Source organism: Nicotiana sylvestris, chromosome 5, assembly GCF_000393655.2.
Source record: "Nicotiana sylvestris chromosome 5, ASM39365v2, whole genome shotgun sequence".
In the NCBI taxonomy this organism is placed as follows: Eukaryota; Viridiplantae; Streptophyta; class Magnoliopsida; order Solanales; family Solanaceae; genus Nicotiana; species Nicotiana sylvestris.
The window spans coordinates 166,513,095-166,657,273 of record NC_091061.1 but is presented as its reverse complement, the minus strand read 5'-3'; the positions used below and the strand labels follow the sequence as shown (position 1 = coordinate 166,657,273).

General features: G+C 37.8%; 4 protein-coding genes across 6 annotated transcripts in view; 2 read left to right on the top strand and 2 right to left on the bottom strand.

Moving 5' to 3' along the window:
• The window catches only part of LOC104242321 (uncharacterized), a 1,792-nt gene extending 90 nt beyond the window's left edge, over positions 1–1,702 (top strand). The window contains exons 1-2 of the mRNA XM_070174122.1: positions 1–1,092; positions 1,418–1,702. The exon at positions 1–1,092 is cut by the window's left edge and continues 90 nt beyond it. Coding sequence (XP_070030223.1) covers positions 1–979 — 979 coding nt within the window. The 3' untranslated portion in view covers positions 980–1,092; positions 1,418–1,702. The remainder of the gene's footprint in view (positions 1,093–1,417) is intronic.
• A 52,177-nt stretch (positions 1,703–53,879) lies between these two features.
• On the top strand, positions 53,880–71,418 carry LOC104238997 (pullulanase 1, chloroplastic). Of its 2 annotated transcripts, none has more exons than XM_070145625.1 (28): positions 53,880–54,163; positions 54,740–54,870; positions 54,953–55,005; positions 55,137–55,245; positions 55,798–55,934; positions 56,075–56,274; positions 56,411–56,560; positions 56,825–56,885; positions 58,554–58,674; positions 59,033–59,123; positions 59,222–59,315; positions 59,472–59,567; positions 59,673–59,813; positions 61,894–61,944; positions 63,082–63,152; positions 63,378–63,470; positions 63,854–63,944; positions 64,098–64,169; positions 65,441–65,497; positions 68,523–68,591; positions 68,700–68,756; positions 68,917–68,991; positions 69,260–69,348; positions 69,554–69,631; positions 69,833–69,971; positions 70,079–70,188; positions 70,290–70,389; positions 70,937–71,418. In XM_070145625.1, the coding sequence occupies exons 4-28, from the start codon at positions 55,194–55,196 to the stop codon at positions 71,039–71,041; spliced, it is 2,400 nt and encodes a 799-aa protein (XP_070001726.1). In that variant the 5' UTR covers positions 53,880–54,163; positions 54,740–54,870; positions 54,953–55,005; positions 55,137–55,193; the 3' UTR covers positions 71,042–71,418. The 2 variants fall into 2 exon arrangements, with proteins under 2 accessions (XP_070001726.1, XP_009791833.1); XM_009793531.2 differs by having other exon boundaries at positions 54,735–54,870.
• A 3,399-nt stretch (positions 71,419–74,817) lies between these two features.
• Positions 74,818–76,492, bottom strand: LOC104238995 (zinc finger protein ZAT5-like). Its single transcript, XM_009793530.2, has one exon. The coding sequence runs from the start codon at positions 76,226–76,228 to the stop codon at positions 74,978–74,980; it is 1,251 nt and encodes a 416-aa protein (XP_009791832.1). The 5' UTR covers positions 76,229–76,492; the 3' UTR covers positions 74,818–74,977.
• Positions 76,493–113,886: 37,394 nt separating this feature from the next.
• LOC104238998 (monocopper oxidase-like protein SKU5) lies at positions 113,887–132,430 on the bottom strand. Of its 2 annotated transcripts, none has more exons than XM_070174120.1 (10): positions 132,194–132,430; positions 119,873–119,985; positions 118,116–118,386; positions 117,296–117,419; positions 116,371–116,731; positions 115,614–115,985; positions 114,729–114,807; positions 114,457–114,634; positions 114,228–114,327; positions 113,887–114,118 (listed from the first exon to the last, which is right to left on the bottom strand). In XM_070174120.1, the coding sequence occupies exons 2-10, from the start codon at positions 119,899–119,901 to the stop codon at positions 114,076–114,078; spliced, it is 1,557 nt and encodes a 518-aa protein (XP_070030221.1). In that variant the 5' UTR covers positions 119,902–119,985; positions 132,194–132,430; the 3' UTR covers positions 113,887–114,075. The 2 variants fall into 2 exon arrangements, with proteins under 2 accessions (XP_070030221.1, XP_070030222.1); XM_070174121.1 differs by having other exon boundaries at positions 114,234–114,327.
• Between the last annotated feature and the right edge of the window lie 11,749 nt (positions 132,431–144,179).

Sequence of the window (144,179 nt, the reverse complement as noted above, 5' to 3'; positions counted from 1 at the left end):
ATCCTCCGCCGGCGATCAAGAATCAGAACCATCCACCACCCCAAACAAACCACACATTACATGGTCCGATTCCTACACAAAAGCCCACGTCGCAATCCAATCCTTAGCATCAATCATCCCTTTCATTCCCCCTTCCCTCTCCTCCTCCGAGACCCCCGCATTCTGCCTCCTCCACGACTCCGAAACCGCCGCCCAAATCTCCAAAATCCTCCGTCAACCCGACTCTGGTTCCGGCGACAACAACCTCTGCCGCTGGCTTTACGACACTTTCCAATCCTCCGAACCCGAACTCCACCTCATCGTCCTCCGATTTTTACCCATAGTCGCCGGCGTTTATCTCTCTCGGGTCAATCTCCATAAACCATTAGCCGGATTTGAAGCTGTTTTATTAGCTTTATACGCACACGAAACTTCCTCACGTAATGGCCAAGCAATTACAGTAAATATTCCCGATATATCACATTCAAGCATTTATCACGAAACAAATAAAGTCGCGAAAAACTCAGCCACAGAGCTAAATCTAGCTGTGATTTCTCCGAGTTTAGAACCGTACGGTACGGTAAGATCAATGAAAAGAGCTAGAATTGTTGGTGTTGCATTAGAATTATATTACAGCAAAATCCCACAAATTCCGGTTGAGTCCAAACTTGATTTCTGTGAATTCTGTAAAATATTGTCAGGCCAATATGGCGAAAACGACGAAAATGGGGACGTAAAAAAGAGGATTAATTTGCCATGGGAATTGTTTCAACCGGTTTTAAGGATTTTGGGACATTGTTTAATGGGATATAAGAAGAATGAGAAGTTGAAGGAAGCTGCAATTGGTGCATGTAATTGTCTATATGAAAGAGCTTTGCATGATTTGAATACAAAGGCAATGTTAGCTACTGGTAGTTTAATTAAGCTTGCGAAATTGGATTTGGAATCTGAAGATGTTGATTATACTGAGATCGTAGAGTCCAATACCATTACGCTTTGAGGTGTATTGTATTGGTCTCTCCATGCATGCCGGCAGACACGAATTCAAGATTTTAATTTTATGGGTTCAAGATTTCGATTTCAACCACTGAAAATCACCACTTTTTTTGAGCTGTGAGTTCATATATAGCTTAGTTTTTCAGCAATTTTAATGAATTTTATACTGAAAATCTATGTCTAGAATAACAGCTATGAATTTGATTGAACTATTGGTCAATTGAACTCATAGTTGAACTGTTGAATTCGCCTGTGTGCATGCCAATGTCTGTGCATGTTTGTTTTGTTTTTGTCCTACTATGAGCTTTTTCCTTTGTCTTTGGAAAAAAGGTTCAAATTTCCCTATTTATTATTCGAAATTACTCAGAATGTTGTCTTCCATTAAACTTCTTGTTACTCATTGTATGCGCTAAAATCGGGGGTCCAATTTCTCCGTCATTAGGTTGCCTCGCGGTCACGCTTCTCGAGGCTCGAAGCCAAGGTCGAGACCCACCCTCGGGGGTCGTTGGGAGCTGGCCCCTAGGGGGGGCATTGCGTACCAACGACCACAGTATGGGAAGGGGAGTTCCCAAGATGAACGGATATCACTGGCAGAAGCTGGCATCGCGTCTGGCCGTCCCATCTCCATGCCTTTACAATTAATGCATTATTGTACTATGTTTGAATACCCTCTCCTATATAAAGGGGATCATCACCACTTTGTAAAGGGCTGTTGTTGCTCCAATTATTCTACACAAGATCAATAAGAACTCTCTCTCCCTCTCTTTTCTCTCTAACTTACTCGCTCGACGCTGCCTTTTTCATTTATTGCTTTCATACTTGTTCTTCATTTATTGCTTGATATTGGCCTTAAAGAGCCTCCTTTAATTATATCCTAACTATTAGTCCCTTCCAAATTACCCCGATAGCTCGAGCTCGAGCCCAGGCATCGACCTCGAAGCCCCTCATCGATCAGCCCGAGGCCTGGATAACAAGCCCCTTGGTTTGATTGTGACTCTGTTTTAGCTCGTATTTCGTCGTCAAACTTTACATATCTAGCATCCACTACTCTAACAACTAGAATAAAAATAGATCACGTATTTTTAGAGTCCTATTAATAAATTTAATTATTATTACCATTTTCACGGTAAATACTCATACATTTGCTGTTAGCAAACAGTCTCGTACTTATTAAAAAGGAAGCTCCGGCACACAAATGAGTGTGTGTAACTCTATGGGTTCAAAATTTTGAGATAAAAAGTTCAAATTTACTTCTCACGTTAGTATCACTTAAAATTACCATTAATTAGGTTTTCAGGGGGTCAAGAAAAAGGGGAAAGTGCATGGTTGGCCACTAATAACACATATATTTACTTTTAAGCCACCGTTTAAAATGTCTTTAGCCTTTAGCCACTGCTTTAATAAACTTTAACTGCCCGGACGAAAATACCATTCTGCTCATGTCCTTAACTTCAGGACTTCAGGATTACATGTCCTTAACTTTTGAACTTGAAACTCTAAGTTCAGGACTACATGTCCTTAACTTTTGAACTTGGAACTCTAAGTTCAGGACTTCAAGGCTACATGTCCTTAACTTTTGAACTTGGAACTCAAACTTCAAGACCAAGCGTCCTTAACTTTTGAACTTGTAAGTCAAAGTTAAGGACCTATTGTCCTTAACTTTTGAACTTGTAACTGTAAGTTAAGGACTGCTTGTCCTTAACTTTTGAACGTGTGACTATAAGTTAAGGACTGTCTGTCCTTAACTTTTGAACTTGGAAATCAAAGTTAAGGACCATAGGTCCTTAACTTTTGAACTTGTAACTGTAAGTTAAGGACTGTCTGTCCTTAACTTTAGAACTTGTAAGTGTAAGTTAAGGACTGCTTGTCCTTAACTTTTGAACTTGTATCCTTAACTATTGAACTTAACTTTAGGACTTCAAGACTACATTTCCTTAACTTTTGAACTTGAAACTCTAAGTTCAGGACCATGTCCTTAACTTTTAAATTTAACTTTAGGACTTCAGGACTACATGTCCTTAACTTCTGGGAAGGAATTGCATTTCATGTTTACTCATCACTCTTTTTCTTATTTTCACAACGTCATATCTTAATCTTTTTTTAAAATTTGGAACCTCTCCCCATTCTCCTTTTGCTTTTGTAATCGTTCCCTTATGTTCTTTATGCTTGTTTAGCTTATCAACAAGAACTATAACCAAAGGCATTTAACATTCAGTAGCATTAATAGAAGTTCGTACCATTTGGTGCTCTCGTTGACCTTCCTTACCAATGGGTGAAGGTGAGGTTCCGAATATACGATTGCGCACCTTAGATGTGGAAATGAAACAGTATAAATACATTGCATTTCCGTTTGGGAAAAGAGATAGAAGAAAGGGTAACACAGTCTTTTCATATTAATTTTAATAGACTAGTGGCTACCATTGCTAAGCATTAAAAATGCTCAGCAATAAAAAGTAAATATCAGCTTAAACAGTAGCTACCCCACGCCATTTCTACCAAGAAAAAAGCAAGATCTAATTGATGGTAATATTAGGGGTATTATCACTTTTAGCCCGCGCCCGAAACTATTTACATCTGGCAGTCGAAAAAGTGTATAAAATTTGTATAATTTTTGTATATAACATGCAGAATGTGTGTGTGTGTGTGTGTGTGTGTGTATATATATATATATATATATATATATATATATATATATATATATATATATATATATATATATATATATATATATATATTATACATGTTTTGCTATTATTTTTGCGGCTATACAATATCATTTTTTTCATAATATTACAGCAAAAGTTTTATGGAGAGCAAAATAGCTCAATTTAGAGCCCGTTCGGACATAAGAAAATTTTCCTTTTTTCAATTTTTTTGAAAACAATGTTTAATTATCAAAATCTTACAATTTTTCCAATCTCACTTGAAAATGCATTTTCAAGCTGGAAAAACTGTTTCTCAACAGTTTTTCAATTGAAAATGGGAAAGTTGCTAGTTTTTAGTTGCAAAATATATTGAAAAAGAGACATCCAAATATGTTGCAAAAATTATAATCAAACACGACTTCATCTTCAATTCAAATTTTAGTGAAATTTCAACTTTGTTTTTTTTTTTTTTTTGGAATTCATGTCCAAACGCCTACTTAGAATAGTAGAGGAGTAAATTTGATCATTTCCCTTCTCTTGACTGTTGGTGTAACTTATTTCGTTTGTATGTTAATACTGAGAAATTACATATTCCTACTAGCTTTGCGATTATGACATTGTATACATATCTTAACAATATATGTATACTGCACATTCCATGGTCCACACTACAGTTTGAAGTATAAATGTTTCGCATTGTTCCTTATGTAAACAATTACTACGTACTAAGTTATTCAATTAGTACTAAATACGTATCAAAGGAAAAAAATTGCAAAAACTTTTCTAATCAATACGAGCATCTAAGAGAGTTTCAAGGATTTAAAAATAAACAAATTTCTTATCCTTTCTGTAGAAATTGTAAATAAGAAATCGGAGGAAAAGTACCTTCTCATTGTTTGACGAAGCAAGAAAAGAGTTTCAAGTGACATAACAAATTTTCTCTCAAAAAGTTTTCAAATACTAATTTTCAATTTCAATTTCAGTTTCAAATACTCATTTTTAAAACAAATATTCTCCGAAAAAGTAAAATCTCAAAAAAATTTAAGCTATTTTTAAGTAAGGGCAGCCCGGTGTACTAAGCTCCCTGATCACACCCAATTATGCCTTCTAAAAAGAACAAAGCGATCGTTGCAAATATAATCCGGTTTACAAGTCGGAGTCGAATCTCACAGAGAACTAAGACTTAACTACAGTTGCTCACTATCACCAAGAATACAAGCTTGAACAATTCCTAACTTATAGATATATATTAAGATTCTTGTGTTTAACTAATTAACTAATAAATTAAAATAATAAATTAACACTAAAGATACTACAGGTTGGAGAAAAGATTAAGGAGGTCTAGAGTTATGATTTCTCTAATTGTCGGAATCCTTTCCGCTATGTCTTCTATAATTTCGCCTAAGTATTCTCTACCGAGCATGAGCGCTTTGTGTGTTGTAATTCTCTCCCGAGTAATTACGATAATTTACTAGACATACTCTCCCGAGTTACGCTAGCTGGCTTTAATTACAACTCACTTAGATCGCATCTAAGGTTTCGTTATCCCTAATCCCACCTTTAAACCCTTGGTTATTGATTCCTCACATACGCTGGGGGTGATGTTGTTCAACAACTACCTAAATATGCACTCTCTCCCAAATAATACATACTAAATAGGCACAGCTAATTGAGAGTCTTTCAATCAACCACAAGAATAATATAGTTGAACAAATAGAGAAAATACTACGGCTCAATTATATAAAAGCATAACAAGAATTTATCCTACAAAAGGTTCCATCAAAACCCTAGATAACAAATTAGTTATTCATAATAGTATGTAAAACTACAATACTAAAGTCATACCCAACTATGAAAAATAGGAAGAGGAAGGAAAAACTCGTAGAAGAATTCTCTGCCTTGCTCCTATTGTGTCTCTGCCTCCTTAGGTCGAATCTGTGATAAAAGTATGTCAAATCCCTCAAAATACTATTTTTCCATGTATATACCAAGTAGGATCGGGCCCAAACAATTATACCTTCTACAATGCGAAAAAAGGACACTTTTCCCGGACAGAATGTGCGCGTCCGCGCTTGGACCGCGTTCAGACCGCGCATATCCACGTTGATTCTGCCTGACGAGCGCGGCCTGAGCGCAGCCGCACTCTTGACGTGCACCTTTCACCCTGTTCTATTAAGAATTTGGAAAAACATAATACATGAAAGTTGTAGCCCTTTGAGTTAGATTTCCAACCATATATAGTGCAGCCCAAATAGAGTTCTGAGCAAAAAGTTATATGCATTTTACTAGATAGTGTACAATATGCCTACTCTATTCGTCGTTCGTTCTTAACTATCATCCGTCGATCCCCGAACACGATCCCGACTTAATTTCTTGGGCTTTTACTCAGACTTCAAAGTTTCAAATCACTTGAATTCATTCCATAACATCTACATAGCTCGAAATCACTCCTACAAGGCATAAAATACACTATTAGTGCAAAACACTAGCCATTAAAGCTCAAACTCAATTAAAGTGCAGTAAATTAGAGTGTAATAAGCGACTAAAATATGTATTTATAGCCTATTATCAACACCCCATACTTAAACCATTGCTCGTCCTCGAGCAATCAAACTACACTTTATATAGACACGACCTTTTTTAAACAATTCTCCTAACTCATCACACCAAGAATATTTAAAATAGACTAAGCACAAAAGCGTAACATCTTCACCTCAAGATTTGACTTACAAGTACCACGCATTATTCACAACTCACCCACTTACTTTAACATAGAGATCAATAACATTACCTTTCCATCATGAATCAAGTGCCCTCACACAACAAAAGAGAGTAGTTCCACACAATAAAATTTAAGAGCACTTAGGAACTCAAGATAGAAAGAATTCACTCACTCTCATAAATAACATTCATATGCCACAAAAGATGCACTATAGGCTTGCCTGTAGTGTACTACTCTACTAATCGAGTTCATTTAGTCTAGGATCAAGTAGGACTTTATTTGGTCGTAATGTAGGTTGTGGGACAGGTAGGATACATTTGTATATAAGAGTGACTACACCTCCCTAAGCACTTTAATACATATATTTTAATATTCAAACCACATACTTATGTCAAACCAAACTCCACCTTCACATCAATGTATATTACCCCATACTTTTTTAAGCACAATTACATTACGAGTCACCACTTATCAAGGAATACTTTTTTTCCACATCAATACAACTATTTTTTTTCAATTCAAGTGGCTCTTACTTGTTCAAAATAGTGCACCTTTTTCTTTATTTCATTAGTTCCACTCAAAAGACAAACCAGTTACCCACACTTTAACTTTTACACAGTTCAAAAATAATTCAAGGGCTCATGAGAGGTTACAGTGGTTCAAATAGATGGTTAATTCAAACAAATGGGTAAGACTTGTAATGTGGTTGCCAAAGAAACAGGATTACAGACTCAAAGGGGTAACTACGATACATAACAATTAAGCGGGTAAAATATACATATTTGGCTCTGTCACGACCCATTCCCATAATAGGTCGTGATGGCGCCCAACACTATTGTCAGACAAGACAACGCGGAAATATAATTTAGCTCTTATTTTACTTTCACCAGGAATAAGTGCAGCAAATTCTTAAGTTAAAGTTAAAGCCAGAAATGATCAGTAATGTGCCAAAAATGATTATACAACCCCAAAATAATAGTCTACTAATGTGTGTGCCAAGAACTGGTGTTACAAGTAGTGGGCAACTAGTAGAATGTACAAAAGAATAAATCTATCCTACTGCCTGAGATAGAATAGACAACAAAAGTAAAGAGAGACCCTATCAAGCTGCTGAACGACACAGGAAGGGAGCAGCTCACCGTGGAAGTCTCGGACTATGAATCAGGGGCGCGCATCATACCAGTAGCCAAATGTACCTGCCTCAGATCCTGTATAATTAAGTACAGAAGCGTAGTATGAGTATATAAACAATATGTACCCAGTAAGTATCCCGTCTAATCTCGAAGAAGTAGAGACGAGAGGTTGACTTGATACTTACTAGGGGCAATTAATATAATAAAGTGTTATTCTAAGCATGGGAGTCACAAATAATCAACAGTTTGTATCAAGAGGTAATAAGTCATGTTCTTAACAGTTTTACAGTTAGCCATTTATATTTCAAGTATTTAGCAGGACAAGTCATGGATAAGATTTCACATAGATATCATGTGCACATTATGCCGAGGTCAACGGCCCGATCCAACAGAAAATAAACTGTGCGCTGCCAGAGGGTCGAATGGCGCGAACCATAGATGCATCTATTTCTACCGAGACGATCGGCCCGATCCACAAATATCAATTAATATCAAGAAAATACATGAAGACGCATTTATTTTCAAACAAATTCCTACAAGTGTCCAACAAGTGTATACATTCGCTTTTATTCCTTTCCAAGTCTCTAGCATATCCTATGTGATCACATTAGCAAGAAAATATAGAGACATTCACAAATATAGCATGATACGGGTCCTAGACTACCCGGACAATTAACATAATAGTAGCTACGCACGAACTCTCGTCACCTAGTGTGTGCGTAGCCCCTGCAACTAGTAGAAAATTACTCAATTATTACACCTATGGGGACAATTCCCTCTTACAAGGTTAGAAAGGAGACTTACCTCGCTCCAAGGTGTACTTCCAATACCAAGAACGAGTCCAAACCCTCAATTCAGAGCCGAATGATCCCAAACTAGTTAAATGAGGTAGGAACTAGTCAATATAAGCTCACAAGATCGTATTCTAGCTATTTAAGCAATTTTCTAACCCTTAACACAAGTTTCCTAAAATCCGACCCCCGGCCCACGTGCCTGAATTCCGAAATTTTTCAAAAGAAGTTGTTCTCTATAACCTAAGGATCAATAATATAGGATTTCCAATTCATTTCATAACAAATTTCGTGGTTAAATCTAACTTTTGTCAAAACCCTAGGTTTTGCTCTAGCCCCATGATTTTACCTAAATTTTAGTGTTTAATCTACCTAAGACACAAGTATTAAACTAGGAATAGGTGGGATAAACTTACCTCAAGATGCTAGGTGGAAGTCTTCTCTCAAAAGCTCCCAAAATCGCCAATGGAGGAGTGAAAAGTGGCAAAAATTCCTTAGAACCCATATTAAATGAAGCTCACTGATTCAGCGATTTCCGCATCTGCGGTCAGGGGACCGCATCTGAGATCCCGCTTCTGCGAGGAAGAGACCGCACCTGCAGAATTGGCCAAGCCGGCTGGGAGTGCTTCTGTAGTCTTGAAGCCGCTTCTGCAGATTTGGGCCTGGCCTGCCTTGGCTGCATCTGCGAGAGGACGATCGCTTCTGCGGTCTCGCACCTGCGGCTGACCAACCGGGGGTGTGGTTATGACAGATACCAGATGCTTCAGTGCTTTTCAACTTTTCCAACTTCACTCGAGCCTCGTCCAATTGAAGCTCGAGGCTCTCGAGCCCCGCCTGAACATACCGACAAGTCTGAAATCATAAAACGGACCCGCTCGAACCTTCGAAACACCCGAAACAATGCTAAATACACGAACCATCCCCTAAAACCTATTGAATCAAACTTATGAACTTCAAGTTCTTAAATTCACTTCTAACATGCCGAAACGTACTTATACTACTCGGATTGACACCAAATTTGGCGGGCAAGTCTCAAATGTTATATTGGACCTGTACTGGGCTCCGGAACTAACATATAAGCCCGATACCAACGTGATCAATCATTAATTAGTTTCTTTAAATCCTTAGAATTTCAGTTTAACAATTTCTAATAAAAATTCATTACTCGGTCTAGGGACCTCGGAATCCGATTCCGGGCATACGCCCAGGTCCCATATTTTCCTACGGGCCCTCCGGGACCATCAAAATACGAATTCGGGTTCGTTTGCTCAAAATGTTGACCAAATTCAAACTTAGCCTTTTAAGAAAATCCTAAGGAATCAAATGAGCATATTTCAACCCAAACTCTTCCAAATCCCGAACCAACCATCCCCGTAGGTCGTAAATTAGTTAAAAAAAGCGTGGAAAGTTTTATTTAAAGGAACGGGGTTCTAAAAAGCAAAATGACCAATCGGGTCGTTACATATTCCACCTCTTAAACAAACATTCGTCCTCGAACGGACATAAAAAAGTACATGAGTTGCTGAATAAATGTGGATATCTGCTCCGCATGTCCTCCTCGAACTCCTAGGTCGCCTCCTCGAATGGTTGGCCCCTCCACTGGACCCTCACCGCAGAAATCCTCTTGGACATCGACTGGCGATCCTGTCTATCAATAATGGTAATCGGCTCCTCCTCATAACCTAAACTCTCATCCAGATGAATAGTACTGAAGTCTAGCACATGGGACAAGTCGGCATGATACTTCCGAAGCATCGATACATAAAAAACTGGGTGAACTCCCGATAAGCTGGGGGGTAAAACAAGCTCGTAGGCAACCTCCCCAACTCGCCTCAACACCTCAAAGGGGACAATAAACCTTGGGCTCAACTTGACCTTCTTTCCGAACCTCATAATGTCTTTCATTGTCGAGACTTTCAAGAGAACCTTCTCGCCAACCATGAATGATACATCACGCTCCTTCTGATCCGTGTAACTCTTCTATCTGGACTGAGCTGTGCGAAGCCTCTCCTGAATCAACTTTACCTTGTCCAAGGCATCTTGCACCAAATATGTACCGTATAACTTAGCCTCACCCGCTCAAACCACCCGATAGGAGAATGACACCGCCGACCGTATAAAGCCTCAAATGGGGCCATCTCAATGCTGGACTGATAGCTGTTGTTGTAAGCAAACTCTGCCAAAGGCAAAAACTGATCCCATTGTCCTCCAAAGTCAATCACACATGCTCTAAGCATATCCTCCAAAATCTGAACTGTCCGCTCGGACTTCCCGTCTGTTTGAGGATGGAATGTTGTGCTAAGCTCTACACGGGTCCCTAACTCACTCTGAACAGCTCTCCAGAAATGGGAAGTAAATTGAGGGCCTCTGACTGATATGATGGAAACATGCACACCATGTAATCAGACTATCTCCCAAATGTAAATCTGAGCATACCTTTCTGCTGTATAAGTAGTCACCACTGGAATAAAGTGGGTTGACTTGGTCAACCTGTCAACAATGACCCACACTGAATCAAACTTCTACAAAGTCCGCAGCAACCCAACTACGAAATCCATGGTAATGTGCTCCCACTTTCACTCTGGTATAAGCATCTGCTGAAATAGGCCACCCGGCCTCTGGTGTTCATACTTGACCTGCTGGCAATTCAAACACCTAGCCACATACTCCACTATGTCTTTCTACATCCTCCGCCACTAATAATGCTGCCTCAAGTCACGATATATCTTCATAGCGCCCGGGTGAATGGAATACCATGAACTGTGGGCCTCTTCTAGAATCCTCTCCCTCAAACCATCGACATTAGTAACACATAGACGACCCTGGAGTCGCAAAACACCATCCTCTCCAATGGAAACCTCCTTGTCACCTCCTTGAAGCACCGTCTCTTTGAGAACTGCCAGATGTGGATCATCGAACTGCCGGGCCTTGATCTGCCCCAATAATGAAGACTGAGCAACCACACACGCAAGAACTCGGCAGGACTCTGAAATATCCAACCTCACAAGTCTGTTAGCCAAGGACTGAATGTCCAAAGCTAGTGGACTCTCCTCTGCTAGAATGAATGCCGAGCTACCTATACTCTCTGTCTTCCTTCTTAAGGCATTCGCAACCACATTCGCCTTGCCCGGATGATAAAGAATGGTGATGTCATAATCCTTCAATAATTCAAGCCACCTGCACTGCCTCAAATTAAGATCCCTTTGCTTGAATAAATGTTGTAGTTGTGATGATCAGTATAGACCTCACATGACACCCCATACAGATAATGCTTTCATATCTTAAGAGCATAAACAATTGCAGCCAACTCTAGATCGTGCACAGGATAATTCTTGTCACGAACCTTCAGTTGATGCGAAGCATATGCAATAACTCGCCCCTCCTGCATCAATACACATCCCAAGCCAATGCGTAAAGTGTCGCAATATACCGTATACATCCCTGAGTCGGAAGGAAACACAAGAACTGGTGTCGTGGTCAAAGTTGTCTTGAGCTTCTGAAAGCTCTCTTCACAATCATTGGACCAATGGAAAGGAGCACCCTTCTGGGTCAATATAGTCAGAGGTGATGCAATAGATGAAAAGCCCTGCACAAATCATCTGTAATAACCTGCTAACCTTAGGAAACTCCTGATCTTGGTCACTGAGGTAGGGCGTGCCAACTCTGGACGGCCTCAATATTCTTGGGATCCACCTTAATACCCTCTCCAGACACAACATTCCCCAAGAATGCCACTGACTCTAGCCAAAACTCATACTTGGAGAACTTAGCATATAACTTCTGCTCTCACAAGGTCTGAAGCACTACTCTCAAATGTTGCTCGTGTTCCCCTAGGCTGCGTTAGTATATCAAGATGTTGTCAATGAAGACGATGACAAATGAATCAATATAAGGCCTGAATACCCTATTCATCAAGTCCATAAATGTTGCTGGTGCATTAGTCAAGCCAAACGATATCACCAAAAACTCATAATGGCCATATCTAATCCGAAATGCAATCTTTGAAATATCTGAGTCCCGAATCTTCAACTAATGGTAACCCGACCTCAAGTCAATCTTAGAGAACACCCTAGCACCCTGCAACTGGTCGAACAAATCATAGATACGAGGCAACAGATACTTGTTCTTGATGGTGACTTTGTTCAATTGGCGATAATCAATGCACATCCGCATTGTCCCATCCTTCTTTTTCACAAATAACACTGGTGCACCCCAAGGTGATACGTTGGGTCTAACAAACCCCTTTGCTAACAACTCCTCAAGCTGCTCCTTCAACTCTTTAAGAGTTATACGGTACGGTGGAATAGATATAGGTTGGGTACCCGGAGCCAAATCAATACAAAAATCAATATCGCGATCCGGTGGCATGCCAGGAGGATCAAAAGGAAATACATCGGCGAACTCTCAAACTACCAGAATTGAATCAATCGTCGGAGACTCTGCAGTGGTGTCCCGAACATAAGCTAGATAAGCCAAACACCTCTTCTCGACCATATGCCTAGCCTTCAGGAAAGAAATAACTTGACTAGATGTATCAACCGTGTAACACTTTCACTCCAACCTCGGCACCCCTGGCATTGCTAATGTAACAGTCTTGGCATGGCAATCTAGGACGACGTGATATAGAGATAACTAATCCATGCCCAGGATGACCTCAAAGTTGATCATGTCAAGCAACAGGAGATCTGCTCTAGTCTTAAAACCACAGAATGTGACCACACAGTACCGGTTGATCCGATCCACAACCACAGAATCGCCCACAGAAGTGGACACATAAACAGGAGTGCCCAAAGGCTCAGGAGCAATAACCAGGAAACGAGCAAACAGAGATGATACATATGAATAAGTAGACCCTATATCAAACAATACCGAAGCATCTCTACCGTCGACGGAAATAATACCTGTGATGACGGCATCTGAGGCCAATGCATCTGGCCTAGCCAGAAGGGTGTAGAATCTGGCTGGAGCGTCGGCTGGCTGGCTTCCACCTAACTGAGCAAAAGTTGGATGACCTCTCCCTGCCTGGCCTCCACCTCTAGGACGGCCCTTACTAGTCTGCCCTCCACCTCTAGGTGGCGGGGCAGACGGTGCTGAAATTATAGGCTCCTAACCCTGCTGCACTGCCTTGCTCCAAAGCCTGGGACAGTATCTCCTCATATGACCAAGGTCTCCGCACTCGAAACAACCCCGTGGTGCGGCGACCTGCTTCCCTAATGGCTAACCCTGATAGCTTGTAGACCCATTGGAAAAATCCTGAATAGCCGGTAGATGGTATGACCTCTCAGGCATAGCACTAAAATAAGAATCATAAGAACTTTGAGGACCTGAATACCCACTGGAAGAACCCTGAATAGCTGGCGGGTGATAAGAACACTCTGGCATAATGCTGAAATAGGGGCGCGCTGGAGCACCCCGAGCAGGTGGTGGTACCGAATATGGGGGCCTGCTAGGCTGACCCCTCCCAAACTGACCTCTACCCCTAGCCGGGGCACCTTTGAACTCTCCGAAGAGTCTATCCCTTTTGTCATGCTGCATCTGCTCTCTACCCCTCAGACGGTAGTCCTCAATCCTCCGAGCAATCTCCACCACTAGCTGATAAGGAGTCCCCATCTCCACCTCTCGGGCCATGTTGTCCCTAATGCCAGAATGCAACCCTGCAACAAACCTCTGCACCCTCTCTGCTTAAGTACAAAGTATCATCAATGCATAGTGGGATAACTCAGAAAACCTCGCCTCGTAGTCGGTCACTGACATCTAACCCTGCTCGAGCTGCTCGAACTAATACCGTAGCTCTTCCGTCTCAGAGGGTGGAATATACCTGTCCAAGAATAATTGTGTGAATTGACTCCAAGTGATGGGAGGAGAACCTGCTGGCCTGCCAAGAACATAGGACTGCCACTATCTACTGGCCCTGCCCTCAAGCTGAAAAGTAGTAAATTCAACCCCTTGTGACTCCAATATCCTCATGTTGTGCAGTTTGTCCTTGCACCTATCTATGAAGTCCTGGGCATCCTCATGACGTTCACCCCCGAAGACCGGAGGGTGAAGTCTAGTCCATCTATCCAGTAACTTCTACGGGTCACCATCCGCAACTGGTCTGGGCTGGGGCGCCACTGTAGCAACTGGCTGAGCCATATCTGCGGGTAGTGCACCCGAAGTCTGATACACTGCAGCTACATGACCGGGAGCCTGAGCAGTAGGAGTCTGCGCTTCCCCTCCTGCCTATGATGTAGCTGGATCCGCTGGAAATAAACCAGCCTGAGTCATGGAATCCATGAACCGCAGCATACGGCCAATGACCTCCTGAAAACCCGGTGCTGTCATGAAGTCCGCCAGGGTAGGCTCAGCTACGGGCACCTCACCCTGCTCCTCGATGATAGAATCCCTCGCAGGATCTGCTGGTGGTATTACTAAGATAGCTCTGGGATGCCCTTGTCTCTTACCTTGGGCCGGTGCCTTCCCCTGGCCTATGCCTCGGCCTCTATCAATGGGGGGAACAGCCCCTCCTGGATCTGGAACATCAACCGTGCGTGTCCTCACCATCTGTGAAAGAATAGAAAAGGCAAATTTAATATACCAACCACTGCACGATAGAAATGAATAAAGAGTAGTTTTTCTAACACCCTAGAGCCTCTCAAAGATAAATACAGACGTCTCCATACCGATCTGCGAGACTCTATTGTCTTTGCCCATGACTTGTGAGACCTACGTGAACCTAGTACTCTGATACTATTTGTCACGACCCATTCCTATAATAGATCGTGATGGTTCCCAACACCATTGTCAAGCAAGCCAACGCAAAAATATAATTTAGCTCTCATTTTACTTTCACTAGGAATAAGTGCAGCAAATTCTTAAGTTAAAGTTAAAGCTAGAAATGATCATTAATGTGCCAAAAATGATTATACAACCCCAAAATAATAGTCTACTAATGTGTGTGCCAAGACCTGGTGTCATAAGTAGTGGGCAACTAGTAGAATGTAGAAAAGAATAAATCTATCCTATTGTTCGAGATAGAATAGACAACAAAAGTAAAGAAAGACCCCATCAAGCTGTTGAATGGCACAGGAAGGGAGCAGCTCACCGTGGAAGTCTCGGACTATGAATCAGGGGGCGCACTAGACTGGTAGCCAGATACCTGCCTCATATCCTATACAATTAAGTATAGAAGTATAGTATGAGTACATAAACAATATGTACCCAGTAAGTATCCCGTTTAATCTCGAAGAAGTAGAGACGATGGGTCTACTTGATACTTACTAGGGTCAATTAATATAATAAAGTATTATGCTAAGCATGGGAGTCACAAATAATCAACAGTTTGTAGCAAGAGGTAATAAGTCATGTTCTTAACAGTTTTACAGTTAGCCATTTACATTTCAAGTATTTAGCAGGACAAGTCATGGATAAGATTTCACATAGATATCATGTGCACATTATGCCGAGGTCAACGGCCCGATCCAATAGAAAATAAACTGTGCACTGCCAGAGGGTCGAATGGTGCGAAACATAGATGCATCTATTTCTACCGAGGTGGTTGGCCCGATCCAGAAATATCAATTAATATCAAGAAAACACATGAAGGCTCATTTATTTTCAAATAAATTCCTACAAGTGTCCAACAAGTGTATACATTCGCTTTTATTCCTTTCCAAGTCTCTAGCATATCCTAAGTGATCACATTAGCAAGAAAATATAGAGACATTCACAAATATAGCATGATACGGATTCTAGACTACCCGGACAATTAACATAATAGTAGCTACGGACGGACTCTCGTCACCTAGTGCGTACGTAGCCCCCTCAATTAGTAGCAAATTACTCAATTATTACACCTATGGGGACAATTCCCTCTTATAAGGTTAGAAAGGAGACTTACCTCGCACCAAGGTGTACTTCTAATACCAAGAACGAGTCCAAACCCTCAGTTCGGAGTCGAACGATCCCAAACTAGTTAAATGAGGTAGGAACTAGTCAATACAAGCTCACAAGATCGTATTCTAGCTATTTAAGTAATTTTCTAACCCTTAACATAAGTTTCCTAAAATCCGAACCGCGGGTCCACGTGCCCGGATTCCGAAATTTTTTGAAGGAAGTTGTTCTCTATAACCTAAGGATCAATAATATAGGATTTCCAATTCATTTCATAACAAATTGCGTGGTTAAATCTAAATTTTGTCAAAACCCTAGGTTTTGCTCTAATCCCATGATTTTACCTAAATTTTAGTGTTTAATCTTCATAAGACACAAGTATTAAACTAGGAATAGGTGGGATAAACTTACCTCAAGATGTTAGGTGGAAGTCTTCCCTCAAAAGCTCCCAAAATCGCCAATGGAGGAGTGAAAAGTGGCAAAAATGCCTTAGAACCCGTATTAAATGAAGCTCACTACTTCAGTGATTTATGCATCTGTGGTCAGGGGACCGCATCTACGGTCCCGCTTCTGTGAGGAAGAGACCGCATCTGCGGAATTGGCCAAGCGAGCTGGGACCGCTTCTGCGGTCTTGAAGCCGCTTCTACGGAGCCGCTTTTGCGACTTTGTGCCTGGCCTGTCTTGGCCGCATCTGCGAGAGGACGACCGCTTCTGCGGTCTCGCACTTGCGGCTGACCAACCACAGGTGCGGTTACGACAGATACCAGATGCTTCAGCCCTTTTCAACTTTTACAACTTCACTCGAGCCTTGTCCGATTGACGCTCGGGGCTCCTGAGCCCCGCCCGAACATAGCGACAAGTCTGAAATCATGAAACGGACCCGCTTGAATCTTTGGAACTCCCGAAACAACGCTAAATTCAAGAATAACCCTCTAAAACCAATTGAATCAAACTTATGAACTTCAAGTTCTTAAATTCACTTCTAACGTGCCAAAACATACTTATACTACTCGGATTGACACCAAATTTGGCGGGCAAGTCTCAAATGTTATATTGGACCTGTACTGGCCACGGAATTAACATACGAGCCCGATACCAACGTGATCAATCATTAATTAGTTTCTTTAAATCCTTAGAATTTCAGTTTAACAATTTCTAATAAAAATTCATTACTCGGGCTAGGGACCTCGGAATTTCAGTTTAACAATTCCTTAGAATAAAAATTGATACCCAATTTTTCCCTGTATATTTTTTATATATACAAAATACTTTTTAAAATAACATATGTAATCATAAATAAGCATGCCCAAGTGTTTTAGTATTTTCCCCAATTTTTAAAAGATTTTTAAAACCAATTTATTATCCATTGTAGCAGTACAAAATCAATAATTACTCTCAAAATCATCAATTTTAGTGAATAATTTATTTTATTCCCATATTTATGCCAAAATATAGTTAATGTAATTTTTATACCTTTTTACAAATTTATTTGATATTTTTAAAGCTAAATTGCATATAATTGCAATTCTAGCCTACTTTAAGATTTAATAGCATTTTTATAATCATAAAATTGGTTCCAGTATTTTTAAATTAATATTTATATGTTGTTAACTAATCTATTTCTTTTAATTTGTTTTCAAAATCATTTTTACTATTTTTTGTAAAATAAAAGGGAAAAACTGGCTATGTAAATTTTAGCCTCATTTCGTTTCAATTGTAGCTCCATTACATTTCAATTTTAGCCTCTAATTTACCCAATCTTGACCCCCCAATTGGACTGGTCCAATTTCAATTTTAACCAGACCCCCGACCCAACAAATTAACCCGCCCGATCCTTCTTTCAATCCAGGTCGTTGATCATTTTGATCAACGACCACGATCACCCCTTACCATTTTTAATCCACCGACCCTACCCTAATCCCCTTATTTCCATCTCTCAGTTGCCTTTGAATACTCTCCTCTCTCAAACTCTCTCAAAGGTTCCCTGGAACCCTAGCCTCTCTCATCCTCTCCGACCATAACCTCACTGGAATCCATGGCTTCTCAGGCCATGGAAGGTCTGTACTCACCTCCCTCCACTCTCAAATGTTTGGGGTTCGAAGTTTTGAGGTCTGACCTCACTGGTGTCCATTCATATCCTCTCAGATCCATGATTTTGAGACTTTTCCGGCCTTGCTCCGGCACATCCAAAGTATTTCGAGCCTGGTTCTAACCTCTCTGACTCAAGATCGGATTTTTCCAAGCCTTTCTCATTCTAGGGTTTCTCTGAACCAGCTATTTTATCTGTTTGTTTTCACATGAATCCCTGAAAGAAGACCTCTGAGCCTATTTCCGTTATTTGTCTTCTTTTCTCTATATCTGACTCGAGTTGAAAACCCAAGGGTTTGGGGTTGTTGGCGAGTTTCGATCTTGTGTTTGAGACTATGGTTCTATTTTGGAACTCTAGGTTTCTCAGACTCGTTTTGAGTCTTTGTACTGAACTCGAACTTCTTTGACTCTGAACTTTTCTATGCTAGGCTTTTCTAATTAGTATGACAACTTTTTCTTGATTCACATGTCTGTGCAATTTATATATGATGAATTCTTCCTTCAAAAAAGGTTTTGCCAATTTGTGATTGATTCAGAATTCCTTTTAATATGGATCGATTGATTGTTACTGATTTTTCTTTAATTAAACCTTTCTTCACCTTTTCTGGTTGGATTCATTTATACCAAAACTCAATTTCTAATTTTTTTTTACTAGCTACTGATTGATTGCCTTTCCTTATTTGCACAAACCGTGTTGCTATCAAACTCTTTCCTTAAATAACTTCTTTGTGTTTACCCTTCTTGTGCTACTTTGGAAAAGATCTTGATCAAACTCTTTCCTTAATTATCCTTTACCCGTTTAAAATAAGAATCCCTTAATTGAAGGGGAACTTGTGTAATTGATTTCTGAATTATTCTCTTATCTATTTCTACTTGCTTTCGCCACTATGTAAGCACGTGATTTTTGCCCTATATGAGAAATACTCCCAAAAAATGCAAAATAAAATAATTTTCCTTGGTGTGCAATTTTGAGTACTTTTGTGATATTTTTAGATAATTATTTGTATTTGTCTGTGTTTGCTTATTTGTTAAATTAATAAAAAAATACAAAAATATGTCGCATTTTGCATGTAGGATTTAATTCTACAATTGTTAGTAATTAAATTAGTTTTACAAAAATTAAAAATTACAAAAATAGGCATCTTTTGCATTTTTAGCATTTAATGTCCAAATGAACAATTTTATGCTTAATTATTACTTAATTGTGCGTTAATTGTTATTAGGAGTTAATTTGCGCTTTTATAACTTAATTTAGTTCTTAATAATAATTTAAGTATTTTTATAATTTAGTTTAGAAAAATAAAAGAAGAAAAGATAACAAAAATACAAAAGAAAATCGGATTGGGCCACTTCTTCAATTGTAAGCCAAAAGCCCAAAAAATTGCCCAATCTTCTCCATGACCCAGTCCACTACAGACCGGGTCGACCCGGTCCGCCCTATTAACCCATTAACCCAACACCCCTCTTCATTCAAAAAACAAAACAAAAGAAAAACAAGACAAAAAAAACCCTAAAAAATGGTCCGCCCCCTTCCTTACTTTCATCTTCTCCAAACTCCAAAAACACCCCATCCATGGCTGCCCAAACCAGCTTCCTTCTGCTACGTCAACCCGCCACTGCTTCTGCGTCGTCAACCACGAACAACTCTAAAGCCACCCCCATTCTTCTCCACTGTTGGCACGCGTAACTCGTTTCGTCGCAAACACAAGAAAGATATGAATCTTGTGGTTCGTTCCGTCGCGCAACATTCCGTCGCACGCGCAAAGCTGGCAAAGCTGTGAATTCCGTCATGGTGTTGCTATGAATCCTGTGGTGGTGGTAACCACCAACATATCAGTCATGCCAGCACTGTCCGCCGTGAGGCACCACCGGGACGGAGGGTTGGTTTTTATTGCTGCAAAGAGAGCTGGTCGCTTCCATGGCCGAGCTGTTGTCGCGGTGCTGCTTCCTGTTCCACCTTCTTCTTCACTCCCGGCTGCTGCTACTTCTGTTTCAACCTCGCCGTCCAGCTGCTGCCTCATCGAACAACCATAGCCAGTCTCCATCGTTGCTTCTCCTGCATTCATTTTCCTCGCAAACGAACTAACTGCTTCCGTTCATCACTTCTGCCGCGTCAGCTGTTGCTGTGGCTTCGGCGTCAACTTCTTAGGTTCGTGTTCGTCGTCGTTTGGTCGAGTTTTAGTCGAGGTCGTCGAGCGTAGATTTGAGTTCGTCAAGTTTACAAGGAAGGTGAGTTCGTCGTTGAGTCCGGACAGACTTATGCCCATTCGAGGTTTGTCGAAACAGTCCAATTCGTCGTTGTTCATCTCCGGTTAGTAGTTTTTGAGTTTTATTTTGTCCGTATTTTGTTTTGATATTTTCGAATCTAAAATCGGCAAATGGTTGTTTTGTTCATGTTCATGTATTTTTGTTAAATTAATTTTTCAGATTCCAAATGAAAGATTAATTAATTGTTTTTCATGTTATTTCATGTTTGTATTATTGCTTATGTGAATATTTGTTAGTTTAACGTTTGTTAGATTCAAATTGAAATTTAAATAATTATCTCTTCAATTTGTCTCATGTTGTTATGTATTTTCCAGAAATTAGTAATGTTGTTTGAATCATTGAATCTGTCATGTTTTGTTGCTTAAAGATAGATTTAATTCATGTTCGTCTTGGTTTGAAGTTCATGTGTAAATTCAGTGATTTAATGTGAGTTTATGTTTGTTTGTGATTTGCTTGATTTAATTTGAATCATGCATATTGTTGTTTGTATTGTTGTCTCTTTGTTCATCCATTAATGGTCTAAATTAACCAGGATTGGTTCCCGATATGGTTGATTTATTTTCGTTAATTTGGAGTTTGTGTTGTTCATCATGTTCATGTAATTTGTTGTTGAAGATTGTTGAGAAATTGGTCATCTTGATCATATTTTGGTCAAGTTATGATTAATTGAGTGTTTAGAGCTGATGGGGGTAATTTGGTAAATTGTATTGCATTCGGGGGTAGATTTGTAATTGCAATAAGGTCGGAGGGGTAGTTTGGTAATTGAACATTATTTTGATTCTTTATGTTAAGCATGTGGGACAAATATAATGGGGTGAGTTTTTTGATGTACTTGTTTAATATAATGAGGGACAAGACAAAACATAATGGGGAGGAATCTTGTACTTGTTTAATGTAGGTATGGGGGACATATTGTAATGAGTTGGGAATGTGGTATTTATTTAATGTAGGCATGGGGGACAAAATTTAAAATAAAGAAGACATTTAATAGTGGGCCAAAGCATGCCATTGGGGGAATAATTTTGGGTTGGGAATGGAAGACTTGTCTTGCTATATATAGAGTCATTCTTGACTTGAAAGGGGAGAGGACTTTAGAGAGTTTTTAGGACTTGAACATTGAGAGAAAAAAAAAGGGAGAAGTTTTTTGAGGACTAGAACTTGAAGATTGAGAGAAAAAGGGTGGAGAGTTGACAGATTTTTTTTACACTTGAGAGTTGACATACTTTTATACTTGAGAGAGTTTGTGATAGTAAAAGAGAAAGACAATTTGAACTTTCACTCGAACAATTCTGTTTGTTTTTCTTCGAGTGTTATTCAAAAGTCAGAAACTACTGCATCTCGTATCTTTTCTCTCTTCTGCTTTGACTGCGATTGTACTTTTGCACTGCTGAGTTTTCAATCTGTTACTGGGTCATTCTACTGGTTGTTACTGGTTTTGCGGTGTTGCTGAACCTGCTGTTGCCGCGTTATTACTGTTGCTGACTCCTACTTCTTTTGTTCTTGTACTGCTGTTTCCAGGTACACATTTGTACACTCTTGGCTTGAAGCGAAAAATGAAATATTAATCAGGCTCCTGTTCCTGTTGAATTCTTTTGTTTGGATCTGTGTTTGAATATTAATTTTCCTCTCTTTGTATAAAAATGTAGTCGATTAATTAATGAGTAATGAGGCTGCATATGTATGATTTCTTCATCTAATAATGCTAGTTTAAATTATTTGAAGAATAGTTAATCTGCTTTGATATTATTGTGTATCCCTCTCATGTTCTAGCATTAGTAAATAATAGAATATAAAAATGAAAGCAGTTTTTCTTTGTACAAACTCGATCGCAATTTTCCAATCGCATTAGCCGTAAACTAATAACTAATAAGTTACGTTTTCAGCATGTAAATAATTAAGAGATTTTCTTTTATTTTAGAGACGAACTTAATAGAAAATATAGTCACTATAGGTTTATCCTTTAAAATAAAAATGAGACGAGCCTCGCCAAATAAATCACAAACCGCCGGGGCCCTCAATAAAATACATAACCATTGACTAGACTTTGGATTTGGCCGTTTAATGAACCTTCACGGCCTCTTCCTAAAATAACAATACGTTAGACTCTTTAGGACGCGCCTTAATAAATCTTACCTTCTTAAACTCGGGTGCACATTTATGTGACCCAAATCCAATTCTCAACGGAGTCGAAATGTGTTTCTAATCACGGGTACATTGATTGTGACGTGGTTCGAGATGCGTGTCCATGACGTTGCAAATTCATTTTAAAAAATAAGAATGAGATGAGCCTCGCCAAATAAAATACAAATTGCGGGGCCCTCAGTAAATATTTGTTTTAAAAATTGTTTAGACTTCGGGATGGACCGTTTAGTAAAATTCCACGGTCCTACCCAAAATAAATACGCTAGTCGCTTTATGCGCGCCTTTAATAATTTAATTTCCTTAAAACTCGGGTGCACATTGATGTGACCCAAATCCAAATCTCAACGGATCCAAAGTGTGTCGACGACCACAGGTACATTGATTGTAACGCGGTTCGAGATACATTTTCACAACGTTGCAAGTCCTACAAAAATAACAGTGAATGATAAAAGCGGTTAAAAGTTAAATTTTGCACATAAGTTCACACTTGTATAAAATCAGATAATCAAGCCGAATATAACAGTTGAGCGACCGTGCTAGAACCACGGAACTCGGGAATGCCTAACACCTTCTCCCGGGTTAACAGAATTCCTTATCCGGATTTCTGGTACGCAGACTGTAATATAGAGTCATTCTTTTCCTCGATTCAGGATTAAAATTGGTGACTTGGGACACCCTAAATCTCCCAAGTGGCGACTCTGAAATAAATAAACCAATCTCGTTTCAATTGTCCTTTAATTGGAAAAAACTCCCTTGCACCCCTCGCGGGTGCGGAAAAAGGAGGTGTGACAGCTCTGGCGACTCTGCTGGGGAATAATACCTAGAACCACTGGTTCAGGGTTAGAAATTCGAGCTTAGATAAATTGTTATATTTGGTTTTATCTGATTTTTACATGTTTGAGCCTAATGTGCTAAATGCTGCTTTTACCGGTTTGATATTATTTGAACTGTACATATAAACTGTGCCGAAACCCTTCTCTTCTTACCTCCGGGGAGAAGCTCGCTGGTCGAGACTCCCTATTCTGTTAGTGTCAATACCTGAAATAAGAAAGAGGTCGGATAAGTTACAAAGCCGGACGATCCCGCGGGTCCCCGGTACGTAGCCCCCTCCTCGACTCGAGTTGTCCGCTCGGGTACACAGTCTAGAACAAATACCCAGGTTATGAACCTAGAATAACTCAGCTTCATGCCGGATCCCTAGTAGGAACGTTTGTTTGCATCACGTGCATTTGACTTTGGAGGCTCAACACAGGGGTTGGGTCTGTCTAGGACAGGTGTACCAAAAAATGAAAATGACCATCCTGATGCATCTTACTTGCTACTACTTGCGCATTTATTTGATTCGGACTTGTGTGTTGACTGACTTGTGAATATCAGGAATAATATTTTGAAATTGAAAAAAAAATATAGCGGTTAGGGAATTAATTGTTTATTTTTGAAAAAAAACCAATACCCAAATACTGTCAAAACTCTACCGAAATTTTGAGAAAATGAAAAAAAATGTCTTTTCTTTTTATTAAAAGCAAAGGAAAAATAGAAGAAAAAATTCGTTGTTCTATTTGTTTTTTTTTTCAAAAAAAAAAAAGCATGTTAGAAAAATAGTTTGTCATGAAAATGAAAATGAAAAAGAACCTTATTTTTAAAATAGTTTTTTATTTGTTTATGAAAAGACCAAAAAATAAAAATAAAACGAGTCATGCGTTGAACGTGGTTTTATTATTTGTTCCAAAATATATATATATATATATATATATATATATATATATATATATATATATATATATATATAATCCAAAAAGTATTTTTCTTTACTTCCAAAATGTATATATATCTTTATTTGTTGCAAAGAGTATTTGTCTTACCAAGAAAATTCAAAGTAAAATTTCAAAAAGATATGTCTTGCAAAAATAGATATATATACATATCTTTATTTTCCATTATTGATTTCTTTAGAATGTCTTTTTAATTGTTTTCTTTAAAAAATAAAAAATATAAAAAAAAATATAAAAATAAAAATAAAAATATTTTCGTTTAAAAAAAAAATCCGAAAATATTTTGATTCTTCTTTCAAAATTGAAAAGAAAATTCAAAATTCAAAAATATATATATTTTTTAGAATTATTTCTTTTATTAAAGGTAAAATTCCAAAAAAAATATATTTTCTTTCTTCTTTAGAATAAGAGAAAACAAATGAAAATTCAGACAAAAAATATCTTCCTTTTACTTTTGCAATTCTCAAAGTTCAAATCAAAAGAAAAGGAATTCTTACAAGTCTTTCTTTCAAAAAGAAAATCAATCAAAAAAAAATACTTCCTTTCTTCTTTTGAAGCAGTTCTTTCACAAAATCCAATTAAAAAAAAATGTTAGTTCATTTACTTATTCATGATCTACCCGAACTACGCGGGTTTGATTCTCACTAGATGTGAGATTCGTAGGCAACCCTCATCGGGTCCAACCCCACCTTTTTCTAAAAAGCCAAAAACAAATAAGTAATAATAAAACAAAAAAACAAATAATATGTCAAATTTTAATTTTGTCATAAAGAAGTCGGGTGATGCTGTTTTGTCATAAATAGCCGAATGTTCCCGAAAGGGACGCCGGAAGGCTGACTTTGCATAAACAGCCACCTTCGGGTCATTTTTAAGATTTGGTCCAGTTGACCCACACAGCCTTAAAAATCCTCGTCCCTGAGACAAAGAAAGGTCGTGTTTGCAATATTGACTTTACTAAATTCGAAAAATGATAAAAAGAGTCATAAATAAGTCAGGTGATGTTGTTATGTCATAAATAGCCGAATGTTCCCGAAAGGAACGCCGGAAGGCTGACTTTGCCTAAACAGCCACTTTTGGGTCATGTTTAAGATTTTTGGTCTAGTTGACCCACACAGCCCTATAAATCTTCGTCCCCGAGGCGCTGAAGGGCCGTGTTTGCAACACCAAGTTTTTATTGTAATTTGAAAATAAGAGTCAACGGTCAGATGAATACCGTTTGGGTTTTTAATCAAAATAAGCCGAACCAGCTACGTCAGCGTCTTAAACCGTTCTTGCCGATCCTTAGAGTATCTGTCAGTTGTCGAAAGGTTATTTTCGTAAAAGAACGGACAAGTTTGTAAAAGTGTCATAAAATAATCCTCCCCGGCCTCAAAATTCATGTGAAATTTGGAAGGGGCCACATTTGCAAAAATAACCATTTGGTTGCATTTGTCGAACAGAGAAAGGGAGTTAGCCTTTTGTTTTTGAGTTTATAAATCTCTTGATTAAAATATATGGGTTATTTGATTTTCGAGTTTATAGGTCATCTTCAAACCTTTGAAACCCAGTTTGTTTTAATATGAAAATTGAAAAAAATTGTTTGTTATTGTTTATCTCTTATTGGTCCGAACTATGCAAGGTCTGATTCATGCGGGGTCATGATACGTAGGCAATCTCCATAAGATTCGACCACAACAAAAAAAAATGGAAAAAAAGAGCAAAAAGAAAAAGAGAATGAAAAAAAACGAAATGAAGAATGAAAAATGAAAAAATAGAAAAAAAAAGGAGAAAAATGAATGAAAAAAAATCGAAAAAAGAGAAAAACATCGGAAAAAAAAAGATGTTGTTAATAATGAGGACCGACTGAGTCTATTCTAACCTGTTTGTTTCACAAATAAAGTTAAGGTGGTTGGTTTGTGGTAAGCCGGACAATGACACTCAGAATCCTTTACTTGCACCTCATTATACACACTCTGCGGGGATCAGTCCTGATAACAGAAGCATTTGAATCCTATTGGGAACTTGTTGACGAAGGATGATGATATTGAAGCTGGTAATGGTCTTGGCAGTATTGATGCGAAGCTCAGTGGCTAAGATGCCAGTTTTGATAAAGTGGGAGGACGCTCCGTTCCTTGGTTAGCAAGAGAGAAGCTTGTGGTGGCTTATTTTGTTATCATTTCTGTTGTTTGGATTATTAGGATTGTAATTCGGGTATTGTTTTGTGTCAATATCTTTCCGCTTATCTTTCCGTTTTGTCATAGCGGTTTGTTTAAGTTTTGTCCAGGTTGTTTAGGATTTTGCTCCGGTTTGTTTTTGTTTTTTCAAACCATTTCACCGGTAATCTAATGCAAAATCCGGTCCTTTTTTTTATTTTCGAGTTTTCTTTTGTTTAGTCCTTTTATCATTTTTATTCAACGCCGATTCTAGTGACATGACATGCGCACACAGTTTGGGCCTAATCTCAAAAGTTAATCATAAAACCCCGAGAAGGTGATCAAAGCATTTAGAGAAAATAAGGACGGTTTGAGATTATTCAGAGCCCGAGTCATGTGGAACTGGGGCAAGTAAAACACGAAGAAAAACCGTTAAAAGCAAGATTCGCCAAATTGGCATGAGGGCCGTTCATAATAATGAGAATGAGAGTGTCGCCCAACTGTGCTTTAGAAGTGACAAATGAACAAACAAAGGTTGAATATAATTGTCAAGTCCAACACCATCAGAAGAGACTACAAATTTAAATTGTGTTGTTTGCACTTGGCATGTTTTGAAGACTGGAATGACGAAGACATTTTGTTCTGCTACCTAAACACTTTACCCTTCGTTACCCCTTTTGAGCCTTATTTTTTTTCTTTCATACCCCTCGTTCGGAATCAGTAGCAACGAAGAAAAAAAAATAGAGAAAGAAAGAAAACAACAACGAAAAAAAAAGAAAAAAAAAAGAAAAGAAAATTGATAACAAAGAAAAAAAAAGAAAATCAAATGAAAAAGAGGAATTGGGAACTACGTTTGACCTGATTCCTCAAAGAGGATGTGTAGGCGCTTCACGGCTCGGTCATAGTTTTGAAAAATGAAACAAAAATCAATTAAGATATCCCCAAGCAAGAAACTGGGGCAAAGGTTGTGTTTGTTGTAAATAAATCTAATTCCGAAGGTTGTAACTAATAACCCAAAATTAATGTATTTTTTGAGCCTTTTATACCCTTTCTTTCTAGCCCTATCCAAAAACCTACATTACGGTCCAAAGAAAGACCTTCTGACCGGTCTTGAAAAGATGTCAAGTCAGACAAATGAAGAGTCTTACCGGCGCACATAACATTCTGTTCCATAGCAGAAAGGACTCTAATCTCCAACAGAAAGAATCATATCGGCAACACTCCAAATCCCCAGCTGGAGAGAGATATAAAACGAGAGAGTCTTATTGGTGAAAACCTTCACGGGCACCATAAGGCGATGAAAGCTGAGAGAAAAGCCAAAAATGAGAGAGACTTGATAGTGAAAACCCTTCGGGCACTGCAAGTCGAATAGGATTGAGAATCAGATGGGGAATTGCCAATTGAAGATCTTGAAGGATGATTGGCGGTAGAGGATAGGCCACATGTGCATGTCATGACCATTAGAGTCGGTATTTGCATTTGATAGGTTTTTATTTATAGTTTCTTTTGTTAAAGAGTCATCTTTTTCCTTTGTCTTTTTATTCTATCCCCTTTTTTCCTTTCATAGAAAAATCCCCAATAGAGTCAGTTTGATCAGAACGAGTGTGAATTGACTTCAAAATAGGCCATCAGCTTTCCAAATATGCAAGATGAGATCTGACTATGTACATCCAAGTGGTATAGTCAGCAAGGAACAAGCGCGGGGCCAGTGTCAAAAAAGATATCCCCAGCAAAAGGGAATTGACAAAAAGATTGACAAGTGTCAAGAGGGATACCCTTGCCAAAATCAAAGGTTATAAACCTCAAGGCCAAAGCCCGTGGGCAAATCAAGGAGAGCAATGAGCATGATTTGGGAAATTCATACTAGACTAAAAGGTCAGGGAAATGCCGGTTTCCGAGCTATGTCACAAAAGAAGAGGGATATCCCCAGCAGGAAGGGATTGTCCCCAACAAATAATATCATCCCCAACAAGTTGTGGAGCGCAGAGCAAGGAAGGAGAAAGGGAAAACCATCCCAGTAGGAGTATCACAACCAACCACCGCATTTTAAACTAACAAATTTTGTTTGATTTGAGACAGGTAAAGGAAATGGCATTGATGCCAAAATGCATGCCGCAAGGGATATTATCAAACTGGGGCAGAAAATTTTCCTTTCATTTGGAAAATTTTCTGGGAGTCAGGTACCCATTCGGGGAAGAATAAAGATAACGCCAGTCTCAAGGGAAGTGGTCTTTAAACCAGTGTGCCCCCGACATAATAAGTTTCAATGGAGGAAGTTGTTCCCCAGCAAAGGAATCAGAATCCCCCAGCAGTGTTATCCACGACAGCGTTATCCCCAGCTGATAACGTTTTACCCCCCAACAGGTAAGTAAATAATCCCAACAGTGTTATCCCTTGCAGGTTTGAGGAGTCCAACACAAGTTTGGTGAAAATCGGTATCCTCAGGGATTCCTTTCAGGTTAAGGCAAAACAAGTCTCAAAGGAGTTAGTCTTCAAAGGAAGAAGCTAATAATAATAATAATAATAATAAAAAATAAAAAAATAAAATGGGGAAGGTAGAAAGGGAAATCCATCCCAATCCCCAACAAGTATTCGGGATAAGACATTTTCAAGTCTTAAGGATATTTTGGGTTCAGCCGCCCTCGAATAGGATATTTTGGGTTCATCCGCCCTCGAATAGGATATTTTGGGTTCATCCGCCCTCGAATAGGATATTTTGGGTTCATCCGCCCTCGAATAGGATAGTTTGGGTTCATCCGCCCTCGAATAGGATATTTTGGGTTCATCCGCCCTCGAATAGGATAGTTCGGGTTCATCCGCCCTCAAATAGGATATGTCGGGTTCATCCGACCTCAAATAGGATATGTTGGGCACATCCGCCCTCAAATAGGATGTTATTTTCAAAGTTATTGATGAAGACAGGCGCCCACCTGAATAACGAGAGGAATACATTTTTCATGTCTTTACCAGGCACCCACCTGAATAACGAGAGGAATACTTTCCAGTCTTAGTTTAGACAGGCGCCCACCTGAATAACGAGAGGAATACTTTTTGTCTGTTCATTTCATATGTTAGGCGGCCACCTGTATAACAAGGGAATACATTTCACGTCTTTTCCAATAGGAGACGCACTTCCTAAGTAAGTTTTACCGATAGGAGACGCACTTCCTAAGAACAGTTTTTCCCAATAGGAGACGCACTTCCTAAGTTCATTTTACCTATAGGAGACGCACTTCCTAAATTAAAGATTTCATCAATAGGAGACGCACTTCCTAAGTTAAGTTTTACCCATAGGGGACGCATTTCCTCCTAAGTTAGTTTCACCCATAGGAGACGCATTTCCTCCTAAAGTTTATTTTACTCATAGGAGACGCATTTCCTCCTAAGTTAAGTTTTACCCATAGGAGATGCATTTCCTCCTAAGTTTAGTTTTATCCATAGGAGACGCATTTTCTCCTAAGTTTAGTTTTATCCATAGGAGACGCATTTTCTCCTAAGTTAGTTTTTACCCATAGGAGATGCATTTCCTCCTAAGTTAATTTTAGAGTTCTACCCATAGGAGACGCATTTCCTCCCAAGTTTAGTTTTACCCATAGGAGAGGCATTTCCTCCTAAGTTGTTAAAATTGGGAGCCCGCCCATAATAACAGAGGAATACATTCAGTCTTTTCATTTCAAGCGTTGAAGTTGGGAGCCCGCCCATAATAACAGAGGAATACATTCAGTCTTTACTTTCAAGCGTTGAAGTTGGGAGCCCGCCCATAATAACAGAGGAATACATTCAGTCTTTTCATTTCAAGCGTTGAAGTTGGGAGCCCGCCCATAATAACAGAGGAATACATTCAGTCTTTTCATTTCAAGCGTTGAAGTTGGGAGCCCGCCCATAATAACAGAGGAATACATTCAGTCTTTACTTTCAAGCGTTGAAGTTGGGAGCCCGCCCATAATAACAGAGGAATACATTCAGTCTTTTCATTTCAAGCGTTGAAGTTGGGAGCCCGCCCATAATAACAGAGGAATACATTCAGTCTTTACTTTCAAGTGTTGAAGTTGGGAGCCCGCCCATAATAACAGAGGAATACATTCAGTCTTTTCATTTCAAGCGTCGAAGTTGGGAGCCCGCCCATAATAACAGAGGAATACATTCAGTCTTTACTTTCAAGTGTTGAAGTTGGGAGCCCGCCCATAATAACAGAGGAATACATTCAGTCTTTACTTTCAAGTGTTGAAGTTGGGAGCCCGCCCATAATAACAGAGGAATACATTCAGTCTTTACTTTCAAGTGTTGAAGTTGGGAGCCCGCCCATAATAACAGAGGAATACATTCAGTCTTTACTTTCAAGTGTTGAAGTTGGGAGCCCGCCCATAATAACAGAGGAATACATTCAGTCTTTACTTTCAAGTGTTGAAGTTGGGAGCCCGCCCATAATAACAGAGGAATACATTCAGTCTTTACTTTCAAGTGTTGAAGTTGGGAGCCCGCCCATAATAACAGAGGAATACATTCAGTCTTTACTTTCAAGTGTTGAAGTTGGGAGCCTGCCCATAATAACAGAGGAATACATTCAGTCTTTACTTTCAGGTGTTGAAGTTGGGAGCCCGCCCATAATAACAGAGGAATACATTCAGTCTTTACTTTCAAGTGTTGAAGTTGGGAGCCCGCCCATAATAACAGAGGAATACATTCAGTCTTTACTTTCAAGCGTTGAAGTTGGGAGCCCGCCCATAATAACAGAGGCATACATTTCAGTCTTTTCATTTCAAGTGTTGAAGTTGGGAGCCCGCCCATATAACAGAGGCATACATTCAGTCTTTATATTTCAAGTATTGAAGTTGGGAGCCCGCCCATATAACAGAGGCATACATTTCAAGATCAAGTCAGAAGACAATAAAATAGAGGGTTACAACAAGAATCCCCAGCAGGAAACAATAAAATCCCCAGCACCGGGAAACAGAAGGTTGCAACAAGAGGTCCCAGCACAAATTTAGGCGCATGAGTCAAAAGGAAGAAAAGAGGCGTCTTGAAAGAAGCAGCTGGTGAACATTAAATCATGCCCAGCATAACAAGTCTGATGAAGAGAGCCGTACCCACCAGAGGAACCGCCAAAAAGCTTAATGAAGAAAGCCATGTCCCGAGCGGATCGAGCAAAATGATGAAAGCTGGTATTCAGAAAAGCAAAGGGCCAGTATCATTCCAAAATTCAAGGAAGAAAAGCACCGGATGAAACACAAGCCGACAAGAAAGCAAGGCAACAAGAACAAGTTACAGTCTAGCCTAGCTTCTTGTTTTCTTTTAAACACGGTGTAACAAGGAGATCGGTAAGCAGTGATAACAGCATGCAACAGCAGTAACATTGCAGTCCCACGGTAGTCCCAACTACCAAAACTTCCCGAACTACATTAACCTGATTCCCCTTTAGCCAGGGATATGTAGGAAACCTTTGAAGCAAAGGTTCGGTTAAATCTTTTTCAAAAAAAAATGCTTCACACGGAGTACTCGGATGGGCAAAAATCGCTCGCTTTATCTTTGCACGAAAACCCTTCGTGTCTCCGGGCAAAGAGGGGCACTATGTAAGCATGTGATTTTTGCCCTATATGAGAAATACTCCCAAAAAATGCAAAATAAAATGATTTTCCTTGGTGTGCAATTTTGAGTACTTTTGTGATATTTTTAGATAATTATTTGTATTTGTCTGTGTTTGCTTATTTGTTAAATTAATAAAAAATACAAAAATATGTCACATTTTGCATGTAGGATTTAATTCTACAATTGTTAGTAATTAAATTAGTTTTACAAAAATTAAAAATTACAAAAATAGGCATCTTTTGCATTTTTAGCATTTAATGTCCGAATGAACAATTTTATGCTTAATTATTATTTAATTGTGCGTTAATTGTTATTGGGAGTTAATTTGCGCTTTTATAACTTAATTTAGTTCTTAATAATAATTTAAGTATTTTTATAATTTAGTTTAGAAAAATAAAAGAAGAAAAGATAACAAAAATACAAAAGAAAATCGGATTGAGCCACTTCTTCAATTGTAAGCCAAAAGCCCAAAATATTGCCCAATCTTCTCCATGACCCAGTCCACTACAGACCGGGTCGACCCGGTCCGCCCTATTAACCCATTAACCCAACACCCCTCTTCATTCAAAAAACAAAACAAAAGAAAAACAAGACAATAAAAACCCTAAAAATGGTCCGCCCCCTTCCTTACTTTCATCTTCTCCAAACTCCAAAAACACCCCATCCATAGCTGCCCAAACCAGCTTCCTTCTGCTACGTCAACCCGCCACTACTTCTGCGTCGTCAACCATGAACAACTCTAAAGCCACCGCCATTCTTCTCCACTGTTGGCACGCGTAACTCGTTTCGTCGCAAACACAAGAAAGATATGAATCCTGTGGTTCGTTCCGTCGCGCAACATTCCGTCGCACGCGCAAAGCTGGCAAAGCTGTGAATTCCGTCATGGTGTTGCTATGAATCCTGTGGTGGTGGTAACCACCAACATATCAGTCATGCCAGCACTGTCCGCCGTGAGGCACCACCGGGACGGAGGGTTGGTTTTTATTGCTGCAAAGAGAGCTGGTCGCTTCCAGAGCCGAGCTGTTGTCGCGGTGCTGCTTCCTGTTCCACCTTCTTCTTCACTCCCGGCTGCTGCTACTTCTGTTTCAACCTCTCCGTCCAGCTGCTGCCTCATCGAACAACCATAGCCAGTCTCCATCGTTGCTTCTCCTGCATTCATTTTCCTCGCAAACGAACTAACTGCTTCCGTTCATCACTTCTGCCGCGTCAGCTGTTGCTGTGGCTTCGGCGTCAACTTCTTAGGTTCGTGTTCGTCGTCGTTTGGTCGAGTTTTAGTCGAGGTCGTCGAGCGTAGATTTGAGTTCGTCAAGTTTACAAGGAAGGTGAGTTCGTCGTTGAGTCCGGACAGACTTATGCCCATTCGAGGTTTGTCGAAACAGTCCAATTCGTCGTTGTTCATCTCCGGTTAGTAGTTTTTGAGTTTTATTTTGTCCGTATTTTGTTTTGATATTTTCGAATCTAAAATCGGCAAATGGTTGTTTTGTTCATGTTCATGTGTTTTTGTTAAATTAATTTTTCAGATTCCAAATGAAAGATTAATTAATTGTTTTTCATGTTATTTCATGTTTGTATTATTGTTTATGTGAATATTTGTTAGTTTAATGTTTGTTAGATTCAAATTGAAATTTAACTAATTATCTCTTCAATTTGTCTCATGTTGTTATGTATTTTCCAGAAATTAGTAATATTGTTTGAATCATTGAATCTGTCATGTTTTGTTGCTTAAAGATAGATTTAATTCATGTTCGTCTTGGTTTGAAGTTCATGTGTAAATTCAGTGATTTAATGTGAGTTTATGTTTGTTTGTGATTTGCTTGATTTAATTTGAATCATGCATATTGTTGTTTGTATTGTTGTCTCTTTGTTCATCCATTAATGGTCTAAATTAACCAGGATTGGTTCCCGATATGGTTGATTTATTTCCGTTAATTTGGAGTTTGTGTTGTTCATCATGTTCATGTAATTTGTTGTTGAAGATTGTTGAGAAATTGGTCATCTTGATCATATTTTGGTCAAGTTATGATTAATTGAGTGTTTAGAGCTGATGGGGGTAATTTGGTAAATTGTATTGCATTCGGGGGTAGATTTGTAATTGCAATAAGGTCGGAGGGGTAGTTTGGTAATTGAACATTATTTTGATTCTTTATGTTAAGCATGTGGGACAAATATAATGGGGTGGGGTTTTTGATGTACTTGTTTAATATAATGAGGGACAAGACAAAACATAATGGGGAGGAATCTTGTACTTGTTTAATGTAGGCATGGGGGACATATTGTAATGGGTTGGGAATGTGGTATTTATTTAATGTAGGCATGGGGGACAAAATTTAAAATAAAGAAGACATTTAATAGTGGGCCAAAGCATGCCATTGGGGGAATAATTTTGGGTTGGGAATGGAAGACTTGTCTTGCTATATATAGAGTCATTCTTGACTTGAAAGGGGAGAGGACTTTAGAGAGTTTTTAGGACTTGAACATTGAGAGAAAAAAAAAGGGAGAAGTTTTTTGAGGACTAGAACTTGAAGATTGAGAGAAAAAGGGTGGAGAGTTGACAAGATTTTTTACACTTGAGAGTTGACATACTTTTATACTTGAGAGAGTTTGTGATAGTAAAAGAGAAAGACAATTTGAACTTTCACTCGAACAATTCTGTTTGCTTTTCTTCGAGTGTTATTCAAAAGTCAGAAACTACTGCATCTCGTATCTTTTCTCTCTTCTGCTTTGACTGCGATTGTACTTTTGCACTGCTGAGTTTTCAATCTGTTACTGGGTTATTCTACTGGTTGTTACTGGTTTTGCGGTGTTGCTGAACCTGCTGTTGCCGCGTTATTACTGTTGCTGACTCCTACTTCTTTTGTTCTTGTACTGCTGTTTCCAGGTACACATTTGTACACTCTTGGCTTGAAGCGAAAAATGAAATATTAATCAGGCTCCTGTTCCTGTTGAATTCTTTTGTTTGGATCTGTGTTTGAATATTAATTTTCCTCTCTTTGTATAAAAATGTAGTCGATTAATTAATGAGTAATGAGGCTGCATATGTATGATTTCTTCATCTAATAATGCTAGTTTAAATTATTTGAAGAATAGTTAATCTGCTTTGATATTATTGTGTATCCCTCTCATGTTCTAGCATTAGTAAATAATAGAATATAAAAATGAAAGCAGTTTTTCTTTGTACAAACTCGATCGCAATTTTCCAATCGCATTAGCCGTAAACTAATAACTAATAAGTTACGTTTTCAGCATGTAAATAATTAAGAGATTTTCTTTTATTTTAGAGACGAACTTAATAGAAAATATAGTCACTATAGGTTTATCCTTTAAAATAAAAATGAGACGAGCCTCGCCAAATAAATCACAAACCGCCGGGGCCCTCAATAAAATACATAACCATTGACTAGACTTTGGATTTGGCCGTTTAATGAACCTTCACGGCCTCTTCCTAAAATAACAATACGTTAGACTCTTTAGGACGCGCCTTAATAAATCTTACCTTCTTAAACTCGGGTGCACATTTATGTGACCCAAATCCAATTCTCAACGGAGTCGAAATGTGTTTCTAATCACGGGTACATTGATTGTGACGTGGTTCGAGATGCGTGTCCATGACGTTGCAAATTCATTTTAAAAAATAAGAATGAGATGAGCCTCGCCAAATAAAATACAAATTGCGGGGCCCTCAGTAAATATTTGCTTTAAAAATTGTCTAGACTTCGGGATGGACCGTTTAGTAAAATTTTACGGCCTTCCCCAAAATAACAAGACGCTAGTTGCTTTAGGCGCGCCTTTAATAATTTATTTTCCTTAACTCGGGTGCACATTTATGTGACCCAAATCCAAATCTCAACCGAGTCGAGATATGCCAAACAACTACGGGTGCATTGATGTAACGTGGTTCGAGATATGTTTCCACGACGTTGCAATTCTCGTAAAATAATAACAATAAGTAAGAAAGCGGTAAAAAGATAAAATTTTGCACATAAGTTCATATTTGTATAAAATCAGATAATCAAGCCGAATATAACAGTTGAGCGACCGTGCTAGAACCACGGAACTCGGGAATGCCTAACACCTTCTCCCGGGTTAACAGAATTCCTTATCCGGATTTCTGGTACGCAGACTGTAATATAGAGTCATTCTTTTCCTCGATTCGGGATTAAAATTGGTGACTTGGGACACCCTAAATCTCCCAAGTGGCGACTCTGAAATAAATAAACTCATCCCGTTTCGATTGTCCTTTAATTGGAAAAACTCCCTTGTACCCTCTCGGGTGCGGAAAAAGGAGGTGTGACACACTATAAAGGGCACGACCCTTATGCACTTTTGAGGACTTCCAATTCAATACTCTTTAAGACCTTGAGTTCAACACTTACACAACACTTATTGAAAACTTTCAATTTCAATACTCCTATATTCTCAATTCAACACTCTACTCTCTTCTGAAATCTTCTGGCTGTGTGTTTGCAATTTGGCTTTACTACAACTCTTCTCTTCTTATTTCCCTAAAACTGGTATGTTCTAATTTAACTTTTGGCTTCATCCCTATGTGTTTGCTTTACAGTTTCAACAATCTTGTCTACTTTGCTGTTTATGTTCTGTACTGAATATGCTGTTCTCTTTGCACCTGTTGCTGTGTGAATTCCCCATACCCTTATTCCCTTATATGTTTTGAGTTAAGGTTCGGGCATGGCAATATCCAAATTGCTGCTCATGTCTGGACCTGATCCTTTAATGGATCCTAACTCCCAAACAATGTGGCTAACAGGGTGGTTAGGGGTGTGCCAGCACTCCTAATTGCTGGGTATGACCACCAGCCTGTATTGGCCTTCCCCAAAATCCCCTCTATGCACTTGCACTCTCTCTTAGATTCTAAGTTCTGCCCCTTCATATGAGCCTTGCTTTGGGACTTTGAACTCCCTCTGAACCTGGACATTTGAGGGCCGGACTTTCCACACTGCACTATAATCCAATTCTGTAATATATTTGGGTGTAAGCACTGCCCGGAGTCCACTTGAGACTCTTAGGGAACTCTGACACATCCCAAATAGGAGAAAGGCTTTGGAATTTGATCTTTGGAGTTGGTTTACTTCATGCTTCAGACAGAAGTCTGAATCAAGCTCTCTTTGGTTGGGATTTTAGCTTTCTGGTGTAATTTTTACTTTCTTTTCTTCATTCTGGGCTATAATAATTTGTAATAACTCATGGGGGCTTATAGTGAAAAGGGATGGGTACTAATGTATGCATAAGGGTAGATATCATGCTCATTAGTTCTTTATTTCTGCAAATCATGGCAAGTTTTGCATTTCGACATCTTTGAAATCCTGTTTTAGGTTCTGCACTTCTACATTTCATATAGAAATCCTATTTTAGGTTCTGCACTTCTATATTTTCATATAGAAATCATGTCTATAAACTTCTGCATGGTGACACCATTATCAAACGTTTGGGGTTCGAAGTTTTGAGGTCTGACCTCAATGGTATCCGTTCAGATCCTCTCATATCCATGATTTTGAGACCTTTCTGGCCTTGCTCCGGCACATCCAAAGCATTTCGAGCCTGGTTCTAACCTCTCCGACTCAAGATCGGACTTTTCCAAGCCTTTCTCATTCTAGGGTTTCTCTGAAACCCCAGCTACTCGAGGTTCTCTCTGATTATTTTTTAAAAATTTATGCTATGTCTGTGCTCTACTTGAGTTCTTAAACGTTTTCCCTAATTTTCTTTCAAAAATTACTTCTCTTCGATTTAGGGTTTATGAAAAAGTTTCAAAATGTCTTTCTTATTCTTCCTTTTCTTTTCTTTATGTGTATTTGTCTATACTATGTTCGTATGTTTCTTTTCTACCAAGCAAGTGTTTTTCTTCTGCTTTCTTTCTACTATACATGATTCTTCCGTGCTTTGTGTTCTACTGTGCTTCTACACCATGTTCACATGTTCATCTCGCTGTGTTTTCCTATATGTTCTTTTGTTATCCTTTTCCAGTATTTTGTGTTCTTCTACTATATGCGTCTTCTACTGAGTCTTTAAGTTTTTGTTTGCTTTTACTGAACCTTGTTTGAGTTCTCTCTACACACGTTCCCTCTACTGTTTTCCTAAGTTTATACTACCTCTTTTCTCTTTTGAACTTGTTTAGGTCCCAAGCCTTTCTTAAAATGTGTTCTCTATGCTTCAAATCAGTTCTTCATTCTATTTTCCTTGAACCTACTAGTTTATCTGTTTGTTTTCACATGAATCCCTGAAAGAAGACCTCTGAGCTTGTTTCCGTTATTTGTCTTCTTTTCTCTGTATATGACTCGAATTGAAAACCCTAGGTTTTGGGGTTTTTGGCGAGTTTCGATCTTGTGTTTGAGACTACGGTTCTATTTTGGAACTCTAGGTTTCTCAGACTCGTTTTGAGTCTTTGTACTGAACTCGAACTTCTTTGACTCTGAACTTTTCTATGCTAGGCTTTTCTAATTAGCATGACAACTCTTTCTTGATTCACATGTCTGTGCACTTTATATATGATGAATTCTTCCTTCAAAAAAGGTTTTGCCGATTTGTGATTGATTCAGAATTCCTTTTAATAAGGACCGATTGATTGTTACTGATTTTTCTTTAATTAAACCTTTCTTCACCTTTTCTGGTTGGATTCATTCATACCAAAACTCAATTTCTGATTTTTTTACTGGCTGTTGATTGATTGTCTTTCCTTATTTGCACAAGCTGTGTTGCTATCAAACTCTTTCCTTAAATAACTTCTTTGTATTTACCCTTCTTGTGCTACTTTGGAAAAGATCTTGATCAAACTCTTTCCTTAATTATCCTTTACCCGTTTAAAATAAGAATCCCTTAATTGAAGGGGAACTTGTGTAATTGATTTATGAATTATTCTCTTACCTATTTCTACTTGCTTTCTGCACTATAAAGGGCACGACCCTTCTGCACTTTTGAGGACTTCCAATTCAATACTCTTTAAGACCTTGAGTTCAACACTTACACAACACTTATTGAAAACTTTCAATTTCAATACTCCTATATTCTCAATTCAACACTCTACTCTCTTTTGAAATCTTCTGGCTGTGTGTTTGCAATTTGGCTTTACTACAACTCTTCTCTTCTTATTTCCCTAAAACTGGTATGTTCTAATTTAACTTTTGGCTTCATCCCTATGTGTTTGCTTTACAGTTTCAACAATCTTGTCTACTTTGCTGTTTATGTTCTGTATTGAATATGCTGTTCTCTTTGCACCTGTTGCTGTGTGAATTCCCCATACCCTTATTCCCTTATATGTTTTGAGTTAAGGTTCGGGCATGGCAATATCCAAATTGCTGCTCATGTCTGGACCTGATCCTTTAATGGATCCTAACTCCTAAACAATGTGGCTAACAGGGTGGTTAGGGGTGTGCCAGCACTCCTAATTGCTGGGTATGACCACCAGCCTGTCTTGGCCTTCCCCAAAATCCCCTCTATGCACTTTCACTCTCTCTTAGATTCTAAGTTCTGCCCCTTCCTATGAGCCTTGCTTTGGGACTTTGAACTCCCTCTGAACCTGGACATTTGAGGGCCGGACTTTCCACACTGCACTATAATCCAATTCTGCAATATATTTGGGTGTAAGCACTGCCCGGAGTCCACTTGAGACTCTTAGGGAACTCTGACACATCCCAAATAGGAGAAAGGCTTTGGAATTTGATCTTTGGAGTTGGTTTACTTCATGCTTCAGACAGAAGTCTGAATCAGGCTCTCCTTGGTTGGGATTTTAGCTTTCTGATATAATTTTTACTTTCTTTTCTTCATTCTGGGCTGTAATAATTTGTCATAACTCATGGGGGCTTATAGTGAAAAGGGAGGGGTACTCATGTATGCATAAGGGTAGATATCATGCTCATTAGGTCTTTATTTCTGCAAATCATGGCAAGTTCTGCATTTCGGCATCTTTGAAATCCTGTTTTAGGTTCTGCACTTCTACATTTTCATATAGAAATCATGTCTATAAACTTCTGCACTTTTGCATCTTAGAAATCCTGCCTATAAGTTCTGCATATATATATATATATATATATCATATCAATAGCTTTTGCATTTCTGCATCTCATATAGAGAACATGACTATAGGATTCTGCGTTTTGTCTATCAAATAGAAAGCATGTCTATAGGGTTTCTGAATACTGCATATGTATCCATCACTAGGCAAACGATATATAGGCTTAAATAATAAAATCAGCGTTTTAGACGCCATGCCTATATGATTTCTGCATTTTCGTAAAGGTTAAAATCAGTCACACTTAGAAAGCATGCCTATAGGAATAAGCAACTAATCTGAATCCCTCAACTTGCTTATAAGTTAAAATCAGTAATAGGTTGCTTAAACGCTTGCAGAACTTATGTTCCTGCTGTTAATAAATCTGCTTCAAAAATCAATATCTTTCTCTCATATTTAGATATCATGCCTATAGGTTTCACCTAAGTAAGCTGTAAGGTAAATTAGCTAATTGAATCAGACTCTGTTAATTCCAACTAGCAGGCAGGTCTGATTCCGGTTTCTTATCTGAAATGTGTAATAGACCAGTTTGCCTTCTTAACGTTTAAGTTTAATTCAGACCATAATCAGTATCTGCAAGACATGCTAAACAATCTGTCTTTAAGTGAGGAGGCTTGTCTGAGCCTTTTAAATTGTTATGTGTTTCCCATATCTGCCTTATGTGTTTTTGTTTGTCGCTTTAGAATTTTATCCTTTTAAACCATACAAAGACCAAATCTCCCTTCCCTTTAGGACTAGTAATTCCAAATGCCTCCGGACTGATAAGATTGGGGTGGGTACTAGCATGCAATAAGTAAACAAAACCATTCCGCGTTTAATACCTCAATGGGGTGGGAAAGGGTAGATATGGATATGATGACCGGTGCGCTAATACCACGTGTAACCCCTCTTCTGAGGAGTGATTACCGGGTATTGCATTGATGTGATCCATATTATTTATAAACCTAGGACCCACTTCCCTTTACTTGTTTATTTTATTACTTTCAAAATTTCAGCTTCTTTGTTTCTTCAAACTTTAACTTATTTGCAATCACAATGTGACAACCCCTCATATTTGAAACCCTTATTTGCTTATTTATTGTTTGTACTTAAGTCACAATTGTAGCATGGCCGGGAACCACACTAGTGGATCTTGAGGGGTGCCTAACACCTTCCCTCGAGATAATTTCTAGCCCTTACCCAAACTCTGGTTTTTCTAAACAAATTCTTCCTGGTGTCCTAATGCACTTAATCATTAGGTGGAGACTCTTCAAATCAAAAAACCCAATTCCCAAAAGGGAACGAGTTGTCCTCCCAAATGTCATAAACCCGATTTCGCAAGAAAAAGGGGGCGCGACAGCCCAGGTCCCATAGTTTCCTACGGACCCTCTGGAACCGTCAAAATACGAATCTGGGTCCGTTTGCTCAAAATGTTGACCAAAGTCAAACTTAGCCTTTTAAGAAAATCCTAAGGAATCAAATGAGTATATTTCAACCCAAACTCTTCCAAATTCCGAACCAACCATTCCCGTAAGTCGTAAATTAGTTAAAACAAGTGCGGGAAGTTTTATTTAAGGGAACGGAGTTCTAAAAAGCAAAATGACCAGTTGGGTCGTTACAGGCTCAACAAAGAAATACCTATATCACTTCCAAGACTGAACAAAACTACGATTTCGCTTTGCAAACACACGGGGCAAGTTCTAGGCATCAAATGCAATGCATAAAATAACACCCAAACCTCACACACACATGACACATGACTCGCTCAAAATTGGATTCATTAAGACACTCTAGTTAAAACAGTTAAGAAAATTTAAAATCATATAATTTAAGGTACTTCTACAAGAGAAAAAAAAACTGAGTCTAAGCGTCACAACCAAAGTACTCAATATTCTCAAGGCATAACAAAGTCAAGAGATATTTCTTCAATTCAAAACACAACACAATGGCTCATATTCCTAAAAAATAAAACTAACTACACCCGGTTCAAATAAAACCCTTGGAAAAGAATCACGGCACAAAGAAAAACCAAGGAGGAATTATTACACTACCTAAAAAGAAAATTTATTTGTTTTTTTTCTTTAGACTTAAATCCCTCAAGAAAATTGTCTAATAGATCCATCGTCGGGTAAAGTCCAATCTTTTCTATTTAAAAAAAATCAATTAAACTAACATAACTAAAATAGCATAGAAAGTCACCCAAACAATCTCCTCACCCACACTTAAAATTGTGCATTGTCTCTAATGCACACCCATACATACAAGAGGGTAAAAGAAACTCTCTGGTAGGCCAAAGGCCGAAGCACAAGCATCTCATGGGGTACTCAGACTTCTCCCAAGCCTAGTTCTTAGTGCGGGTACCTCACACTTTGTTCCAACCATCTGGTTTGCAGTTGCATCCTTCCAATAGCTTTGCTTTCCATGCTCCTAGAAAATCAAAAATCGACACTACAAAAATAATATAATAAAAAATAATAATTAAAAAAAAGAAAGCAGTAAAGTTGGGTTACCTCCCGACAAGCGCTTGAGTTAACGTCGCGGCACAACGTGAATCACTTTCTGCCTCCACTTAGAACTTATGAATTGGACCCCAATTTTAGATTTTGCTGTGCGATCATGCTCCTGGGGTGGTAGAACGAATCTGACTGGCCCAATAATATAATGTAGTATTCTACACTTCTTGGCCTTTGGATGAGACGTGTATTCCCTACTTTCTAACACGAAGAATTCCAGAATGTACGCATCTTGTTCCTTACTCCTTGACTCCTCAAGTGGCTCGGACAACTCTATTTTCATATTATCATTCATACATAATGTGGAAAAATACTTGGAGTGTGGACCAATGCGCTCAACTATATGAACATTAGGACTGTCTACATTTTCAACCCTAATGACAATAGAGTCAACTAAATATATATCCTCAATATCCTTGGTTGACTCTAGTATCTCTTCTACAACATTGGCATCCTCAAAATCTAGTTCGATTGATTGTTGGTGTTCTACTTTGTCCTTCTCCTCTAGCTCATCCTCGTATTTTTTAAATCCTCCAGTATACTGGCAATTTCTGTAGCTAAATCATACTCATATTAGCTATTATCCACAATGTCAACTTGTTGCTCTTTACAAGGTTCAATTAATTTATTTGCTTGAGCCTCCAAGTTGTGAATAGTTGCCCGTTGCCTTTGTACCCGCAGTTGTATCTCATCATATTGTTCCATAAGGCACTTTAACATATCCTCGATCTCTTTCAGGTCCTCATACTTGGGTTCTTTATTCCTATTAACTTCACAAGAAAAAGAAGAACCATCAAAGTAAGGAGTTGGGGGAAGATAAGAAATGTAAGCACAACCATGAAAGTGACAATCTTGACCACCACACATATCACACACATTCCATACATAAGATTGAGTTAGTGCACATAACTCGCTCTCGAAAATATTTTGATAATTTTGCCCTGTGTGGTTTCCTCTACAATATGCATAATGAGGATCAAAAGTAGAATTACCAATATCAAAACTCTCATAATTTCAAGATTTCGTGTCTCTCGGATCAAAAATAAAAAAATTAAAATAATAAATAATCAAATGCACGAAAACAAAAATATCAGTTCAAACTTGCAACCTAGAATATGTACACCTACAGCTACACCGTTAATTCCCCGGCAACGACGCCAAAATTTGATTACGTGCAACTATGCCTTATAAAAAGGACAAAGCGGTCGTTGCAAATATAATCCAATTTACAAGTCGGAGTCGAATCCTACAGAGAACTAAGGCTTAGCTACAGTTGTTCACTATCACCAAAAATACAAGCTTGAACAATTCCTAATTTATAGATATTAAGATTCTTGTGTTTAACTAACTAACTAACAAATTAAAATAATAAATTAACACTAAAGATACTACAGGTTGGAGAAAAGATTAAGGAGGTCTAGAGTTATGATTTCCCCAATTGTCGAAATCTTTCCCGCTATGTCTTCTATAATTTCACCTAAGTATTCTCTACCGAACATGAACGCTCTGTGTGTTGTAATTCTCTCCCGAGTAATTACGATAATTTACTAGACATACTCTCTCGAGTTACGCTAGCTGGTGTGAGCATGTGATTTTTGCCCTATATGAATTACTCCTACAAAATCCCAAAGAAATAGATTTTTCTTTTAATTATTTGTCATTTTAGGAAATTTTGTGGAATTTTCTTAATTATTTGTATTTTTCTGTGCATGCTTAATTTTTATTTAAATCATGAAAATACAAAAATACTCTGCATTTGCATTTAGGATTTATTTTTACACTTTTAGGTTAATTAGTAAATTAGTTGTTGTATAAAAATGAAAAAAATCACAAAAAATGACTCACTTTGCATTTTAACCTTTTAATTTTAAATTTTATAAATTTTCTTTTAATTTAGGGGTTTGTCTAATTTTGTAAATGTTAGGATAAGTAATTAGTTTAGTTTTTGTAAATTACTTTAATTTAAGAGTTTAATTTTTGTTTTAATTAATTAAAGAACAAAAGAAGAAAAAAAATTGAAAATTGAAAACAAAAGAGGTTGAAATCAGAAAAAGGGCTACTTGGGCCAAAAATTCAATCTAGGCCAAATATTTTTTCGCACCAACCCGTTCAGATCCGGCCCAAAACCCCCGCCTTTACCTGGTCCAAACCCCCAGCCTAATCAAACGACCTCGTTTTCGACCCTCTCATCTGAGCCATCGATCTCACTCAATCAGACGGTCCGGAACTAACTATTGTTTATTATATAAGTGTCCTAACCTAGTTCATCCCCCGTTTCATCTCCTTCACTCATCGTCTCTACTCAGAGCCATGAAGAACCCTAATGCCGCCCTAAAATGCCTCACCACCTCCGGTGACGGCGCCGCCCCAAACTACCTCCAAATTAACATCACACCACCCCTTCATCCTCTCATACCAAATATACCACCCGTTTCTTTCAAATCGTCTCAGAACTTTTCGAATCTGAGATCAAAGTTTGGATTCTCGAACCCTAGCCTCCTCATATTGGCCTAGATTTGCATCTTACGATCCTTATGTATCTCCAAACCTAGAACTCCTGATAACTTTTCCAATTGTACCCTAGAAATTGTCGAGTTTGGGATTTGGAGTTAACCTAATTTTGGGGTTTGGGTTTGTAGAAGTTTTTGTTCATCAGGCGTGAAACTTGCCTTGACAGAGTATCCTTGACAAAAGGTGCTCGTTAGGGTGAGTTTCAGGCTTTGGTGGAACAATTCAAGTGGCCACATTGTTTGTCCGAGATTTGGCTAATGCTTCAGTCTTGGTCAGTCAGCCTGTTCTCTTTCTCTTCTTTTGATTAATTAGTTGCATATTTCTGCTTCTTCTTGTTTCTTTCTTCTTCTTCTTTGTTAGTTCAAGTCGTTCCCCTGTTTGCATGATTAGATTTACGTCATATTAATTTATGGTGATGTTAGCATAAATAGTGTAGTTCACAGTTTCTTTAGTACTTTTAGTTTCATGTTCTGCATGTTGCTCCATTTTTATTTTTTATTTTTCTCTTTTAGAATTCTGATGCCCGGAGTTTTCTGAACTCTTTTGGTCTGATTGTTTGTGATCTATGGACCATAAATTAGGCTTCATAGTTCGGAAGCCCAAATGAAAAGGGGAGAGGTTCAAATGTGTTAGGGTCTAGCCCAGCTAGTGGTGTTTTTTGAGGGTAAATAACAAGGGATTAAAGGGTATTTGGGGGATTTTAATTGAGAGAATCTTTAAAAAACTGAATGGGAAGCTTCCAGGAAAGAGAGGGTTGGGTAGTTTCAGAAATTGGTTTTAAAATAAGGGTTTAAAATGCAAGAATGAAAAATCAAAGAAAGGGTAATCGGTAAAATCTGAAACCATTTTTAATGCCCTAGAGACTTTCTATAAAAGGCATGTTCCTTCATAGCCAAGGCAGATTTTAGAGAATTACAACACTGAAAAACTTAAAAAACGGCTGAGCTTATTTTAAACTCCAAAATACTGAAAATTGCTTGCATTCTAATGTTGAAACTTTCTGGTTTTAATCTGTGATTTCCACTACTAGTCAAAATTGTTTTCGAAAACTTGAGATAACTGTGTTTCATCTGGGTCAAAATGGTTTAGAGTCTGAGTGTTGGTTGAGCTATTTTGTTGCTGATATACTGTTGTTTCCCTACTCCTAACTTCAGGCTTTTTTTCCTTTGGTTTTGTTGCTGTAATCAGGTACTATTTAGACCTCATTGACATGTGAAATAAAAGAGATATGCAGTTGTGCTCTTGAGTTGGAAATATGTGATACATTTGTTTTCATTGAATGTCACATTTACGCTCTTAAGTCCATGTAATCAATCTAGTTTTCTTCATGTGTTTTATTTGTTCATTCCCGTTGTTAGCTTTAAATTCTATTTGTAAGTTGGATAAGTACTGCCATTCAGTCATTTGGTTTGTAAATGAGTTGAAAACCTGTGTGTATGTATGGACTGTTGGGATATGTGCAGTAGAAAGTTCAGTTGAACTAAAATATTTTTCAAATCTATTTAACCCTGTTAAAATCAGTGTGTTGATGTTGGGGATTTTTGTTTGAATTTGCTAAAGAGATATGTACAGATATGAATGAGAGCTTTCAGTTGGGATCCATATCAGTAAATGTATTCTTTTATTTGGAACCATGTAGTTTTTTGGTTAGAAGTACCGAATGCTATTAGATTTCAAATGATAAGATAGTTGTGTATGAGTTATTACAACATTAGAACTACATTTTTATCATAGAGTGTGAATTGACATAAAAAAATATATGTTTTGCCTCTGTCTCAAACTTGCAAGAGCTGCCAGTAGTCGTCTTAATCTCAAAGTCTTTGTGAAGAAATGTAATTTGCCTCAATTAATTGTAATGAATCACAACTGGACCTTTGTCGTTGGCCCAGTTATGCCAAATGCCCCTTTGCCGATTATGCATGCATTCTGGTCTTTGTAAGAGCCCAGTCCTCCTTCGTATTACAATATGAAAGTGTTCAATAGACTATTGGGTCTGCTGCCAGGCCCAGGCTTTTCGAATAACTATAGATCTGATCTCTTTCAACACTAGCTCTTCTGATTATTAAGTTTAGTTTGAACATTAGCTTAAAAATAAATTCGAATTCCCTTAGTCTTTTAATTAATTAATTAGCCCTTTTTAAAAATTAGACTTGACGCGTGCCATATTAAGCAAGTTTTAATCTATGGTCCTCAAAAGATTAGTTTAAACATCCTTTGAAAAATAGACTTGAGGTGTGCCATTTTATGTAAATAACTCATGGCCCTCGTATAATTGTTAATAATTTCTTAAAATCGGGGCGTTCCATCAATTAAACTTTCCATGGCCCTCGCATACTTAGTTATTAATTTGAACTTTCGTAGTTGCTTTAGGCGCGTTCTATAAATTGATTTTTTTTATTTATCAACTTCGAGTGCACATTTCATGTGACTCAATTTCAATTCTTAACAATGTTAAATAGAAAGTGTCGCGAACCGCGAGTGCATTTCAGGTGGCATGGTTCAAGGCATGTGTTTAAATAACGTTGAATCTTCTAAAAATAATTGAAAGCGGTTAATAAATTAAAAATGTACCATAGATTAAAATATGTAATAAATCAGATAATAGACCAATTATAATAGTTTAAGCGACCGTGCTAGAACCACGGAATCCAGGAACGCCTAACACCTTCTCCCGCGTTAACAAAATTCCATACGCAGATTTCTGTATTCGCGGACCATAAACAGAGTCAAATCTTTCCTCGATTTGGGATTTAACCGGTGACTTGGGACACCATAAATTATCCCAAGTGGTGACTCTGATTCTTAAATAATAATCTCATTTCGATTGTCACTTTAATTGGACAAACTCCCTTATATCCTTCCGGGGGCTAAGAAAAAGGAGGTGTGACAACTGGCTTTAATTACAGCTCACTTAAATCGCACCCAAGGTTTTGTTATCCCTAATCCCACCTTTAAACCCTTGGTTATTGATTCCTCACATACGTCGGGAGTGATGTTCAACAACTACCTAAATATGCACTCTCTCCCGAATAATATATAATAAATAGGCACAGTTAATTTAGGGCCCTTCAATCAACCACAGGAATAATATAGTTGAACAAATAGAGAAAATACTATGGCTCAATTATATAAAATATAACAAGAATTTATTCTACAAAAGGTTCCATCAAAATCCTAGATAACAAATTAGCTATTCATAATAGTATATAAAACTACAATATTAAAGTCATAACCAATAATGAAAAATAGGAAGAGGAAGGAAAAACTCGTAGAAGAATTCTCTGCCTTGCTCCTATTGTGTCTCTGCCCCCTTAGGTCGAATCTGTGTCAAAAGTATGTCCAACCCCTCAAAATACCATTTTCCACGTATGTATACCAGGTAGGGTCGGGTCCAAACAATTATACCTTCTCCAATGCAAAAAGGACACTTTTCCCAGACAGGACGTGCGCGGCCGCGCTTGGACAACGCATATCCACTTTGATCGAGCGCGGCCTGAGCGCGGCCGCGCTCTTGACGCACATTTTTCACCCTGTTTTGTTAGGAATTTGGAAAAACATAAAATATGAAAGTTGTATCCCTTCGAGTTAGATTTCCAATCATATATTATGCAACCCAAATAGAGTTCTGAGCGAAAATTTATATGCATTTTACTAGACAGTATGCAATATGCCTACTCGATTCGTCGTTCGTTCTTAACTATCATCCGTCGATCCCCGAACACGATCCCGGCTTAATTCCTTGGGCTTTTACTTAGACTTCAAAGCTTCAAATCACTTTAATTCATTCCATAACATCTACATAGCTCGGAATCACTCCTACAAGGCATAAAACACACCATTAGTGCAAAACACTAGTGATTAAATCTCAAACTCAATTAAAGTGCAGTAAATTAGAGTGTAATAAGCGACTAAAATACGTAATTATAGCCGATCATCAACACCCCACACTAAAACCATTGCTCGTCCTCGAGCAATCAAACTACAATTTATATACACACGACCTTTTTTAAACAATTCTCCTAACTCATCACACTAAGAATATTTAAAATAAACTAAGCATAAAAGCGTGACATCTTCACCTCAAGATTTGACTCACAAGTACCACACATTATTCACAACTCTTCCACTTACTTTAACATAGAGATCACTGATATTACCTTTCCTTCATGAATCAAGTGCCCTCACACAACAAAAGAGAGTAGTTCCACACAATAAAATTTAAGAGCACTTATGAACTCAAGATAGAAAGAATTCACTCACTCTCAAAAATAACATTCATATGCCACAAAAAATGCACCATAGGCTTGCCCGTAGTGTAATACTCTATTAATCGAGCTCATTCAGTTTAGGATCAAGTAGGAATTTATTTGGTCGTAATGTAGGCTGCGCGACGGGTAGGATACATTTGGATATAAGAGTGACTACACCTCTCTAAGCACTTTAATACATATATTTTAACATTCAAACCCCATACTTATGTCAAACCAAACTCCACCTTCACATCAATATATATTACCCCATACTTCTTTAAGCACAATTATATCAAGAGTCACCACTTATCAAGGAATACTCTTTTTTCACAACAATACAACTATTTTTTTTTCAATTCAAGTGGCTTTTACTTGTTCAAAACAGTGCACCTTTCTTCTTATTTCATTAGTTCCACTCAAAAGCCAAACCAGTCACCCCACACTTTAACTTTTACACAATTTATAAACAATTTAAGTGCTCATGAGAGGTTACATTGGTTCAAATAGATAGTTAATTCAAACAAATGGGTAAGACTTGTAATGTGGTTGCCAAAGAAACAGGATTACAGACTTAAAGGGGTTAACTACGATACATAACAATTAGGTGGGTAAAATATACATATTTGGCTCAACAAAGAAACCCCTATATCACTTCCAAGACTGAACAAAACTACTATTTTGCTTACACACGGGGCAAGTTCTAGGCATCAAATGCAATGTATAGAATACCCAAACCTCACACACACATGACACATGACTCACTCAAAATTAGATTCATCAATACACTCTAGTTAAAGCAGTTAAGCAAATTTAAAATCATACAATTTAAGGTACTTCTACAAGAGTCAAAAACTGAGCATAAGCATCACAACCAAAGTACTCAATATTCTCAAGGCATAACAAAGTCAAGAGATATTGCTTCAATTCAAAACACAACACAATGGCTCCTATTCCTAAAAAAATAAAACTAACTACACTCGGTTCAAATAAAACCCTTGGAAAAGAACCGCGACACAAAGAAAAACCAAGGAGGAATTATTACACTACCTAAAAAGAAAATCTATTTGTTTGTTTTTCTTTAGGCTTAAATCCCTTAAGAAAATTATCTAATAGATCCATCGTCGGGAAAAGTCCAATCTTTTCTATTTAAAAAAATATTCAATTAAACTAACATAACTAAAATAGCATAGAAAGTCACCCGGACAATCTCCTAACCCCACACTTAAAATTGTGCATTGTCCCTAATGCATACCCATACATACAAGAGGGTAAAAGAAACTCCCTGGTAGGCCAAGAGCCGAAGCACTAGAATCTCATGGGGTACTCAGACTTCTCCCAGGCCTGGTCCTTCGTACGGGTACCTCACACTTTGTTCCAACCATCTGGTTTGTTGTTGCATCCTTCCAATAGCTTTTCTTTTCATGTTCCTAGAAAATCAAAAATCGACACTACAAAAATAATATAAAAAAATAGTAAAGTTGGGTTGCCTCCCGACAAGCGCTTGATTTAACGTCGTGGCACGACGTGAATCACTTTCTGCCTCCACTTCGAACTTATGAATTGGACCTCAAGTTTTGATTTTGCTCTGTGATCATGCTCCTGGGGTGGTAGAACGAATCTGACTGGCCAAATAAAATAATATAGTATTCTGCACTTCTTGGCCTTTGGATGAGATGTGTATTCCCAACTTTCTGGCACGAAAAATTCCAGAATGTAGGCATCTTGTTCCTTACTCCTTGACTCCTCAAGTGGCTCGGACGACTCTATTTTCATATCATCATCATCATCATCATCCATACACAATGTGGAAAAATGCTTGGAGTGTGGACCAATACGCTCAACTACATGAACATTGGGACTGTCTACATTCTCAACACTCATGACAATAGAGTCAACTAAATATGTATCCTCAATATCCCCGGTTGACTCTAGTATCTCTTCTACAACATCGGCATCCTCAAAATTTAGTTTGATTGATAGTTGGTGTTCTGCTCTGTCCTTCTCCTCTAGCTCATCCTCGTATTTTTTTTAAATCCTCCAGTATAATGACAATTTCTGCAGCCAATTCATACTCATATTGGCTATTATCCACAATGTCAACTTGTTGCGCTTTACAAGGTTTAATTAATTTATTCGTTTGAGCCTCAAAGTTGTGAATAATTTCCCCTTGCCTTTGTACCTGCAGCTGTATCTCATCATATTGTTCCATAAGGCACTTTAGCATATCCTCGATCTCTTTCAGGTTCTCATACCTGGGTTCTTTGTTCCTATTAACTTCACAAGAAAAAGAAGAACCATCAAAGTAAGGGGTTGGGGGAAGATAAGAAATGTAAGCACAACCATGAAAGTGACCAATTGACCACCAGACATATCACACAAATTCCACACATAAGATTGAGTTGGTGCACATAACTCGCTCTCGGGAATATTTTGATAATTTTGCCCTGCGTGGTTTCCTCCACAATATGCATAACGAGGATCAAAAGTACAAATACCAACATCAAAACTCTCATAATTCCAAGATGCCATGTCTCTCAAATCAAAATAAAAAAATTAAAAATAAATAAATAATCAAATACACGAAAACAAAAATAATAGTTCAAACTTGCAACCTAGAAATATGTACACCTACAGCTACACCGTTAGTTCCCCGGTAACGACGCCAAAATTTGATCACGCCCAACTATGCCTTATAAAAAGGACAAAGCGGTCATTGCAAATATAATCCGGTTTACAAGTCGGAGTCGAATCCCACAGGGAACTAAAGCTTAGCTACAGTTGTTCACTATCACCAAGAATATAAGCTTGAAAAATTCCTAACTTATAGATATTAAGATTCTTGTGTTTAACTAACTAACTAACAAATTAAAATAATAAATTAACACTAAAGATACTACAGGTTGGAGAAAAGATTAAGGAGGTCTAGAGTTATGATTTCCCCAATTATCGGAATCCTTCCTGCTATGTCTTCTATGATTTCGCCTAAGTATTCTCTACCGATCATGAGCGCTCTGCGTGTTGTAATTCTCTCCTGAGTAATTATGACAATTTACTAGACATACTCTCCCAAGTTACGCTAGCTAGCTTTAATTACAGCTCACTTAGATCGCACCCAAGGTTTCGTTATCCCTAATCCCAACTTTAAACCCTTGGTTATTGATTCCTTACATACGTCGGGAGTGATGTTGTTCAACAACTACCTAAATATGCACTCTCTCCTGAGTAATACATACTAAATAGGCATAGCTAATTGAGGGCCCTTCAATCAACCACAAGAATAATATAGTTGAACAAATAGAGAAAATACTACGGCTCAATTATATAAAAACATAACAAAAATTTATCCTACAAAAGGTTCCATCAAAACCCTAGGTAACAAATTAGCTATTCATAATAGTATGTAAAACTACAATACTAAAAGTCATAACCAACAATGAAAAATAGGAAGAGGAAGGAAAAACTCGTAGAAGAATTCCCCGTCTTGCTCCTATTGTGTCTTTGCCTCCTTAGGTCGAATCTGTGTCAAAAGTATGTCCAACTCCACAAAATACCATTTTTCCATGTATATATACCAAGTAGGGTCGGGACCAAACAATTATACCTTCTCCAATGCGAAAAAGGACACTTTTCCCGGATAGGACGTGCGCGGCCGCGCTCAGACCGCGCATATCCACTTTGATTCTGCCTGACGAGTGCGGCTTGAGCGCGGCCGCGCTCTTGACGCGCTATTTTCACCCTGTTATGTTAGGAATTTGGAAAAAAACATAAAACATGAAAGTTGTAGCCTTTTGAGTTAGCTTTACAACCATATATTGTGGAGCCCAAATGGAGTTCTGAGCAAAAAGTTATATGCATTTTACTAGACAGTGTGCAATATGCCTACTCGATTCGTCGTTCGTTCTTAACTATCATCCATCGATCCCCAAACACGATCCCAACTTAATTCCTTGAGCTTTTACTCAGATTTCAAAGCTCTAAATCACTTGAATTCATTCCATAACATCTACATAGCTTGGAATCACTCCTACAAGGCATAAAACACACCATTAGTGCAAAACACTACCAATTAAAGCTCAAACTTAATTAAAGTGTAGTAAATTAGAGTGTAATAAGCGACTAAAATACGTAATTATAGCCTATCATCACTCCCGCTATGCGCGGGGTCCGGGGAAGAGCCAGACCACAAAGGTCTATCGTACACAGCCTTACCCTGCATTTCTTCAAGAGACTATTTCCACGGCTCGAACCCGTGACCTCCTGATCATATGGCAACAACTTTACCAGTTACGGCAAGACTCCCCTTCTTCAATTTCAATTTAAAAGTGAAAAATTAGATAACAACCAAAACAAATATAAATTTTGGGGCCAAAATGCAAGTGTTTGCATAGTATTGGGTTGAGAGTGTAGAATACAGAAACGAGGCGAATAAAATATCAAAGGCACCCAAAATAATAGAAAAAATCAAAGTTGGTGCACTGGATCCGAAAAGCAAATAGTAGCAAACTCAACTACTGAAAAGCAGAGAGTTCAGTCCCAGTAACTGTTATTCAAATGTCTGCAGCTTTACTTTCATACGCTCCACTCTCTCCCATTTCCGCTCCTTCCGAGTCCACTCGGTTCCTTCTTCCAACTCATCACAAGAGGCTGCGACTGAGTTCTCTGACTCGGTACCGACCCGGTCTCAAATTAGGAACTTCTCGTCCTTTAACTCTTCGGTGCTCCTCAACTATGCACCAATCTTCAACCCCTTCTTCATGTTCTCAGGTTCGTAACTTGTAGAAATATTACTTATGAAGAGTTTCATACGGTGTTTTATTAATAATGTAGAATTGTATTACTACCTCCTTCTCATATTAACCGTAGTGGTTACTAAAAATACTTGTCTCAAATTATAAGTTAAATACAAAATTGATTATTTTTTTTTCTTTTTTAACCTTAGTAATAATTGTTCTTGAAGAGGGATATAAATCATAAATAGAATAAATATTATATCTTAAAGACATAAATAAGGGTAAAATAGTCCAATCTCTTTCCTAATATTTCTTAAGGGCGCATTATATGAGACAGAGGGAGTAGTAATGACAAGTTTTAAACTTGAATCCAAAGTTATACTCCCTCTGTCCTATTTTATGCGGTTGTGTTTGACCGGGCACAGAGTTTAAGAAGGAAAGAAAGATAGCGATACACATTCTGCAACTATAAATCATCTCATTAAGGATAAAGTGAGAACTTTAAAATTAATTTTTTTCTAAATATAGACTAAAAAGGAAAGTTTGCCGCGTAAATTGGATGTTGAATCGTACAAGTCGTTAGTGCTTAATTTTCATAATTTCAGGATAGTCTATTCTATAGCAGAGCATTTTGGGTTAGCAGATCAATAATTGCATGGAATGTGGGTGCTGGAGAGGGTGAATGCTACTTATATGCTAGTAGAAATGCTGCATTATGTGTTGCTGATGGTGAAATTCAAGGTTTGTACTCTAGGTAGCTCCTGGGTGCTCTATTTGATGATAATTAGATTTGATCCTAATCTTGATTTTCTGTACATAACAGGCCATGATGTGAAAATCAAACTTGAACAGACAAATTATGGACTTTCACAGCAGGTGAGCAACGCTGAGTCCTGAATTCCTGAAGGGATTTTTCAGTTGTTGGAAAATATTTTCTTCTGATCAATGCAAAGATGGAGAAATTTATGTGTGTTCTTTTGTTTCCTTATAATCTTTTATTGATTTAGGTAGTTGAAAAATTTCCTCATATTCGAGATTATACAGCATTTGAAGTCCCTGCAACTATGAACTGCCAAAGTTTAGTCAAGTGCCAATTAGCTGTTGCTATCTTCAATTGTAAGTAGTTCCCCTGTTTTTTCCTATCTATCACTTGAGGGAATTTGAGACGGCGCTTACTAAGAACCACTGCTCCATGTTTCTCTTGAATCGTAATGATACTTTTCCTGTAAATGCATTACAGTGTATAGCCCTCCGTGCACCCATGGTGGTTCCGAATTGATTTATACGAGCATTTCCTGTCCATGTACTTAAGAAAGTGTCCCCTTTGTCTATCTTATTCATATCTTGTGGTAGAACTCATATTTGATGAACTTGAGTTTCAGGTTGTGTCGTTTTCTCATATTTCAGGGAATATAATTCATCTGCTGGTGATTAAATGAACATACTGCTATTCCAAATTTTCAGTGGCAAACATAAATATTTGAGCAGTCATTTGCTGCTATAAGTTTCTTTGCTGTTCCTTGATTTGTTTGTGTCGGGTTTAGACTTCCATACCTTTTTATTCTCTAGGTTAGCTGATTTAACAGCTCCACTATCTGGATTAGTGTATCAAACATTCTATGTAAGCATGTCTAATTTGTGGTAAAAATGGGTTTATGTTGTTTGTAGCTGATGGAAGATGTGCAAGTGCTACTGGATTGCAGTTACCTGGTATTCTTGATGAGTTATTCTCCTATACCGGGCCCCTCGGTGCTGTTTGTGATACTGAAGCTGTCTCTCTCTACCTTTGGGCACCAACTGCTCAAGTGTGTTCTGTTCTTTTGTCTCATAGGTTTTCCTGCTTTGATTATGGTTTTGTTTGTAATGTATATTATTTAGTGAGACTGAGGGATGAATGTGTTACTTAGCTAACGTGCTGTTTCCGGTTGTACACCTACCAAAACAGGCGGTGCGAGCTCTCATTTATAAGAGTCCATCAGAGACTGACCCAGTAGAAATTGTTCAGCTCAAGGAGCTAAAAGGCGTTTGGAGTGCTAAGGGGCCAAGACATTGGGAGGGTTGCTACTATGTTTATGAAGTGTCTGTTTACCATCATAGCACCTTGCGGATTGAGAAATGTGTGAGCAATGATCCGTATGCCAGAGGGTATGCTGGTCTGTTTTAATCACTTGCTTTCAACGAAATTGATTTTACTGATTGTAACTTATTGCTGCCATAGTGCATTTATTATTGTGACTGTTGTCTGTTCTCTACATTGACCTTGTTGCTTTTGTATGGGCAGTCTCTCTGCTGATGGCAAACGGACATTATTAGTTAATCTTGTTTCTGATGATGTAAAACCTGAAGGATGGGATAATCTACAAGATGAGAAACCAGATCTTCTTTCCTTTTCCGATATCAGCCTATATGAGCTGCATGTTAGAGATTTCAGGTGAGAAGTAATCTTGGTAATGTTGAAGTCTTATTGGAAACGCTTACTGAATACTTGTAAACATTCGTTCCTTTACGAGAATAATGAGTTGTAACTGTAGAATAATTAGTAAAGGGTCGTTGAAAACCAGTAGCCCTAACATGTTTCAAAAAATTCACTTTACTGAGAAGAAATTTATAATGCACATAAGATCAAAATGCATTTTGTTGAGCACTATGTAGTTTTTGAATAACTTATCTTTTCCTATGATTTTCGCTTTGCCAGTGCCAATGACCCTACTGTGCCTCATGAATTTCAGGGTGGTTATCTTGCCTTCACATTGCAGGTAGCTTTACTTTTCTATTTGATTCGTCTAATATGGGTGTAAAGTCTTTGCGGCCATATTTTCTAGCCTTTAACCGGTAGGTGCATTGGGCAATGGTATTTATTGTCTTCATTTGCTTCTTATCCCTTAATGAGTTTTGAGCTGTGTAGAAGGAAAAGTTGCACTGTACTCCTATTCATAGGTATCTTAGAATATGTACAAAGTATGTTTATGACATCGAATTTAATTCGAGATGACAGGAAAAAGATTGCTATAATATTGTACCTGATAAATGCTATCTCGCGAAAATGACATTTAAAGGTTTACTTAAGATTTGTCCCATTGTGTGTAAGTTGGTGGAAACCACATAGTTGTGATGATGCACACTGAGAATTGTTAATGGTGACGATGACAGTTAACATTTGATCACATTCTAATGAGGGAGTAGTGAGCAAGACGTATGTAGCTGCAGGTAGTTTCTGGTATCATATCTGGACTAGAAGTTGGACTTTAGGAATAAATGCATAACTACATATGAATATCACGAAAGTCACATATCTCTATTTTATTAAATACATGATAATTTGTATTTGAAGATGCATGTTCATGTGCATATTTTTGTCTGCTTTTGAGATGGTGGTTGCTAGTGTGCATGGTGTAGTGTGTGATGTGATAGAGGGGAAGACTATTGAGGTACGTCTATTTGATAAGTATTTAGGGAGCTGGGAAAGGCAGCCAATGAAGGACGGTAGCTAGGCATGCACAGGATTTAAATTGGTACACTGATTTGACCTTTAAAAGGTAGTGAATTAATGATGGCGTGTTTGATGTTTGAAGTGAGGATGCACACATACAGAGGCAGATATACTTCTCGAAAGGGGGCTACTTCTCTCATTTTTGTTTGTAACTTTCCTGTCAAACTTTCCATGAAAAATGATTGAGTCCTCGCCTTCACGAGCTGACAAGCAAGCATATTAACTCCTTCATTCTCTTATTGCGCCAGCAGGCCTGAGTGAACACGGTACCCGAATATTATTAGGGAGTTATTGGTAAGAGATATACATCTAAAATTGTTGCTTCCTAACTCTAATGTGCTTTTTGTGACAAGCTGTTAATGACAATGTTACCTACTTATGTGCAAGAATTATGCACAAAAGTTACTCTTTCACCAGAGCCTGAACCTTGCTACCTGTTGCCTTATAAGTCGGTGTCAAAGGTTGTACTTTTTAGGAAAGAAAACGTGGAGAGTTCTTTAAACCAACAGTCCCTGTAAGTGTCTCATTTGAGGTTTCACCGCCTGGCTTATCATATAGTTTGGCCTCAATTTGGTTGCCCATCGGTGCATTTTTTTAACCAGTCTGGCCTTACCTTGCAACTCAAACAAGAGTTACACGTTCATTCTGTTCCTTCATTTCGTGCTTTATGCAGTATGCTTTATAGCAGCATTTCTTTTTCAATTTTTTAGAGTTTCCTTTGCGACCAGGTTCTAAGTTCTGTATTAGCTATTTGATTTTGTGCTTGTCATACAAGCTTTTGAGTAATGGGTAATGACAACATCTAATCCATGAACCCATAGTTGACACAACTGCACAATGCATTTGGAAATATTTGTTTGAACATAAGCGCAGGACTTAGGTGCCATTGAATATGTCTCATGAGCATGTTGCCCTGATCTCGTTTTGCTTGAAGGACTCAGCTGGTGTCAAACACTTAAAAAGATTATCAAGTGCTGGTATCACTCATGTCCATCTGCTACCAACCTTTCAATTTGCCGGTGTTGAAGATGAGAAACATAAATGGAAGCATGTAGGTAAAGCACTTGAACTTTGTTTCAGTTGAGAGGGGGCTCCCCATTAAGGTTTTAGTATTTCCATTGTTCTCCTTTATTTTCAGCGCAGATGCTAAATCGAAGCCTAAGGTGGTAATCTGAAAATAAAGCAATAAAAGACCAAACGAGGCATTTACTTCCCTCAGACTGGATCTGCTATTCTGTCACCTGCTGCTATGGCAGGGTGGATAATTAACTAAACAATAACATATTCAAACTAGTTTAATGCCACTTCTCTTCTAGATTTTATTGGAAGGTTGTTAATTGCCTTTTTGGGTTTGCCTCTGGATCTCATTCATTCATATTTGTTGCCTGGTCTCTCATGTGTTGTCTTTATCAGATATCGAGAAGCTCAACTCTTTTCCACCAGATTCTGAGGAGCAGCAGGCCCTTATCACAGCCATCCAAAATGAAGATGGGTATAATTGGGGGTGAGATTCTGGGCTTAGAGTTTCAATTTGTATCTATGCTGATTGTAGTTTCCTGGCTCAGTGTTCTGAAAATTGAATTGTCGGCTGTCTAAGAAAAGGTATAATCCTGTTATTTGGGGAGTTCCAAAGGGAAGCTACGCTAGTAATGCAAATGGTCCTTGTCGTATCATTGAGTTTCGGAAAATGGTGCAGGTATATCTTCTTGTCCTTTTATCTAAAGATCAAATTTTGGTTGCATTCTTAAGTTTGTACTAAATAGACCATCGACCTTTCTGTTTATACTGAAGAGACCATCGACCTCTATTGTCCAACTCACTGGTGCCACTCTAAGGCTTTATTGGTTTACAGGCACTTAATCGTATTGGTCTACGTGTTGTATTGGATGTTGTTTACAATCATATTAATGCAAGTGGTCACTTTGATGACTTCTCTGTTCTAGACAAGGTGAGGAATTGTTGTGTTCCACCTCATCATTAAACTTTATGGTTATAGCTTTACATTAAACTTGCGTTCCTTATGCCTACTTTTTATTGGCTCTGCTATCAACAGATTGTTCCAGGTTACTATCTAAGAAGAAATGCTGATGGTGGTATTGAACATAGCACATGCGTAAACAATACTGCCAGTGAGCATTTCATGGTTGAGCGCTTAATTCTTGACGACCTCAAGTGCTGGGCAGTTCATTTTAAGGTATATTTCCATGCACCCTTGGATGCATCTGCTATGAAATGAGAATGCTATGCAAACACTTAAACCAAGACTGAAAGCGTTAGTGGGTTATGAATCAGTCATCAAGGATCTTACCCAAACGGTGACCGGCTACATAAGCACTTTGGGCGTAGGTTTCTCGATCAATTGTGATAAAGACATCGTAGAGCTCGTCTCCCTTCTGTTTTAAGGTTTCGTCTTGTTTTGTTTGGTGGACTATCTGTTTAACAGTTGCATAGTTCGTATTTTAGGGACACCGTGAACGTAGCAACTCGAATTTGCTGTTTTAGTATTTTATGAGATCCACAATTTTTATGTTAACTTTTTGAGATTGGCTTTCAAAAGAAAAAGGAGATAGTCAAATGTAGTTTTTATCAAAGGCTTTTTGAAATTCAAAAATCGGATGAGTGATGGATGTGGATTACTAAGCGATTAGTTAGACAACTGGATCTTCCAGCAGATGAAACCTCTGTAAGCTCCAGACCGATTAAATTTGTTGGGAAGTCTGAAGCTAGGAACTTTTACATAGAATGTCATTATCCGACTGTGATCTTAAAACCTCTGAACTACTTTGCCATTATGAGCATGAGAATAGAAGCACCTTTAGATTTGTTGCTAATAGGAGGTTAGAATGATGAGAAGCATTTTGCTTGATTCAAATTTTTGGTGTATGTGGAATGAAAGAAATCGTAGATGTGTTGATGGGATCTCAACTCCTTGTCATGTACTTAAAGCCAAATGCTTACTGAATTTGTTTGGTTGGCTCAATCAGGCCCGTCTCTAGCTGTGAAATCTTTTTGGATTGTGTCTGCTCCTTAAGCTATATATTAGTTTTTGTATATGAGCAGACACCATCAAGCTGTAATTGTAATTTTTGTTAAGCATCTTCTTGATGCTTATTAATGATAATCCCCTCCCTTCATCAAAAAAGAATGATAAGAAGCTTTAGTTTTGAAGTCCGGCCTTGAAATATTATTCAGGATATATGTCACTAATGAGTCCCCAAACCTGGTAAGGCAACTCAGAGAATGTCTATGACATGTGACTTTAGTTACTAATCTAAAGCAAGCAAAAGTACTTGAATTGGAGTGGAAATTTAGAAACCGTGCAATCATAATCCCAGAAGAAACTGCTGTTTTTTATGCTGCCTATGATTTCAAGTAGGACGTGAGGCTATTAAATGATGTATTTTCTCAGTGAGATAAAATGTTCTTCTGATAAAGGATTACTAATGAACCTTATCCAGTTATCAATTAGCACAATAAGACACTTGCTAGTGCTAAATGGAATAATGGTTCCTTGATTTTCTTGTGGTTGATTTAACTGCCTACTAAGCAATCTGAAATGACATCTCAACTTTAATTGTTGTAAACTATCAGAAACAATATGTAATAAATGAGTAAAAAATACCCCAAAGGCTGTGTTGAAGACTTGTAATAAATGAGTAAAAAGTACCACCCTCTAACAGATAAAACTTTTAGATGAGATGGTTTATACATTTAAAATAGTATTAGAGTGGACAGAGCCACAAAGGTCCTGAATTCGAGTCCTACCACTACCTAAACAAAATATTTCCACGCGTTTGACCCAAGAAAAGGATCCCACGCGTGAATGGATGTATTGAAGACCTAAAGTAAATAAAAAAAAGTGTATCTCTCTAACAGATAGAGCTTTTAGATGAGACGGTTCTTAAATTTAACAGGCTCACTATCAATTCTTATTGCTCAAACATCATACTAAACCATGCTTTATGTACTTGATGTCAGATGGCTGAACATGGAAAATGCCTAAAGTCTAAACAGTTGTTAAGTGATTTCCTCAAGGAACATTGAAGCTTATGTTTGACACTAGTATGAGACAAACCAACTTATAACTAATAAAATCAGTTACCTTTATCTTATGCTTATTTCACACAATTGATAACACATATCCCCTTTCTTGCTGGCTATGCATTCCTATTCGTCTCTGAGAGAGCATATATATGTGCTTGATAACTGTGGAGCTTACCTCTTTCAGGAATATCCTCAGAATTAATTGTGTTAACCATGTTCGTCTTCTACAGATTGATGGATTTCGGTTTGACCTGATGGGTCATATAATGAAGCGTACAATGGTAAGCATTCAAAGCTGCTTTTTTGCAAGATAGGAAATTTCTGTCTCCATTTGGTCCATTTGAAATGACGAGTTCTGACATATTTGTTTGGAAACATGTTGGGTTTATATAAACCTTTGTTGGTGGAAGAATAGGATAGAGGAAAAGATTTTGTTTCGAAGAGCAATAGTGGGTCTTGTGATACGTTACATTATGTAAAATGCATTAAATTTTATATTTAAGGAAATGTAGAATATTTTGGGACAATATAGAAAAGGAAGTATGGCAAGAACTTTGTGATGGAGGTAGTAATTTATACTTGTCTATTTTGTTTGCCATTTGCTAATTTTTGGTGTTGTAGTTAATTTTGTAAGTCATTTTAGGTCTCTGTCTTGCATCTTTCTGATGATCTGTGGATTTATTGGACCATTGGCTAAGGTCTGCGTACATCCTGCCCTCCCCAGACCTCACTAGTGGGATTCTACTGGGTTGTTGTTGGCTAATTTTGGAAGCCTTTTTACTTTGATCCATGTTTAAACTTAACAGATGAAAATTTTATGATTATAGAAGATGCAATGAAAAGTAGTGAAAAATAAGGCCCTCAAGTAAGGTGTGTTGAAAAAAAAAACAATTTTTTTCTGCGGTATTTTCTATCATGTTTGTCTTGTAGGCACGACTTATACTGTTTTTGCTGCAGTTATCCTGTCTAACCCAACTTAGACTACCTCAGGATATTTGGGTATGATCTTAGGCAACATTACAAGAGGCTGTTTCCTTTTAATTCTTAAAGAGCATATTCTCTTTTCTTCTTGTTTATGGGTTTTGATTTGTTTGCCAAAATGTTTTACATTATGCAGTTTTGTGATTAATCCATTTCCAATTGACATTGTTATACGGAAATTATGATGTCACATAACAATGTTGACATGCACAAGCTGACATGATCATTCTGGTTGTAGGCATGTCTGCTAACTGAAGGTCATCTGAGTAGGGCAACAGCTTTTTTGTGCATTCCGTAGTTTGTAAAACTACATAAAAAAATGGATTAGTTAATTCTGCTCCTTGTGTATTCAAATTTGTGATTAATTGGCTCTTTCAAATTAGTGGTACTCAAAGCTAGGTGTGCTAACAATATGATATTCGTGTCTTTTAATGCAGGTGAAGGCAAAGTCATTGCTGAATAGCTTGTCAAAAGATAAAAATGGCGTAGATGGACCAAGTATTTATATGTAAGGACTGTTACCATTAATTATCTATCCTAATTTTTGTAATCCTGATTACTAAAGATGTCATTTTCGGTAGTTGTTTTATCTTGTCCCTACAAGGTTACATCTTCTATGCCTGTAACCATTATTAAAGCATGATCCTTTGAGTACTTTTAGTTGTTCTTGAACTTTACATTGATTCTCTGTTTCCTTTTTATAAGTTGATTCTTAATGACATTTTCATTTCAGATATGGTGAAGGATGGGATTTTGGTGAAGTGGCAAACAACGGACGTGGGATAAATGCATCGCAATTCAACCTTTTTGGATCTGGAATTGGGAGGTGCTACTTCTGAGTTTATTTCCAATTTCCCTGTCTAAAGAAGATGATTTTCTATTCCTTGTGTGTCTGCATGATTTTGCTCTTTGTTTGAGCCAATAATAAATTGCAAAGTGAAGCTCTAGCATCGATGCGGGTGCAACAACATTTTTGGAGATTCCTAGCAGCATAGCTGGATGGTACTTTGAACATTTGTGCAATAAAGCATAAATTATCTTTCCAATGATTGCTGGTGTAACGGTGTCAATTCCAATGTGCTGGCTTTAATGCTTGCAAGAGCTCTTAGGCGTAAACGGGAATATTTCCGTGCCCCTACTCGATGTATCTCATGAAGTTATGCTTTACTTAAAGTATGTTATTCATGTTTGTTCTTGATTCACGACCAGCTTCAATGATCGCATTCGGGATGCTCTGCTGGGTGGATCACCTTTTGGTCATCCTCTACACCAAGGTTTTGTAACTGGCCTTTATTTGGAGGTAATGGTAAACTTTTAGTCATTTGGAAGTATAATGCTTGTGATAAATTTCTGCCATGTGTCTATTTTGAGTTTTAAATAATCCATTCATAATACGGATAGTTATTGTATATCTACAACACCGTCTCAATAACTTTTACGTGCTGCTCTTCAGCCTAATGGTCATGATCTTGGTGATAAAGCCAATGTAGAACGTATGCTTGCTGTGTCGAAGGATCACATTCAGGTACTCAGCCCTATTCCAGTAGCATGGCATTTTAGCATTTACCCCATAATGGCCAAAGAAATTTGCATGAAAGACAATTCGCTCTTATTATTTACACCCTTTGTTCCAGTAAAATATTTACCCTTTCCGTTTTAGTCCGTGTAAGAAAAATATTCACAAAGGTAGCTTTTGAACACATTATACTGCACAAAATATTTAAAAGAAGTATTAAGTAATTTTCTGAATACAACTTTCTTTTGCTATCTATAAAAGCAAAAAAGTAAGCTTACAGTCATGAAATCAAGTCATTCAATTTGAAACTGTGGGAACAATGTAATCTAAGTTATTAATCTATTGCTTAGTAAGATTCATGGTAGCTTCTTTTTCACGTTTTAAAACTAAAATAACTAAAGCCAAAACCTTTTCGAAGAAATCTACTCCATATAGTACAATATATTCCAATGCGTGTGACATGACTTGTCTTGATATCTTGTGTCAGTAAGACAATGATATGGGTGCTTCAGACAGATCTTTCAAAATGCACTAAAACTCGCAAAAAATTAGAGGTACATATACTGGATACATAACCGTCCTATAGTAGAAAGCGTTTACGAACTTAACGTCCTAATGATCCTTGATGTCTTGTTTGAGTGAGGCAATGATACGGGCGCTTCAAGTAGATCTTTCAAAATGCACTAAAAACTCGTGAAAAAATGAAGGTACATATACTAGATACTTAACCACACTCATATAAAGCTTTTACAAATAGAATGATTTGGCTGGGTTTAAGAGAGAGACAGAGAGAGAGAGCATGAGATATTCAAGTTAATGTAACATAGGTCACAGTTGAAGGACCCCTTTTTGTTACGATGGGTTGGATTGGCCAAGTATTGCCAGTAAGTCAGGCGTAGAATTAGTTCAATTTCCAGACCTAAAATTTGGATATATAAAGAGGTAAAGGCTATATGTTGCAATTTCCCCCCTTTTTGAAATGATGAGATAGTAATTTCAATATCCTAGTTAGACGTCACTCTGTTTCACTATCAAGAAGGGAAATTGGACAATTATTTTAAGAGAAAATGGAAAAATCCAGAAACGTTCAACGTAATTGTGTATTTACTTACAAAATCATCAAAAATGATAGGCGATGTATGTGTATTTTAATCATGCTATAATACTGTCATGATTCTGAACCTTCTATATATACTTTTTTTTGCGAGGACTACAATGAGATCATGACTTAAATATTTCTTCAGCTCTTCTTTGTCTAAACGAGCATGTTTGCTTTTCAGGTTGGAATGGCTGCAAACTTAAAGGATTTTGTGCTAACCAACTGTGATGGTGAAGAGGTATCCATAGATTCGATTGCCATTTACGTTGCATCATATTTACATCGCGATGATACTGCAAATCATTACAATTGAAGTTATGAGATAATTATTGCTATTCATTTCTAACGACTTAATGCAATTAAGAAGCTCGATACTTTTGTACCAATTGTTCCTTTGATTGGATCATTAGCCAATAAACCAAAGAAAACTTTTTAAACTAAATAAATGTATGTATTAACTACTTTCTATGTCCCAAATATAACAACAACAATAACAACTACGCTTCAGTCCCAAACAAAGTTGGAGTAGGCTATATGAATCCTCGCTTTTTTCTTTGAGCTCAACTCATATCATCATTATGCCAAAATAAAATAAGGGTAGTACTGAAAATAAGTGTTATATATATATATAGTAATAACATTAAAAGTCTCTAACAAATTTAAATCTTATTCCTAACTAGTAAGTATCACCTATATGACTCTTTTTCTTTCATTGTTCCTCGTCTTTAGTTAAGTCTGCATTGATTCCAAGGATTTGTAGGTATATCGAGACAACTTCCTTCCATGTGATTTTAGGTTTACCTCGTCCTCTTTTAACACTTTCACTCACTATAATTTCACACCTACGGACCGGTGTCCGTGTAGGGCGACGCAAGACATGACCAAACCATCTCAAGTGAGATTCTCTGATTTTTATCCTCATACTTGCTACTTGCACATTCTGGTGATTGTGGTCATTTTTAATCTTATCTAATTTTGTATGACCACACATCCATCTTAGCATTTGCATCTCTGCAACACTCATCTTGTGGATATGTTGGACTTTAGCAGGCAGCAACCCTACATTCACTACCATATAACATTGCCAGTTTTCTAGCTATTCTTTATAACTTACCTTTCATTTTGGTAGGCATCCTTCTATCACATAACACCCTGGTAGCACTTCTCCACTACAACCATCCGGTTTTAATCCTACGGGTAACATCTTCATCTATCATTCCATTGTCTTGAAAGAATGAACCTTAATATCTAAATTGTTGGCATTTTGGCACTACAATCCCATCTAGTCCCACCTCAACTTCGTTCTTCTCATGCTGACTAAACTTGCAGTGTATTCAGTATTACTTCTACTTATCTAAATGCTGGGTAAGGTTGCGTACAATAGACCCGACCCCGGACCCCACGCATAGCGGGAGCTTAGTGCACCGGGCTACCCTTTTTTTTTCCTACTTATCCAAAAGCCCCAAATAGATAATCATATTTAGCTTCTTTAGGTTCGATCTGACCAAAATATCCATGTGAAATTGCATTTGCTTGAATCTTCTTTTGTATATAAAACTCCAGAGTTTTAGAAACTAAACGAAAAATACTACCAGTTGCAAGAATTTTACATGTGAAATATTCAAACGATGCATTTAGATTAATACTAGTTTTTGGGTACTTGTACCCCCTAATGAGTATTAGACTTTAAAAATAACATAAATATAATTAAAAATTTATTTTTAGTTATAAAAAAATTTAATTGCAAATTCTAAAATAATGAATGTTGATCTTGCTTAGCAAATTTCATAAAAGAAGAAACCTTATAAGTTCTTGGATACCTTAGATGCTAAGGTTTCTTTTATTTTAGATAACCCGTAAATATAGTAGCAAAGAAGCCAATACAAAAGAACTGCGCAAAGCAGACATTTCAATTTAATTGCAAAAAAAATATAAAAAATGCAATTGACTATTACAAGAATGTCATAATCATAAGAATACAAGCTTTCGTGAAGCTAATTTTAAACAAAATTTTTAAGAAATAAAAGAACAAAATGATTAAGGAATACACATCAATTTAACATAAATTTATATTTTTGTATGTTAGAGATATTTATTCAGTACCTGAAGAGAAATTAACCACTTGCACTCAACTGCTTCACTCGCGGCATCCTTAACTCTAGTAGGCAAAATTTTGACCTCTATCTCACACCTGCAACAAAAATCATAAAATAGGGTTTAAGATATCAATATTTTAAATTAATCCAAATCAGAAAATTTAAAATTATGAGTGATGAACGTACATCTATAAAAAGACAAAGTGGAGATAATGAAATTTCTTTCGTAGAATAAAAAGTAAAGTTACATCAGTAGAATTCAAATACGAAAAATATAAATTTTTGAGAACAACTTACATAGAGAAAAAGATGGAGATAAGCTTTTGCCAATAAAAGGTAAAGCTACGATATGAAAGGTTATGAAGATTAGTCAATTAAGAAGGTGTCTTTCTAAATTTTTAAACGGAAGAATAAATATGAGTGTTCTTGTAATTTAGTGTGATTTAAAGAGCATAATAAAAGTGGAATGTCATAAGCCAAAACTAACTCTGTGGCTAATATATGCTTAATAAACCTTGCATATATTGAATGGATAATTAGTTAATAAGTAATAATTTGCATTCAGTAGATGAATTTGGCTCGTATTAAATTAGCCAAATGAATTTAGCCTATTACTTGAGTTATTCAATGCAACTCCTTACATTCTCCAAAATTTTTTGAAACTTTATTAGTATGTGTAATTCCATTTTTGCACAATCTTTTTTACTTTAGTAGTATTTGCTTGAAGGGTAAAGAATGACATTTAACTATTATAGGACAATTTGGTAATTCAACTTTCACTTTGGGTTTTCCTACTTATAATATAGTATGATGATATAATATAGTATGATGATCTGGTCTAAATAAACTCATTAGTGGAGGCAAGAGGGAACTATCTTTTTTGAGACTTATGAGGTACAACAACTGGAGTGGCTATTGAAATCAAATACTAAGCTTTCTATCAAATATCATTTCGACAGCAAGCTAGTATTAGGGATAACGAATTTGCTAATATGCTGCCATACTGAATGCGAAGATTTAATCTGATTAAAAGAAAAGGAGTGGCCCCTCTATTTGCTGGTATAAACTGGTTCCACTTGGAAAATGCTTATAGTTTATCTTTTAGAATGTTGACATAACTTGACACTGGAGATGGTACGTTGAATACTGTTTGCTCTTCTTGCCTAGGTGAAAGGATCTGAAGTGTTTTTGCATGATAGGAAGCCAGTTGGATATGCTTCTTCTCCCATTGAAACAGTAAGGATCTATACATCTATTGCATTCCATATCTTATGCCTCCTTTATTATGTAACCATGCAATCGCTATCACAACCTTGTTTCCTTAATAGTTTTGATTATATGCAGGTTAACTATGTGTCTGCTCATGACAATGAGACACTGTTCGACATCATTAGTCTTAAGGTATATTCTTCTCTTGCAATATGCCACCTTTTTTTCATTTTTTGATAACCAAGAAATCCTCGAGGACCAGTAGAACACGGTTTGAAACTCGATGGATAATATGCACCTATACATCACATTGTTTTCTTTCCGGTATAAATTAGTCGCTTCACTTTGATAGACTCCAAAGGACATTTCTGTGGAGGAGAGATGCAGGATGAACCACTTAGCGACCAGTGTAATAGCTCTGTCTCAGGTCAGACTCAGTTTGTCCTTCGAAGAATTTATGCGTCTTATAATTTAACTTTTGCCTACTTTCTACCGTTTTGCCATTCTTTCTGTCAATGATAATATGAGTTGCAACTCATAAGCTTTACTAGTTAACTTTGTATAATTTAAAATACTGTTTTACTATTGCGATTTGCATGATAAATTAATAATAATACATATTTATCGTGCTAGCTTATAAGGTTGAGTGGTTATGATATTTCTCTTCGTTACTGATACTTGCTAACCTTTGACAGGGAATACCTTTTTTCCACTCTGGAGATGAAATGCTGCGCTCAAAATCAATAGACCGTGATTCTTACAACTCCGGTGATTGGTTCAACAGGTCCGCCACCTCTCCCTGTTACAAGTTATTTTCTTCAGCAAGCGTCTTTTGTTAATTTAGAATCTTAGATGACTACTATCTCTGCTCTGCAGGCATTGTCATCTATTCTGGTTCTAAATCTTACTTTTCCTACTTTTTTTAGTCATGGTTTCCCTTATAAATGTTCTTATGTTACACTGAATGCTTGTATAATGTGATTTTTCAGGCTGGATTTTAGCTACAACTCTAACAACTGGGGTGTTGGTCTCCCTCCGAAAGAGAAGAATGAATGGAACTGGCCACTGTGAGTGATTTCAGTGCTATCATTCCAGCTTTATATTTCTCCCGTAAGAAAAAGAAAGATTTGGGGGCCAGGTGGTGGTTGGGGTGAGGGAAGGTGCATGTTGCATCTAGATCTTTGGTTGAAGTTCTGATACATACAATCAAGATGGTTTTCCAATTGGTGACCCGACTAATAGTCTGTCCTATTATTTTTCATATTCAGAATCAAACCCAGACTAGCAGATCCATCCTACAAGCCTCAGAAAAGTCATATCCTTGCAGCTGTTGAAAATTTTTCGAACCTTATGCAAATAAGATACTCCTCACCACTCTTCCGGCTAAGGACGGCCAATTCTATCCAGGTTAGAATGTAAATACTTATCCATATGTAAATATTTTGTCTCCTTTTTCTTCAATTCTGTGCAATTACTTTAGAGTTTGATGGTCACAAATTGACGTCTTTCACCAGGAAAGAGTACGATTTCATAATACTGGTCCGTCATGGATTCCTGGTCTTATAGTAATGAGCATTGAAGATGGCCATCCGGGAGTTCCAGGGCTTTCTCAATTGGATCCAATGTGGGTAAATTTAATCCAGCTTTAGTCCTTCTACTGCTGCTTTATCTGTTGATACCTGAATCATAAAATTGAATGACAATATTTTTTCTTCATTTTACCAGTTATTCCTATATAGTTGTCATCATTAATCCCGACCCGACTGATGTCTCATTTGCCAATCCTGCACTAAGAGCAAGATCTCTTCAATTGCATCCAATACAGGTAATCATTTGTTTCAAGTTGCATACTGTTACATGCATAGCTGAATATGCCTTATTTTTTAGTGTGCTTCCAAAAACACAAATTATATCCTCTGTGGAGAGTTTATAAATGGACTTTGCTTCATTAAACTAACCTTTAAACTAATGTTCTATTATTTTCACCATAACTAATATAAACAAGTTAAATTAATATCTAAAATTTCGTATTTGATCTGACAAAGTTATATAAAACAGGATGAAGTGAGTATTATGTCTATTTTTCCGGCAGTAGCTTTTTCCACCAGCATTAAGAAAGAGATACTGTACTTGAGTATGTAGGTATAAAAAGGAAAAATTAAACATCTTTGATATTGTTGGGTTGGATTTGGGCCTTTACTGCAGGTGTCTTACGTTTGTTTTCACTATATTTAACTTGTGCAAAAGATTAGAAGAACCAACGCTAGAAGTAGTCGAAGGAAGCCAATAAAAGTATTAATGCAATCTCATTTCCTGCATGACTTGCTACTTGTATGACGGTCAAGATGTTCATTTTACTTTTGCATCTCCAGATGAACTCAACTGATGATGTTGTTAAGAACTCAACATATGATGCATCCTCGGGTTGCTTTAATGTGCCTGCCAGGACAACTTCTGTGTTTGTTGAACCTCGGTAGAATTTGTTTTTTTTCATCATGAAAAGGAGAACCTGGTTCAGTGAGTTAAGCTTGTACAAAAAGCCTTCTGCTTATCCAAACTTGTACATGAATTGTACTTGTTATGTTCAGTTCTAGAAAATGGCCACGGAGGATCAAGAAATAAATAATAGGCTTATGGTTGGACATATATATATACAATATAGGATCCGGGAGCAATGGAAGGGAGAGAGGTTCAGTTAGAAGAAATATACCACAAAAATGATCCCATTTTTCTGATTATTTAACAGGGAAGTAACCAGAAAGATGATTTGTCTATTAAGTTGATGATCAGAGAGAATTGCTATGTCAAATATTTATGTAATACTAGTGTCTTAAATAAAATATTTGTTTTTCTAGTTGTTTAAGTACCTTTTTTGGTATCAAATTTTAATAGATTTTACGATTTTTGCCCTATTTTGCTTGTTTAATCTGTCATCACGCACTAATGAGCTGAGTCTTGCTGGTAGAGGAGAACTTGCAGGCTGCTATTGATCAATGAATTTCATAATTCTGAAAGAGAATAAATAATGACTTGAAAAAGTTGACTTCGTTGTCTTTCTTTAATGTTATAAAGCATTACTCTAAGTCTCTAATCAAGCAAGAAAAACCAAATTTATTTGGGGAAGTTTCTGATCCCAACTTGTAATATGTCTTAATTCTAAACAGGACTACATCGACTCGTTAAAATTATTCCTCATTAAAATTAAGTGACTCTACATGTACAGAGCACTCTCCAGATCCAATTAAGACAAGACATTATTTGTACACTGACATAGTCAATTGTTTATAACTTTTTTTTAAGGGTATTGTGATTGTTGGTTTTTTTTCTTGTGTGTGTGCGGCGAGGTAGTAGTTTATGTATTGATTCTCTTAGGTTCTCAATAAACACACTGATTATTTTATTTGCGACATGGTTGTTGCTTGGTCTCAAAATTGCGACAAACATGTCATTCTTGAGTTGCTCAGAAGCATCCAACCCCACTCCTCGAAAAAGAAAAATAAAGAGTTGTTTCAAAACAAACGGATGACCAGTGAAGTAAACAGAATGTGGCAAGTTGTAGTAATGGTATTAATCAGCAAACTAATCAGTTTAGGTTGGTAGTATCCCGTATTATTCGTACTTGGTCAACAATCCATTTTAATTAATGTATTGAACTATACAATCATCTCATCCAAAAGTCTGAAGATATGATAATTTTATTTATTTAATTATGTCTTTTTCTCTAATTAATGTATTTAATTATGTCTTTTTCTCTAATTAATGTATTTAATTATTTGTATCATATTCATATTTGAATTTTATGGGTTCAACCTTTAAGGTTCTTAGCATTGAACCCATTGCGTATTTAAAGTTATGGGTTCATATTTATTATTTTTTTTATAATTTTAATGAATTTTTATACATAAATTTATGCTCCGCATCGAAAGTATTGATTAAGTTGAACCCGGTAGATATATATTGCATCCGCCTCTGATTCAGTGGTATTTACAAATCAATCAAAGGATCGAAAAGATTTTCTATTCTGCTAAGATTTATAATCTTGGGACAATGTGGACTATGACAAGGGGTTGGTTTAAGAACATGAAATGAACTTTGCCTGTCTTAGGGCAATCTCCTTACGTGCAATGCAATACACAAACCTAAATAAAATCTTTCATGCAAGTTACTTGCCTTCCTTAACCCTTTTGCCCAACTATTTTTTATTGGCAGAATAGTCAACAAATTGCCACTTGGAATATGCATGCACTTTCACAAATTCCTATTCCAAGATTACAAATAAAGAAGTGAAAAGACAGCAAATACACTATTGTTTCAGACTTGATGTTTCCAACTTGGAGTTTCTTGATTAGCTAATGAGAGTTATTTCTCACTTTTAAACTGTTAAGTTCTGCAAAATTTACGGGACTTATATTACATAGATGATATATAGATGTAAAGTGAGCATATATCGAGAATAAACGTGGACAAAATTGAGAACTATGTAGTCTAAGGTTTAAATAGCAGCGGAGTCAAATACACTATGTGATTTGTTTCTATCTGTTCAACCCTTGGTAGATAAAGTTCTCCGGTACCCGTGCAAGTGAGAGAGCATGCATCTCGTAGAATTAGTTGAGATGCTTACAAGCTGGCCCGGACACCATGATTATAAAAAAATTATGTCCAAACCCTTATACCTCTGCTGTTATTGCGAGATATATTTGTGTTTATAGAAAAGTATTTACAAGACTAAACTTTGAAAATGGTGATACAAGGTAAAAAGCGTTTATGTTTAGCGACCTAAAATCTACATATTATATATATAAAATTAGTGGCTCTTTAATCTTACAATTGTGACCCGTACCCTGGGTGGGGGGGGGGGGGACAAAAGAAAGAAGACTGACATTTTTATACGTTAATGATAGTTTATTCTAAAGTGTGGTTAGATAAGTATACTTTTTCGTCGATGTTAACTCAATTTCATCCATACAGTTGTCCTCAATCCAAAATCCAATTCAAAAATCAATGGATTTATAAAACAATTGATTCAGAATGGCTAGCTAGCTATTAGTTATTATCATGTAAATTAATTGATCATTGTCAAGAGGCGTATGCTTGAGATATGGGCTAGTACGTATTTAAAAGGTATCACTTGTTAAACAAAAGCTTCATTAGAAAAAGCCCCCAGCGGTTAGCTCGATTGCAAAGGTTGAGTGACTTATATCACAACTCTGATATTTAAATGGAGAAGAATAAATGGATAACTCAAAGGATCAGACTTTAGACGAATTTCTCGATCATAAAAAAAATTCATTAGAAAAATAAAAAAGTGTGTATATATATCAATATTGTGAGAAGTGTAGAGTGGCAAAGAATTAATAAGAAAATGCATGTGAGGATCCAAGATTTATGGAAGTGTGGATGTACAGTACATGCATACCATAGGTGTCATGTATCAGCTGTTAACTAATTACTGTAAGTGCATTATTGCTATTCACGTTTTTAAGGAAAAAGAGAAACAATGAGAGATCCTGTAAAGGGTACCTTAATTAATTAATGTGGCAAATGCAGTCACTTTTTACTGGTCTTTCGGATCTTTATTCCTCATTTACTTCATATGAATTGTGCGTATGCGGAAGCCGAGTCAAGATTTAAAGTTTATGGGTTCTGAATTTACCATCAAATTCATAGTTCATTTTAGTATAATTTAATATTCATAGATATTTAAATTTGTATTTCCTAATGCAAATGAAGGGTCTAAGCAAAAGTTACGTACTTAATACTCTGGCGCTCCCCTTTTTTTTTTCCACCCAGTGTCCGATACCCGTATTGGGACCTGACTAAATCAAGATTCGTATCGGAAAGTCCCATATTGGAGGGTAAAGTGCTTCCTAACAAGGAAACTTCATACCGAGGGCTCGATCCTGAAACCTCTAGTTAAGGATGAATGAGTATTTATCACTCCACCACAAACCTAGCGATTCCCTTTGTGTGTGTAATAGAGAGAGAACCCATGAAAGCTAATTAGTAAGAAATAAAAAATATTCTTAAAGACTTTGCTAGCTGGTGATGACAACTAATCCATGACAACTGCCTTCCTTAAAGTGGTTATACTTTCTCTCTCACTTGAGATCCAATCGAAAAACAAAATGAAAAACAAATTTATTGTTTAAATCTTACCTTACATATAGTAGGAACTAGGAACATGAAGCTAATAAAGCTGGCATTATAGAAAAAAATATAGTAAGTGAGAAATTTTACTAATCCCCCACTTAATTAATGATTGTTATAAACTTGAGAAATATTTAAAGTATGTGAATAATTTGTATAGCAATTAAAAAAATAAAAGAATATAATTGGTGGTGACTCCCAAGTCCCATCTACAATTTTTTCACCATGTCAATGTATTTAAAAAAAAAAAAGAACATGTACCATTTTCAATAATGACAATCAACCAGCTGTTGCCTTTGTGTTTGTTCTTGATCTTGTTGATTTAAGGATACAACTGGAAATTTTGGATCAATATGATCATCTGAGACTGGAATATTAAGGTCTAAAGACAACCCATCTCTTGGTTTCTTCATCATATTATTACCAAATTCTTGATCTATAGAAGTTGCAGGACTTAAATTGCTCAAATGCAAGGGTGAATTTACGTTAACGCCCCCGCGATGTCGTCTCATATGACCTCCTAAAGCTTGTCCTGATGTAAATTCAGCACCACAATATGAGCATTCATGAATCCTAGGAGAAGAAAACTTGTTGTTGGAAGAATTAGGCAATGTTTTTGTAACATTCTTGTTGTTTTTGTACAATGTTGTTGTTGATGGTGAGAGTTCTTGATAATCATCTTCATCTGAGAAATCGAAATATGATGACTTCTTGTTTGATAATTCAGTGGTTAGTATTGTCTTTGGTTTCTTGTGACTTGCTCTGTGTCCACCCAAGGCTTGAAATGATGGGAATGTACGATTGCATGTCTTGCATTCGTACACATATATTCCTGCCTTGGTACCATTTGCTGAGTTTGTGGACGTCTCGATGTACCTTTTGCTGTTGAATTTGATTTGGTACAACCTTAAATCATCGTTGAAAAAATCGACTTTATTGTCAGGTGGCAACGTAAACCTAAGAGGACGGGGATGATCATCGCTTAATTTGGACATGAGGATGAGAGACTTGGCGGTTTCCTCCTCCTCATCGGTGAACGTGTTGATGAATATCTCGGCCGAGTTGGCCGAGAAGGGATTTGAATAGTTGTTATTGTTGTTGTTGGTGTTGTTGTTATAGGCCACATCTTCTCCATTACCACTATCATCTTTGATATTATTGTTGTTGTTTTTGCAAGCGACTACACCTTCTCCATTACCGCTGCCATCTTCTATATTATTGTTGTTGTTATTCTTACATGCGATACTCTTTCCATTGTCTCTACCATCTTCGATATTATTATTGTTGTTTTTGCAAGCGACTACACCTTCTCCATTACCGCTATCATCTTCTATATTATTGTTGTAGGCGATATCTTCTCTATTATCCCTACCATCTTCGACATTATTATTGTTGTTGTTGTTGTTGTTATTACAGGGGACGCCTGAAAGACGAAGACGTTTGGTGCGTTTGCCCTTAACGATGCGGAAGAGGTCCTTATTAGGGCAACCTACGTCCACTTCCTCAAGAGCATCCATAGTCTTCCTTCATCCACCATCAAATGCCTCAAACATCCCCTAACACACAAAATCAATGTGAAATAAAAGAAAGAAAAGGACAAAAAGGGAGAAATTTAGAGGAATAAGAGAAACAAAGAGGAAAAATAGGGGGAAAAACACAAAGAGAGGGAGCTTTAATGGTAGGAGATAAGTTGCTAATGAAATATATATCTGTAAATATAGTAAATGAGAAAGGTAGTCAAAGGAGTGAGAAACCACCACTAGAAATTGACAGTAATACTAAGGTTATATATATAGTCTTCTCTCTATTATTTGGAGGATAAAACTAATTATAAAAAGGTTTCAAGAAAGTAGATAAATGAGAGATAAATGGGGAGAATTGGATGGAGAGAACTCAAGGTAGGACAATGACCATTGTAATTCAAGATGTGGACATAACTAAATTTTGATTAATGGTGGACATATATAGCTAAATTTGATTATTAACTAAATTAGCTTCTCATTTAATTCAAGTTATTTTAAATATTTTAATTTAAATCAAGAATATTTTATTGGAAAAAAGGGATTTAAAATAGATTCACACGCGTAATGTTAAATGAAGGGTAAAGTGTTTCCTATATTAGAATTTTTTCCATTCTGGAGGTTCGAACCTGAAACCTTTAGATAAAGATGAAAAGAATTTTATCCATCACACCGTAATCCTTAGTGATAAAGTTAATTGTCACCAACCAAAGGTGAAACTCACGTTGCGTTGCTGGCTCATTTGATAGTAATAATGATTATAATTTAGAAAGAAATTAAGTTGGATAGAGTGTGTCAAATGACAGGAGTTAGACTTGGATCAGCAGTGAAGCATGGAGAAAGGCAGAGTTGCCTTGTATGTGTGACCACGTCTGTATAGCACATGTGAGATCAGTCGAAAATATCGATTCATCTTTTTTAAAAGTATTTATAAGGTGACAACCTAAGTCTAGGGGCGGAGCTAGTGTTTAGCTACAGGTTTGATAGAACCTAGAGCCCGTTTGGACATAAGAATTTTTTTTTTCCAAAAGGTTTTCATTTTTTTCGAAATCAGTATTTAGTCATAAAATTTTCAATTTTCACATGAAGATGCATTTTGAAAATTTTCGAAAATTTGAAAAACTCCAAAAAGCTGTTTTTCAAAATTTTTACTCAAATCACTCACAAAACTTTAAAAACAACCCAAAATTCTATTCATGTCCAAACACAACTCTAAGTTTCAAATACCATTTTCACTTGAAATTTTTTTTTACCTTATTTTGAAATTTTACAATTCTTATGTCCAAACACCCACCTAATATCATTGATTAAAATTTTGTATTTGCGTTAGAAAAATCACTTAATATTTATAAAAATGTATCCATAATCTAAGAAGTTGCTTTTCTAAAATTCAAAATTAATAAACTTTAAATTCTAAATCCGCATCTGATCAAATTTTGAACCTAAGTTTTGGTTATGACTTATTATATCGTTTGCATGTCTTAGCATGATGAGATGTGGCGTATTTGTTTGTAAAGTTAGTTGTATGTGGTGTTGCGAAGTTTTTAGTCAAAATTATCTCTTATCTTTGGGGTAAGTTAAACTTTGTCCTCTAGATATAATCCTGAGCACTATTTGTCCTCTAAGTTTACAAAACCTGCACACATATAGTCCAAGTAACTTAAAACACTAACTCCCGTTAGAGAACTAACAGATACACTGACCTGCACAAGAGGCTTTTAAGTAAAAGAAATTTTGTCTTCACAAGTCACAGTCAGTTGATTTCTATTTTCCTTCTGTATACGGTCGAGATCGCATGCCTTCGATCTATATACTTGAGAGGTCGTCTGAAGTCCAAGTTCGGGTAAGACCAAGTTCGAGCTCGAGGACCAGACCCGAGTTCAAAGACGGAGCATGATGCATATCGAGGTCGAGTGTGCTCGACCTCGAAAAAGTACTGTTATGGATTTGTACCAAAACGAGTTAGATTCCTGCCACGTTCCCAAAGTCAGGGCGCAAATCCCGGAATATGATTGTACTATTTCGTACTAGGCAATTAAACAGTTGTACCAAGAATATTCCTTACTGTAAATAGAAATATTCCTTATTTAAGGCTCCCCTATTATATAAAGGGGACCCCAATCATTTGTAAGGGGATCTCATCATCATTAAGAAAAGAATATAATCACTATCTTTTTGTCTACTAGTCATCAGCAATGTCCTTTAGCTCTATTGTCTTTACTTTATTCTTATTACTTAATTGTTCTTACTACCCTAAGCCACCTCGACGTCACTAAATTCGAGGTCACTGCTGCTAAGTGACATTGATTTGATTCACTTCTATCTTTCTTTTATATTCCATATTTCTTGATTATTAACTTGTATTGAACTAAATCACATATTTTTAAAATCACTAATCAAATTTAATTGTTACTCGTATTTTCGAGAAAAACAGTTGGCTTCCACCGTGGGGCTAAATATAATAGTAATTATTTCTTTACTGATTTTTATTACACACGTTGCTTTTACACTTTTTCTTGTCAAAGATTTTTTGATTCTCATATGTCTAGCTCACAAAACGCACCCATTCATGACAACGAAGATCTTGGGGAAAACAGAAACGTAGGAGTCGGTGTACCACCGATAAACCCAGGGTAAGTACCAAATGTGGAACCTGTTGATGTTAGTTCTCACATTGCTTTGAATGCAGATCTAGGCGCGGACCCCGAAGAAGCCCGGTCCGGTGGCCAAAAAACACAATGAATGGAAGAAGGAGGAGTCAACCTCCAAGTGATATTTGAGATGCTGCAAGCTCAATAAATCGCCATCGCTCAACTCCAGAATCAGAATAGAACCCTGAACACAGCAGAACCAGTAAACACTCGGCATGCTGAACAGGCACTAGAGAGGCCTGATGAAAGTGGCTTGGGGACTGATCAAGGCCAACACTGTACTACTATAAAGTATCAAGAGAGGTCGAAGCAGCTTTTACCTGAAAAGATCGAGATCGATTTCCACAGGGAGCTAGATATTGGAGTTGACTTTCTATCTAAATGGGAATTGTGTAATTGTTCCTAATTGCACTTCTAAACATTGTTGGTTTTGATTTTACTTCTAATTTTATATTACCACGATGCTAAATTAGGCTAAGTAAAGCTAAGATTAAACTATTGCAAGTTGTTCAAATAGATAGAAGGCACTAGGGTAGTGGCTTTCTCCTAGGTGGTCAATTGACGGATTCTTGAGTTCAAGGCTAGATTGTCACATTTGGGGAGTATGATATAACCATTGCACGATTCTACTCACTCTATACCTCTCGGTAGTTCGAGTATTTTACCCGAATTGACTTTCTCAAGACCAATTGGGTATGCAAATTTGTGCAAGCAATTGAGGTTCAAGTCGGGTATTACTATCTCTAGGTTTAACCTTTTAATTGGGGCTGTCAATCTCTTGAATATGCCCCAATTCCTTGTTGGACCAATTTCATGGACTTAGGCTCTCTTTCTCAAGAAGAGCCAAAGTCTACTAGGCATAAACTAGTATTTGCAACCACTAATTCAACATTAAAACCCTAAATTAGTCCAAATATCAAACACCCATAGACAATCAAGCATCAAAATACAAGACCCATCAATTACCCACACTAGGTTGAGCCATAACCCTAGCTAATGGGTCTAGCTACTCATAATTATAGAATAAAATAAAGAAATAGATGAAGAAAAACCCATAATAATTAATTACTAGAGAAAACTTGAAGATTCAATGTTGAAACTAAGCTAAAATTACTCAAAATGGTAAAAGAGAAGAAGTCACGGGCGCAGCTCTGTCCCAAAATCTATCTAAAAATGGGAAAAGAAACTATTTATACTAGGCTGAAAATTCTGGATAAAAATGCCCTTGCGGGGCTAGTGCGAACCGCACAAAATCGAGTGCGGCCGCACTAAGACTCTTGACTTGACTAATCTGCTCTCTTAAGCTGGCCACCACGGACCGCACAAAATGCACCGCAACCGCGGTGGCTTCTACTGCGGTCCGCACAAAATGGACCGCGGACCGCATTGGGCATAATCCTCCAATTGTCACCTCTCTGAACTTTGGCTCTGCGGACTGTACGAAATCGAGTCCGGCCGCAATGAAATCAATGCGGTCCGCACAAAATCCTTTGCAGCTGCATTGCTTGGCTGACTGAGAAGCATACTCTCTGATCTTTATCTTTGCGGACCGCACAAAATGGTGTGCGGCCGCACTGGCCATGTTTGACTGAGCTTGGTCTTGGTCTTGGTACTTGTGCATGTTTCACTCCTTTTTGAGCTGGTTTTTGACAACTTGTCATCTTGTTGATCAAACCCTGCAATCAAGTACAACTTGTGAGCTTTTGGGACTATTTTGTACATATTTCTAATCAAAACTTAAGCAACAAGGAGTGTAAAATGCATCATAATCTCTAGTTATCAACTCCCCCAAACTTAAGCTTTTGCTTGTCCTCAAGCAAACAAAATAAGACCCACCCTTTAAGAGTCAATTCAAGAAAATTTAGCCGACCTAAAGTGACCTCATCTAGCATCAATTGGACTAACAATTGCCCTCAATTCAAATGAATCATTAACAACATTCACTCTTTAAAACACCATAGATTTAGTGTGACACATGAGCATCAATAGTTTACTCAATACATCAAAGAGGATCTTTCTATTACTTTGGTCGATGTGGAACCCAAACTCACATATCCCCAACTCTCCCTAAGCAAACCTCACCTTTAAGATAGTGACACTCAGAACAAGGTTAATGGAACTACACTCATCTCTCTCAAAGGAAAGTCACAAGTTCGGCTCTAAGTACCATATGCTTGCCCCTTATGTGAGTCACCACTAATGTAAGTTTCATTCAACTCAAGATCATATAGGGATTTTGTGGAGACATAATGAAGGCTTTTGGTTCAGGGTAGGAAATGTTTGGTCTAAGTAGGTTCCATCTTCCCTTTAGCACTTCTTTTGCTTCATTTTTGCACGCATTCACTTGATTCTTTAAGGCATTTCACTTCTTTCTAAGGGGTCAGAGAGATACACTGTCACTCTTTCTTGTTCATTTCAAACCTTTTCTCCTTTCTCAACTTTCTACACCTTTCATTCTTTACTTTTATTGAACCCCTTTGTTCCTTTCTACATTGAACATTCTTTTTGTCCTTTTGATTTTCTTTCTTTTTCATTGCCTTTCCTTTTCCTCATTTTGTACCTTTTTACCACTTTGTTGCAATCCTCGTCTCTTCCCCCAAACTTAGACTTTTGCCATGTGCTAAGGAAATATCGGGTGCCAAGAGAGGATATCTTAAGAACGGGTAAAGGCTTGTATCGTGATTCTTGAAAGAAAAAGGTCTAAGGCTCAAAAGGATTGACTTGGAATTTTATCATTGGTAGGCTATGGGAGTGTTCAAGATATCATTTGGATCAAGGAGAGCCTATAATTATATCTCAAGTCAAATTACACTTAGGATTTCACCTAGACAAACATTCAGGGCAAGTTCTAGACCAATGGCTTGGGACTTGGACTTGCAATTTCAAATTCTCACCATACAAGCTATGGGATTGCTTAAAGACATAAAGTCGGGGGCCCACAATAACCTTAGATAAGATTTGAGCACACAATGGTCCCGAAAAATCACTTGATGATTATCGGCCAACACAAGAGTCTCAAGGTCACAACTTTCACCATCCTATACACAACGATTTATTTTTTACCATAAGATCAAAGGCAAATGTGTTAGGCCCAAGTGAAGATTTGCTTGAGTCACCCTTACCAACTAACTACTAAAAAGCAAAAAGAAAAAACAGACTCAAACCCTTAAGAATGTTTTTATGCCATCCATCATCAGGAAGAGCCACCCGGTTCACACAAATTCCACCTTTGGAAAGAACCGCGGCATTAAGAAAACCAAAGGCTTATTACAAAAACTCAAAACAAGAAGCTACGAATATAAAATAAGAAGCTAAGAAAAAGAAAAAATGCAGAAAGTAAACTAAATATGTACAAGAGGGGATTTAATCGAATATACAATATGGGAGATGAATATATACAATGAAACTTAATTTTTATATACAGACCTAAGGTAAAAAGTACAAAATATGTAATGAAATGCTGAAATTATATACATACCAAAGATAAAAAAAGAAAGAAAGAAATCATAAAATCTGTCATATATATACAGTCATCCAAATCCAAATAGGGCCTACCCCCTCAAATGAAAGCTGACATTGTCCTCAATGCCAACTAAGCAAAATAAGCACAAAAATAGAGGAAAGAGGAAAAAGAAACTCCCTATGGGCCGTCCGTCTACATGGGATCCTCTGTGGTCCCTAGGTCCCCTATATGCTCGGGAGCCTATGACTGGCTCCCTTTGGTCTGTGGCTCTGCTGGGACCTGGGCTTGGACTGGCTCCTAGGCTGCATCCTGAGGCTAACTGGAGGAAGTCTCTAGTGGGTCTGCCAACTGGATAACTGCATCATCAGACTGGGGGATCACCCTCTTCCTCTTGGGAGGCCTCTGAGACTCCTGCTCTGGCTGGGGCTCGACTGCTGGTCATGGGTCATGTAATAGCAAATCTAAAGGCAGGTGATCCGCCTTCAATCTCTCAACCTCAACCCGCAACTCCCTCACCGACTCTTTGGAAGCCCCAGTCTTCCTCATCTTATTTACCTCCCTAGCAAGCTCCTTGAGAGCCTTTCCATGTGAATCAACAGTATCCGTGAGCAATTTCTGATTCTCAAGGATCTTCTTCTGGTTGTCCAGAAGATCCTTGAGAGTGTCCTCAATGGACTGTGGGACCTGTGGAGAATGAGATGCTGACTGAGCTGCCATAGTAGTAGATAATACAGACAACTTAGAAGTAGCTTTTTGCATCTAGTTGTTGATGCTGGTAAGGGCCTAGCTCAAACGGTGGGCAGTCAATGGATAGGCAGTGGTGGAAGGTATCTCTGGATCTACTGAAATGGATGGGCCTGGGGCCATGTCTGCTGAAGTGGAGGGAGGATATAGAGTAGTCACTACCATTACTGGCTCTTCAGACTGGCTAGTTAAAGTCGTAGATTTTCCCTTGAAGTGCTTGCCCTTAGGGTTGTCATCACCGTGTATGCTATACCACGAGAAAGGTGCCTTTGCCTTCACTTTCACGTCAAATCTGCGCTTCTCCACATTTTGGTCCTTCAGGTACATGTTCAAGAAGTTGGGCAATGGGTAAAACCTGTCACCCTCATTCACTACCCGTGTAATGACCCGGGACATCACATTCCTGACATTGATCGGGTACCCCGCCATGATGTATGCTACTAAGATCGCCTGGTGAATTGGAAGTGAGTTGTCATGGGTGGTAGGATCTAGCTTGCTACACACACATGTCTCTCACCCCTTCGCCTCTAAGTTCAATGTCATCCTCAATATCTTCACCCCCGTAGTCAACCACTCGGGGTGAAGCCCAAATAGTCATTGATGGTCTTGCCATCAAACTTCACTTTCAGATTCCGCACTTTGGTGACCGTGGTACCCTTTTTGATGTGGGCCACGTTGGTGTAGAATTCTTTCACCAAGTGCTCATTGGCGTCATCCACCTGCCCTGTGAAGTAGTCCGATCCAGCTCTTTCTCTGAATTGCCTCAGCAAATTGGGATTGTGAGGCAAAAGATCCTGGGTGATAATTTTTCTCTCAGGTATCAACCTCTTTTCTGGACACCACTCTCTAAATTTGTAGTAGGCAATCTCACTGACGAACCTGTCCTCCCATGCCTCCGGGTTCCTAGTCCGCTCTACCCCACCAACTTGGGGCTCACCCCTTCCTGCTTCTTCCCCTTTTTCTGCTATTGCACCCTCTCCAGATAATGAAGCTATATGAGAGGTGGAGTACTCATCCCCACTGCCTTCAACTGAGCCTTTAGACGACTCAGAAGATATATGAACTGAGGCTTAGGTAGTGGGGGATGCTGGAGGTGTATCTCTCAATCGGTTCCACTCTGGCCAGTCATGAACAAACTCTGGCACGGAATCTGAAGATTCCTCCCGGGAGGGCTCATACTCACTCCCGACTGGTCAATGGCCTTGTCTAAAACTTTTATAATCTTCCTTGTGTTTTTTTATGTTTTGACGGGCTTGTGGGGTTAATTTTATCATTGCTTGCTTCCCACCCCGGGAGGACTCTCCTCTTCTTATTTGTTTACCACCTTTTCCTCTTGATCTCACCATTGTCTGCAAACAACATTCATTCTTGCTTTGTTAGTATCAATAGGAACAATGAATTTCAAAGTTGCAGAAAAAGAAAGTTGCAGATAGTTTTATTGCAGAGTACGGATCGCACAAAATGTAGTGCGCCCGCAAAGAGTCCATTACGGACCGCACAAAATCCATTGTGGTCCACATAGAGGTGGGGTTCAAACTACCTACTCTCTGAATCTATGCACCGCAGACCGCACAAAATGGCAATACGGTCCGCATTGAGGCACCACGGACCGCACAAAATCCAATGCGGCCCCGGTCCTCAAATGATCAGCTTTCAGGACTTTGTCATTGCGGTCCGCACAAAATACCATTGCAGACCGCACAGGGGCACCGCGGACCGCACAAAATCCACCGCGGTCCGCACTGAATGCCCAACAGTAACACCAAACTAGGTTCCTGATTTGTTCAATTTTAGTCCAATTTTACACCTATTGATGAGTCCCTAAGTGTTGGTTCAGTGTTTTAACTACCTAGTCCTACTTTAAACAAATATTGACTAACCTAAGCTACAAAATTGAAAGAAATACAGATAGGTAGAGAAAAAGAACTAAGAAAAATAAAATTCAAAGAAAATAAATACATTAAACAACTAAGAAGAAGTTAATGTTACCAGAAAATAGATGAAATGCTAAGTAATGAACTTGAGCAGTTAGAAACGTGCACATTAGAGAGATGAACAGTGAATTTTTTTTGTGTTCTGAGAGTAGAAAGTTCGAAAAGTTCAAAAGGAGGGCCTCAGGTCCTATTTATAGAAAAAGGTCCTAGGTCCCAGCTTACCTACCCACCGCGGACCGCACAAAATGGCACCGCGGTCCGCGGTGCTCGAAACCAAAGGGCACTGACAAATTGACTACTGTGGACCGCACAAAATGCAATGCAGCCGCAGTGGATCACCGCGGAACTCACAAAATGCAGTGCGACCGCGGTGGTAAACTTCAGAGAACCCCAACTTTTGTCAAAGCACCAGTGCGGTCCACATTGATTTCTTGCCCCCTCACAAGGGTCTTTGCAGCCACGCAAAATGAGTGCAGTCCACATTGACAACTTCAGAGAGTGGTCATTTTCCAACTTTTTCCTGCACTGCATCAACACAATCCTACAACATCTCACAAGCAGTCAGTCCAACATAAATCCTACACTACAATGAAAATCAAAGAAAAACAAAAAAAAACACATGGGTTGCCTCCCAAGAAGCGCCTGATTTAATGCCGCGACACGATGCAGGTTACCATTAAATCATTTGAGGTGAAGAAGTGCCACCACGTGGCTGTCATCAATGTTTTCCAAGTAGTGCTTCACCTTGTGCCCATTCACTCTAAAAACTTTCCTATTTTTGTTCTTCAAGTCAAATGCACCAAACGGGGTCACAAATACCACTTCAAAAGGTCCACTCCATTTTGACTTAAGCTTTCTCGGAAACAGACGTAACCGAGAGTTGAACAGAGAACCAAATCACCCACTTTGAACTCCTTGCTACGAGCATATTTATCATGAAGGTACTTCATCTTGTCCTTGTATAAGGATGAACTGGAGTAGGCATGGAATCGGAATTCATCAAGTTCATTAAGATGCTCCACACGAAGATTTGCTGCCACATCCCATTCAAGATTCAGCTTCCTCAAAGCCCACATGGACTTGTGCTCTAACTCAACCGGTAGATGGCAAGTTTTCCCAAACACCAACTGATATGGAGACATACCAATCAGAGTCTTGTAAGCAGTCTTATAAGCCCATAGAGCATCATCCAACTTCTTTGACCAATTGGTCCTATTTGCATTGACCGTCTTTGACAATATACTCTTGATTTCCCTATTTGAGACTTCAACTTGGCCACTTGCTTGAGGATGATAGGGAGAAGAAACTTTGTGGTTGACACCATACTTTGCAAGCAAAGTGTCAAAAGTTCTATCACGAAAATGAGACCCCCATCACTTATGATTGCACGAGGAGTGCCAAACCTTGTAAAAATGCTCTTCTTGAGAAATGCAACAACACTCCGTGCCTCATTATTGGGTAAAGCCACGGCCTCGACCCACTTTGAAACATAGTCAACCGCCACAAGAATGTATGTGTTCCCACACGAGCTAACAAATGGGCTCATAAAATCAATGCCACATACAACAAAAATATCAACCTCGAGAATGGTATTGAGAGGCATCTCATCATTATTCGAAATTTCACCCGCTTTTTGACATTCATCACACCTCTTCACAAGTTCACTTGCATCTTTGTACAAAGTTAGCCAATAAAACCCAAAACTAAAAACTTTGGAAGTCGTCCTCGTCCCCCCATGATGGCTACCATAGGGAGAGGAATGACAAGCCTCCAAGATACTCAATTGCTCTTCCTCTGGGACACACCTTCGAATCACACCATCTGTGCAAATCTTGAACAAGTACTGCTCATCCCAATAGAAATCCAAACTATCCTATTTGAGCTTCTTCCTTTGGTTAGAAGAGAGCTCACACTCCACTCAGCCCTCATCTTCATTGACATCAAGATTCAACAATACGGCCTCTAGAGGGTCCTCCACATTGATCATTGCACTGGTATCATCAACTATCACTGCCGTGACAATGTCCACTAGAGAGCACACCTTGGAACTGTTGGGCTGCTTCATTGACTTGCACACATGGAAGACCACTTTTTCATTACCCATCCGGAAGGTGAGTGCCCCTGCTTCCACATCAACTAAGGCTTTCCCAGTAGCGAGGAAAAGTCTCCCCAAAATGATTGGAACTTCATAATCCATCTTGCAATCCAAGATCACAAAATCAGCTGGCAAGATAAACTTGTCCACCCGAACAAGCACATCATCAATAATACCCAATGGTCTCTTCATCGTTCTATCCGCCATTTGCAATGTCATGGAAGTCGGCCTCGGTTTCCCAATACCCAAAGTCTTGAAAACTGAGTAGGGCATCAAGTTGATACTACCCCCAAATCACATAGAGCCTTAGCAAAGTACATATTCCCAATAGTGCAAAAAATGGTGAAAGCACAGGGATCTTCAAGCTTCGGGGCCATTGAATGACTATTGCACTAACTTGGTGGGTCATCTTTATAGTTTCACAATCCATGGTCGTTTCTTTGTCACCAAGTCCTTCATGAATTTAGCATAGCCCAACATTTGTTCAAGAGCCTCCACCAAAGGCACATTGATGGATAAGCTCTTCATCATGTCAATGAAAATTTTAAACTGATTCTCATTTTTCTACTTCACGATCCTTTGAGGATAAGGTGGAGGTGGCCTTGGCAAAGGAGCATTGGCTTTAGGTACAATCGGTTCCGGTATGTCTATTACGTGTTCCCTAGAAGGGTTCACGTCATTTTGAGAGTTTCCACCTCGGCATCTTGAATATCGATGCTCACTTCTTCATTCACATTCTCATTAATCACATTTTCAACCACCAAAGGAATTTCATCTTCTTGCAACTCAACTTCATCACTCAAAATTTGCTTTTGTTTGGAGGCATTCACATCATCGCCTCGTCCACTCCTTGTAGTTACCGCCATAACATGATTGTTCCCATCCTTCGGGTTTACTACCATATCACTTGGTAGAGCACCCTTAGGGTGAGTATTCAAGGACTGTGAGATTTGGCCTAACTGAACCTCCAAATTTCTAATTGAAGTATTGTGGGAAGAAAACTGAGCATCGAAATCCGCACTCTTTTTCATCATCTGTTCGAACATCATTTCAATTCTCCACATGTCATTGTTGGAAGAACTAGGGCCTTGGGATGGAAATGGGTGCGGATTGTTTGGTTGTTGGTACATTGGGGGCCTTTGAAAGCCTTGCCCCCGGGTTCCTTGATTTTCATTGTTTCACCCACCTTGATTGTTGTTACTACCCCAGTTGTTGTTGTTCCCATTCCAATTACCCGGATTGTTCTAATTGTTGTTCTGATTGCCCCAGTTGGAGTTTTGGTTGTTGTTCCCCCAATTACCATTGCCTTGTTATTGTTGATTGCCCCAATTACCTTGGGGTCTCCATCGTTGTTGGTTGGAAGAATTGCCCTTTTGGCCTTGATAATTGTTCACATATTGTACCTCTTCATTTTGCCCATCATAACTATAATCTTGGAATCCACCACAATCATTGTCAAATTTCTCCAAATTCCCTTGGTTATGTTGACCTCTTTGTCTTCTTTTGTTGACTAGCATGTTGACACCCTCCATGGCATTCACTTGGCGAGGATTTTGAACTTGTTGCAATTGTGCCTTTGTTAGTTGGTTCATTGAAGTTGTCAACTCAGTTATAGCCTGCCCATGATCATGTAACTCCTTGTGCAAATGAGTGACCGTGGGGTCACCCTGGGGCACATTGGCTCTACTTTGCCGAGCAGAAGAAGTGTCAACCATCTCGTCAAGAATGCCACAAGCCTCATCATAAGACAGCTTCATGAAGTTGCCCCCAACAAGTTGGTTCACTATGCATTGGTTTGTTGTGTTAATGCCCCGGTAGCAAGTCTGTTGGATCATCGCCTCAGTCATATCATTGTTGGGGCATTCCATTACCGTTGTTCTATAACGCTCCCAAATCTCATGCAATGGTTCAGTGGACTCCTGCTTGAAAGCCAAGATCTCATCTCTCAATGCTTCCATATGCCCCGGTGAGAATTTTTTTGCAATGAACTTGTCTGCCAACTTATCCCAAGTAGTGATGGAATAGTTGGGAAGTCGCTCAAGCCAATCCAATGCCTTCCCTCTAAGTGAAAATGGGAAGAGTCTCAACCGAAGTGCATCCTCTGACACATTAGTTTGCTTGCTCCCCCAACATTTATCCACGAACCCCTTGAGATGTTTGTAAGCATTTTGATTGGCAGCGCCCATGAAATACCCACGCTGCTCCAGCAATGTTAGTATCACATTGGTCATTTGAAAATTGTCTGCCCGAATCCGGGGTGGGACAATTGCACTTGCATAGACTTGGTTTGGAAGCACTCGAGGAACCACTCTTGGAGGTAGCAAGGGAGGGTCTGGAATATTATCATTGGCTTGGCAGCCTCTCCTTTGTCCTTGAGGAACAATAGGTACCTCATCATCAACACTGTCATCTACATCCTCCCCTGGCGGGAGATCTCCAAGAGGTGCGTTGTTTAAGTTTGCTGCCATTTTGTACCTGAAGTTGTGACACACACAGATTAGTAACACAGAAGGAAAGAAGAACAATACACAAAACTATTTAGATAGATAGCCAAAACCGTTAGCTCCTCGGCAACGACACTAAAAAGTGATCGAGGCCAACCCTGTACTACTATGAAGTAGCAAGAGAGGTCGAAGCAACTTTTACCAAGAAGGTCGGGATCGATTTCCACAGGGAGCTAGATATTGGAGTTGAGTTTCTATCTAAATGGGAATTGTGTAATTGTTCCTAATTGCACTTCTAAATATTGTTGGTTTTGATTTTACTTCTAATTTTATAGTACCACGATGCTAAATTAGGCTAAGTAAAGCTAATATTAAACTATTGCAAGTTGTTCAAATAGATAAAAGGCACTAGGGTAGTGACTTTCTCCTAGGTGGTCAATTGACGGATTCTTGAGTCTAAGGCTAGATTGTCACATTTGGGGAGTATGATATAACCATTGCACGATTCTATTCACTCTATACCTCTCGGTAGTTCGAGTGATTTTGTCCGAATTGACTTTCTCAAGACCAATTGGGTATGCAAATTTGTGCAAGCAATTGAGGTTCAGGTCGGGTAATACTATCTCTAGGTTTAACCCTTTAATTAAGTCTATCAATCTCTTGAATATGCCCCAATTCCTTATTGGACAAATTTCATGGACTTAGGCTCTCTTTCTCAAGAAGAGCCAAAGTCTACTAGGCATAAACTAGTGTTTGCAACCACTAATTCAACATTAAAACCCTAAGCTAGTCCAAATATCAAACACCCATAGGCAATCAAGCATCAAAACACAAGACCCATCAATTACCCACACTAGGGTTGAGCCACAACCCTAGCCAATGGGTCTATCTACTCATAATTATAGAAGAAAACAAAGAAATAGATGAAGAAAAACCCATAATAATTAATTACTAGATAAAACTTGAAGATTCAATGTTGAAACTAAGCTAAAATTACTCAAGATGGTAAAAGAGAAGAAGTCACGAGCACAGCTCTGTCCCAAAATCTATCAGATGACCTAATAATGGGGAAAGAAACTATTTATACTAGGCTGAAAATTCTGGACAAAAATACCCTTGTGGGGCTAGTGCGGACCGCACAAAATGCACCGCGGCCGCAGTGGCTTCTACTACGGTCCGCACAAAATGGACTGCGGATTGCATTGGACATAATCCTCCAATTGTCACCTCTCTGAACTTTGGCTCTGCAGACCGCACGAAATTGAGTGCGGCCACAATGACATCAATGTGGTCCGCACAAAATCCTTTGCGGCCGCATTGCTTGGCTGACTGAGAAGCATACTCTCTGATCTTCATATTTGTGGACCGCATAAAATGGTGTGTGGCCGCACTGAAGACAATGATAAGAAGGTGGAAACTTATAACTCTCAGGTAGACCAGATACCGGGGGCACCTCCAGTTTTGAAAGGTCTAGACGCCAAAAAGTTCATACAAAAACCTTTCCCCCCAAGTGCGGCTCCAATGCCCATTCCCAAGAAGTTCCGCATGCCCAATATATCAAAATATAATGGGACAACCGACCCTAACGAGCACATAACTTCATACACTTATGGGATTAAAGGAAATGACTTGAATGATGAGGAAATCGAGTCAGTATTGTTGAAGAAATTCAAGGAAACACTATTAAAGGGAGCCATGATTTGGTATCACAACTTAGCTTCTATTTCTATTGACTCATTTGCTATGTTAGCAGATGCCTTTGTGAAAGCACACACTGGAGCCATAAAGGTGGCCACGAGAAAATCGGACGTCTTTAAAATAAAGAAAAGAAATGATGAGATGCTAAGGGAGTTCGTGTCTCGGTTTCAAATGGAAAGAATAGAATTACCACCTGTCTTCGATGATTGGGCAGTACAGGCCTTTATGCAGGGTTTGAATGAAAGGAGCTCGATTGCCTCTTGATAATTGAAGCAGACTTGGTCGAATATCTAGTCGCGACATGGTCGGATGTGCACAATCACTACTAGTCAAAGATCAGGGTCGAGGACGACCAGTTGGGAGCCCTTTCGGGTTCAGTCCATCCTAATAGATTCGTAGCCAAGACCCTGAGGGACACAGACCGGGAATCGAGATTCTATAAAGAGCGGTATCGGCTATATGTCGAACGAAGGAATAGCGGCCCGAGCCACAACACTCCTCGGAACGATCGAAGAAATGATCGAGGCCAAAGTTCTTGGGGACTTATGAGTAAGAGCGGGTTTGATAAGCACACCGACCCTGCTAAGACCCCTCTATTATTGGAGTACAACTTCAGCATTGATGCATCAGGGATCGTCTCAGCTATTGGGAGAATCAAAGATACCAAGTGGCCTAGGCCAATACAGATCGATCCTTCTCAAAGGAACCTGAACTTGATGTGCAAATATCATGGCACACATGGTCATAGAATAGATGATTGCATGCAGCTAAAGGAAGAAGTGGCTCGACTATTTGATGAGGGCCACCTTCGATAATTCCTACGTGATCGGGCTAAGAATCACTTCAAGGAGAGAGATGCAAGGAAAAACGAACAAGAAGAACCACAACATATAATCCACATGATCATTGGTGGAGTCGATGTCCCTCAATGGTCGGTGTTCAAGCGCACCAAAGTATCAATCACAAGAGAAAAACAAACTTGGAGCTATATGCCCGAGGACGTCTTATCATTCTGTGACGAGAAAGTAGAAGGCATATCTCAGCCTCACAGCAATGCCCTGGTAATCTCTATCCTTTTGAATGAGATTCAAGTTAAACATGTTTTAGTGGATCCAGGTAGCTCGGCAAACATAATCAGATCAAGGGTCATGGAACAACTCGACCTACTAGATCAGATTGTACCTGCATCCTAGGTCCTGAATGGCTTCAACATGGCAAGCTAAACAACAAAGGGAGAAATTATCTTGCCAGTAAACGTAGCCAGGACCATACAGGATATGAAGTTCCATGTCATCAAAGGTGATATGAGGTATAACGCGCTCGTCGGGAGACCATGGATACACCAACATGAGGGCAGTGCCTTCAACTCTTCACCAGATGATGAAGTTCCCAATAGAGGAAGGAGTGAAAATAGTATACGGAGAGCAGCATGCTGCAAAGGAGATATTTGCAATCAAGGCGATGGTGTTGATACCAGAGCCTTCGATCTCGAAGAAATTGAGCATCGGGGGTACACAGGCGGCCAAATAGCAATTACCACCTCCAGCCTCGATGGAATCGGAACAACAGGTAATCGAAGACAAAAATAAGGATTTCCATACTCCCCGAACCTTCGCCGTTCCCGAAGAATCCGATGCTACCAAATCAACTATCGAGGAGCTGGAGTAGGTCATTTTGATCGAGTATATGCCCGAGAAAAAGGTATACCTGGGGACGGGATTGACTCCCGAACTTAGGAAAAAGTACATTCAATTTCTTATTGATAATATGGATTTCTTTGCTTGGTCCCATTTAGATATTACAGGGATTCCACCACACATCGGCTAAGCACTGATCCCAGGTTCAAACCGGTGAAGCAAAAAAGGAGGCCTCAGTATGAGGTAAAACATGCTTTCATAAAGGACGAGGTAACCAAACTCCTTAAAATAGGATCTATTCGGGAGGTAAAGTACCCCGAGTGGCTAGCTAACGTAGTTGTAGTTCCTAAAAAGGGAGACAAACTTAGAATGTGCGTAGATTATAAAGACTTGAACAAGGCATGTCCGAAATATTCTTTCCCACTGCCCAACATCGATCGTATGATCTATGCCATGATCGGCCATGAGATCTTGACTTTTCTCGATGCCTACTCCGGGTACAATCAGATTTTGATGAACCCGGGGGACTAGGAAAAGACTTCATTTATTACAAAATTTGGGACTTATTGTTATAATGTAATGCCCTTCGGGCTAAAAAATGCAGGAGCTACATACCAACGCCTAGTTAACAAAATATTTGAAGAACAAATAGGTAAAACAATGGAAGTTTACATTGATGATATGTTGGTTAAGTCCCTGTGCGTAGAGGACCATTTGACTTATTTGCAAGAAACGTTCAAAATCTTGAAAAAATACAACTTGAAGCTCAACCCGTAAAAATGTGCCTTCGGAGTCGGCTCGGATAAGTTTCTTGACTTCATGGTGTTGAATAGGGGCATTGAAATTAACCACGATAAGATCAAGGCTATCGAGGACATCACGGTCGTGGATAATGTGAAGGTCGTGCAAAGGTTAACAGGTCAAATAGCTGCTCTGGGCCGATTCATCTCGAGCTCATCGGATCGGAGTCATCAGTTCTTTTCCTTGCTCAAAAAGAAAAAGGATTTTGCATGGACCTCAGAATGTCAAAAAGCCTTAGAAGAATTAAAGCGATATCTGTCGAGCCCACCTTTGCTTCACACCCCGAAGGTAGATGAAAAACTTTATCTATACTTGGCAGTATCCAAGACAGCGGTAAGTGGGGTGCTAGTTCGAGAATAACAAGGTACGCAATTTCCTATTTATTACGTAAGTCTAACTCTAGGAGATGTTGAAACTAGGTACCCTCACTTAGAAAAATTAGCACTTGAATTGATAACTGCATCTTGAAAGTTAAAACCATATTTTCAATGCCATCCTATATGTGTACTAACCACCTACCCACTTCGAAATGCTTTGCATAAGTCCGAGCTATTGGGCCGATTGGCCAAATGGGCCATCAAACTTAGCGGGTACGATATCGAGTATCAACCCCGAACGGCCATCAAGTCTCAAATCCTAGCTGACTTCGTGGCCAATTTTACGCCGACCCTCGTGCCCGAAGTGGAGAGAGAACTACTGCTATGCTCGGGTACAACATCGGGGGTATGGACGTTTTTACAACGTGAAGGGGTCCGGGCTCGGCATTGTTTTAAAGCCACCCACGCGTGATACCATTAGGCAATCTATCAAGACTTCTAGATTAACTAACAATAAAGCCGAGTATGAGGCCATGATTGTAGGTCTCGAGCTAGCCAAAAGCTTGCGAGCAGAAGTCATCGAAGTCAAGTGTGATTCTCTATTGGTGGTAAATCAGGTAAACAAGAGTTTTGAGGTTCGAGAGGATATAATGCAGCGGTACCTGGATAAGCTACAAGCAACTTTGCACCGCTTCAAGGAGTGGACTCTGGATCACGTACCTTAAGAACAAAATAGTGAGGCCGATGCACTTGCTAATCTAGGATCTTAGGTGGAAGAAGATGACATCGTCCCAGGGAGTGTCGTCCAACTATCAAAGTCTGTGGATGAAGAGGGCCATGGCGAGATAAATTCAACAAGTCTAACATGGGACTGGAGGAACAAGTATATCGACTATTTGAAGAATGGAAAGCTCCCATCGGGCCACAAAGAATCGAGGGCCCTACGAGCCAAGGCTGCTAGGTTTGCATTAGATAAAGATGGAACGTTGTACTGAAGAACATTAGATGGACCATTGGCGGTGTGCTTGGGGCCAGGGGACACCGATTATGTTCTACGAGAAATACACGAAGGCACTTGTGGGAACCATTCTGGTGCCGAATCTTTGGTCCGCAAAATTATCAGAGCAGGATACTATTAGGACAACATGGAAAAAGATACTAAGGAATTTGTCAAAAAAATGTGATAAGTGTCAACGATTTGCACCAATGATCCATCAACCCGGAGAATAACTCCATTCAGTTTTATCCCTGTGGCCTTTCATGAAATAGGGAATGGATATAGTCGGCCCTCTACCAACGCCCCAAGTAAAGCTAAAATCATTTTGATTATGACTGATTATTTTTCTAAGTGGGTGGAAGCATAGGCCTTCGAGAAGGTCCGAGAAAAAGAAGTCATTGACTTTATCTGGGACTACATCGTATGTCAATTTGGGATACCCGCCGAGATTGTGTGTGACAACGGAAAGCAATTCATCAGTAGCAAGGTAATGGAGTTCCTCGAAGCGCATAAAATAAAGAGAATTTTATCGACACCGTACCACCCAACTGGAAACGGACAAGCCGAGTCAACAAACAAAACTATCATTCAGAACTTGAAGAAAAGGTTAGATGATGCAAAGGGAAAATGGAGAGAAGTTTTACCTGAGGTCCTTTAGGCATATGGGACAACATCGAAGTCTAGCACGGGGGCCACCCCGTTTTCTCTAGAATATGGTTCCAAGGCGCTCAACCCCATCGAGGTCAGGGAACCTAGCACTAGATTTTGACATGCATCGGAGGAGTCAAACCACTAGGCCATGAATGCTAGCCTTGAATTGTTAGATGAAAAGCGAGAGGTGGCGCTTGTTCGGATGGCCGCGTAGAAGAAAAGGATCGAAAAATACTACAATAGAAGGACCAACCTTCGACATTTTGGAATCGGGGACTTAGTCCTACGGAAAGTCACCCTCAATACTTGAGACCCAAATAAGGGAAACTAGGCCCGAATTGTAAAGGACCGTACCGAGTCCTCGGGGTTGTCGGTAAAGGATCTTACAAACTTAGCACAATGGAAGGTCAACAACTGCCAAACAATTGGAACATATCATTGCTCAAATACTACTGCTAAGGCATACGGTCTCGAAGGCATCGTTTTCTACATGAAGGCCTTAGGTTTTAAAGCATGCATTGCACTCTTTTTCCCTTAGATCGGATTTTGTCCCAAATGGTTTTACCGGCAAGGTTTTTAACGAGGCAACAACTATGTACTACCTAAGGAAAACTCAACAGTATCCAAGGCTTCTTTTCAATCAACCTCGAATACTGGGGGGACATCACCCTCGGATGGTTATATTTTAAGGAAAATGCTTCGCGCCTAAGAGGGCCTCGATAGGAAAACTTTGTAATGGGTCAAACGGTCAGATGAACCATGTCCGTATAGAATAGTTGAGCCCCGACAACAAAACATGTACGCATGTATCAATTACTTGAAGAAGCATTCTGTTAATATCAAAAACACTTTGTATCTCAAAGAATTCTACTATTATACGAGCTCTACACCTATAATCCTACGGGAAATGGCTCAAGAGCCAAAGCATAAAAGCACCCTCGAATACTTGGGGACTGTCATCAACAGTCAGTACATCCGAGTCATCGAAAACTCAGACTTGTAAGACCTCAAATAGGCATCCCCTCGAAAAAAAGGCCAAGGACAATATACTCGGGGACTAACTTTTTCGAACAAGTTCGGAATATTATCAAGAAATAAGTCCAAGTGACAAACTCGAAGGCTACGGCCATACTAAAGACTATGGCCAAAATAATACTGTTCGGAGACGTCCGACTTACGCTATAAACTAAAGGCCTTCAAACATTGAAAAATCGGTTAAATCAGGATACCTTTAGCAAAAGTAAACTATAAAGGGCTTCGATAAATTCAGCCCTCCGAAAAATCTAAGGGCTTCGATAAATTTAGACCTCGAATAATCCAAAGGCTTTGATAATATTAGCCTTTAGGAAAACCTCAAGAGGTATTTGATTGTGCTTACCCAAAAAAAATTCTAATAAGGTTCTGATACGTCAAACCTTTGAAAAACCCAACGGGTACGAAAACACATGCTAAGGCATAATTAAATTTTCACTAAGTCTTTTAGCCGAAATGAGGGAAAAATTATATAGCCATTTTAGAGGCCGAGACTGCCCAACTTAAAGAGCCTAAGGTCCAATTTTAAAAGAGCCTAAGGGCCGATATATAAGTGTCACGACCCTAAACCAACTCAGTCGTGATGGCGCCTATTGTGAAACTAGGCCAGCCGACACAACTTCCGAATAAACCATTTTTCCAATAAAAGTTGTTTTTAAACCATTTAAAAACAATAATTCTCATAAAAAATTTTTAAAGAAAAGTGCGGAATAATTACACAAACCCGACATCGGGGTGTCACTAGTCATGAGTATCTACCAAGGTCCAAATACAATAAGGGTTTAAAAATATACTAAATATAGTAATGAAAATGAGAGGAAGGAAAGCAGTGCTGCGAATGTCATGCAGCCACCTTGCTAAGTCCGACGACTCCGCATCTGAGCAATCAACACCCGCAACCGGGTTCCGAAATACATGAATCTGCACACGAGGTGCAGGGAATAATGTGAGTACTCCAACCCAGTAAGCAATAAGAGTAAATAAAGACTGAGCAGTAAGAAATGATGAATCCATATTATGATAAACTCAGTAAGCACAATAGGCTTTCAAATCAGAATACGAGTCAATCGTCTCATTTAAAATCCATCTTTTGGAAAAATTATTTGAAAATGCTTTCCAACAGTTTTAGTAGGGGTTCAATACCATTTATAATAAAAGAGATGAAAACCATAATCGGCCCCTCGGGCAAAACATAGTTCGTATACAACCCCTCGGGCAAAACAAGAATCAGAAACACCTCATAACATAAAATCTCAGTGGAAATAACAAAGCCAAATCAGTGATCGAATTTCGAACATCTCATATATGTATACAGCCCCGCGGGCAAGCCTCTCAGCCACTCGAGACTCAACTCTCATCAATTAGCACTCACACTCAATAAGTACCATATAGTAACCGTTGTGGCGTGCAGCCCGATCCATATATATAGTCGACTGCGCTCACTAGGGGTGTGCAGACTCCGGAGGGGCTCCTACAGCCCAAGCGCTATATCGCTACGGTGTGCAGCCCGATCCATATATATATATATATATATATATATATATATATATATATATATATATATATATATATATATATATATATACTGCAGCGTGCAGCCCGATCCATAAATATAAAATTCTCACAACCAGGCCCTCAGCCTCTCTCTGTCATTAACCTCACCATCAGACCCTTGGTCTATCTCAGTCATTAACCTCACAATCAGACCATCGATCTATCTCAGTCAATACCCTCACAATCAGACCCTCGGTCTATCTTAGTCATCAACCTCACAATCACTCGGACCATCAGTAAAACAAGGAACTCAGCCCAAACAGTTTTTAAATTTTAAGAATTAAAGTGATAAAAACCAGGTTTAAACAATAAACAAGTAAATCATGACTGAAGATATACTTTCAAAATTAATAGAGTGAGGAAAGATAGTAAAAATGCCCCTAAGGGTCTCAACAGGTCGGCACAAGGCCCCAAACATGGCATACAACCCAAAATATAATATCAATCTTTATAATATGGAATATCATAAGATTTCAAATCAAATACATGACTTAACAATCGTACAGGACAGACCAAGTCACAATCCCCAATGCTGCACGCCTCCACGTTCGTCATCTAGCATGTGTGTCACCTCAAGTAGCACAATGATGTGAAATCCGGGATTTCAAACCCTCAGGACAGCATTTACAATCATTACTTACCTCGATCTGGTTCAAACTCTAGCCCGCAATGCCTTTTCCCTCACAAATCGACCTCTGGATGCTCCAAATCTAGCCACAATCAGTATATAACCATTAGAATATGCTAAGGGAATAAAGCCCACTCGAAAATATTCAATTTACATCAAAAATCCCAAAATTGCTCAAACCGGCCCCGGGCCCACATCTCAGAATTCGATAAAAGTCACATCAATAGAATCCTCATCTTCTCACGAGTCTATACATACCAAGAACATCAAAATCGGACCTCAAATGGCCCCTCGAATCCCAAATTCTAGGTCTCCAATTACAAGCCCTAGTTCTTCAATACTAGGCTTAAATACAATGATTAATTAGGTAGAATTCATAGAAGAAACGAGTATAAAGTCCATAAATCTTACCTCCAAGTGATTCCCCTTGAATCCCTCTTCAATCCTCTTTAAAAAGCTCCAAAAACGACCAAAATAGTGGAAATAAACCTTAAAATCGCGGACAAGACGACTATTTAAACATTCTGCCCAGGCCTGAAATCCTTCTTCGCGAACGCGGTCAAAGCATCGCATTCGTAAAGCACAAAATAACTGACCAGAATTTCCCCTTTGCGATCGCGACCTGCCCATCGCGAACGCGATGCTTCCTCAGACTAAACCTTCGTGATCGCGTTACACCACTCGCGAACGTGATGAATAAAAATGCCTCAAGTCCAGCTGACCAAATTACTCTACGCGAACGCGGTCCACTCTACGCGAATGCGATGACCAAACATCCAGCCCTTTGCAAACGCGTAACCTTCCTCGCGAACACGAAGGCCATTTCTCTGCAACATTGATCGGCAATTTTCTGCAATTCCAAACAACATGCAATGGTCCGATTGACCACCCGAAACTCACTCGAGGCCCTCGGGACCTCAACCAAACATGCCAACATATCCCATAACCTCATTCAAACATGTTCCAACCTTCGGAACGCTCAAATCAACAATAAAACACTAAAATTAAATCAGATTCAAGCCTAAGAATTTCAAGAACTTCCAAATTATGCTTTTGATCAAAAACCCAACCAAACCACGTACGAATGACCTGAAATTTTGCACACACGTCAAAATTGACACAACGGAGCTACTGCAACTTTCAAAATTCCATTCCGACCCCTATATCGAAATTTCACCTATCAACCGAAAAATGACAAAATCTCAATTTTGCCAATTCAAGCCTAAACCTTCAACGGACTTCCAAAATGCATTCTGATCACGCTCTTAAGTCCCAAATCACCTAATGGAGCTAAAAAATCTTAAAAATTCTGATCCGAGATCATATACCAACAAGTCAAATCTTGGTCAAACTTTTTAAATTTCAAGCTTTAAACTGAGAACTGTTCTTCCAAATTCATTCTGATTACCCTGAAAACCAAAACCAACAATTTACATAAGTTATAATCCATCACACGGGGCAAGTCATGCCCAAGAACTGACGAGCAAAGTACAAAAACTCAAAAAGACCGGTCGGGTCATTACAATAAGAACCTAAGGGCCAGCTTAAAAGAGCTTAAGGGGTCCAAAAGCATATAGGAGTCTGAGACCTCATTTTCAGTCAACTTGGACCCAAGAGTCCCATTGTTCTGAGCTCGCATCAAATTTATTTAAGCTTAGATCGAGGACCATCTAAAACCTTAAGGGATATTATATTGAGCAATAAAAACCTAAGGGTTTATTACGTTACGAGTCTGAACCGATACTCGAGTTGAGTATTTGAATCATCGAAATTTTCCACAAACGGAAACAAAATAAAAATTAACACAAATCGAGGATAGAACAAAAAGATACTTTATACTCATAAGGGAGCATCATTTTCAAAAACTGCTTCTTTAGTGGCTCTATATTCGGGAGTCTCCTCTCCCTCGGGAACATCTTCTTCACCTTCATCATCCCTGGAGCCACTTGCTACATCTTCATCATCGGAGGAAACAAGAAACCTAGCATCGGTTTCCCGCGCCTTTGGCTCGGCTATCTCCTCGGCAAGGTTGAACCCTCGGGCATGGTTTCTTCGAGAGTCTCCCTTCGGGCCTGGCACTTAGCCAATTCATTGCTCTATTTTCCCCTGTCGGAGGCCTCCCTCAACTTAGTTTGAACGGACGTGGCTTTCCTCAAGTATATGGCAATGGATTTATCATCCGCAACCTTCATCTTCTCAGCTTCAGCCTTAACCTGTACAACTTCGGCTCAGGCTCTAGCTAGCTCAGCCTCTAACTCCTCAATTTTCCTAGCCTGAGCCAGACCCTTTGCTTCAATGCTTCGGAGATGAGTTTCAGCCGATGCCAGTCGGGCTGTAGCAGCTTTCTTATCGGTAGCAAACTGATCCATGTACTTCTTCCACTAATGAAAATCAGCTCTAACTTGATCAACTTCACCCCGGAGCTGCCCAATCATCTCTAGCTTTTGCTGTAGCTGAGATATCGAAGTGTTAGCCTCCGAAGTAGGGCCAAGAAGGTCGAACTCTGTTAAAATCACATTTACCTGCTCATCTAGCTCGGACTCGCTTTTTTGAGCTTTGGCCAATGCGGTCCGGAGATTCTTAAGCTCTTCTTCCTTTTGGCTGCAGAGGAGCCTGAGGACTTTCTCTTCGCTCGAGCAAAGAAAGGGAGTGACCTGTTGTCGCGGCCCCGAGCTCTTCACTCGGGGCGTTCTCATTAGCATCGGTGGTCTCAGCATTTACCCCCTCTGGTATAGTTGTTGAAGACGGAGGGACGATCTCAACCTCCAGGGACAGGGGGGCCTTGCCCTATTCTTCCTTCGGGGTCCCCTCACTACAGGATGAGGTTTCCAGTTTAGAAGGCTTGGCGACCTCGATTGGTTTCCTGGTTCGAGTCACCAACCCCGACTCTTCACCATCATTTTCTTCATCATCCAGGGAATCATGGGCCGAATCTGCGCCCGTTTGAGCAAATCTTTTCCGCAACCTTCGAGCAGGGGTTTTCTTGTCTTGAGGGTCTTCGGTCTTCGAAACCCTTTTTCTTTTGTTGTCCTTCTCAGACTTCGAATTTGAAGGCTTGGTATTTTCCCTGGGCGGAGCCGGCCTCATCTCGGATGCATCACCAAGGCCTGCGCAAGTGAACGTTAGTAAGTTGACGCCAACAATATACGAAGAGTGTTTAAAACTTAGGAAATGCACTCACCATGGTTCTTGGACTCCCACTGGCCTATCGATAGTTTGCGGCACTTACGCTCATCATAGGAAGAGGTGGCGGCTAACTTCCGGGCACAATCCTCGAGGTTAGGCACCGCTTGAGGCACCCAGGCATCGGCTGCCGAAAGAAGGGTAAAGGTGTTATGAAATGTGAAAGCAGAATGTGAATAGATATTGGGAATACGAACTCCACTAACGATTAAAGTTTCACCTCTCCGGGAATGGAATTTTATCCCCGGGGATGATATCCGAAGTTCTTACTCTAACAAACCGGCTCATCCAACCCCGATCTTTGGTTTCGTCAGTAATGGCAAAGAAGGTTTTTGTTGTTTGGAGCTGCAACTTGATAAGCCCTCGAAATAACTGGGGTCGATACAATCAAATCAGGTGGCTAAGGGTGAATTCCAACCCCTCGGCCTTTCGGAAAAAGACCACAGCATGATCACGATACGCCAGAAAGAGGGGTGAATCTGACTGAAGGTGACTTCATACGTTTTGTAGAAGTCGATCACCACCGGATCGAGAGGACCCAGTGTGAAGCGATAAGTGTAAACACTTAGAAATTCCTCCACGTGAGTGGTAATGCTTTCCTCGGGGCTCGGGATCTGAATCTCGACATCATCTCCCTAGCCACAGTCCCTCCTCTCATCATTGATGAGCTTCTTCGATATCAAACTAATATATCGAGATGCATGATCGCCTCGGCCTGGGAAATCAGAGGGATTCTCAACACTAAAGTCCTTCTTAATTATGCAAGAACCGGGGGTGATTTTCTTAAGAGTTGGCGGCACCGCCGATTTGGCCGGTCGGGAGGCAGAAGAGGATGATGTTTTATCCTTTTTGGGGATAGTCTTGGAAGTTTTAGCCATGATTGTAAGCTAAAGAATAAGGGTTGCACAGGGATGTGGTGTTTCTTATAAGAGCTTGGCATTTTTCGGCGCTTAAAGAAGCGGTGAAAACGGGTAATTAGAGAAAGAGATGAAGAGGGGAATAATGTAAAGAAAGAGTAAAGTTCTTCACTCAGAGGAATCGCCTCATATTTATAGATGGGCAACGACGGTTTAGCGACACTAGTGGCCGACCAATACTGGCATGCATTCAATATTTTAGGAAAATAGGCTGACGGGACGTTTCGGTCACTTCGAACGCTTGCATCACAGAAATGACATCATCATAAGAGGTTCGAGAAAATCGGGGTTCAAATCATTTCTTATCATCTTATTCTAAGAAACGCGGAGACTATCTGTATAAGGTCGAGATCGCATGCCTTCGATCTATATACTTGAGAGGTCATCCGAAGTCCAAGTCCTGGTAAGACCAAGTTCGAGCTCAAGGGACTAGACCCGAGTTCGAAGACGGAGCATGATGCATACCAAGGTCGAGTGTGCTCGACCTCGAAAAAGTACCGTTATGGATTTGTACCAAAACGAGTTGGATTCCTGCCACATCCCCAAAGTCATGGCATAAATCCCGGAATATAATTGTATTATTCGGTACTAGGCGTCTAGACAACTGTACCAAGAATATTCCTTACTTTAAATAGAAATATTCCTTATTTAGGGCTCCCCTATTATATAAAGGGGACCCCAATCATTTGTAAGGGGATCTCATCATCATTAAGAAAAGAATATACTCACTACCTTTTTGTCCACTGTTCATCAGCATTGTCCTTTAACTCCATTGTTCTTACTTTATTTTAACACTTAATTGTTCTTACTGCCCTAAGCCACCTCGAGGTCACTGCTGCTAAGTGACATTGGTTTTGATTCACTTCTATGTTTCATTTCTATTCCATATTTATTGATTATTAATTAGTATTGAACTAAATTACATATCTTTAAAACTACTAATCAAATTTAATTGTTACTCGTATTTTCGAGAAAAACACCTTCAAAAACCCAATTCTTTCACCAGAAAACCCAATTCTTTGTGTTTTAAGTTATTTGGACTATATGTGCGCGGGTTTGCAAACTTAGAGGATGAACTGTGTTTAGGGTTATATTTAGAGAACAAAGTTTAATTTACCCTCAAAGATAAGGGATAATTCTGACTAAAAACTGTAGTGTTGCGAGTATTTTGATAGGGTGTGTGTTTTGTAATATATAAGTATCCACCGTCCTTCAACCAAAACTCTGACCCTTTTTTCTTACCAAAAATAAAAAGTTTAATTTTTCAATATACTGACAGTAGAAAATTAAATAAGGTAAGTAATCATTTACAGTATGTTAAGTTATATACTGATAGTGCAAAAATTTAATTACTTTATCAAGAAATATAAATGAAATTCAAGACAAAATGATAGTTATTAAACTTTGAACTTGGGGTGCTTTGTAAAGGCAAGTGCAAATGTGACAATTTAGAATAATGCTTTACTTTGCTGAATTACGACTCTTATATCATCTCCATGGCTGAGCATTCTATGTATTATATGGATAACCCCAAAATTCAAAAAGAAAAAATTCTGATAATAGTGTAAAAAATTCTTTATACTGTTGTGTGTATGTATAACTTAAATATATTATAAGGAAAATGCAACAAAAAAATTGAATAACATACAAAATAAGGAAAAACAAAGAAGATGAAAGGCTAGTTTGCATGTCATGACTTATAAGCACCAGCATTACTTGAGGTCCCATCTCATATGATCAAAACCACAAAGATAGTCACAATAATATGAACCCTGTCAACATAGTTAAAAACCAACATAAATTAAAGGAAAGAAATATAAATATGAAAAATTAGAATGGAAATAAAAAAGTTGTAAATGTCTCAATAGATGAATAAATCACCATTGCCTTTTTATAGTAGTAATAGTAGCAGCAGACGTTGGGGACGCTGGTACTGGTACTGGATTTGGACTTGGTGGTGGTGTTGGAGGGGGCGCTTGCACGTTCCCTGTAATTTCCGCACAAAAAAATCAAATCAAATAAAACCATATTTTTCTTGCACAACTATATTTTGATTTTTCCAAAGAAAATAAGATAAAATTTATTTAAGGAAAGAAAATAACATAGGAACTAACCACAATAAAGTAGATTTTTTGGGGGAAGATATTCTTTTGCAGGATTAGGATCAGAGTCATAAATTCTGATATAAAGCTCTTGTCCTAAGAACCAATGTTTCAAATTCTGTGACCTTAAATTCCACATCACTGGATTGTCTAAATAGTACTCCGACACTGCAGAGTGTAACCTCATCCTAGAACAACCAAGCAACTTTCCGCTCTATGCACCGAGCATCCATTACCAACAACAACTCAAGACATTCCTTGATTCTCATACACCTATGAAGCATGATATAACCTTTGTCAAAATTTTCCTCTACTCGAGCCATCCTCGGTCTCAATCTCCATAAGCCATAACTAATTCGCCAGTACGTCTCAAACTGGAACCAACATAGCACATAACCGTGCAATCAACCAATCAATAGCAGACTCCCCCACTTGGCTCGAAGCCATAGATCAAAACTCACTCAATAACTCATAACGTATATACTCTATTGCTTCCATAATACCATTGTGAGATTAAACTCGATCCTTCATAAACCCGTGAAACACAGACCATCTGGTACTTTAACTCTTATGCAAATCTCGCATTCACTCTCGTAGCAGTTAAACCCACTCTCTTAAGCGACCCAAATTTAAATTGCAACACATATATTTCACTTGTAAATGAGATCTTGTAACAGACAACATAAGGATCACACAAGCTCAGAACACTCCGCAGGAGATAACCCACCTGCTTTGCCTCAAACTGGCATTTCTGTATACCTTCCATTGTCATAAATGTTACGCAGACACTTAATATTCCTGAGTCTGAACTCATATCGCAACATGAAATTTACTTCATTTCCAACTAGGACACATGAAAAGATTCTTCACACACCCATAACTCGGGGATATCCTCAATCAAGATGGAAATCAAGCACCTAATAGTTCTTCTATCCTCCAGCAGACCTTTCTTGTCGCTTCCAAATCGTATGGATACATCTCGCAGCCATAACATACTCATTACATAGCCATTCAGCCATCACTTCTATCAATATGGCACTACCGAATGTATAAGTTCAAAAATACTTGCTCCCACAATCAGCACCTCGGTGCACAAGCTATAGGTAAAAATCTAGCCTCGAGTCCTCCAGACTGGCCCAACATCAACACATAGAGATCACATCTCGCCCCTTGCTCAGGAAATCACAAGCCATCGATGCACATCTGATACCGAGTGCTCATGCGCGCATACGAATGCGAGGAAGGAATTCAAAGAGTTACTTTTCAAGTTGAATCAAGGACGCACGATAAGAATTCAAGAATGTGAAATTTTTTCCTAAAGGTTCTGTAGCCTCCCGAGGATAAATACAGACATCTCTGTACCTATACGCGAGACTCTACTAAATCTGCTCATGACTCGTGAGACCTATATAACCTAGGCTCTGATACCAACTTGTCACGGCTCTAAACCGACCCGGTCGTGATAGCGCCTATCGTGAAACTAGGTCAGCCGACACAACTTCTGAATCAGCCATTTTTCCAATAAAAGTTATTTTATACCATTTAAAAATAATAATTCTCATAATAAAATGTTAAAGAAAAGTGCGGAATAATTACACGAGCCCGACATCAGGGTATCACTAGTCATGAGCATCTACCAAGGTCCGAGTACAACAAGAGTCTAAAAATATACTAAATACAGTAGTGAAAATGAGAGGAAGGAAAGCACTGTTGCAAACATCGTGCAGCCACCTTGCTAACTCCGACGACTCCGCCTCTGAACAATCAACACCTGCTACCGGATTTCAAAATACCTGAATCTACACACGAGGTGCAAGGAGTAATGTGAGTACTCCAACCCAGTAAGTAATAAGAGTAAATAAAGACTGATCAGTAAGAAACGATGAATCCACATTATGATAAACTCAGTAAGCACAATAGGCTTTCAAATCAGAATACGAGTCAATCGTCTCATTTAAAATCCAGCTTTGGGTAAAAATTATTTGAAAATGCTTTCCAACAGTTTTAGTAGGGGTTCAATACCATTTGTAATAAAAGAGATGAAAACCATAATCGGCCCCTCGGGTAAAACATAGTTCGTATACAGCCCCTCGAGCAAAACAGGAATCACAAACACCACATAACATAAAATCTCAGTGGAAATAATAAAGCCAAATTAATGATCGAATTCCGAACATCTCATAAAAACTCCAGCTTAAATGAAAGTTGTTTAAAATCATTTGTTCAACATTTTCAACAGAGGCTCAGTATAAAGAGGAATGGAAACAACAATTACATAAAAACAAGCCCATCGGGCAAAGCATCACTCATATATGTATACAGCCCCTCGGGCAAAGCCTCTCAGCCACTCGAAACTCAACTCTCATAATTCAGCTCTCACACTCAGCACTCACACTCAATAAGTACCATATAGTAACCGTTGTAGCGTGCAGCCCGATCCATATATCGCTGCGGCGTGCAGCCGGATCCAACATATCGTTACGGCGTGCAACCCGATCCATATATATATATATATATATATATATATATTGCTACGGCATGCATCCCGATCCATAAATATAAAATCCTCACAACCAGGCCCTCGACCTCTCTCCGTCATTAACCTCACTATCAGACATTCGGTCTATCTCAGTCATTAACCTCACAATCAGACCCTCTGTCTATCTCAGTCAATACCCTCACAATCAGACCCTCGGTCTATCTCAGTCATCAACCTCACAATCACTCGGACCATCAGTAAAACAAGGAACTCAGCCCAAACAGTTTTTACATTTTAAGAATTAAAGTGATAAAAACCAGGTTTAAACAATAAACAAGTAAATCATAACTGAGGATATGCTTTCAAAATAAATAGAGTGAGGAAATATAGTAAAAATGCCCCTAAGGGTCTCAACAGGTCAGCACAAGGCCCCAAACATGGCTTACAACCCAAAATATAATATCAATCTCTAAAATATGGAATATCATAAGATTTCAAATCAAATACGCGACTTAACAATCTTACGGGACGAACCAAGTCACAATCCCCAATGGTGCACACCTCCACGCGGCGACCCGCTCTCGCCGCGGGAGCAGCTCGAATAGCACAATGATGTGAAATCCGGGGTTTCAAACCCTCAGGATAGCATTTACAATCATTACTTACCTCGATCCGGTCCAAACTCTAGCCCTCAATGCCTTTTCCCTCACGAATCAACCTCTGGATGCTCCAAATCTAGCCACAATCAGTACATAACCATTAGAATATGCTAAGGGAACAAAGCCCACTCGAAAATATCCAATTTACATAAAAAATCCCGAAATTGCTACAACCGGCCCCGAGCCTACATCTCGGAATTCGATAAAAGTCACATCAATAGAATCCTCATCTTCTCACGAGTCTATACATACCAAGAACATCAAAATCGAACCTCAAATGGCCCCTCGAATCCCAAATTCTAGGTCTCCAATTACAAACCCTAGTTCTTCAATACTAGGCTTAAATACCATGATTAATTAGGTAGAATTCACAGAAGAAACGAGTATAAAGTCCATAAATCTTACCTCCAAGTGATTCCCCTTGAATCCCTCTTCAATGCTCTTCAAAAAGCTCCAAAAACGACCAAAATGGTGGAAATAAACCTTAAAATCACGGACAAGACGACTATTTAAACATTCTGCCCAGGCCTGAAATCCTTCTTCGCGAACGCGGTCAAAGCCTCGCGTTCGCAAAGCACAAAATAACTGACCAGAATTTCCTCTTTGTGATCGCGACCTGCCCATCGCGAACGCGATGCTTCCTCAGACTAAACCTTCGTGATCGCGTTACACCACTCGCGAACGCGATGAATAAAAATGTCTCAAGTCTAGCTGACCAAATTACTCTACGCGAACGCGGTCCACTCTACGCGAACGCGATGACCATTTCTCTACAACACTGATCAGCAATTTTCTGCAATTCCAAACAACATGCAATGGTTCGATTGACCACCCGAAACTCACTCGAGGCCCTCGGGACCTCAACCAAACATGCCAACATATCCCATAACCTCATTCAAACTTGTTCCAACCTTTGGAACGCTCAAATCAATAATAAAACACTAAAATCACATCGGATTCAAGCCTAAGAATTTCAAGAACTTCCAAATCATGCTTTTGATCAAAAACCCAAACAAACCACGTACGAATGACCTGAAATTTTGCACACACGTCACAATTGACACAACGGAACTACTGCAACTTTCAAAATTCCATTCCGACCCCTATATCAAAATCTCACCTATCAACCGAAAAACGCCAAAATCTCAATTTCGCCAATTCAAGCCTAAACCTTCCAGGGACTTCCAAAATGCATTCCGATCACGCTCTTAAGTCCCAAATCACCTAACGGAGCTAAAAAATCATAAAAATTCCGATCCGAGATCATATACCAACAAGTCAAATCTTGGTCAAACTTTTTAAATTTCAAGCTTTAAATTGAGAACTGTTCTTCCAAATTCATTCTGATTACCCTGAAAACCAAAATCAGCAATTTACATAAGTCATAATCCATCACACGGGGCAAGTCATGCCCAACAACTGACGAGCAAGGTACAAAAACTCAAAAAGACCGGTCGGGTCGTTACAATAAGAACCTAAGGGACAGCTTAAAAGAGCTTAAGGGGTCCAAAAGCATATAGGAGTCTGAGACCTCATTTTCAGTCAACTCGGACCCAAGAGTCCCATTGTTCTGAGCTCGCATCAAATTGATTTAAGCTTAGATCGAGGACCATCTAAAACCTTAAGGAATATTATATTGAACAATAAAAACCTAAGGGTTTATTACGTTACGAGTCTGAACCGATACTCGAGCTGAGTATTTGAATCATCGAAATTTTCCACAAACGAAAACAAAATAAAATTTAACACAAATCGAGGATAGAACAAAAAGATACGTTATACTCATAAGGGAAATTTACAAAACATATTTACAATGCACTCAAGGTACCCTTGCACAAAAAAGAAAACCTAATCTATTTTGGGGGTCACACCCTCGGGAGCGTCATTTTCAGAAACTGTTTCTTCAGCGGCTCTATATTCGGGAGTCTCCTCTCCCTCGGGAACATCTTCTTCACATTCATCATCCCTGGAGCCACTTGCTACATCTTTATCATCGGAGGAAACAAGAAACCTAGCATCGGTTTTCCGTGCCTTTGCCTCGGCTATCTCCTCGGCAAGGTTGAACCCTCGGGCATGGTTTTTTCGAGAGTCTCTCTTCGGGCCTGGCACTTAGCCAATTCATTGCTTCATTTTCCCCTGTCGGAGGCCTCCCTCAACTTAGTTTTAACGTCTGTGGCTTCCCTCAAGAATATGGTAATGGATTTATCAGCCGCAACCTTCATCTTCTCAGCTTCAGCCTTAGCCTGTACAGCTTCGGCCCGGGCTCTAGCTAGCTCAGCCTCTAACTCCTCAATTTTCCTAGCCTGAGCCAGACCCTTTGCTTCAATGCTTCGGAGCTGAGTTTCAGCCGAGGCTAGTCGGGCTGTAGCAGCTTTCTTATCGGCAGCAAGCTGATCCATGTTCTTCTTCCACTGATGACAATCAGCTCTAACTTGATCAACTTCACCTCGGAGCTGCCCAATCATCTCTAGCTTTTGCTGCAGCTGAGATATCGAAGTGTTAGCCTCCGAAGTAGGGCCAAGAAGGCCGAACTCTGTTAAAATCACAGTTACCTACTCATCTAGCTCGGACTCGCTTTTTTGAGCTTTGGCCAATGCGGTCCGGAGATTCTTAAGCTCCTCTTCCTTTTGGCCGCAGAGAAGCCTCAGGACTTTCTCTTCGCCGAGCAAAGAAAGGGAGTGACCTGTTGTCGCGGCCACGAGCTCTTCACTCAGGGCATTCTCATTAGCATCGGTGATCTCAGCATTTACCCTTCTGGTATAGTTGTTGAAGACAGAGGGACGATCTCAACCTCCAGGGACAGGGGGGCCTTGCCCTCTTCTTCCTTCGGGGTCCCCTTACCACAGGATGAGGTTTCCAGTTTAGAAGGCTTGGCGGCCTCGATTGGTTTCCTAGTTCGAGTCACCAACCCCGACTCTTCACCATCATTTTCTTCATCATCCAGGGAATCATGGGCCAAATCTGCGCCCGTTTGAGCAAATCTTTTCCGCAACCTTCGAGCAGGGGTTTTCTTGTCTTGAGGGTCTTTGGTCTTCGAAACCCTTTTTCTTTTATTATCCTTCTCAGACTTTGGATTTGAAGGCTTGGTATTTTCCCTGGGCGGAGCCGGCCTCATCTCGGATGCATCACCAAGGCCTGCGCAAGTGAACGTTAGTAAGTTGACGCTAACAATATACGAAGAGTGTTTAAAACTTAGGAAAAGCACTAACCATGGTTCTTGGACTCCCACTAGACTATCGATAGTTTGCGGCACTTACGCTCATCATAGGAAGAGGTGGCGGCTAACTTTCGGACCCAATCCTCGAGGTCGGGCACCGCTTGAGGCACCCAGGCATCGGCTGCCAAAAGAAGGGTAAAGGTGTTATGAAATGTGAAAGCAGAATGTGAATAGATATTGGGAATACGAACTCCACTTATGATTAAAGTTTCACCTATCCGGGAACGGCATTTTATCCCCGGGGATGATATCCGAAGTTCTTACTCTAACAAACCGGCTCATCCAACCTCGATCTTTGGTTTCGTCAGTACTGGAAAAGAAGGCTTTTGTTGTTCGGCGCTGCAACTTGATAAGCCCTCGGAATAACTGAGGCCGATACAATCAAATCAGGTGGCTAAGGGTGAATTCCAACCCCTCGGCCTTTCGGAAAAATACCGCAGCATGATCACGATACGCCAGAAAGAGGGGTGAATCTGATCGAAGGTGACTTCATACGTTTTGCAGAAGTCGATCACCACCGGATCGAGAGGACCCAGTGTGAAGCGATAAGTGTAAACACTTAGAAATCCATCCACGTGAGTGGTAATGCTTTCCTCGGGGCTCGGGATCTGAATCACGACCTCATCTCCCTAGCCACAGTCCCTCCTCACATCTTTGATGAGCTTCTTCGATATCAAACTAATATATCGAGATGCATGCTCGCCTTGGCCTGGGAAATCAGGGGGATTCTCAACACTAAAGTCCTTCTTAATTATGCAAGGACCGGGGGTGATTTTCTCAAGAGTTGGAGGCACCACCGGTTTGGCCGGTCGGGAGGCAGAAGAGGATGATGTTTTATCCTTTTTGGGGACCGTCTTGGAAGTTTTAGCCATGATTGTAAGCTAAAGAATTTGGGTTGCACAGGGATGTGGTGTTTCTTATAAGAGCTTGGCATTTTTCGGCGCTTAAAGAAGCGGTGAAAACGGGTAATTAGAGAAAGAGATGAAGAGGGGAATAATGTAAAGAAAGAGTAAAGTTCTTCACTCAGAGGAATCGCCTCATATTTATAGATGGGCAACGACGGTTCGGCGATACTAGTGGCCGACCAATACTGGCGTGCATTCAATATTTTGGGAAAATGGGCCGACGGGACGTTTCGGTCACTTTGAACGTTTGCATCACAGAAATGACATCATCATAAGAGGTTCGAGAAAATCGGGGTTCAAATCATTTCTTATCATCTTACTCTAAGAAATGCGGAGACTATCTATATAAGGTCGAGATCGCATGCCTTCGATCTATATACTTGAGAGGTCGTCCGAATTCCAAGTCCTGGTAAGACCAAGTTCGAGCTCAAGGGACCAAACTCGAGTTCGAAGACGGAGCATGATGCATACCAAGGTCGAGTGTGCTCGACCTCGAAAAAGTACCGTTATGGATTTGTACCAAAACGAGTTGGATTCCTGACACATCCCCAAAGTCATGGCGTAAATCCCGAAATATAATTGTACTATTCGGTACTAGGCGATTAGACAATTGTACCAAGAATATTTCTTACTGTAAATAGAAATATTCCTTATTTAGGGTTCCCCTATTATATAAAGGGGACCCAATCATTTGTAAGGGGATCTCATCATCATTAAGAAAAGAATATACTCACTACCTTTTTGTCCACTATTCACGAGCATTGTCCTTTAACTCCATTGTTCTTACTTTATTTTAACACTTAATTGTTTTGACTGCCCTAAGCCACCTCGAGGTCACTGCTGCTAAGTGACATTGATTTTGATTCACTTCTATGTTTCATTTCTATTCCATATTTTTTATTATTAATTGGTATTGAACTAAATCACATATCTTTAAAATCACTAATCAAATATAATTGTTACTCATATTTTCGAGAAAAACTCCTTCAAAAACCCAATTCTTTCACCAGAAAACCCAATTCTTTGTGTTTTAAGTTATTTGGACTATATGTGCGTGGGTTTGCAAACTTAGAGGATGAACTGTGTTTAGGGTTATATTTAGAGAACAAAGTTTAATTTACCCTCAAAGATAAGGGATAATTTTGACTAAAAACTGTAGTGTTGCGAGTATTTTGATAGTGTGTGTGTGTTTTGTAATATATAAGTATCCACCGTCCTTCAACCAAAACTCTGACCCTTTTTCCTTACCAAAAATAAAAAGTTTAATTTTTCAATATACTGACAGTAGAAAATTAAATAAAGTAAGTAATCTTTTACAGTATGTTAAGTTATATACTGATAATGCAAAAATTTAATTACTTTATCAAGAAATATAAATGAAATTCAAGACAAAATGATAGTTATTAAACTTTGAACTTGGGGTGCTTTGTAAAGGCAAGTGCAAATGTGACAATTTAGAATAATGCTTTACTTTGCTGAATTATGACTCATATATCATCTCCATGGCTGAGCATTCTATGTATTATATGGATAACCCCAAAATTCAAAAAGAAAAAATTCTGATAATAGTATAAAAAATTCTTTATACTGTTGTGTGTATGTATAACTTAAATATATTATAAGGAAAATGCAACAAAAAAAATTGAATAACATACAAAATAAGGAAAAACAAAGAAGATGAAAGGCTAGTTTGCATGTCATGACTTATAAGCACCAGCATTACTTGAGGTCCCATCTCATATGATCAAAACCACAAAGATAGTCACAATAATATGAACCCTGTCAACATAGTTAAAAACCAACATAAATTAAAGGAAAGAAATATAAATATGAAAAATTAGAATGGAAATAAAAAAGTTGTAAATGTCTCAATAGATGAATAAATCACCATTGCCTTTTTATAGTAGTAATAGTAGCAGCAGACGCTGGGGGCGCTGGTACTGGATTTGGACTTGGTGGTGGTGTTGGAGGGGGCGCTTGCACGTTCCCTGTAATTTCCGCACAAAAAAAAATCAAATCAAATAAAACCATATTTTTCTTGCACAACTATATTTTGATTTTTCCAAAGAAAATAAGATAAAATTTATTTAAGGAAAGAAAATAACATAGGAACTAACCACAATAAAGCAGAGTTTTTGGGGGAAGATATTCTTTTGCAGGATTAGGATCAGAGTCATAAACTCTGATATAAAGCTCTTGTCCTAAGAACCAATGTTTCAAATTTTGTGACCTTAAATTCCACATCCCTGGATTGTCTAAATATACATATACTGCTGTCCATCCTTTTGGATACACCTATGAAAAATGTTCATTAATTTGATAATATTTTAGCATAGCTAAATTGCTAGGAATTTGATTGTTTTTGTTTTAAAAAAAAAATAATAATTACCTGAACAGTGGAACGAACAACAGGATCATAAAGATTATACGTACGACGTGATTTTGGAGTCCAATTTCCAGAACCATATCTGAGATTCCAAGAGCAAAAAAGCCAGCAAGATATCAAAATATATATATATATATATATATATATATATATATATATATATATATATAATTTCAAAAATCATGGGATAATTCTTATCTCGCATATGTTTTAGGATTATTGAATTTTACTTATTATATAATAAAATTACAGAATAATTTTTTTGTTATATTAAAGTAACAAAATGTTAGCAACTTAACATTAATTTACTACATTGTATCCATAATAACATTAAAGTAACAAAATGTTAGCAACTATAACATTAATATACTATATTGTATCCACAATAACAATAAAGTAAACACTATTATTTTTCATTAAAGTAATAATACTTTACCCATTATAGTTCACCAAACTGTATCTATTATAATGACAACCTAAGGCGACTTATTGTTGAAGTTAAGTCACTTTAATATGACAAAAAATAATTGTGACCTCACTATTAAAATGAATAAAGTTCAATTATTTTAATATGACAAAAATAATTTTATAATTTTATTGCTATAGAGAAAAAAGTTCACCACCAAATTAAAAGCTTGCCGTGGGATGATAAGTATCCCAATTTTGGGTTCGAGCCCTGAAATATTGCCACATTTGATAAGTGTTATACTTTCCAAAGTGTAATTTTTAGCATGGGTTCGGATTAATCGGAATCCAAAACAATGGTAAAAGGCAGTTCAATGCACGAATAATTCCGCGTTTACAAGGTTCGGAAAGGGCCAAAGTGGATTAAAAAAAAGTTCAATGACCACAAGGAAAATAAAAAATGGACCATTTTTGTATACTTACCCAACAACAAAGAAGCCAAATCCATCCAAGTGCCAAGAGTCCATCACTTTTAGCTCATTTTTAAAGACAATTTCCAGCCATCCTTTGTGTTCGCCGGAGACAACAAACGTGCCGTAAACAGTCTCCGGTAGGCTACTGTTCGCCGGAAATTTGTCGAGCTCGTAAACTCCGGCGCCGCCGTTAAGGTAATAATCCGCCAATTTTAATGGCGTTTGTGGTGTAACATAAGAGACATTGTTAATGGCATAATTAATCATACCATTCTTTTTGTTCACTGAATTTTGGAGAACAAAAGTTTGTGATAATGTCACATTTGATACATTAAATGACCCTTGTGGATTAGGCCTTGCTGCACCTGTTGTCAAATTCAACCTGCGGAAAAAAAGAAGAATTGACCTAAATAGTCGATGACCCAACATGTTTGACCAAGCATCTAAAATCAACTTATTTTGAAAAATGCTTATTTCTGGTGGGAAACAGTTTGTGTTTGGTTAAATTAATTTGAAAAGCACTTTTGAGCAACAATTAATGTTTGGCCAAACTTTTAAAAAACGCTTATAAGTATATTTTTCTCAAAAGTGCTTTTGGGGAAAAACTACTTTTTTCTACTTCTCAAAAGCTGCTTCTGCTTCTACTCAAAAGTATTTTTTTTTTCTTCTAAAAAATTGGTGAAACACGTTAACTTTGAAAAAAATATTTTCTCTACTTGGCCAAACAGGCTATATGATCAAAAATGGATTTTTTTAGATGGGCCTACCTGATGGATCTAGCTTGACTGATAGAGAAATTCACATCAAATGGATCAGGCCCATTTGGAAGAGGCCCATTAGCAGGTTTGGTAGAGTTTTCGTAATGCAACACAGCAACAACCTCCAGAGTTTGTAGTTGAGTTGAATTTGCCATTTTTGCAGTGGCAACTATGTAATAATGAGCAGTATCTTGATGAGCTGTGACAAGAACAGAGTAGGATTGGCCCATGTGGACGTCCAGCGAATCCAGCGTAATTTGATTGGTATACGATCCTTCGGTCTCGACCAATACCATGCTATGGTTTTGGATCCTAAAATTATAACTCCATTCACTTCCCACATTTGAAATCCTCAATCTGTATGTTTTTCCTGAAAATCAAAATTATTGTTAATATTCAAATATACTTTTTGCCGTAGCATATTTTCACACTTTGTGATCGGATTTATAATAGCGGTCGAAAAAATCATAATTCAAACTGCAATATGACGATAATTATGCGAGAAAGAAAAATAGGGGCTATTATTTATAATTGATAATTGAAAAATAGTCTCAGCTTCAAAATTAATCGAAATTTAGTCACTTTTTCATGTAAAGATAAAATCTGAACAAAAATACCTTTAAAATCTGAAAAAAATTCCAGTATAATATGTTGGAGGTCAAATATTTTACATGTGAGATTCCAGCATAATGTGCTGAAATTTCATAATTTGTTGGAATTCCAACATAATATGCTGGAAGCTTGTACATTGAGAGCTTCATAGTCCGGCATTTCGTGTTTTGAACTAGGGTAATTTTTGCTATGATTTTATCTTCGCATAAAATAATATCTATTTTTCAATGACTTTGCAAATGCTGAATATTTGCAATTATCAGTTCGAAAATTGGCTAGCCCTTGCTATATCATAGAAAAAGGTAAATATTGGGCTTATTACCTTGTTGTACTGTGAAGGATTCATTGGATTTTGCTTTCGGGTCCAAATATGAGCCTTTCCCATTCATAAGCATAATGTTTGGAGTATTTTTATAGCCCTCATGTCCCAACTTGTCTCCAATAACCTATTCATTTTTGCACAAGTCCAGAAAAAAAATTAATTAAAGAAATTTTAACTTTTATTTAGGTAAAAAAAGCATATAACTCAATTTTCGAGAAAATTATAATTTAGGACAAGTGATATTGACTTTTGATCTACATGATGTATTGTTTAGAAATGATACTAGGTAACCACTCTAATGGGCTGCTATTTAGGAATCACCTAATGTCTCATGAATTTCAGTTTTTAGTTTAATTTTTCATGATACGAATATCCTGAATTGTCCCTTAATTAAGATTTTTAGTTAAAATATTCATGACAAATAAATATTGGCTAATTCCTAAATATCGGACGTAAGGATGGCTATTTGTGCACAGAACCTTACGTACAATATTAGTTTTTTCCTAGGACGAGACTCTTGCAAATAAATGGTTGTTTCAATGCCTTTTTGATTATATTCTTATTATTATTGCTAAATACTAATTCCCTCCAGAAAGAAATAAGATTTTTTATATTTTGATTTTAGACATGTTATAATATTTTGTGCGCGTGTAAAAATTTGTCATTAAGGCTAAAATAATGAGTTTAAATTAAATTATTTTAAATTTTAGAAATGATAATTGTTTTTCTTAACAGTCAAAAAAAAAGGATTACATAAACTGAAATAGAGGACATAATTTTTATTATTGAAGAGACAACTAAATTAAGGAAAATTGTTTACCTCAAAGCTATCTTCATACCAATCACCAATGAGAAGATTGAAATCACCATCGGGCTCAGCAAATGGGGGTTGGACCACGACCCGATTGTTTACTTGAATTGGGCCGAATCCTCCACCAGCCTTTTCGAAATATAGGCTTGGGAAATAGAAGAAGCTTCCAATTTGGTCTTTCAATTGAAACTCATAAGTCCAATTAGTACCGGGCTGGATCGCACAATTGGTACCCGAAACTCCGTCTTGCCACGAGTTATGCCTCTGTTGGATCCCATTCCTATCGGCCCAATATTGTCATTAGTAAATTTTCAAAAATGAAAACTTGCCTTGTTAATCGTTATAGTTTTTTATGTAGTAATTTTATTTTATTTTTTGAGTTTCAGTTTTATGCACTATTACAATAAGGCAAGTTTTCCGGCGAAAGGGTGGAAGGGAGTTCACCCGAACCCCTTTCGCCGGAAATTATACTGTACATATAAGGCAAAATCTGTTTTGCGTCTCTATATATTATATTTTGAATGCCCTTCTCATGCCCCAAAAGCATAGCTTAGTGTTTAAGGGGGTGCAAAACCTTTGTGAAGTTGTTGGTTCAATTCTCGCTCACTACAGTCCCTTTTAATTTTTTTTTTTGAACCCTCTTAGCGGAAATCCTACATCCGCCACTGATATGAATCATCATTTCTTTCTTTAAGCTCAACATATTACCTTCGTACTAAAATAAAAATAGAACTGAAAGTAATAAAAAAAAGAAGTTTAATGATAATAATAATAGTAATAATAATAATTCTCTAGAAGTCTAATACCGATTCTTCAAACTAGAGAATAGTTGCACTGACAACGTAAGAAATATTATAAAATTATGTAATTTAAAAGATAATTATATGTAATTCTATTTTAATAGACATTTATTGATTAACCTACATATGTAAAAGATTTGCCGTCTCTGGTAGAGCATTAATGTTGTTATTGTGTTAGAATTTCCCAAAGTTAATTGGTGTCTTTTCTTCATGTATTGTACGTTAGTGCAAGAAAACGTTTAAACCAATCCATCATAAAATGAGAGAGTCAAATCTAGTAGTAATGAATATTCTCTTCAATTCTTATTCCGAAGAAGCACTATGCCACTATGTATTGATTTTTTTCCTCTTAAGTCCTGCTCTACTAAGTACTAATTTTGATGCAGTATTATACAATAGACTTTTGTGATCCGATCTTTTCTTGAACCCCGCACATAGCAAGAGTGCACCGGACTGCCCGTTTTACTATACATTTGTAAATTTTAATATAAGGTCATGCCGCTAAGGGTCAATAATTCGGCTAGTGTATGACGGTGGTTGACCAGATATAAAATTTAAAAATAAAAGAAAGAAAAACTTTTGGCATTTATTTAAATTACTTTTCGAACCTATATATGGTCTTAAACAGAACATGACATTTATCTGACTATTTGAGCATGTCATTAAGGAAAATATGTGAAGTTTAAAGTTTATAAATATTTTTATAAATCAATGAATCACTAAGCCTAATCCAAAAATAGCTGAAGTCGATTATCCTGTGTACCCCATTGCTACCAATTAGATTTAATAGGAAAATAAGATGAAGCGTCAACTCCAACTAGATTATAAAAACAATTATAACCGACCCTCCATGGTGATGAAACAGTAAATGCAAAGAATAAGAAGTGTCTATTTAATTAGCAGTAACGTAAACAGAAAATTAATTGAATACATCGTGGTATAGTAGCAGTAAAGAAGAAAATTTACCATGTAATGAGAACAGGATATTGATCCATATCGTTGAACACATTGACATGAATATTATCATTGGTGGAGGCGTTGAGAAGAGGCCCAGGAAACTTACCATTGATAGTTATCACCTGAAAATGTACAAAATCAAGATTACAAATTAAACCTTGAAGACAATAATTTTGCATATACTTATACAGAAGGGGAGCCTTGGAGACAACTTTAGGTCCATGTGACTTATAGGTCACGGGTTTGAACTGTGAAATCAACCACCAATGCTTGTACTAGGGTCTAGGGTACACTACCTACATTTTTAAGGTGCAGTCCTTCCCCAAACCCTACATGAACGCCAGATATTTTATGCACTGGAAGACCCTTTTTTTGTTGAGATTTTTACATGGTAGGTCTCTTATTTAAGACTATATATATAAATAACATCACTTGTGGTTTATTTCAATAATGAAAGATTTTTTACGATTTGGGCAGGTTTAGAAAATAAATAGATCCCACTAAATCAAGCATTTATTTTTATTCCCTTCTTCATCATTAAATGTTTCTCTCTCATCTATATGGTAATGAAAATATGAAAAATTCAACTTTTGAAATCAGCCATTGATGCTTGCATGAGGTAGGCTACCTATATTTCATCCCTTTGGATGCGACCCTTCCCCGAACCCTGCGTGAATGCAGGATATTTCATGCAATCTGCCTCTTTGTTCACTAACATAGAAAACCAGTCAAGTAATAAAGAAAAAAAAATGAAGAGTTTTGAAATCATACTGGTTGATCCACAGAGATTGGTTTGATATTATTGTCTTCAGCAACATGCCATTCAAGAAAAATTTCTTCTCCAATAATGGCTTGCATGGAAAGTAAAGAGCAAAGAACCAACGAGAGAACTAGCCATATTGGTGATCCCCTCATTGATTATATTCTCCTTAATAAATTATTAATCTCACTATAATTATGATGATTAATGAAGCTAGAGATACAAAGGGGGTTTCAATATTTAGGTTTAGAAACGTTGTATTCTGTGAAAAGGAGGAGTTAAAGAAGAAAAATTAAAGCTCAGACAAAAGAGGCAAAAAAGATGAAAAATTCTTTATAGCTTTCTCTTTCAGAGCATTGTTTTTCTCTAATAATAAGCAGTACACAACTATATATTTGCTGGATCCTGCAGACCCTTATATAAGCTACGTATTTGTTATCGATAGGATATTAACTTTTGCGAATATTATATTTCCTTAAGATGACCATAACTATGCTTATGAAAAGAGAGCAATTATTTTTTTAAAACAAGACAAAATTACTAGACTAGCAAAATATGTTATTTTGCCATCCAAGATTGCTCATTATTATTCTCTTTCTCATAATTGTCTCTTCCACGTAGCTGCAGTAAAACTCGCCAAATTTATCGCAGTAACTTTTTTTTTTTTTTTGGAACCACCACTATATAATAACCTGCAAATTACACAGAGAATTTAAACTATACTAGGCAAGCCCCGTGCGACAGACTCAGACCCAGAGGGCATTGAGGTGGTTCGAACCTGCGTCGCCCGTGTGAACAACGCCATCCAAACCCAACTGGGCCGTCCCTTCGGGACATTATCACAGTATTCTTTAATAGGAAAAAATAGAAAAAAAAAACTAACAACATTGAGATGTACTATATTATATACTTACGTTTTATTATGCATTTAACTTTTATAATGCATAATAAAAGTAACTTTTAAATTTTTTTTTTTATTGTATAATGAAGTTGAAGGATAGCTCACATGGTGTGCATCTTAACTTTTAATTTTTAGTGTACGAACGTAGAGGAGTTTATTAAAACTCAAAATGAAGTAGGATAAAAGCTTATGTGCATCCAAGTGTTTATACCAAACAAATGAATGCAAGACATATACTCTTGTATACTCACATTTATTACTTCACCATAGATATTATATGTATTTTCAACTTAATTTTTAATTGTTGAGATTAAATTATTTGGTTTAATATAAACATCGGGCAATACTAAATGGATCCTTCAATAAATGAAATTAATGAAATGAGTTACTAGTATTAAGCTGAAATAGGTAGAGCAGGTCGAAGGACTGCATCCCTTATAGTTGTATAAAAGTATCAAAAGAAACTGTTTATGTTTAATTTTGAAAAAATAAAATAAAAAATGTTTCACCCTTGGTTTTGACGGTAAATCTGTCTGTTCAAATAAGTTAAGTCAGGAGAAGCTTTAAACTAAAAGGAAACACCGCGCAATGCAAACTGAAGTAGTTTCAGATATATATTATTCAAAAACTTCACAACATAAATTTCGCAATAGAAAAAGAATAGAATAATTACTCTTCCACGGCGTTTTGGTCCATCTGTTCAGTTAAATTCGTATTGAGTAACTTAATTCTGTTACGTCGCGCTATGAAAAATATAAGCTTAATGATTTATGACTTAAAAATATAAATTGTTGTGTGACGTTTATCATTTTACTGCCTATATCATGGTAATTCTAACGAATGTGTTATAAATATAACTAGTATCAGTACTCGCATGATGCGCGGACAAATTATTTCAAATTGCGATGTAGGTTGTTTGAATTATCTACAAATAACCTTAAAATATAAACCTCTCAGATAAAAATTATATAACATGGGAATTTAATTATGAAACATGATATGAAATTATTGTTCAAATCTCGTAGTGAACAACCAATCTTTTTAATATATATTTGTAGCAACCTAACCCCTTGATTTTGGTACTTGTATTTCGTTCCGCTGTCGATATTAAAGAATACTAAACATGTCATATTGTGATCTCTCTTGTTTGAGCACATTAGATCATATTATCTTAACAAAATTCTTATTATCACTTTGTTTTTATCTGGAAGTCAAATATATCTTATTCATCACATCACTTTTACATAAATTCTTTTTTTTTGTTCTTTTATTATAGTTATTGTATTATTTAATATTTAATATTTAATATTATTATACTATCATATAATTTGTTTATTAGCTTATAATTAAATTAATGTCTTACTTTTTATCCTTTTAATAGTATTTAATAAAAATAAATATTTTATTCTTGAAATTTGGTATATTTTTATGCTTTTATCCTCTTATTCATAATATTTTAATCATTTAAATTTATCAGTAATATTTTTAAATATAATTTAATTATTTTATTTTATCTATTTTTAAATTAATTTAAAGTATAAGTATCCTCACACTACCTCAATTTTTTTTATATATACATTCTCTTCCTACTACAAATGTTAATTAGTTTTTATATTAATGTTTTACCTAGAGCCAAAATAATGTCATATTTTATTTTAAATTGTAACTTTTAATTAGTCTAAAATATTAATACATAAGTTATTTGATTATCATGTTCCAAATGAATTGAGTTCTCTTATAATTAATTTTGTATTAGATGCAGTTAAATTTTCGTCCTTTTTTAGCTATAAGATACAGTTTAATCTTTAATTTTCATTAGTAAGATTACCAATATTAGAAATTTATTTTGTATTTTTAAAATTTTATTTAATCATAGAAAAAAATTTCTTAATTGTTTTAACACATTATTTCTAAATATTGTAGTAATATTTTTACTGTCATTTTAGTTCTTTACATAATATTTTAAAAAAGAAAAAAATAATCTCATCTCAAATTCAAATAATTCTTACATTCTATTTTCTAAAATGGACCGCATTTTTAAAAAATTATGCTATGCATTCAAACTCAAACTAACTGCACTCAATTTAGATATTAATCATAGAAAAATATTTTCGTAATTGTTGAACATATCTAAATGTTGTAATAATATTTTCATTATCATTTTATTTCTTTACATAAATTTTCTTTCTTTTTTAGTTTTAAGATACAAATTTAATTTTTGTAAAATTACCTATATTAGAAATTTATTTTGTCGTTTAAAATTTTTATTTTTTATTATTGTTTTATCTTTCACAAGTAAGACTTTAATTTCGTGGTATTATCCATAATTTGAGCATTCGCACCATAGTTTTAAGAACTTTCTAATCTCAAATTCAAATAGCCTTTTCTTTTAAATTTCTAATAATTTAACATAATTTTGCTATTTTTTAATCTATAGTCTTATTACATTTTATGTGGCTTTTCATTAACTTGTAAATTTATTTAATATTATTATCAACTACTTTTCTTTAATAATATAAGATAAATATATAATTTTTTTAATTATGAAATAAATATTTATTTTGTTTTAAAAACATTGCTCGAAAATTTTAAATTATTTAAAATTTAAAAATATTTTTAAGTATTGTATATTTATTTTATTTTATTTTCTAAACTTATGATTTATAAATGTCCTTACATTATCTCTAATTTATTTTTATTGTTCAATTTCTTTAGTTTTTGATTTTAACTATTAGACTTGAGTTATGTGGACTTATATTATGACTTTTCTTAGTATAATATAAAAAACTTTCTCATCTGAAATTCAAATAAGTTTGACCCTTTTTCCAATGATAAAAAATTTGATTTTTTATTTTTTCTCTATTTATTCGTTATTTTTGATTTTGTTTTATTCAATAATATTAACATTGTCATATGAATTTTTATTAGCCTGTTTGAATTTAGTATTTATTTTTGCCACACTCATTCTAATATAATATAGATAAAAATTTAAAAACTTTCTCATCTCAAATTTAAATAATTTTTATCATTCTATTTTTTTTTAATTGGACCATATTTTTAAAAAATTATGTTATGCTTTCAAATTTAAACTAACTGAACTCAATTCAAATATAATCATAGAAAAATATTTTTCTTAATTGTTCGAACACATTATATCTAAATGTTTTAGTAATATTTACGTATAAAATATTCGTTTGCACGATTTATCAGTACTAATATGAATTTATAATTCTTGTTATCTTTTGTTGATTATTTAATTTTTCTCTTACCTTATAAATAATTTGTATACTGTATGTAAGATCTTATTTTGCTGCCTGAAATTATTTAATTTTTAAACTCAAATAAATCCTTAATATTTTAAGTAAATTTTAGTTTTATTCTATATTTTAACTTACTCCAAAGTATAAATAGTTATAGGTTATCTCAATTTACGTCTTTATATATTTTTATTTTTTTTTATTATAGTTTTTAATTAATTTTTTACCTCCATATTTCTAGCTAATATAGAAAAAAATCTATGAGTAGATCAATATATAGATATAGATATAGATACAAATACACATATAAATTTAATTATAGATATATAGATTAGATTTGTCTAAGATCTATTTAGATTATGTATAAGATTCATTAAACTACTTCCATTAATTATGTTTCTATATATAATTTCTAATTATTAATGTTGTCCTAAAATTGCCAAGTGGCTTCCATTTAGCTTGCCACTTGGCTTAACCACAATACATATTACTCTCCTTTTAATATAATATAGATCATTGGCACAGTCTCACTTCAAGTTCTATTAGCTTTATATTCATCGACTTGCCAGATCATGTTCCGTTTATATAGGGGCGAGTGTGTATACGGTAAAATCGGAGGGTCCAATTTTCCGTCGTTACGACGCCTCGCAAGCACGTCTCGAAGGCTCGAGATCACGGTCGAGTTTCATCCCTCGAGGGCCATCAACGCTCGACCTCGGAGCAATACAGACCGACGGTTACGGAGAAAAAGTGGAGAGTTCCCAAGGCGCATAAATAGGGCTGACAAAGTCTAGTGGACTAGCCCAAAACGAATCAAGGCATTAACTAGTTGTATCATCTCCATATCTTTGTAATTAATGCTTTTTGTACTATGTTGGGATTCTCCCTCATATATAAAGGGGATCCATGCCATTTTGTAAACACCTGTTGCTCAATACTAAATACACAAGAATATTCTCTCTACTCTCTAACATATTCTCTTGATCTCATTACTTGCATTTATTGTTCATATCCATTGTGTTTTATTTATTGCTTATTATTGGCCATAAAGAGTCGTCATTGATTTTATTATAATTGTTAGTCGTCCATCAACTACCCTCAGCGGACATCAGACTCGACCCCGGGCCCCGATAAGCAAGCTCGAGGTCCCGATTGACAACCATTCGGTTTGATTAACACATTGTTTTTAAGTTTCAATATTGCTTTCTAGTCTCTTACTTTAGCATCCATTGCCTAAAAACTAACATAAAAATAGATTACGTATTTTGATAACCATAAAATCAAATTTAATTGTTATTACTATTTTCACGGTAAACAGTTTGGCGCCCGCCATGGGGCTAAAAATAATAGTTATTATTTTCTTGCTGGTTTTACTGCATAACGCAAGTTATCTTTCACACTTTTTCTTGTCCAGGATCTTTGATTTCAGTTCAAAATGTCTCACTCTGTAAACAACAATCTTGAGAACCATGGAGAGAATGGTATGGATGTTCCAGGTGTTGGTGTACCACCATGAAACCCTGAGAATGCACCATAACAAATTCCCATGGACGCGGTCTCACGCGACGTCCAACACGTCGATATAAGCTCCCACACTAACAGGAACGTGCACCAATGAGACCAACAAGAAGCGCAGAAAACCCCAACTAGGGAAGAACGGGAGGTTAGCCTTCACGTTATTTTTGAAATGTTATAGGCACAACAGTTGGCGATTGCTCAGCTACAAAGTCACCAGAAAACTCCCAGCACGGTAGCACCAGGGACGGCCCCCCAGCCGAGCAGGTACCAAAGAGATCAAGCAACAACGGGTCGACATCCGACCCCGCCATCGTAAAGATTCTCGAGGACCTCACAAAGAGGATCGAGTCGCACGATAAGAAGATAGAAGCCAACTACAAGAAGGTAGAGACCTACAATTCTAGGGTCGATCAAATTCCGGGCGCACCCCCGATTCTAAAAGGAGTAGACTCGAAGAAGTTCGTGCAAAAGTCGTTCCCGCAGGAAGTGGACCTAAAACCCATTCCAAAGAAGTTCAGAATGCCCAATCTTCCGAAGTACAATGGAACCTCAGACCCCAACGAGCACGTCAATGCATGCACTTGCGCAGTAAAGGGCAACGACCTAAAGGACGACGAGATCGAGTCCGTCTTGCTAAAGAAGTTCGGGAAAACACTCTTAAAAGGGGCCATGATGTGGTATCACAACCTAGCTCCTAACTCTATAGAGTCATTTGCCATGCTAGTGGATTCTTTCATAAAAGCGCATGCCAGTGCCATCAAAGTAGCAACAAGGAAATCTGACGTCTTCAAGATCAAGCAGAGGGAGAATGAGATACTGCGAGAGTTCGTATATCGCTTTCAAATGGAACGAATCGAACTACCACTAGTCTCCGACGACTGGGCAATGCAGGCCTTCACTCAAGGTTTGAATGAACGAAGCTCGGTGGCTTTGAAGCAGCTAAAATAGAATCTGGTTGAATATCCCACCGTGACCTGGTCGAACGTTCACAATCGATATCAATCGAAAATCAGGGTCGAGGACGACCAACTAGGAGCCCCCTTGGGCTCGGTATACCCAAGCAAGCTTTTGGCGAAGGAGCCTAAGCCAAACAAAGAAAGGTACCAGCCATACACCGAAGACAGGACAAACGCCCTGAGGCGCAACATACCCCGCAATGATCGAAGGATGGACTGAGGCCAAAATTCTTGGGGGCTCGTCAACAGAGCTGGATTCAATAGGCACATAGGGCCAACGGAGGCACCTCGCTTGTCGGAATACAACTTCAACGTCGACATATCAGACATCGTGTTCGCCATAGTAAAATCAGAGACGTCGGGTGGCCCAGGCCTGTGCAATCAGATCCTTCGCAAAGAAATCATAACTTAGTGTGTGAATTTCACAACACGCACGACCACAAGACCTAGGATTGCTACGAGCTCTGAGAAGAAGTAGGCCAACTACTCAGTAAAGGTCACCTCCGAGAATTCCTCAGCGACCGGGCCAAAAATCAGTTTCGGGAAAGAGAGGCGACCAAGAAGAATGAAACAAATGAGCCACAACATGTCATCCACATGATCTTGGGAGGCATCGATGCCCCACATGAGCCCATGATGAGAAGAACAAAAATATCCATCACCAGAGAAAAGCGAACTCGGGGTTACATACCCGAAGATGCTCTTACATTCAGCGACGAGGACATCGAGACCTTGTCTCAGCCTCACAACAACGCACTGGTAATCTCTTTCCTTGCAAATACATTTCAAATTAAACGTGTACTTGTAGATCCAGGTAGCTCGGTCAACATTATCAGGTTGAGGGTGGTAGAGCAGCTCAGACTGCTTGACTAAATCGTACCCGCCTCACCATTCCTCAACGGATTCAACATGGCGAGCGAAACAACGAAAGGGCAAATCACCCTCCCAGTCAACGTGGCCGGCACAACCCAAAATGCCAAACTCCATGTCATCGAAGGAGATATGAGGTACAACGCCTTACTCGGAAGGCCATGGATACACTGCATGAGAGCAGTACCATCCACCCTCCATCAAATGATGAAATTCCCGACAAAGGATGGGATTAAAACTGTCTACGGGGAATAGCATGCGGCAAAGAAATATTTGCGGTGCACGATGTGACGCCGGCGCCAGTACCTCCACCCTTGAAAGAGCCAAAGGATAAGCAAACAGTAAAATAGCGATAACAAGCTACACTCTTGACTACCCCGACTAAACAAAACAAAGGACTGTACTGAGTCCTCATAACAAGCGATTGAATCACATCGAGATCCGAAGCACCGTCAACACTAAGGTATAGCCATCCCCCTTTTTCAATTACAATTTATACTAACCTGAATGCAGGTATCCAGTCGAAATAGCCGAAGCTTTTACCAGTTCGAAGGCCTTAGGTTTCAAAAGCATGCGTTGCACTCTTTTCCTTCGACCGGGTTTTTGTCCCAAGAAGGGTTTTACCTGTAAGATTTTTAATGAGGCAACATCTATATGCTACCTAAGGAAAACCCAAGAAGTATTCAAGGCTTCTTTTGCAATCAACCTCAAATACTGAGGGGCATCCCCCTGGAAGGTCACCTACTCGGAGAAGCCAAGATGCGCTAACGCCGCTAAGTGGGGTCTCGATCGGAAAATAATGTACCGGGATAAACGGCCGAACGAAGCATGTCTGCATAGAACAACCGAGCCCGTAACAGCAAAAACGTGTATACTTGTACCAAGTAATCAAAGAATCTCGATATTTTTTGCAAAAATGGCTCCTCTGTCAAAAACGACCCGAACACTCGGGGACTGGCGTCAACAACTCAAAACAATGCGACCCTCGAGTCGGAGCTCCTAACTCGCAATCCCTCAATGAGGCAACATCAAGATCACAAAACAACTCCAAAGCCAAAAACGTCCCAAACACTGGGGGACTAGCGTCGAAAACTCAAGGCCACATGACCTCCGGGTCAGGAACTCCAAAATCGCAAGCCCTCGATGAGGCAATACCAAGTTTACAAGTAATGGATCCCGAGCCAAAAACCCTCGATGACTCGGGGATTGCCGCCAATCACCACCTCCACCGACTTATCAAAACCCGAGGCCATAAGACCACATGCGGGCAACCTCGGTCTCGTAAGATCTATATAAGGCAACAACAATATCTGTAAGACCTCAAGCAAGGCATGAACCACACTTGTACCGAATGACAATATCTGTAAGGCCTCAAGCAAGGCATGAACCATACTTGTACCAAGTATCCAAAATTGTAAGACCTCAAAGGCATGTAAAACTTGTATGACCTTACTAAAGGCATAAACCCGATCTCAAAGTTAAGGCTATATATCGAACTTGTAAGACTCTTAAAAAGGCATACCCTCGATATAGACGCCGAAACTACTTCACTCGGGACTGAAAGGCTCCGGCCAAACACTGTCACACCCCTTTTTTTACAAACCACTAACCCCTCTTAAAAATATAGAAGTGATTTTGAAGCTCAAAAGGGTTTTCAATTAAAAAGTGACAAAATTGTATTTAAAATAAAATAATTCAGAGTCGCCACCTGACTTTAATTTCGGTGTGTCAGGTCATCGTTTTTAAAAAAAATAATTTTTCCTTTAAAACACTTTGGACTCCAAAACTAAGTCTACACTATAGATTTTAGGTAAGGGGGTTCATTTGACTCGGGGAGAAGGTGTTAGGCACTCCCCAAGTCCCGTGAAAATTACGGTTGCGTACCCGATCTAGTTGGCTTTTAAAATATTCAAGTTGAGGTAAAAATACAGAAAAGCAAAGAAACACACACGAGGCTTGAGGTTGTCCCCACCTAATAAAATAAAAAATAAAAATAGAAACAAAAATACTACGAGTTCTACTATCGGCCTCCAAATACAAATACTTCGAGGCATACCCCGAATAAAATATATACAAATCCTTCGGGGCATTCCCCGGATAAATTTAACGAAGGGGGGACCTCTCGCCTCAGAAAGAAGCTAAAATATGAATATCCTAAAGGTTTGCCTACCCAAATGTGGTCGGCCTAAGCATGCTCCTAACGGATAATATATTAATAAGAGAAAAAAAAATAAAAATAAAGAAATAAAAAAAATTAATTTCATACTCATTCCCTTTTTAATAGTTCATTTTATTAGACCGGGCCCGATACCTAAAGCATGGAAACAAATCGTAAAAATAGCACGGTATAGCCAGTTTTTGGACTGGTCATTCAAAAATAGCCAGCGTTTATGAAGTCAATGAAAAATAGCCACTATTTTGCTGCAACAGAGACCGGTCTAGCATAATATACTGGAGTTCGGTGCACCTGTGTATGAACTCCAGCATATTATGCTGGACCGGTATACTTTGCTGACTCCAGTATAATATACTGGAGACTGAAGCACTGGTACTCCAAACTCCAGTATATTATACTGGACAATTATACTTGCTGGAACTCCAGTATATTATGCTCGAGTTCTAGTGTACTTATGCCGGAACTCCATCATATTATGCTGGAGTTCAAGCATACTTATCCTGGAACTCCAGTATAATATGCTGGAGTTCAAGCATACTTATGCTGGAACTCCAGTATAATATCCTGGCGTATTTTTCGGGTTTGAACAGTGTTTTTGCTCAAATTTATCTTTACATGAAAAGTGGCTAAATTTCGATTACTTTTGAAACTTGGCTATTTTTGAACAACCAGTTGTAAATCTGGCTATTTTTGAATTTCTCCCAAACAAATCAATTGCTAATGGGCTTCGGCCTTTCCCACTTCCCACGACCCAACGATCATTCAAACAATTTCTCATCACATAGAATCAAACAGTAGCATTCAAAAAATAGAACCTTCAGTTAATCGAACCAAGGGAGACATGTGAAGTAATAAAGGCAAAGTGAATCAAAGCCATTAAGAAGAGCCATTAAAAGATCTAAACACCCCAATTCTCACAATTTGATTCCCTATTCTAACTTGCAATTACGCACCAACCAACTCAATACTTATCAAATTGTTCCAACAGAACACAAAATGATTTATGTGCTCAAAACAGGATACGGCAATTAAGTGATACTAATCGCATAGGAGTATCTAGCAGAATAGGTGAATATACGATGGTCTAGCAAAACTTCAACAAATACTCACCCAAAATGTTTGCCAGAAATCCATTACTTTTCACAATTAAAGATTCCATCACAAACTCAACTAAGATTGAGCATATTACCATAAGTGAGAATGATGATCTTTAGAATACAATACAGTTTCAGCGCTACGAGAAGGCATCACGAGAAGGCAATATGGTTTAGGAAATTAAGAACACATTTCAACACACTTAGCCAATTATAGACTTCATCGGGGATATGTAAACCCTCAAGCAGATGACCAACTTGTTCAATATTTAGAACAATCCGCAATAATAGAAAAACTCGCCCACACACATTCTATGTTTGAAACAAGAGATTGAAGACACATACTGTTATTTTACTTATTAGATACTTATGCCAATCCTTAAAGGTGGAGATCCCGATATTAACATTGCAAATATGAATGGAACTAAATTAAATCAGATTCAAGAAGAGCTAAACACCATGCATAATATTTAAGAAGCAATCTAGCAGTACTAGTCAATTTTAGCCTCAAAATTCATATTTATGATGTTTCAAAACAGGGAGCCATTTTATAATACACAAATGAAATCAGAAGAATGGTAACTCAAAACTAGAGAATCAAACACACTTTAATTCATTCCAATTCTGACGAAGAGACTCGCCACAAGGAAACTCAAGGAGTGACGTCGAACGACAGCCATAAATCAGAAAAAGAAAATCAATTAGACCCCAAAATACTACTGACTAATTTATCTTAAAATGGCTCCCCCCTATGGCTTTGATTCACAATACATATAAGAATAGGAGGAAGAAACGAACCTGAATGAAGTTCTCTTTCAAATTTAGTCTTAGCCTTTGTCAGGATGTACAAAGCTTTAGCAAGACAAATAACAGCAACGAACCAACGAGCAACTAATCGGAACTCGATCGGAAGCAAAACTCGAACAGCAGCTCCAACAATCGGACACCGATTCAGCTTCACTCCATTTCGAGAATCAAAATCACAAGAAGAGACTACAATCTATATTTTTTTTTGTGTTTTCCTCTGAAAATGAAACTCCCATCAACTAACCTTTATATATATATGAAAACAAAAAGCAAAAATCCAAAGAGAAGAATCTAGAAATCCAAAATTAAAACCCTAGAACCCTTTTTCTTCCGATTTTCTGATTTTTTCCCCCTCTTTCTGTCCGAAAATCCCAAATATATAGCCCCTCCCGAATCTTCTTCTATTCTTCTCCAAGTTTCGGGCAAAGAGGGGCAGCTGTAAGCACGTGATTTTTGCCCTATATGAGAATTACTCCCAAAAAATTCAAAATAAAATGATTTTCCTTGGTGTGAAATTTTGTGAGATTTTGTGATATTTTGGATAATTATTTGTATTTGTCTGTGTTTGTTTATTTGTTAAATTAATAAAAAATACAAAAATATGTCGCATTTGCATGTAGGATTTAATTCTATAATTGTTACTAATTAAATTTGTTTACAAAAAAAATAAAAATTACAAAAATAGGCATCGTTTGCATTTTTAGCATTTAATGTCCAAATATACAATTTTATGCTTAATTATTACTTAATTGTGCGTTAATTGTTATTGGGAGTTAATTTGCGCTTTTATAACTTAATTTAGTTCTTAATAATAGTTTAAGTATTTTTTATAATTTAGTTTTAGAGAAATAAAAGAAGAAAAGAGAGCGAAAATATAAAGAAAGTCGGAATTGGGCCTCTTCTTCGATTTCAAGCCACCGGCCCAAAAAATGGCCCAATCTTCCCTACGACCCAGTCCATTTCGAACTGGGTCGACCCAGTCCATAATCCAAAAGACCCAAACCCCTTTGTCTTACATTTTACAACACAAAACAAAAGAAAAAAGAAGAAAAAACCCTAAAGACTAAGAGATCCGCCCCCCCCCCCTCTTTCTTTCTTCTTCTTCCTCAAGCTTCAAGAAAGCCAACAATGGCCACCCTATCTTCTTCCTCTCCAAAACCTCTCCGGCGATCCTCCATTAAATCCGACCACCCATGGCTACATCGTCTTCATCTCCTTCTTCTTCGTCCGAATTCCCTAGCCCTATCCGCCATTGACGAGGCTCGTCGAGCTCAAGCTTGAGCTCGACGTCTATGGCTGACCATGTTGCTTATTTTCCTCCTTATGAGCACGTCGAGCTGCTGCTGTGGTTGCTTAGATCTTTTCCGTCCAAACACCACCTCCGAACGACCCCCAGCCACACCGGAACAACACAAAACGAACCAAGATGCCATGGCTGTCCGCTCACGCATCTGCTACTGCTGCGTTCCATTTTCTTCTGCCTTCTACTACGTCCAACCATGGACGAGCTTCGACGTCGACCATGTCGTCATCCATTGCTGTCCGCGACGGGCTGCTGCTCGCTGCTCCGGCTTGCTTCCGCTTCTCGTCGTGTTCAGCTACCCTCGACACTGTCACTGCTGCTTCTCTTCTCCGTCCAGCTCCCCGCCGCTGCTGCTTCACTACAGCTTCTTCGTCATTACCATTCCCGTCCAGCTCGAGCTGGTTTCAGCTGGGTTGAAGCTGCGGACTGCTGCTCCTTTCCTTCCGTCTTCTTCGTTTTGGTCGAGGCTCGTCAAGTTCGTTGTTTGTTTGGTCGTTGTTCGTCGTTTCAATCCGGTTAGTAGTTTTTGAATTTTATTTTGTCCGTTATTTTGTTTTGATATTTTTCGAATCTAAAATCGGCGAATGTTTGCTTTGTTCATGTCTATGGTTAGATATTTGATTTTTTGGTTTTGTTCATGTTCATGTTGTTTGTTAAATTAATTTTCAGATTTCAAAATAGAAGTTTAATTAGTTGTTTTCATATTCATTTCATGTTTGTATTATTGTTTAAGTGAATATTTGTTAGTATGATGTTTGTTAGATTCAAATTGAAATTTAATTAACTATTTCTTCAATTTGTTTCATGAGTTTATGTATTGTTAGAAATTGTTAAGTTCAAGCTTAAGTTCATAATTGTTTATTCGTCGATCTTGTTATTTGTCTAAAAAGAATTTAGTTGTGTTAAAGGAAATATATTGATTTAATCGTTTAAATCCATCATGTTTGTTGTTTAAAATAGATTTAATTCATGTTCATACTTTGTTTGATTGTTCTTGAATCCGAAATTTGTATAGCTTGATTTCTTGTTTACCATTTGTGATTATTTCTTGAATTTGTCTCATAAAGTTTAATATAGGAATTGTTGGTTGTAATGTTGTTAGAATTGATTTTAAGTTCAATATGATTGAAGTTAGAAATCTAAATATACTTGTTTGTTGTAGTTGTTGAATCCGAAAATAGGATTGTTTGTTGCTAAAATATTGTTCAATCAAATTTTAGTTGTTCTTTGTTGTTCAATTTGTGTTCATGTGATTTGTTGTTGAAATGTTGTTAAAATTGTGTTCATGTGATATTGTTGTTATGATGTTCATCCGTGTTCATATTGTTGTTTGAACATTGTTAGAAATTGATCATATTGTCTATATTTTGGTTAAGTTTGATTAATTGATGTGTTATAGCTGATGGGTAGTTTGGTAAATTTGTAGTACGTTCAGGGGTAGTTTGGTAATTTCAGTAAGGTCGGAGGGGGTAGTTTAGGAATTGTACATTTTGTAATTGTTTATTTGAAGCATGTGGGACAAAATGAAATGGGGTGGGTTGTGATATGATTATTTAATATAAAGGGGGGACAAGATTTAATTTAAAGGGGAATCTTGCATTATTTTAAATGAAGCATGGGGGACAAAATATAATGGGGTGGTGTGATATGTTTATTTAATGTAATGGGGATGAGTGGAAAGATAATGGGTTGGGTAGAGAAAAAGTATGGATTTTAATTAATTGAAAGGTTTATGGGATGGGTTATATATGTGAAGTCTTGAACACAAGACATAAGAACAGAAAGGGAGAGAGATACGAAAAAAAAATACACACACAGATAGAGAGAAAAAAACGGACAGAGAATAGAAGAGAGAAAAATTCCGAAAAATATTTAAGCTTTCAAAATAAAATAAAACTAAAAAAAAATCTACTGCTTTCTTTCTTTGTTTGAAATTAGTATTAATGGTTGTTGTTTCATTTAAAGCTTAAAGCTTTTGTTTTTGGGATTACTACTCCACCGGTCTGTTACTGGGTTGTTACTGCTGCTGGACTGTTGTTGCTGTATTGTTATTACTGTCGCTGATTCTCATCATCATTTTCTTTTGCTTCCGATATCAGGTACACAACTGAAAGCTGGTTATTGTAATCCGAATATGAAGCATGAATACGAAAAAATAAATAGTTGAAATTTTGAATTAGTTTTAATTATATTCTGAATTTTATTTGTATGTATAATTTATTTAGTTTGCAAAAAAATCAGAATCGTGTAGCTATTTAATACATATAGTGGAATATCCGACGATAGCTTAACGATTGAACTACCTATATATTGCCAAAAATAAATAAATGGTGTAGTAACTTCGTCAAGTAAAAATCAAACGAATAGGCCATCTAGTAAGAATTTGGTAGAAATATTGTTTAGTTAAATAATATTGGTTAAGTTCAGCATGTAAATGGTCTAGGATTAAAATTGGATTGCTATTTTTTAATTTGACAAATTGAGAACATGCCTAGTATAATGTAACTAGGTAATAACATGTAAATAAATTAAGACATTTTCTCTTTATTTTGTAAAGAAAAATTTCAACAGAAAATGTAGGCATTTTAGGACTATTTTTTTTAATAAAATGAGATGAGCCTCGCCCAATAAAACACACTAATTGCGGGGCCCTCAATAACTGTTTAATTGATTACTTAGACTTCGGATGGGCTGTTTAACAAATTTCACGGCCTTCTCCAAAGTAAATAAAACGCTAATTGCTTTAGGCGCGATATAATAATAATTCCATTCTTAAACATGGGTACGCATTTATGCGACCCAAACTAATTTGCATAATTAGGGATGCGTTCGCGTGACTTGATTATACTTCTAAAGGCATTTCGGATTATGCGTTCGCGCAACTTCGAGCAAATTTTTATTAAAAAGGGGTTCTTCGGAGAATATCAAATTAATTTCATATAACCTGAGATGTGCAGTTCACTATTTAATCATACAAGAGCGACAGACGTTCTTAATTTTATTTTAAGCACAATTTCGAACTTAAGTCTATTTTTATAAATAAATAAAAATTTCGAAAAAAATAAATAAATTATATTATCAATATCATTGTGTATACGTACGCGTAACACGATTTTTCACGTTAAAAAATATATAATATATAAAACGGATACACGTATGCGTGATTCGATTCGAAGAAGGGTCCTTAATTACAAGCAGTCTAAATAGAAGCGGTAACAATAAAATTGGGCAATAAATATGCATTTAATAAATCAAAGTCAAATATAATAACAGTTAAGCGACCGTGCTAGAACCACGGAATTCGGAAATGCCTAACACCTTCTTCCGGATTAACAGAATTCCTTATTCAGGATTTCTGGTTCGCAGAATAACAAACAGAGTCATATTCTCCTCGATTCAGGGATTAAAAATTGGTGACTTGGGACGCCTTAAAATTCCCAGGTGGCGACTCTGAAACAAAACAAATAAATCCCGTTTCGACTGTCCTTTAATTGGAAAAACTCCCACGCGCCCCGCGGGCGCGGTGAAAAGGAGGTGCGACAGCTCTGGCGACTCTGCTGGGGAGGTAACCCAGAACCACTGGTTCAGGGTTCAAGAATTCGAGCTTAAAATAATTGTTATAGTTGGCTTTATTTATTATCTGATTTTTTTACATGATATATGCCCAATGTGCTAAATGACACTTTTACCGCTTTAATATTATTTGAATTATGAATATATACAACTGCTACGAAACCCCCTTCTTTCTGAGTCTTCTAAATTTATGGTGCACACGTGCGCGTGACCCACCTTTCTGTTAAAGTCATACCAAATAAGACGAAGTTGGGACAAGTAACTAGGCCGGGTAGACTTTCGTGCTCCCGGTACGTTGCCCCCGCTTCGGCTCAAACTGTCCGTTTGGGTAAGCCAGGGCTAGATCAATATGCCTCAGGTTTTTTCACTTAGAATAACTCAGCTTCATGCCGGATCCCTAGTAGGAGCGATTGTTTGCATCACGTGCATTTGACTTTGGAGACTCAACACAGGGGTTGGGTCTGTCTAGGACAGGTGTACCAAAAAAATGACCATCCTGATGCATCTTACTTGCTGCTACTTGCGCATTTATTTGATCCGGATTTGTGTGTTGACTGACTTTTGAATATCATGAATAATATTTTAAAATTGAAAAAAAAATAGCGGTTAGGGAATTGACTGTTTATTTTTGAAAAAAAAAACCAATGCCCAAATACTGTCAAAACTCTGCCGAAATTTTGAGAAAATGAAAAAAAGTGTCTTATTAGTTTGTTTTATTAAAATCAAAGAAAAAATAGAAAGAAAAAAAAATCGTTGTTTTGTCTTATTTTTCAAAAAAATAAAATATATATATATATATATATATATATATATATATATATATAAAGGAAAATAGTTTGTCTTCCCCTGAAAATGACAATGAAAAGAGTCTTACTTTTAAAATAGTTTTTTTTATTCGTTTCTGAAAAATTCAAAATAATAAAATAAAAAGAGTCGCGTTGAAAGTGGTTTTATTATTTGTTGCAAATATATATATATATATATATATATATATATATATATATATATATATATATATATATATATATATATAAATCCAAAAAGTTTTTCTTTATTTCCAAAAATGTATATATATCTTTATTTGTTGCAAAAATATTTGTCCTGCCAAAAAGTCTAGAAAAGTTTTTTTTAGACTCCCAATTTTCAAAACAAAAAATCCAAAAATATTTTCCATTATTGACTTCTTTAAGAAAGTCTTTTTAATTATTATATATATATATATATATATATATAATAAAATAAAACAAATTCGAAAATATTTTCCTTCTTCTTTAAAAATTGAAAAGAAAATTCAAAATTCAAAAAAAAAATATTTTTTTTAGAAAGCATTTCATTTATTAAAGGTAAAATTCCAAAAAATATTTTCTTTCTTCTTAGAATAAGAAAGAACAAAAACAAAATCTTCCTTTTACTTTTGAAATTCTCAAAGTTCAAATCAAAAGAAAAGGAATTCTTAGAAGTCTTTCTTTCAAAAAGAAAATCAATCAAAAATTCAAAAAAAATATATATATACTTCATTTCTTCTTTCAAAGCAGTTCTTTTACAAATTCAAAATAATAATAATTTAAAATTAGTTTACTTACTTTATTCATGACCTGCCCGAACTACGCGGGTTTGATTCTCACCGGATGTGAGATACGTAGGCAACCCTCATCGGGTCCAACCCCCTTTTTTTTGCTAAAATAGCCAAAAACCAAAAAAAATAATGAAAAAAAAACGTGTCAAAGTTTTAATTTTGTCATAAATAAGTCGGGCGGTGTCCAACTTCCCCTTTTGCTAAAAAATAATAGCCAAAAAAAATATATTATGTCAAATTTTAATTTTGACATAAAGAAGTCGGGTGACGCTGTTTTGTCAAGACACAGCCGAATGTTCCCGAAAGGGACGCCGGAAGGCTGACTTTGCATAAACAACCACCTTTGGTCGTTTTTTAAGATTTGGTCCAGTTGACCCACACAGCCTTAAAAATCTTCGTCCCCGAGGCGCTGAAGGGCCGTGTTGCAACACCTGGTTTTTATTGTAATTTGAAAAAAAAACAAAGAGTCAACGGTCAGGTGAATACCGTTTAGATTTTTGGTCAAAATAAGCCGAGCCAGCTTCGGCCGCGTCTTAAACCGTTCTTGCCGAAATAGCCTCAGAGTATCTTTCAGTTGTCGCAAGGTTATTTTCGTAAAAGAATGGACAAGTTCGTAAAGTGTCAAAATAATCCTCCCCAGCCTCAAAATTCATGTGAGATTTGGAAGGGGCCACATTTGCAAAAATAACCGTTTGGTTGCATTTGTCAAACGGAGAAAGGAAGCCCGTTTGTTTTGGAGTTTGTAAAACTTTTGATTATAATATGTGGGTCGTTTGATTTTCAAGTTTGTAGGTCATTTTTAAACCTTTGAAACCCAATATGAAAATTGAAAAAAAAAATGATTAGTATTGCTTATCTTTTATTGGTCCGAACTACGCAAGGTCTGATTCATGCGGGGTCATGATACGTAGGCAATCTCCATAAGATTCGACCACAACAAAAAATGAAAAAGAAAATGGAAAAAAAAAGAATGAAAAAGAAAAAGAAAAAAAATGAAAAAAAAATGTTGTTAATAATGGGGACCAACGGAGTCCATTCTAACCTGTTACGCTTTGAATCACAAAGAAAGTTAAGGTGGTTGGTTTGTGGTAAGCCGGAAATACAAGACCCAGAAGCACACTTTGCAGGGATCAGGCTTGATAACAGAAGCACTCGAATCCTATTGGGACTTGTTGACTAAGGTTGATGATATTAAAGCTGATAATGGTCTTGGCAGTATTGATGCGAACGCTCAAGTGGCTAAGAATGCCAATTTTGATAAAGTGGGAGGACGCTCCGTTCCTTGGTTAGCAAAAGAGAAGCTGGTGGTGTCTTATTTTGTTGTCATTTCTGTTGTCCGGATTATTCTTAGGGTTGTAATCCGAATATTGTCTTGTGTGAAACCTTCTTATCTTTCCAGTTTGTCATATCAATTTGTTTAAGTTTTGTCAAGGCTGTGTTAGGATTTTATTCTGGTTGTTTTGTTTGTTTTATTATTCAAACCATTTCGCCGGTAGTCTAATACAAAAGTCCGGTCTTTTATTGTTTCCAGTCATCTTTTTGTTTAGTACTTTTATCATTTTTATTCAACGCCGATTCTAGTGACATGACATGTGCACACAGTTTGGGCCTAGTCTTAAAAGTTAATTATAAAACTCTGGAAAGGTGATCAGACCATTTAAAGGAACTAAGAACGGTTTGAGATTATTTGAAGCCCGAGTCATGTGGAACTGGGGCAAGTAAAACATAAAGAAAACTGTTAAATGCAAGATTCGCCAAATTGGCATGAGGGTCGTTCATGAGAGTGAGAGTGTCGCCCAACGGTGCTTTAGAAATGACAATTGAAAAGCAAGTGTTTAGCATAATTGTCAAGTCCAACACCATCGGAAGAGACTATAAATCTATGTTCAATTGTGTTGTTTGCACTTGGCATGTTTTAAAGACTGGAATGACGAAGGCATTTTGTTCTGCTACCTAAACACTTTATCCTTCGTTACCCCTTTTGAGCCTTATTTATTTTCTTTCATACCCCTCGTTCGGAATCAATAGCAACGACTAGGAAATACGAGCCTGGAAGGTAAAAAAAATCAAAAAAAAAGGAAAAGAAAAGAAAGATGATAAAAAAAAGAAGAGAAAGTCAAATGACAAAGAGGAATTGGGAACTACGTTTGACCTGATTCATCAAAGAGGATACGTAGGCGCTTCACGGCTCGGTCATAGGGTGCATAGTGTGCATAATGTGCATGGTATGCATGGTGTAAAAAAAAAAAAAAAATAATAAATAAATAATCCTCAATCAAGAAACTGGGGCAAGAGTTGTACTCGTTGTAAGCAAAATCGGTTCCGAAGGTTGTAATTTTAAAACCCCAAATTTATTTTGTTTTTGAGCCTTTTAATACCCTTTCTTTCTAGCCTATCCAAAACCCGCATTACGGTCCAAAGAAAGACCTTCTGATCAGTCTTCAAAAGATGTCAAGTCAGACAAATGAGAGTCTTACCGGTGAACATAACACTCTGTTCCACAACAGAAAGGACTCTAATCTCCAGCAGAGAGAGTCATACCGGCAACACTCCAAATCCCCAGCTGGAAAGTGATATAAATGAGAGAGTCTTATCGGTGAAAATCTTCACGGACACCATAAGGCGATGAAAGATGAGAGAAAAACCAAAATGAGAGAGACTTGATGGTGAAAACCTTTTGGGCACTACAAGTCGAATAAGATTGGGAATCAGATGGAGGATAGTCAAGGGAAGATCTTGAAAGACGATTGACGACGGAGGATAGGCCACATGTGCATGTCATGACCATTAGAGTCGGTATTTGCGTTTGATAGGTTTTTATTTATAGTTTCTTTTGTTAAAGAGTCATCTTTTTCCGTTGTCTTTTATTCTGTTCCCTTTTATCTTTTCCTTTCATAGAAATTTCCCCAGTAGAGTCTGTTTGGTCAGAACCAGTGGGAAATGACTTCAAAATAGGCCATTAGCTTTCCAAGATAAGATCTGACTAATACATACAAATGGTATAGTCAGCAAGGAACAAGCGCGAGGCCAGTGTCAAAAAAAAAAAGACATCCCCAGCAAAAGGGAATTGACAAAAAGATCAACGAGTGTCACGAGGGATATCCTTGCCAAAATTAGAGGTTATTAAAACCTCAAGGCCAAGGCCCGTGGACAAACAAGGAGAGCAATAAGCATGACTTGGAAAATTCATGCGAGACTAAAAGGTCGGAAAAATGCAAGTCTCCGAGCCATGTCACGAAAGAAGAGGGATATCCCTAGCAGAAAAGGATTATCCCCAGCAAATAATATCGTCCCTGGTGGAATGCAGAGCAAGGAAGGAGAAAGGGAAAAGTCATCCCAGTGGAGTATCACAACCAACTACCACGCTTTAAGCTAACAAATTTTGTTTGAGTTAAAACAGGTAAAGGAAATGGCATTGATGTCGGAAATGCATGCCGCAAGAAAGATTGTCAAACTGGGGCAGAAAATTTTCTTTTCAGTTAGAAAATTTTCTGGAAAATCAGGTACCCATTTGGGGAAGAATAAAGATAGCACCAAGGAAGTGGTCTTTGAACCAGGGTTTCCCCCAACATAATAAGTTTCCAAAGGAGGAAATTGATCCCCAGCAGACAGAACCAAAGAGATGAAATTAGTGTATAGAAAAAGCAAAAGCCATTGTCATCCCCAACAGCTTCCAGAAGAATGAAGCATCGATTTGAAGGGATAAAATTCCCCAGCAGTGTTATCCTCAACAACGTTATCCCAAAAAGATAACACTTATATCCCCAACAGTGTTAAAAAAAAATTAAATTTGAAGGAGGGGAAGAAAGAAGACTCCCGCAATGGTATTATCCCCAGCAAGCAAGAACAAAGCAGCGCAAAGGAAAAAGAAAAGAAAAGAATAGATTGCAAAGGTAAGTTTCTCAAATCATTGATCTTTACATTTTTCTCTTAGGATAAAAAGTCCTAGTATGATGAAATTTTTCTCCCAAGATAAAATCTTAGTCGGATGAATCTTTCTGCTAAGATCACAACAAAATGGACCTAGTCTGACGATTTATCTCCTAGAGTCAAAATCTTGGTCTGATGAAATTTTTCTCCCAAGATAAAATCTTAGTCGGATGAATCTTTCTCCTAAGATCACAACAAGTGGACCTAGTCTGACGATTTATCTCCTAGAGTCAAAATCTTGGTCTGATGAAATTTTTCTCCCAAGATAAAATCTTAGTCGGATGAATCTTTCTCCTAAGATCACAACAAAATGGACCTAGTCTGACGATTTATCTCCTAGAGTCAAAATCTTGGTCTGATGAAATTTTTCTCCCAAGATAAAATCTTAGTCGGATGAATCTTTCTCCTAAGATCACAACAAATGGACCTAGTCTGACGATTTATCTCCTAGAGTCAAAATCTTGGTCTGATGAAATTTTTCTCCCAAGATAAAATCTTAGTCAGATGAATCTTTCTCCTAAGATAAGATATCAAATGGACCTAGTCTGACGATTTATCTCCTAGAGTCAAAATCTTGGTCTGATGAAATTGTTCTCCCAAGATAAAATCTTAGTCGGATGAATCTTTCTCCTAAGATCACAACAAATGGACCTAGTCTGACGATTTATCTCCTAGAGTCAAAATCTTGGTCTGATGAAATTGTTCTCCCAAGATAAAATCTTAGTCGGATGAATCTTTCTCCTAAGATCACAACAAAATGGACCTAGTCTGACGATTTATCTCCTAGAGTCAAAATCTTGGTCTGATGAAATTGTTCTCCCAAGATAAAATCTTAGTCGGATGAATCTTTCTCCTAAGATCACAACAAAATGGACCTAGTCTGACGATTTATCTCCTAGAGTCAAAATCTTGGTCTGATGAAATTGTTCTCCCAAGATAAAATCTTAGTCGGATGAATCTTTCTCCTAAGATCACAACAAATGGACCTAGTCTGACGATTTATCTCCTAGAGTCAAAATCTTGGTCTGATGAAATTGTTCTCCCAAGATAAAATCTTAGTCGGATGAATCTTTCTCCTAAGATCACAACAAATGGACCTAGTCTGACGATTTATCTCCTAGAGTCAAAATCTTGGTCTGATGAAATTTTTCTCCCAAGATAAGATATCAAATCTTAGTCCGATGAATCTTTCTCCTAAGATAGGATATCAAATCCTAGTCTGATGAATTTTCTCCTAGGATAATTTGAAAAGAATTGAATTGAAAAAAAGAGGTTGAAGTCAGGAGCCCCCCTGAAGAATAGAATGACGATTTATTGGTTGAAGTCAGGAGCCCGACTGAAGAGAGGAAAGGTGTTTTAAAAAGATGTTGAAATCTTGCCAACCTAAAGAAAGGAATGGCGATGTATGGTTTGAAGTCAGGAGCCCGCCTGAATAGAGGAATGGCGATTATTTTCAAAGTTGTTGTTGAAGTAAGGAGCCCGCCTGAAGAGAGGAAAGGCATTTTTTTTAAAGTTGTTGAAATATTGCCAACCTAAAGAAAGGAATGGCAATGTATTGGTTGAAGTCAGGAGCCCGCCAGAAGAGAGGAATGACG

What these genes read in the sequence shown, in the direction of transcription:
- LOC104238998 (XM_070174120.1), bottom strand. Translation starts at nt 119,901, where the DNA reads ATGGATCAATATCCTGTTCTCATTACATG. An exon ending in TATCCTGTTCTCATTACATG is followed by an intron (nt 118,387 to 119,872) that starts GTAAATTTTCTT and finishes TTGGGCCGATAG; the next exon opens with GAATGGGATCCAACAGAGGC. An exon ending in ACTACTATAAAAAGGCAATG is followed by an intron (nt 114,119 to 114,227) that starts GTGATTTATTCA and finishes CTATGTTGACAG; the next exon opens with GGTTCATATTATTGTGACTA.
- LOC104238997 (XM_009793531.2), top strand. Translation starts at nt 53,951, where the DNA reads ATGTCTGCAGCTTTACTTTCATACGCTCCACTCTCTCCCATTTCCGCT. An exon ending in ATATAATGAAGCGTACAATG is followed by an intron (nt 61,945 to 63,081) that starts GTAAGCATTCAA and finishes CTTTTAATGCAG; the next exon opens with GTGAAGGCAAAGTCATTGCT. An exon ending in TCGACATCATTAGTCTTAAG is followed by an intron (nt 68,757 to 68,916) that starts GTATATTCTTCT and finishes TCACTTTGATAG; the next exon opens with ACTCCAAAGGACATTTCTGT.
- LOC104238995 (XM_009793530.2), bottom strand. Translation starts at nt 76,228, where the DNA reads ATGGATGCTCTTGAGGAAGTGGACGTAGGTTGCCCTAATAAGGACCTC.